Raw genomic sequence first — 144,179 nt, 5'->3', positions numbered from 1 at the left:
CTCAAACGAAGACCTGTAGGAAAGGGAAAGGGGTCCCTAAAAGATCTAAGGACTGGGAGCAGAAGCAGGAGACCTCCTAACAGAAAAGTTAGTTGCAGAAACGAAAATTAAAGGAAACAAAACTGGTGGAACAAGAAGTCCCAGGATAACAATAGTCAAAAGCAAGAAGAACTAAACCAGGCTACTTAGCCAGAGCATGAGCGAAACAACACTGATATCCAGCAGGGAATGGGGGCCAGGTGCTGGGTAATAAAGAGTGCAGAGATCACGTGACCAAGAAACCCAGCACCAGAGGAAAAGACTAGAAGCCAGCAAACCACAACAAGATGGCCGATAGTAAAGCAACATAGATTTTAACAGCAGCAGCACCAGCAGGAGGCACAACAGCAGATACAGCTTCTGGCAGACGCCATCAAGAGCAGGGCGGCTGCCCCACCTCCAGGGTCAACTGATGATTTTCACGTCAGGAAGGCGGTAAGGCGGACCATGCAGAAGATGACCCCTGGGGATGATGTAGACGCATTTCTAACTGTTTTTGACAGGGTGGCTGATTAGGAGACACTTCCACCAGGACAATGGGCAGAGGTTCTGGCGCCATATATCGTGTGAAAGGCATATTTCGACTTGGCGCTGCGAGATGCTAAGGAGAAACCCAAGCTAAAGACAGAGATGTTAGCACGCCTGGGAGTAAATATGGCGGTGAGAGCTCAATGAGTTCATCACTAGGCGTATGCTAGCGACAAACCCCCTCGCTCGCTGATATTTGACCTACTGCACCTCGTTCAGAAGTGGCTACAACCGGAGTCCTCCACTCTGGCACAGATGGTTGAGCGGGTGGTGATTGACAGATTCATGCATTCCCTTCCCAAGCCAGTACAGACCTGGGTTGCCCAGGGTGATCCCCAGAACACAGATGACTTCATTGGCCTGGTAGAGAGGTACCAGGTAGTTGAGAGATCACTCGGGAAACTGGATGCAGTCATTTCTCCATACTGGGATACCCAAAAGGGAGTGGGTTCAGCACTGAAGGGGTCTAGAGCCACTACTGGGGGACGTCCCACTCCCACTGAAGGTGCCGTTAGGACTGTTGGTAAAGATATAGTCTGTTGGCGGTGTCACAACCCTGGACACGTAGCCGCCAGGTGTCAAATATCCCCTGAGCCCATGGACTGCAGCCTAGGCAGAAAGGTCTCCTATTATGCCTATCCAGCCTGTAGCGTGGACTGTCGACGCGGCGAGGGGCCGCAGGCATGTGCAGTATCCATTAATGGAGTAAAAGTGCTTGGGTTGTTGGACTTCGGGAGTTTGGTGACCTTGATCAGAGCTACCCTTCCCCACCCGTTGATCCCTTCCAAAACTGTGGGCGTTCGGTGCATCCACGGTGATGCCAAGGACTATTCTGTGGCCACAGTGACAATGGTGACAGACTGTGGTGCCCAGTCCCATGAAGTCGGGGTAGTGAAAGACCTGATACACCCCGTCATATTGGGCCCTGATTTTTCTTTATTTTGGACTTGATGGGGAAGGGAACTGGACTAAGTTGCGTAGGGAAAAGCCAGGTCCTTGGAGAAGAACCCCCAACGAAGTCTCAGGTGGAGGAATTACCATTGTGCGCCCTTGTTGGTGACTAGGGTGAGACGGTGACCGAGGAGGCCGACCTCCCTGAGTTAGATATGTCCTGAGAGAACTTTGGGACTGCTCAAGTTCGAGACCTGACCTTAAAAGGGGCGTTCGACCTGGTTACTGTATGTGATGGGGCTGGCCAAGAGCCGGGAGCCAACACCTGATTCCCCCACTTTGCAGTGCAGGGGGAGTTGCTATATCGGGTTGCCAAACTAAGGGGCGGTGAGATAGTGGAACAGCTGTTAGTGCGAGGGCCATACAGACGGAGGGTACTAGATATGGCCCATTCACATGTTCTGGGGGGACACCTAGGGGTTGAGAAAACTCAGGAGAGGATACTGAGAAGGTTTTATTGGCCAGGGTGTTACCGAGAAGTTCAAAACTATTGTAGGTCCTGCCCCACCTGCCAAATAACCGCTCCCTCTTCCCACTTCCATAGCCCCTTAGTCCCACTACCTGTGATAGAGGTTCCCTTTGAGAGGATTTCCATGGACCTCGTGGGCCCCTTAGTTAAATCAGCTCGGGGCCACCAATATATCCTGGTCCTGGTCGTCATGGTCTATGCGACCCGGTACCCCGAAGCAGTTCCGCTAAGGAACTTGTCCAGTAAAAGTATAGCCCGAGAGCTGGTCCATATTTTTGCTCTAACAGGTCTGCCAAAAGAGATTCTGACAGACCAAGGAACCCCCTTCATGAGAAAGGTTATGGAGTCCTTCAAATAACTCAGATTCGGACCTCGGTTTTTCATCCATAGACGAGCGACCTAGTGGAACGCTTCAACAAGACCTTAAACGCGATGCTCATAAAGGTCGTTGAAAAGGATGGGCAAGACTGGGACTACCTGCTCCCATTTCTGCTTTTATCAGTCAGAGATGTTCCTCAAGCCTCCACTGGCTTCCCTCCGTTTGAGCTCCTATATGGGCGGCATCCAAGACATCACCAAGGAAACATGGGAGGCCGAAGTCACGCCACACTGGAGTATCATCGAACATGTCGCCCAGTTACAGGAGAGAATGTCAAAGGTGATGCCCATTGTGAAGGAACATCTCCTCCAGGCACAGAAAGCCCAGGCGAGGGTATATAACTGGTCAGCGAGACTAAGACAGTTCCAGCCCGGGGACAGTGTTCCTCGCCAAATGGCAAGGTCCGTACGAGGTGGTGGAGAAAGTCAGCGAGGTTAATTATAAAGTCCACCAGCCTGGTCGAAGAAAGCCGCATCAAATATATCATGTGAATTTGCTCAAGCCGTGGCAGGACCGGGAGCCTGTGGAAACTCCTTGCCTGGGAGCCGCACCAGAAGGCAAGGTGGAGGAGGTCACTATTGCAGAGACTCTATCACCAGCTCAGAAGCAACAGTGTCAAGAATTACTACAGCGGAATCGGGAGCTGTTCTCAAAGTTGCTGGGGCATACTCATGTGGTAGAGCATGACGTGCTAACAGAGCCGCATGTACAAGTGAATCTGAAGCCGTACAGGATTCCGGATGCACGCCGGGAGGTGATCTCGGCTGAGGTGAAGAGGATGTTAGACCTCGGGTTAATAGAGGAGTCAAAGAGTGGGTGGTCGAGCCCAATCGTCCTCGTGCTGAAACCCAATGGAGAATGGAGGTTTTGTAATGAGGGCTGAATGAAGTATCCAAGTGTGCCGCGTACCCGATGCCCCGCGTCGACGAGCTCATTGAGAGGCTTGGCGAGGTACAGTACAGACCAAAAGTTTGGACACACCTTCTCATTTAAAGATTTTTCTGTATTTTCATGACTATGAAAATTGTACATTCACACTGAAGGCATCAAAACTATGAATTAACACATGTGGAATTATATAGTTAACAAAAATAGTGTGAAACAACTGAAAATATGTCTTATATTCTAGGTTCTTCAAAGTAGCCACCTTTTGCTTTGATGACTGCTTTGCACACTCTTGGCATTCTCTTGATGAGCTTCACCACTCTTGACCTGAGGAAGGGCTACTGGCAGATCCCCATGTCGCAGACGGCCAAGGAGAAGACTGCTTTCTCAACACCTGATGGGTGTTTTCAATACACGCGGATGCCGTTTGGACTACAGGGGGCCCCAGCCACTTTCCAGAGGGCTATGGATCGGATCCTAGCCCCACATAAGAAGTATGCCGCAGCCTACCTTGACAACATTGTGGTCTTTAGCCCAGACTGGGCTAGTCACCTACCTAAACTACAGGCCGTTCTGGAGGCTCTAAGGAAGGCGAGATTTACCATAAATCCAAGAAAGCGTGCCATTGGAAAAGAGGAGGCCCAAGTACTTGGGCTATGTCGTTGGGAGAGGCGAAATAAAGCTGCAAATCAAGAAAGTGGAGGCAATTCAAACCTGGCCGCAACCGCTCTCCAAGTAGCAGGTGAGAGCGTACCTGGGAATGATGGGATATTACTGGCGTTTTATCCTGAATTTCGCCATGATGGACGCTCCACTAACGGATCTTTTAAAAGGCACCAAATCACCCATGGTGAAATGGATGGAAGAAACGGAGTCCGCCTTTCAACAGTTGAAGCTAACACTGTGCAAGCAGCCGGTCCTGGTCGCACCAGACTTTAAAAAATAATTTGTGGTCCAAACGGACGCTTCAGAGGTTGGTCTAGGGGCTGTACTCTCTCAAGCGATAAATGGGGAAGAACATCCCATTCTCTATTTGAGCTGAAAGCTGTCCTCCTGCGAGAAGAACTACGCCATAGTAAAGAAAGAGTGTTTAGCCATAAAATGGGTCGTGGATACACTGAAATATTACCTACTAGGCCGGAAGTTAAATTAGTATCATGCCCCATTGAGATAGTTGAGGGAGAAGAGGAGTAAAAATGCCAGGGTAACTAGATGGTTCCTAGGGCTCCAAGATTTTAACTTTCATGTAGAGCATAGGCCCGGGAAGTTACATGGGAATGCCGATGCACTCTCTAGGATTCCATGCCTGGTGTCAGAAGGTGCCTAAACCCCCGGCTTTGGGCAGAGGGGGGGAATATGTGACAGTGTCACTGGTTTTATATGTGAAGGGAGGTATGTATCACTCAGGATGCTCTCCTGTGTGAACTAAGACCTACTTTATTTCTGCCAGCATGTTATATGCTGGTGGGTTTACTCTGTTAAAGGGTGTGCGGTTTTATGGGAATGGCAAAGAAGGCGGGACCCCATTCCCCCTACCTCCCCTCAGGGTGTGGCTGAGCAATTTCTAAAAGCTCAGTCCCTTTTTTTTTTCTCTGGAGTGTGGTCTGGAGAGTGAAGTTTCCAGACAATGTTGTGGAAGCTACAGACTTTGTCTGTGCAGTTTGTGCTACCGAGAGCGGGCGGAACCCGCTCACCTATGGACTGAGCTATATTTTGTTTTGTTTTCCCGTTTAACCCAGAGGGAACTTGTTTATTTTTCCTGTGGAACCCTGCATGAGTTTATGCCATATAATAAACCCAATTAAGCAAAAAATATATAGATATGCCAAAGCATTGTAAAGATTCCTCAGGACCACTTCCAATATCCACACAAATAGTTTTGTCAGAAAATAGCAAAATTGGGGATTTAAAATGTAACTTTTACTGAGTATTTTTCTTAAAAAGAGAATTTTTTTGGTAGACCAACATATTAAAATTGCAAGAGAGAACTGACTGATGACCCTTGTCCCTATAAGAGTACAATTATTGACAGTGGTCAAAATTATTAGGGTCTCAATACACACGAGTCCATATAGTGAACAGACTCAATACATATAACATTTGAATGTACAAAGGATTAAATAAGAAAGATCTCACCCATATTCAGTTTTGTCCTCTATGTCCTTTGTACCTCCTCAGGATTCCCTGTTAGTGGTGGAGTTCTCATCGTTTATTGTCCCTGCCAGTCCCTATAACTTAGAGATGGCCCTGAGACCCCAAGAACTCCTGCCCTTACAGCCCTGAACTAGCCCTATTGGTGCCTCCTGACGCGTTTCTTCAGGATTCTGAGTCTTCAGGGGATTGGCACATGCATCTCCACATCGGGAATAAAGGAAAAAGACCCACCCTCTAGATTATGGATGGGATAAACAGATAGTTGAGTATTAGAAAGTGCACTCATTATATAGGGCAGTTTTAAGTGGGAACCTCCCCCACTCCATATGTTTCCCTACCAAGATTGGATCAATTTCAAATAATAACAGCCTCAAGGGCCAATCAGAGAAATGTCCTACCCTCAAAAATGGTCCAATTTGAGTATATCGCTTAATCAAAATCAAATTGTTCCACATGACACCTAGGATTCGTAGTCTACATGTTCTGGACATCGTGTGGAACGCAAGAGTGCGTTCCACACACTCTAACTGGTGTCATTTCCGGTGCGCGTACGGGAGGAAAGACGTCATATCTGGTGTGTCATCCACTGGTACTAATGTGGATAAGGAATTTGCCATCATGGATTTCATCAACTGCCAAACACAGGGCGTCATCTACAAGGGCACCTGCGAATGTGGCCTTGAGTATATAGGAAAAACGAGAGGTGAACTAAGACGCAGAGTGGGTGAACATATTGGTGACATTATACATAAAAGAGACACCCCTATAGCTAGGCATGTCGATGAATTCCATGGTGGTAATAAAACTGTGTTTAAATTCATAGGCATTGAGAAAGTGGCTAAACCATTTTGGGGGGGGGGGGAGATTGGGACCGTCTACTTTTACAGAAAGAATCAAACTGGATTTTTTTCGGTTGAAGACCATATCCCCTCAGGGACTTATTGAGCAATTAACATACAGCTGCTTTATTTAATATTTTCTGAATATACGCCTAATTTTAAATATGTCAGGACAGAACCCAACTTAAAAATACCTTTTTTTTTAAAGATATAATTGCCTTTTATGTAATATGATTCAGAATTGGTTCCTTCCTAATTATGAATTGAGAAAGTATTGATATGGTCCATGTTCTAATCATAATAACATTGACATATAAGGTGCCTGAAATGTATTTCAAATTGTGTAATGCAGGCCCCTTTATGTGTATAATGGTAATGTGCGCATGTGGCGATTTGGGGGCGACAATACGTCGTTGGACCGCGGCCCCTGCCACACTGATGGATGTTGGAGCGACATGTGGGATGCGTTCACTGGGGCAGGTGCCCTTTCAACACGCAACTGAGTCCTATCTTTATGGGGACCAATATGATGTGGAGCGCACGATGCATTCCACAAAATAGGATGTGACGTCAATTCACATAGGTGGAGCGCACAGTTCGTGCGATGCGTTCCACCTGGACAGGAGGTGACGTTGGTCGGAATGACGCACCGGATGTGACGGTGACTCGCACAGGTGGAACGCACAGTACGCATATTGCGTTCCACCTGAACAGGATGTGGCGTTGGTCGATGACACACCGGATATGACGTCTTTCCTCCCGTACGCGCACCGGAAATGACACCAGTTAGAGTGTGTAGAACGCACTCTTGCATTCCACACGATGTCCAGAACATGTAGACTACGAATCCTAGGTGTCATGTGGAACAATTTGATTTTGATTAAGCGATATACTCAAATAGGACCATTTTTGAGGGTAGGACATTTCTCTGATTGGCCCTTGAGGCTGTTATTATTTGAAATGGATCCAATCTTGGTATGGAAACATATGGAGTGGGGGAGGTTCCCACTTAAAACTGCCCTATATAATGAGTGCACTTTCTAATACTCAACTATCTGTTTATCCCAACCATAATCTGGAGGGTGGGTCTTTTTCCCTTATTCCGGATGTGGAGATGCATGTGCCAATCCCCTGAAGACTCAGAATCCTGAAGAAACGCGTCAGGAGGCATCAATAGGGCTAGTTCAGGGCTGTACTAGTACAGAGTCAGCTGTGGACTGCCCTTGTAAGGGCGGGAGTTCTTGGGGTCTCAGGGCCATCTCTAAGTTATAGGGACTGGCAGGGACAATAAACGATGAGAACTCCACCACTAACAGGGAATCCTGAGGAGGTACAAAGGACATAGAGGACAAAACTGAATATGGGTGAGATCTTTCTTATTTAATCCTTTGTACATTCAAATGTTATATAATAAGCCAGCAGGAAGGTAACCTGAGAATGTGTGTTCTGAGTCTGCCTCCGGGAGAGCCGAGTGAGTCGTCTTGCCACACCCCCCATATAATGTCCCATGCAGGATGTCACCTCCACCCCCCCATATAATGCCCCATGCAGGATGTCATCTCCCCCCCCATATAATGCCCAATGCAGGATGTCACTTGTTTCCCCCCTGCATATAATGCCCCATGCAGGATGCCACCTCTCCCCCCCATATAATGCCACATGCAGGATGTTACTTGTTCCCCCCCATATTATGCCCCATGCCTCCATCCAACTAAAATACTCACCTCACTTCTCACCTGCTGCCGCTGCTCAACTCCAGACTCCTCAGCATAGCCGACGTCTTCCCGCTCTGTGCTGTGACGGCTCAGGAGAGAACGCGGTGTAAAGACGTCACCGCAGCCTCTGACCTGAGACTTCACAGTGCAGCAGCCACGGAAGAGACCGAACCTGCTGTGGAGGCATGAGGAGAGGTAAGTATTGTGCCGCCGGCCGCCAGGGCCCTGAGCAAGCAGAGGGGGGTGCCAGGCGCTGGCATCGGCACCACTGCTCACGGGTCCCATAGCACGGCGAGGTGCCCGACGGTGAGTGGGTTCCCCCACCTGCTAAGGGCCCTGACACTTGCCCGGGTGCTTACGCCGGGCCTGGTTAGGGCACACAAAAGGTGTGTTCTTGTCTTAAGTGTCTGCTGCCAAATTGTATATAGGATATATACGGCTGGAGAAAACACAAGAGATGACATCTATTCAGTGTCAAATGTGAGTTCTGTTTTATTGGTCAAATACACCGCTTTTTATAGAGAAAATCAGGGAGTTCACACATTACACATGATCTGCTTTATCTCCTACTTAGTGCAGGCATCTGCCGCCCCCTGTCTTTATCCATATTACCTTAATGGTTTAATCAAATAAGTCAAGCTGACCTCCGTCTTGCACGTATGGTTCAAAGTTCAATCAATATGGTCACTCATCTTAATTATTCTGTTATTTCTCCTTAAGCAATAAAGTTCATTTGCAGAGTCCTTATTATCAGATTAATTTGTTAGTAGAAGAATCATTAGTGTTTTTCCATTTGGTAATTGCCACTTAGCCTATAGACTTTGATCAGAATGAGGTAACTGGGACTACGTGGAACAGAATGTAGACACCATCTTGGATTTTGGATGTCTGCAAGTCTTAATGCATATATATAAGTAGGAAGTAAATATTCATACAACTTCTATAAATATACATATATTTATATCCTTAACAACGTAATGGCAGAAGTCTCTTGAATTCTGGCCTGGGCCGAAAAGAGGGTGCCAGCGATCTCAGCAGTTCACATTCCCAGAGTGGAAAACTGGGCCACCGACTTCCTAAGTTGTCAGGTCCTCTCCTCCAGAGAGTGGTCCCTGAACCCATTTAGGTGTTTAGGCATATCTGTCAACGGTGGGGCACGCCTGACATCGACATAATGACATATAGGATGAACAACAAGGTTCCTCAGTTTGTGTCCAGGTCTTGCAACCCCCTCGCGATCGGCTCCATTGCCCTGGTTCTTTCATAGTCGCAGTTTCTCCTTCCATACCTCTTTCCACTGCCACTGATTCCCAAGCTCATCAAGAAGATAAGGGTGGAAGGAGTGGCAGTCATTGTTGTGGCTCCCGACTGGTCCAGAAGAGCGTGGTACACAAAAGTGGTCAATCTCATCACAGACGTGGAAATTTCCGGATCATCTAGACATCCTTTCCCAAAATCCTCTCTTCTACTAGAATTCACAGTCTCTCAATTTAATGGCATAGCTGTTGAAGCCGCAGTCCTGAAAGACGCAGGCTTCCCTGACCAGGTTATCCAAACCATGATCAAAGCAAGAAAGCCCTCATCCTCCCAAGTCTACCATTGCCGTTGGAAAGCCTTTTTCGCTGGTGCGAGGCCAACCAGGAGGCCCCCATGTCTTTCTCAATCCCCTCCCTTCTGGCCTTTCTCCAGTCAGGTCTCGAGTTTGGACTATCACTTAGTTCTCTTAAGGGCCATGTCTCTGCCCTTTCAGTCCTATTTCAGAGTAATCTAGCTTCTCATTCTCAAGTCAGGACTTTCTTTGCTCATTCTATTCCTGCCTATCATCCTCCCTTGAACACCTGGGATTTCAATCTGGTTCTGAACGCTCTTCAGGGCTCAAACGAGGTTTGAACCTCTTCAAGATGTTTCTTTGTTCTGGCCCTCCTGGAAAGTTGTCTTTGTAGTGGTAATCACCTCCATCAGGCACGTCTCAAAGCTGGCGTCCTTTTCCTGGAATTCACCCTTTCTTGTTTTTCACCAAGACAAGGTGGTGCTCTGTCCTGTTCCTTCTTTTTTTTCAAAGGTGGTTTCCCCCATTCACCTCAACGAGGAACATCATTCTCTCACCCTTTTGTCCTTCACCAACTTATGCTTGGGAGCAGTCTCTCCACAAGTTGGATCTCTTCAGAGCTCTACGTCTCTGTCTTTCCAGAACATCTTTCAGAATCATTGACTCTTTGTTTGTGATTTCCGATGGTAGAGGTCTTCCAGCCTCCAAGGAGACAATCACTCTCTGGATTCGTTCTGCCATCCTGGAAGCTTATCAAGCACAGGATAGGCTGCCACCATGCGGGCTCAAGGTTGTCTCCACACATGCAGTGGGGGCTTCCTGGGACTGTTCGTCATCAGGCCTCTGCTTCGCAGCTCTGGAAGGCTGCTACATGCTCTTCTGCACACACCTTCTCGAATTTCTACAAAGTGCATACCTATGTCTAGGCTGATGGGAGCCTAGGTAGGAAGGTTCTGCTAGCAGCAGTCGCCCAGGAATTAGACCTGTTTGGGCATTTTTCCTTTCTCTTTTCCCACCCTTGGGACTGCTTTAGGACATTCCATGGTCTCATGTGTCCCACAGTGAAGCGTTAGAGAAAAGAGGATTTTGGGTACTTAGTGTAAAATCCCTTTCTTGGAGCCTTCATTGCGGGACACAGTTCCAGCTCCTGTTGTATATATGTTGCCATTTTTTTAATATGTACTTTTTTGATGCTTCTCATACTGCTTTCTCACTAACTGATCAGCAGGATACACCCACCAACTCGCAGAAAGGTAATCAGTTAATGAGAAAGCAGTAAAAGCAACAAGAAATACGAACAACTTAAACCCCAATATATATACAACAGGAGCAGTAACTGTGTCCCCCAATGAAGGCTCCGAGAAAGGGATTTTACGCCAAGTACCCCAAATCCTCTTTTTCATGGTCAGAATGTGGGAAATGTTTTAACCAAAAATGGTACCTTCTTGAAAATCAAAAATCCCACGCAAGGAGAAGTCATTATTATACCTAGAATGTGAAAAATGGAATTACTAGAAAACATATTTTGTTAAGCAAAAATAATGCACTATGAACTATATATTTTATTGACAAATTGTACAAAAATCATGTAGCAGGCAGTCATATAATTAAACAAAAGAGGGAAATTACTTTAGAATTTACTGTATTTTTAGTCTATAAGACACTCTTTTAACACGAAAAAGTCTTGCTAATAAGTGAATGCCTCCTATAGTCTGGTGACCCCTTCCTGTCTCTCTCCTCCTGCCCCACACTAATCTATGTGATTGCTGCAGAGATACCGGGACCTGCACAAAAGCTGCTCATCCTGAGTGAGCAGCTGAAGAACCTTCCATCTGACTATCTCCAGGACCTTTCACATGACCTGGAAGGAACTGCGAAATGGGCTAAGGTAATGCACAGTGTATGTCCATGCAAATGTAGGAGAGCACTGTGTATGTAAATAATAATAAGAATATTATTTTTTATTTTAATAGCGCCAACATATTCCGAAGCACTTTACAATTTTAGGGGGACTTGTACAGACAATAAAGACATTATAGAATAAGCATAACTCAGATATTAAAAGGAATGAGGGCCCTGCTCGCAAGCTTACAATCTATGAGCTGTGCATACTGTATGTAGTAGAGCTGTGTGTATGTGACTGAGCATATGTAGTAGAGATTTGTGTATATAAATGGGCATATGTAGTAGAACTACAGCATTGGCAGCACGGTGGCTCAGTGGTTAGCAATGTGGTTTTGCAGTGCCAGGGTTCTGGGTTTAAATCCCACCAAGGACAACATCAATAAGGAGTTTGTATATTCTTCATGTGTTTGTGTGGATTTCATTCCACACACCAAAGATATACTGATAGGGAATTTAGATTGAGAGCCCAATTGGGGACAGTGATGATAATGTCTGCAGAATATAATGAGGCTATATAAGCAATGAATAATAAAAATAAAGCTATGTGTGTATACAGGGCCAGGACAAAGTATTTTTGTGCCCTAGACAGATGAAACCAATGGCTCTCTTCCACCAAAGGCTCTCTTCCACACCCCTGCCCCTTCCCCCTCATTCCCTCACCATGCTGGCCTCCTTAATACTACCAGGCTCATCTCAGGTCATTTCTTAATCTATCACATATTTACGACTTGATCCTTCTATACAGGGGCGGACACTGACTGCTTAGGGCCCATGTGCAAGAAATGTGTCTGGGCCCCCCACCTTTTATGGCGACAAAGCTACAGATGTATATATAGCCACACACATATATACTGTATGTACCTCTTAAATAGCCTCCTTTATTATGTATATTGCCGTCCCTTATTACACAGTGCCGTCTCTTGTTATGTACAGCACCGTCCCTTACATATTTGATTATTCATATCCCCCTGTTCTTTATTACATACTGTCCTCTCTTGTTAGATATATAATGCAATGACGGCTGATGAAGCATAGGAAAACTTCTTTTCTGATGGAGTAGCTGATGGACTGGTCTTCTGGTCACCGGCTGCTCCATCAGCAGTCATTTTATATCTAACAAGAGACGACTATGCAATAAAATAGGGCGCTGTGACTGACAAAAATAACAATAATACACTATGTAAGGGACAGCACTGTACATAACAGCAGAGAAAGCTGTATAATAAGAGACTGCACCATATATAGCTAGAGAGGATGGTACGTAATAAAGGAGGGTGTTATACATAATAAAGGATGAAACTATATAACTAAGGATGGCGCTATACATAATAAGTGAGTACACTATATACTAAGGGACTGTGCTATACATAATAAGGCTACATTCCTGTATCCGTGTGCAGTGTCGGTGTGCTTCCCTGTTTTACAGATTCATTGAGCATGTCCTATTATGATCCTCAAAATCGGACATTCTCAGACCCTCACAGATCTCATTCTCGTGATTTTCATGGATGTGTGAATGGATCTATAAAACTCTACGAATCCGTGGACCATCCGATAAAAAAATCTGGCGGCACATGGACATTTCACACAAATGTGAGAATGCAGCCTATGGGATTTTACAGATAGCATTATCACTCCAAATCACACAGTGAAGATATAGAATAATATCTACATCCAGGCACCTACCGCTGACGTCTCATCTGATCAGAGACGGTTTCTGCTGTTTCTTCTCCATCTGGTCAGACCTTCATGTCGACATCTCCCAGCCACGTCTCGTTTTGTCACGATGATCAGTGCAGCCCTAAAAATAACAAGGTCACATATATTGTATATATACATGTGTCTCCCCCACACTGCGCCTCTAACTACATATATGTACCCCCCCCCATTAATATACTATTAGCCACTTAGTAATCAAAATATAAAGTGATAAGCAGCACTGTGCCCCCCATTAACTATAATCTCTACTGGCCAATAATATAAACTATTCAGTCTCAGTGACTCTCCCCAATTAACTGTTAGGCTATGGGCAAACAGAAAATATACGAGGCTTTACAGTACAAGCAAAGTGAAACCCCCATCATTGCTCTCTCCCAGTACCCCATCATTGCTCTCTCCCAGCACCCTCATCATTGCTCTCTCCCAGCACCCCCATCATTGCTCTCTCCCAGCACCCCCATCATTGCTCTGTCCCAGCACTTCCATCATTGCTCTGTCCCAGCACCTCCATCATTGCTCTGTCCCAGCACCCCCATCATTGCTCTCTCCCAGCACCCATCATTGCTCTCTCCCAGCACCCCCATCATTGCTCACTCCCAGCAACCCCCGTCATTGCTCTCCCCATACCCACCATCCTCATCATTGCTCTCCCCATAATCCCCATCATTGCTCTCCCCAGCCCCATCATTGCTGTCCCCAACTCCATCATTGCTCTCCGCATCCCCATCATTGCTCTCCGCATCCCCATCATTGCTCTCCCCATCCCCATCATTGCTCTCCCCATCACCACCATCCCCACCATTGCTCTACCCATCCCCATCATTTCTCTCCCCATCGCCACCATCCCCATCATTGCTCTCCCCCACCTCCCCTCATTCTCCTGTTCCTCTCCCCAGCGTTTCAGTAAAAAAACAACAACAACATACCTCTCTGCTCGTTCTCCTGCAGCATCCTCGTTGCCGGCAACTTTCTCCCTGAACCAGGCTCGCGCTGCATGATGACGTCATCAAGCTGCACGCGTCTGTGTCAGGGAGGAAGCGCCAGGCAGGAAGCTGAGGTCGGGTCCCTCCAGCTCCGCTGCCATTTTCTCCTGTCAGCAGCGGAGGTGGAGGGATCGCTCCCTGCCCACACGAGAGGGAAATCTGGCCATGGGCCCCCCAGAGCTTCGGGCTCCGAGAAGCAGGCCAGATTGCCCTCAATAGTAGCCGCCCGGCAAGGGCCCCTCTGACCCTCCTGGGCCCCGGTGCAGTTGCACTGGCGGTATGTCCGTCCCTGCTTCTATAGGTATGTTGTCTGACTGCTATTGCAATGCGGAGGCTGTTCTAGATGCCACTTATATTGTCTGAGTGGCACCTATCCTCTTAATAACTATTTTGTGTGCCTTGCTATTCCCTGGGGACGCCTAGGGTCTTAGCTTGCGCTTATTGTCGCACATACCTCAATTGATATATTTGATTCCTTGAGTTTTGAAGGAAATTGCTTCAGAGGTCTCTTCTATCATTATATTCCATGTTGGCACTTAGCATTGTATTAGCATTACAATTTTTTCTTGGCATGGTTAATTGAGCATATTGAGGGTAGACAGTTTTGGCCAGTTTCTATCTATCTTTACGGCCCAACTATAACCAGTGTAATGGTAATTATCATACTTGTATTATAACAATTGGTAACATATAATGTGGACAGGGGTATGGTTTTTGTATTATTTCATGGTTTTAAGTGATTTTACTATTTTCATGTGTGTCATTTTTGTACTGATAAAATTTGTATGTGTAGCACCCTGAGGATTCGGCTGCTACAGGGGTATTGCACCTCAACCCAGAGGTGTGATATTCCACTCCCGGGTAAGGATGGAGTGTGGAACTGAGCTCAGTTAGCTGCATGCACTACACACATCCCATTTCCGAGGAACAGACCGATGGTACTCCCACTAGAGAAATGTGCAGGTACGACAGTGTCTGTTCCTGGCTGGAGTGGGAGGGGGGTGGAACATCCCAGTAGTGTAGGGGCAGATAGGGGGAGCAGTCTGGGTAGTGCTAGGAGCTCATTGGGTGCTGGTCACCTGAGCTCACACATAGAGGGAGTATATAAGGTGGGCACCATCTTAGGACAGGGTCTTTTGCAGAGTGAGGTCAGTCTGTCAGAGTTGAGTCAGAGAAGCAGAGCAGAGGAGAAAAGCAGCTCCAAGGCCAAGAGAGAGAGAGAGGAGAAAGAAAGACCCAGAGGGGGAGAAAGAAGGAACTCCAAGAGCCCAAATTAGACCAGAGGGTGAAGAGTTGGCAACAGGGTACCGGATCCCAAGCTGGCAGAGGCTACAGCACACCTTAGCCAGGAACCGGAGGTCGTGGGCAGGATCGATCTGCCACGATCACCCACTAAATCCACCCGGAAGGCAGACCAGGAATAGGGTCAGGGAACCCAGAAACAAGGGTTTACCACCAAGAGGCCCGAGGGAGCCGGACATAGGTGGATCCCTGGTGGGGAAGGCCAGAGAAGAGGACAGGACAGAAAGGGAGCTCAGGACCACGCTCCAGAATCACCTGGGGGTTGGCCGAGTCCAGGACCTGGTGGACGCAGCACGGCTCGGGTGGTCACTTAAGGCCGGAGTGACCAGAACAACTGCAGTAAGTAAACAAACCCTGAACTGCACAGCCCGACTCTGAGTCTCATTTCCATCCCCGCTGCACCACCACAACCCCCATCCTCTGCAACTGACCCCCTGAGGCTATACCCCTCCCGTTGGGGGTTATACTACCTGAGCTGCACATACATCACCAGCCTCAGCGGACCCTGCTGCAGCGGCGGCCTTTTGACCGCAAATCAACGGGTGGCGTAGTCGACACAAAAGAACATCTAGTAACATCATAAGGACTGCCACACACTGAGCTTGACACCCTGGGCACGGACCGGGTCACAGCCACTCGGAGACTACAACCCCCATCTGATCCGGCTCCGGGTATCCCTAACAGCACTGGCCCAGGGGGCGCGTCATATGCTTATTCTGATATCAGATGTGCACTTCCTTCCTTGCATTGATTCTTTCCTCTTCCTATTATACACTAATAGTGGCAGACCACACTGCTGCTATGGGGTCTGTGAGGCTGGGGTGTCTGGTGACAATCAATTATACTGTTTGAAGGGCTATGTGGACACCAATTATACTGCTTGGAGGGCTATGTGGGGGCCAAGGATATTGTTTGGAAGGCTTTATGGAGGCCAATCATACTGTTTTGAGGGATATGTTTGGGCCATTATACTGTTTGGAGGGATGTGACAGACATTATACTGTATGGAGGGCCACCATACTGTGTGGAAGGCTGTGTGGGGGCCATCCTTTTATGTGGATGGATGTGAGGGGCCTCATACTGTGTGGGAGGACTGTGTTGGAGCCATCCTACTGTGAGTGGGGGCCATTATACTGTGTTGGGGTCACTGCGCGGTGTGGTAAGACGCCTCACTCGGCCGCTTCCGGATGTAGACTCAGGAACCGTGTTTTCTCTGCAGGCTTTATTATGTGGCATAAAGCCCTGCAGCTCCAGGAAAGATAAACACTGCTCAGCCACACCCTGAGGTGGAGGTATGGGGAATGAATTCCCTCCCATCTCTATGTCATTCCCATAAAACCACACCCTTTAAAAGAGTTAACCCCCCAACATATAACATGCTGGCAGAAAGTTTATTGGCTTCAGTTCACACCGGCTAGCAACCTCCGTAACACATACCTCCCCTCATATATCATACCAGTGACTCTGTCACATATCCCCCCCCCCATGCCTAAAGCCGGGGGTTTGGGCACCTTCCGATACCAAACAGTGAATTCTGGACAGGACATGAGCATTCCCGTGTAACGTCCCGGGCCTATGCTCTACGTGAAAGTCCTGAAGAGCTAGGAACCATCTAGTGACCCTGGCATTTTTACCCATCTTTTCCCTCAACCATCTCAACGGGGCATGGTCTGACACCAACTTAAACTTCTGGCCTAGCAGGTAGTATCTTAGTGTATCTACGGCCCACTTTATGGCTAAACACTCCTTTTCTACTATTGCATAGTTTTTCTCGCAGGAGGACAGTTTCCGGCTCAGATAGAGAATGGGATGTTCTTCCACATTTATCTCTTGAGAGAGTACAGCTCCTAGACCAACCTCTGAAGCGTCTGTCTGGACCACAAACTCTTTCTGAACACAGTGCTGCCAATAGCCCTTCGTCAGGTCAAGAGTGGTGATGTATCTCACCGGTCCAAGCCTCTCGGTGAGTTCGTCGTCGCGGGGCATCAGGTGCACATCACACTTGGACACCTCATTCAGCCGGCGGTAGTTATTACAAAACCTCCACTCTCCGTTGGGTTTTGGCACGAGGACGATTGAGCTTGACCACCCACTCTTTGACTCCTCTATCACAACATCCTCTTCACCTCAGCCAAGATCACCTCCCGGCGTGCTTCCGGAATCCAATACAGCTTCAGATTCACTCTTACATGTGGTTCTGTTAGCACGTTATGTTCTACCACCTGAGTATGCCCCGGCAACTCTGAGAACAGCTCCCGATTCCGCTGTAGTAGTTCTTCACACTGTTGCTTCTGGGCTGGTGATAGAGTCTCTGCTTTTGGGAGTTTCCACAGTTTCCACAGGTTCCACGGCTTGAGCAAGTTCACATGGTAAACTTGGTGCGTCTTTCTTCGGCCGGGCTGGTGGACTCAGTATTTCACTTCATTGAGTTTCTCCACCACCTCATACGGGCCTTGCCACTTGGCCAGGAACTTACTTTCGACAGTGGGAATGAGAACCAGAACGCTATCCCCAGGCTGGAACTGTCTCAGTCTTGCCGACAGGTTATACACCCTCGCCTGGGCTTTCTGCACCTAGAGGAGATGTTCCTTCACGATGGGTATCACTTTCGCCATTCTCTCCTGTAACTGGGCGACGTGTTTAATGATGCTCCGGTGGGGCGTGACCTCGGCCTCCCAGGTTTCCTTGGCGATGTCTAGAAGACCCCTTGGATGCCGGCCATATAGAAGCTTGAATGGAGAGAAGCCAGTGGAGGCTTGGGGAACTTCTCTGAAGGAGAAAAGTAGAAACGGAAGCAGGTAGTCCTAGTCTCGACCATCCTTCCCAACGACCTTTTTGAGCATCGCTTTCATTGTCTTATTAAAGCGCTCCACCAGACCATCGGTCTGCGGATGGTAAACGGAGGTTTGCAGATGGGTAATCTGAAGCACTTTACACAGCTCCTTCATCACCTTGCTCATGAATGGGATTTCTTGGTGTATTAGGATTTCCTTCGGCAGGCCGGTCCTGGCAAAGATGTGGACAAGTTCCCGGGCCATACTCCTACTGGACGAGTTCCTTAAGGGTACTTCTTCGGGCTACCTGGTCGCATAGTCCATGACGACCAAGATGTATTGGTGGCCCCGGGCGATTTAACTAAGGGACCCATGAAGTCCATGGCAATCCTCTCAAAGGGAACTTCTATCACAGGTAGTGGAACTAAGGGACTACGGAAGTGGGAAGTGGGCGCGGTTATCTGGCAGGTGGGGCAGGACCTACAATAGTTTAAGGTCTCCCGTTAACATCCTGGCCAATAAAACTTCACTATTCTCTCCTGAGTTTTTTCAACCCCTAGGTGTCCTCCCAGAATATGTGAGTGGGCCATGTCTAATACCCTCCGACGGTATGACCCTGGAACTAACAACTATTCCACTACCTCTTCATCTTTCAGTTTGGTTACCCGGTATAATAGCTCTACCTGAACTGCAAAGTGTGGGTACCTGTTGTCCGCCCCCGGCTCTTGGGCAACACCATTACAAACCGTAACATGGTCCCACGTCCCTTTCAAGGTCAAGTCCCGAACTTGTGCTGCCCCAAAGTTCTCTCTGGGCACCTCTAATTCAGGGAGGTCGGCCTCCTCGGTCAGTCTCGTCCTCATCGCCGAGAAGGACACACAGTAGAAACTCATCCACTTCCGATGTCGACCGAGGTATTTATCTAGGGTCCTGGCTTTTGTCCCTGTGACTGAGTCTGGATGCCTTCCCCCACAAGTCCCAGAACAAGGGAAAATTGTGCCCCAATATGATGGGATGTATCAGGTCCTTGACCACCAAGACCTCGTGGGATTGGGCGCCACAGTCTGCTCCGACTGTAACTCTGGCCACCGGGTAGTTCTTGGCATCCCCATGTATGCAGTGGACGCCCACAGATCTGGCGGGTATCAGCTGGTGGGGAAGGATGGCACTGATCAAGGTCACCAGACTCCCGGAGTCCAACAGCCCCAGGACCATCACTCCATTAACGGACACGGCACACACCTGCGACCCCTCGCCGGGTTGACAGTCCACACTGCAGGCTGGGTAAGCATAGTATGAATATCGTCTCCCTAGGCTGCAGTCCATTGGCTCAGCAGATGTATGACACTGAGCGGTTACGTGTCACGGATTGCGACATTGCCAACAGATCACATCCTTAACAACAGTCCTTGCAGCCCCTTCAGTGGAAGTGGGATGCCCCCCAGTTGTAGCTCTGAACCCCTTCAGTGGTGAACCCACCCCCTTTTGGGCACTCCAGTAAGGGGAGGTGGCTATGTCGGGTTTCGCCAGGGATTTTTCGACCACTTGGTATCTCTCTACCAGACCTACGAAGTCGTCTGTGTTCCGAGGGTCGCCCTGGGCAATCCAGGTCTGCACCGGCCTGGGAAGGGAATGGATGAACCTGTCCATCACCACACACTCAACCATCTGGGCAGGAGAGGAAGACTCTGGCTGCAGCCATTTCTGGACAAGATGTAACAAGTCAAACATTTGTGAGCATGGAGGTCTGTCGCCAGCATAAGCCCAGTGGTGGACCCTTTGACAGACATAGTCACTCCTGAGCGTGCCAATATTTCGGTTTTTAATTTGGTGTATTCCTTTGCGTTCTGTAAAGTCAGATCGTAATAAGCCTTCAGCGGCTCCCCAGTAAAATATGGCGCCAGAACCTCCGCCCATTGCTCCAGCGGCAATCTCTCCCGTTCCACCACTCTCTCAAAAACAGTCAGGAATGCCTCAACATCATCCCCCCGGGGTCATCTTCTGTAACACTCTCCTTACCATCTTCCTGACGTATGCGTCATCACCTGGACTTGTCCGAGCTTTCGCCTTGCCACAGATCGCCTCTACAAGTAACTCGATCTGCTGTTGGCGATGCTGATCCTGTTGTTGCTGTTTCTGGAGCTGAACCTGTTGTATCAGCAACTTAGTGGTCTCTTGTTTCTGCTGTAGCTGCTCACGGTGATGCTGCTGCATGCTCTGCTGCATTTTATGCAAGTGCTGCTGCTGCATGGTCTGCTGGCTCTGCACCAGGTGCTTAATTAGCTCTTCTATGCTGCCGGACGTCTTCTGCTGGCTGGCAGCCTTCACCCAAGACATCCACCGGTCTCTGTAGCAGGCACACGTGTTCCTGGAATCTTGCACGCACTCTCGTACCAACTGTGGTAAGACGCCTCACTCGGCCGCTTCTGGAAGCAGACTCAGGAACCGTGTTTTCTCTGCAGGCTTTATTATGTGGCATAAAGCCCTGCAGCTCCAGCAAGAATAATCACAGCGTTATTGGCAAAACAACAAAACAAAAGATAAACGATAGCACAGTCCATAGCTGTGTGGGGTTTGCCCACACAGGTTGTAGTCCCAGCTTTCAACTCCTCTCTGAGCTGTGGCATTCCAGTCTGGAGTCTTTGCCACTCCAAACTCACAACAGAGAAAAGAAAACCAGGACTGAACATTTAAACGTTGCTCAGCCACACCCTGAGGTGGAGATATGGGGAATGACTTCCCTCCCATCTCTATGTCATTCCCATAAAACCACACCCTTTAAAAGAGTTAACCCTCCAACATATAACATGCTGGCAGAAAGTTTATTGGCTTCAGTTCACACCGGCTAGCAACCTGCGTGACACATACCTCCCCTCATATAGCATACCAGTGACTCTGTCACAGCGGGTAAAATACTTTTTTGGGGGGTACTGTAGGGTCATCATACTATGCATGTGAAGGAAATCACTGTGTGGGTATAATACTGTGTTTGGCATACCTAGTTTACAAATCAGACCTGTGAAATACACATCTATATGTTGAATATGATTAAAAGGAATGTATCAGCCAATAAAAATGTAAAGTAATTAAAAAAATGTGAAGTATGTTTTTATTATTTATTAGGTCAAGAAATTTAAAGCAGAAGTAAAAGACAAGCTCATTCTTACCTAGTTTTGATATTTGAACTTTCATACTAGGGGCTGCTGACATTTGCCATGAAAACCTAATGTACTACTCACTCGTATTACGACTGCTGTAAATGCGGGCAGGATCTGCTTACATATGTCTGATGTCACTTCTCCCCTACCTTTCTGGTCGTTTGCAAAAGGAGTGGGAGGTTAAAGTTTAGGATCACAATACAGCTCCATTTTGTTGATGACAGGAAGGTAATAATGACCAGTGGACAGTGTCACGAGGACTGGTAAAAATTCAGTTTTCTCTGATAACATATATTACAAAGTTTCTTATCTTTGCTTGTATTATTCGTTTATGAAGAAGAAAATAAACTGTGGTTACTCTTATATCTGCTTAGATAACATAGTTTCTACTGATTGCAAAGTACTTAAAGGGGTTTTCAACTTTTTTATTATTTAGCAGCCAGCACCCGACATGTATGGACATCAGCTTGTGTGTCAGATGTAACTGAGTGGTTAATACATTTTTTGTGCATCAGTTCTAGCTATTTCTTTTGTTGCTTTAGGCTGTGGACCTGAACATGAGGGGGGGGATGGGTGAATGGAAGCACATGATTAATCATACATGGGGTCTATGGAAGTGAGGAAAGGAAATGTTCTAATATGAGGCCTACTTGAATAGTGGAGCCTCGGGGATGCCATGGATGGAGTGCAGAGCTACAGTGCAGTGTCTGTGAGCAACAGCTGCCGAGTCAGTCAGAAAACAGCAGGTCAGAGTAACAAATCAGGAGATGGAAAACATGGTCAAATAGGCAGAGAGTTAGGGCAGAGAGAAGAGTGAAGAAAGTGGTCAGGGACAAGCCAAGTCTATACCATCAATCACAATAAAGAACAGCTGTGCACACAATGGAAATCACAAATACCTATTACTGAGCCCATGGGACCTTATATAGCAGACCAGAAGACTTTACCATCCCCACTGTTAATCTGCACTCCCCATCTGCTACTCATCTTATCTCTAACCTTCTCTCTCGTACTTTGTTACGCCTGCAGGTGGCACACGTGGTTAACTAAACCCTATTTTGCCACGGGGTCGGGCTTGCCTAGGAGGGGCTTAGCTAAGCGGCTACCAGGTGGAGCTCCTGATGGTGAAGTCAGACTTGGTTGCAGGTAGCCACCAGGTACCACTTCTAAGCAGTCCTCGGTACTGCAGCTGCTGACCCCAGGGGTCAGGTACGCTGACACGGATATGAACATGTACTCCATTCAGACAAATAGGTTCAGGATCCTCAGGCAGAACGGTTACTGATATGGAGACACTGGACTGATTCAGGTACCGCCGGAGCAGCAGCAGGATACCGATGCCGCAGATGCAGCTTCAGTGTTCAGAGACTGGTTGTAGCAGTCCGGATATACGGGTTACTCGGACAGACACACGTACAGACACATGGGTCTCGGATACTGTTTCAGGGACTGGCCGCACATGAACCAGAGACAAGGTTTAGGCCCTGGCTGCACTAGAACCAGGGACTTCGGGTTCAGGACTGGCCGCACAAGGACTTGGGACTTCGGGTTCTGGATTGGCTGCACTGGGACCAGGGATTCAGGTTCAGAACACTGGCCACACTGGGAACAGGGGACCTCACAACTTCATGGATAGAACACCACACTACCTTATGACTCAGTGTGTTGCTTGGCACCTCCCTATTGGGGAAGGTGCCTTTTATACAAGATGTATCACAGCAGTTGGTTGGGGGCCATCTTGCAGGTGAACTCTGATACTAAATGCCTCCCCACTATTGGTGGAGGGAATTTTAGCATAGCTCCCAACCGTCCCGCATATTGCGTGACCTTCACGATTTTGAGCCTCTGTCCCGCAGTCCCGGCCGGCACCCTGCTTCTCCTGCACAGCAGTGAGAAGCCGACACGCCCCCTCCTTGTATCAGGCCACGCGCCCTCTGTCTCCTCGTTCACTGAGAGCGACTGGACTGTGAGGCTGTGTGCCCACGTAGCGTTTTTCAAGCGTTTATGCTGCGGAATTTCCGCAGCGGAAACGCTTGTGAAACGCTAGGTAATCCGCACCCCATGGTCCCCAAGGGGATTCCGCATGTTCTATGCCCATGCTGCGGATTTTTCCGCAGCGTTTATGCTGCGTACAAAAATCCGCAGCATGTCATTTAATTTTGCGGAAGCGCAGCGGAACTCCCGCCATTGACTTGCATTGAAACGCATAGAAATCGCGACTGTACATTTTTACAAGCGGCTTCTATGCGTCTCTATGTGCGGATGGTACCCAGTTCTGGAGGAGAGGAGACTCTCATCCAGACCTGGGTACCATTGTACCTGTAAAAAAAGAATAAAATAACAAATAAAGTTTATACTCACCTTTCCGAAGGCTTTTCTCTGAATGCCGGCATCGCTTGAGGACCTGCGGTGACGTCACAGTCATGTGACCGCAGGCCCTTCACCGCTCTGTCTCGCGATATGCCGGCAGCCAGGAACCAGAGAGGAAGCAGCGCTGCAGCCACGCCGGGGCCTCGGGGGTGAGTATAGCTTTATTTGTTTTAATTTTTACGGTTCACACTGTATAAATCCATGCTGTTTGCATGGATTTATACAGTGTGACCTAGTTGTCAAGCACTTTCCAAGTGATGCTATCGCCTGGAAAGCGCTTGTCAATCTGCATGCGGAAACGCATGTGAACCCACATGTGGATCCGCATGTATTCTGCAGGAAAAACGCATGCACAATCTGCATGCGTTTTTTCTGCCAGGGAGATGCAGAAATGCTGCAGAAATTTTCTGCTTCATTTCTGCATCGTGGGCACATAGCCTGAGGTAATTTCAGAAGCAAAAAAAAACAATGCCTTCCAGCAGAGTGTGTGTGTGTTGTCTCCTCTTTTGCAGGCACCATTAGTACATCAGAACTAGTTTTTACTTGAGCTGTGGTGTAGAAAGGATCACAGAGGCAGGGGCGTACATAGGAATCATGGGGCCCCATAGCAGAAGTTCTAATTGGGCCCCCCCCCCCCAAACAAAAAAATGTAAAGAATTGTTGGGGTCACAGAATACCATATCTCATAACTTTCCAGCCTTTACAAAGTTATTTTCCTCCTGCTGAAGTCCCAGATCCCTCTTTCATTGTCCCATAAAGTATGATACCAACAAAAGTGCCTGCCAAACACAGTATGATACCCCCATGGTGAATTCCTCCTCCACATGCACAGTATAATGACACTACTGTACCTCACCTCAACTCCCAGGGCAAAGTATGGTGACCCCAACTGTGACCCCCACACAGCCTTTCATGCAGTATAATGGGCCTACATACAATATAATGGCCCACACTAGCCCTCCAAACAGTATAATGGCCCCCACACAAACCTTCACACTCCACAGAGTATAATGGACTCCCCATGGTCCTCCACGCAGTATAGTGCACTGTGATGTGGGGCATCCTGATCTGTGTATCTGCAGTGTGAAATCAGGGGCCCAAAGTCACCTTTCAATAATGCCCATTCTTGTGCCAGAGAGAGAGAGAGAAAGGTAAAAAGAGAGGGAGAGAATATATATATATATATATATATATATATATATATATATATATATATATATATATATATGTATATGTGGCACCCCAGGGGTCTGGTTTTCCACAGTAATGTAATGTTATGTCTGAGAGCAGGTGGGAGGTCCTTTGGTCAGGGATCCTGTGCATGCCACACCTCCTGCCCAGTCTTGGGAGGGGAAGAACTTCCCCTGTATAAACCCGGGGCTGAGGCAGGGTGAGTCAGACAAGGAGAGTGGAGACAAGAAGCAGCATAGGAAACAGCAGACTTACAAGGAGTCAGGGGCTGGCAGCTGCAGAGCTTGCCCTGACTAAGAAGATTCTTTACCGGACCCGGAGTCCGAGGCTGTGGGGACTAACTCCTACCCAGCAGCAGAATCCGTCAGGCAGGGGATTTCAGGTCCCCTGGCCCAGAAGCCCGAAGGCACGGTCACACGCGTGGGACCAGCACCGCCATCGTGGAGCGGAAGCCATTAGAAGGCCCCGAGTCACCGGCCATACGGGTGAGCACCACACGGTACACTCAGGGACGTGGGCTACTTATATCAGCTTCTAGCAAGGTAGCCAGAAGAGTACAGTCAGTTTGGGAGGCCTACAACTACGCCTGGCCAGGGGAGATCCCATCTGCTCAAAGACTGACCAGGCCCCGTTTGCTAGCAAGTACTCCGGGAGGGTCTGTCGTTGTTACCAGTAAAGACCCTGAACTACACCGTACCGTCTCTGAGTGGTTCCTGCTACCCCCATCATCCACGTCGGCTGCCCTGAGGCCATACCCCTCCCGTTGGGGGTTATACTATCACGCTGCACAATCCTACCACCGGCCTCAGCGGTCTGCCCTGCAGCAGCAGCTTCCTGGCTGCACTCAACGGGTGGCGTAGTCATCAACTATTTACTACTAATAGACTGCCGTCTAGTTTGACTCCCTGGGCACGGACCGGGTCACCGCCACGAGACTACAACCCTCCACTGATCCGGCTCCGGGTAGGCTCCCGCGTGCGCAACGCAGCGCGACACCGGCCCAGGGGCGCGTCAACTTTGGCGTAGTCGGCAGGATTTCGTGCCCGCAACCACCGGGTACTGCGTGCCTGAAAAGCAAAGACTGTTCAAACTTACCAGTGGTGAAGGTTTCCCGCCATCCGACGCCATCTTCGACCTTCTTCCCGCCATCCGTGGAGTTTTCCCGCCGTTGGACGCCATCTTGGGGACGCCGCGCGGGAAGAAGAGGGGCGTGGACTCCGAAAGCGCGCGAGAACTGAAGCCCCGCCTCACGTCCGGACGTTGCGTAAGGTCCTGGAAGGAGCCCAGCAGACGCCGACGTCACAGGAGCGCGACGGAAGGTCCTCAACCCTGACGATCCACTGCGGAGCCGCGGCCTACGGAAGAGGATCATCGCAAGGTAGGCCACGGTCCACTAGGGGGGAGGAAGATGTCGGATACGGAGGAGAGCTTCACTGCCCCAACCCCCGCCAGCGCTACCGCTGCTGCAGTTATGCCCTTCACCATGCCCTATATCCCGGGAGCAGCTTGGCTACCCCAGTACTCAGGGGAGTCACATACCCTGCATGACTTTAGAGAAAAGCTGGATAGCCTCTTCCAGGTGTACCCCCTCACAGAAGAGCAAAAAGTGAGCATCCTGGTGGCCCAACTAACCGGGGCAGCCAAAAGGGAAGTAAAATCCTGGCCACCTGGGAGGAAGACTGTCGCAGGGATACTAACCCGGTTGAAGGACACCTTTGATACCCGCACCTCAGCCGAGATTAAGCTTAGATTCTACGGGTGCAAGCAGCGAGCGCATGAGAGTATAAGGGACTATGCACTAAACCTACAAGAGGCCCTGAGGGCCATAAAGCAGACCGACCCTGATGGGGTGGGAAACGAGGACAGGCTGTTGACTGAACAATTTATAGAGGGTTTATATTGCAATGCCCACCGAACCCAGTTGCGGGCAATGGCCTTACAGGATCCCCATCTGGACTTTGCACAGTTCAAGGACAGAGCCATCCGGGTGCTCCGAGAACCGGCACCAGGTGGCGTTGTGACCCACAGACGCCCCACTACCACTTACTACCAGGAGGCGGCGCCCTTGTCAGCCGGGCCTGTGGGAGCTGATGCGCAGGCTTTGGACAATGACCCGGCTCCAGACCTACGCCATCAGGTCCAAGAGCTAGCTAAGAGCGTTGCTGCGCTAACCCGAACTGTGCAGTCTTTACAGGTTTCCACCCCAGGGAAGATCCAGCTGGCATCCGGACCGGAGGACATCCCGTGGCGTCGACCAAGGAGGACCCCACCGGCCAGAGGAAGACCCAGTGACCGATACAGCGAGGACGGACGACCCATCTGCCGCCGCTGCAATCAACCCGGACATATGGAAAGGTACTGTTCTTTAAACGGGCACAACCTGGGGTAGAGGGCCAACCCCCAGGAAAAAGATCACCAGGCCCATCGAACTGGCGCGACAGATATGTGGGAGGACGTCCAGTCTTGCCTGTGGTACTGGATGGCATTCCCATGAGTGCCCTACTGGATACCGGGTCACAGGTCACCACCATCCCGTACGTGCTCTTCAAGCAGTACTGGAATGACTCGGATATTACCCACTACCCTGACGACGACTTGAGTATCATCGCCAGCAATGGCCAGCCCGTGCCACAGATCGGATTTAAGGAGGTGGCCCTCAAAATCGGTAGAGTCGAACTGGCCGCACAGGGACTGATCATTGTAGATATTGATAAACATGAGAGTCACCCAAAAATAACTCTAGGAACTAACGTAATTGAAAATTGTCTTGCAGAGGTGATTTTCCTTTTACAGCAGGTTGCCAAGAACGCCAGCTCCGGCGAGCAGCGGGTGCTCCAGAAAGAGATCCGGGCACTGATGCAACGGCAACAAGTGGAACTCTCCGGCGGTGAGATTGGTAGCGTAAGAATGTGTGACCCTTTTCCTATTGCCATGCCCCCAAAAAGTGAAATGATGATTTGGTGCCGGGCAGCTATTGGTCTGAGAGGAAGAGATTACCAGGCAATGGTAGAACCAGTTTACTCAGACAGTAGGCCCACCATTTTGACAGCACGGGGGGTGGTCAATGTACGCCATGGGAGGGTGCCCATTCGCATAATAAATATCGGGGAGAGGGAAGTGTACCTGCCCCGGTATGCCACGCTAGCCAAATTATATACCACTAATCAAAATTCTATACAATCTGTGGAACCCTTGCCTCCATCTCACCCGGAGGAAGGTAACGGCTCTAAGAAAGACATGGAGGACTGGTGTCAGCAACTACATTTGGGTACTGATTCCACTCCCTCACATCAGAAACAAGGAGTCTATCGGGTGGTTCAAGAGTATGAGAGAGTGTTTAGTAAACACCCGTTAGACTTCGGGCGAGTCAAGGGGGTAGAACACCGCATCCCCACGGGAGATCATCCTCCCATAAAAGAGAGGTATCGACCCGTACCCCCTGCACATTACCAACACGCCAAGGGGATGCTTAGAGACATGAAGGAGGCTGGGGTAATCCGGGATAGCTGTAGCCCCTGGGCAGCCCCACTAGTTTTAGTCAAAAAGAAAGACAACACCATGAGGATGTGTGTAGATTACCGGAAAATCAACCGTATCACACACAAGGATGCGTACCCCTTACCAAGGATAGAGGAGTCATTGGCTGCTTTAAGATCTGCTAACTTCATCTCTACCGTGGATCACACTAGCGGGTACTGGCAGGTTCCTGTAGCAGAGGCGGACCGGGAGTAGACCGCATTCACCACCCCGATGGGACTTAGCGAGTTCACCTGCATGCCGTTCGGACTCTGCAACGCCCCAGGAACCTTCCAACGATTAATGGAGTGCTGTCTGGGCCACAGAAACTTCGAGACGGTCCTGTTGTACCTGGACGATGTCATCGTATACTCCAAAACTTATGAGGACCACCTGAAACACCTGGCGGAGGTGTTCGAAGCTCTGGCGAGTTACGGCCTAAAGGTGAAACCCTCCAAGTGTCACCTCCTGAAACCAAAGGTGCAATACCTGGGACACGTGGTGAGCGCTGACGGAGTGGCTCCCGACCCCGATAAGATCACCGCAATTAAGGGATGGCCAAGCCCCTCCAGCGTAAAAGAAGTGCGGCAGTTCCTAGGGTTGGTAGGCTACTACCGAAGGTTTATTCCCGGTTTCACCAAAAAGGCAGCGCCTATGCAGGACCTCCTGATAGGCCAGTCCCGGAAGGCCAAGAACCAGAAGCCGCCCTTCAAATGGGAAGAGCTAGAAGAAGAGTCCTTCCGCCAGCTGAAGATGGCCCTCACGGGGGATGAAATCTTGGCGTACCCAGACTATAGCCAGCCCTTCATCCTCTACACCGACGCCAGTAACATCGGGCTAGGAGCCGTACTGTCCCAGATTCAGCAGGGGAGAGAACGAGTGATCTCCTATGCCAGCCGAAAACTGCGACCCACCGAAAGGAACCCCGAGAATTACAGCTCATTTAAGCTAGAGTTCCTGGCCGTGGTATGGGCAGTCACCGAGCGCTTTAGGCATTACCTCGCTTCTTCCCGGTTCACCGTATACACGGATAACAACCCGTTGATACACCTGGACACGGCAAGACTCGGTGCCCTGGAGCAGAGGTGGATGGCCCGTCTGTCCAACTACGAGTTCACAATCAAATACCGGGCAGGACGCTCCAATACTAACGCGGATGCCCTGTCCAGGATGCCCAACCTGCCGGACGAAGGAGAAGATCCGGAGGGACTGGAAGAAGTTGAACTCCCTGCGTTCCACCGTCATGGGACTATCCAGTATTCCCACCGGGTAAGGGGTAAACAGGCTGCTACGTTGAACCCCTTACCCCACTACAACTGGGCGGAAACGCAAGACAGCGACCCTGCCGTCCGACTGGTGAAGGAGATGCTGACTCGGCCGGAGGCTCGACTTGAACCAGACGCTCCGGAGGAAGCCAAACAACTATGGGCGGAGAAGAGTCGACTATTCCTTTATAAGGGGAAGTTGTGCCGCAGAATGGTCAACTCCCGGACGCATGAACTACTCTGGCAAGTAGTGGTGCCACGAAGAGACGCAGCCATGGTGATGGAGGCATACCACGACGGAGCTGGACACTTCGGGTGGAAAAAGCTGGAGTTCCTGCTGCGCGAGCGGTTCCACTGGGTAGGCATGAGGGGAACCATCGAGAAGTGGTGCAGAGACTGTGGCCCGTGCAATCTGAGAAGGAAGGACCGGGCCAGCCAGAAGACTCCCCTGCAGTCCATCGTCACCCGGCAACCGTTGGAACTGGTAGCCTTGGATCATGTAAAACTGACCCCAAGCAGAAGTGGCTACGTCTACGCGTTAACCATCGTGGATCATTACTCCCGGTTCTTGGTTGTCGTCCCCGTCAAGGACTTAACGGCTCAAACAGCAGCTAGAGCCTTCCAGCAGCACTTCTGCCGTCCACACGGGTACCCGGACCAAGTGCTGACGGACCAGGGACCTGCCTTTGAAGCGGAGGTCTTCCAGGAATTCTGCAATCTGTATGGCTGCCGGAAGATAAGGACGACACCCTACCATCCGCAAACTAATGGACTTTGTGAAAAAATGAACCAGGTGGTAATGGATCTTCTAAAAACATTGCCCCTGGAAGAACGCAGTCTGTGGCCTGAGAAGTTGCCCGATCTGGTGGACCTATACAACCACATCCCGGTAGGTTCCACCAACTGTACCCCGGCTTACCTAATGAGGGCGAGACCTGGTAAGTTACCTGTTGACCTGGAAATGGGAGTCCTGACACCTGAGGACACTTCACCAGAAACAGACTGGGACACAGAGAGGCAGCAGCAGTACCGGAGAGTACAAGAGAGCGTGGAGCGAAGTCTCTGTCAGGCTAGGGAAAGACAAGAGAAGACTTACAACCAGTATGCTCCCGCTGTTCCCCTGGTACCCGGAGAGCAGGTCTTGAAGAGGAAAAGACGGCTCCACAAGTTGGATGACCAGTGGGAGGAGGACCCGTACACCGTACTGCCCTCAAGCCACGAGAACCCGAAGGTCTGTACCATCAGTAAAGACGGAGGGGAAACCACAGCCATTGTATCCCGGGACCACCTGAAGAAGTGTCCCGAACAACTGAGGAACCCTGAAGAGGAACAAGAAGACCATCGACCCGTGGGAGAAAGGGAAGATATGGTTAGTACCGTGCTCGGGGACTTCCCTCGGTCTTGGACTCAAGTCAATGGTGCAGTTGTGGTACCCGTACTCACCTTCCTCCAACCATCATTCCAAGAACCTACGGAGCAACGGGTAGAGCTGGAAGAACAGCCGGTCCAGGAGGCAGAAGACTCCACACGAGTAGAACAGGAGAATCAACCCTCTGCTTATAGTGAGCCTGCCGTACCCCTAGTGAGACAAAGAGCCGGTAGACAGCTGCCCAGTTTACCCTTGACAGCTCCTACACCCTGTAGTTCAGGGCCAGACAGTCAGCTCCGTAGGTCCACTAGGGCCACTAGAGGCCAGTTACCCGCACGCTGGAGAATTTGAAGTGTAAAAATAGTTTTATTTATGTTTATCTGTGTATTGTTGCTTGTGTATAATTTTGTGTTTCCAGTTGTTTTTAGGAAACCTTGGTGGATTTACCGGGAATCCTTGTATATAGTTGGAGCGTAACCCAGGATGGACTAGAGACTGTTAAGGACTCGGGGTAGGACAGACCCCTACCTGGTTACGTCTCCCTGTGTTGGTGAAATGGACACCTTGCTCTCTTCAGAGACTGCACCCGGTTGCGGACACGCCGTAACCATCTTTATATGTTTTCTTATTGTATTATTAATGTTTTTGCCTTGTTATGTTTTTCTAAATGTGTTTAGTCCCGGAGTACTAAATTTCACTAGGGGGGAATGTGGCACCCCAGGGGTCTGGTTTTCCACAGTAATGTAATGTTATGTCTGAGAGCAGGTGGGAGGTCCTTTGGTCAGGGATCCTGTGCATGCCACACCTCCTGCCCAGTCTTGGGAGGGGAAGAACTTCCCCTGTATAAACCCGGGGCTGAGGCAGGGTGAGTCAGACAAGGAGAGTGGAGACAAGAAGCAGCATAGGAAACAGCAGACTTACAAGGAGTCAGGGGCTGGCAGCTGCAGAGCTTGCCCTGACTAAGAAGATTCTTTACCGGACCCGGAGTCCGAGGCTGTGGGGACTAACTCCTACCCAGCAGCAGAATCCGTCAGGCAGGGGATTTCAGGTCCCCTGGCCCAGAAGCCCGAAGGCACGGTCACACGCGTGGGACCAGCACCGCCATCGTGGAGCGGAAGCCATTAGAAGGCCCTGAGTCACCGGCCATACGGGTGAGCACCACACGGTACACTCAGGGACGTGGGCTACTTATATCAGCTTCTAGCAAGGTAGCCAGAAGAGTACAGTCAGTTTGGGAGGCCTACAACTACGCCTGGCCAGGGGAGATCCCATCTGCTCAAAGACTGACCAGGCCCCGTTTGCTAGCAAGTACTCCGGGAGGGTCTGTCGTTGTTACCAGTAAAGACCCTGAACTACACCGTACCGTCTCTGAGTGGTTCCTGCTACCCCCATCATCCACGTCGGCTGCCCTGAGGCCATACCCCTCCCGTTGGGGGTTATACTATCACGCTGCACAATCCTACCACCGGCCTCAGCGGTCTGCCCTGCAGCAGCAGCTTCCTGGCTGCACTCAACGGGTGGCGTAGTCATCAACTATTTACTACTAATAGACTGCCGTCTAGTTTGACTCCCTGGGCACGGACCGGGTCACCGCCACGAGACTACAACCCTCCACTGATCCGGCTCCGGGTAGGCTCCCGCGTGCGCAACGCAGCGCGACACCGGCCCAGGGGCGCGTCATATACACACAGGTCCACTATATATTTTTTTAGAGGGGGATATTCCTGGGATCGCCCCCTGTGAGTGCTGTCAGCAGGTGTGCGATCCCCCCCCACCCCGTGCCCTGTGTGACCCCAGTATAGAAGCAGTGCAGTGTAAGTGTGGGGGGGGGGGCTGTAGAAGCTGCCGTGAGTCTGCAGGCAGCAGCGGATGATGCAGTCAGGCAGATGCAGCAGAGTGGAGGCGGCTACAGTGCTAGGACAAGTTCGGCTCTGCTGCCCCCAGTGTCATCCTCCTGATTCTGGGACATTCCAGTCGCTCCTGGTGCTAGATGCTCAGAGCCTTGCTGGGTCCTGTAGTCTGCTGCACCTGCTGCAGCTCCTTCTCTATCTCCCTGGCTTTCATCACGATGGGTCCCAGCACCGCATACACCAGTGCCCGGACCTGCGGTGACCTGCGTCAGATGCAGAGGAGGAATGATGGGAGAGGGAGTGTCACATGACGCTCCCTCCTCCAGTCATTGCTTTCAACTGTATCGACATCTGCCCGCCGATACAGTTGAATGCGGAGTGCGGGGTGCGACGCTGACTGGCCAGAGAAGGGGAAGGGCAGATGCAGGAGGGGCGGCGGGGGCCCGATGTAGGAGTGGCAGCGGGGTCCCCCCGGCTCACGGGCCCCATAGCAGTCACGTGGCCTGCCGCCATTGGCGGTACGCCACTGCACAGAGGAGCAGCTATCAGACCATGGATGTCCGGCTGACCTGTAGCTTACAGGAGGTCTGCACAATGCAGGAAGAGCAGGTTCTACTGCAGTCTCCAGCCCCGAATAGAAAGTGAAACTTCCCTGAAAGAAATGATCTGTGGTGTTATTTATAGTATGTACACCCCGTAGTATCAGGGCACCACAGATCCCAGCAGACGCTGGTCGCTATAAATCACCGCTGGACAGAGATCATTGTTGTAAAAACTAAGTTCCTGTTATCGTTACCACACAACAATGATCTCTGTCCAGTGGAGATCTATAGCGACCAGCATCTGCTGGTATCTGTGGTGCCCTGATACTACGGGGTGTACATACCATGGGGCCCTTCCTGAATGGACGCACAGATGACGTCACACTGCCCAGTGTGATCAAAAGCCGCCAGATGGTTAGAGATTCACGGCCTCCTGTGCAGCCGCCAGGTACCACTGACCTGGACGCTGGACCAGAGACCCTGGAATCCATCCGCTCATCTCTAGTCCCAACTTTCCCTGATACAGCAGACAGTCCTGGATTTCGGTCTGCACCCTGCAATCTCGGGCATCTGCTGAATGACCCTCATTACCAGCACCCCTCTGAGAACTCCTGTACTTCCCCATGCTATAAAAGCCTGGAGGGGACGAATCCCATTCACCGACAAATATCTTGCTTGTAAGTCTCATCATATATGTTTATAGGAGAAGTGGCATTATATTTTGCAGGCCTGTGATGCTTAACCTTGTGTGTTTTCTTACATAGTCTCTTAATAGCAAATATACTAATCCTGGCAACTATATACACTAGTAATATCAAAATTCCTATTTGTAGAATACCTTGTAGGATACCCATTAGCCATCCACCTATACCCTTGAGCCAATTGACAGGATTAAGAAATGAGAAAGTGTCGCTCCACCAGGAATCTTTGTTGACATGATGTTCTTGGAGCCACGCATCCCTCATTTCTCTAACTATCTCTATCTTGGTCTTTACCTGGAAATTTCCGGCAGGGTCTATGTAGTGGCAACAGATAGGGCCTATTATCTGACACATCCCGCCCTCTCTAGCAGTCAAGTAATCTAGCACTATGGTGTGTTGGTTAGTAACTGCAATTACCGTATATTCCGGCGTATAAGACGACCTGGTGTATAAGACGACCCCCCTACTTTCCTGTTAAAATATAGAGTTTAGGATATATTCACCGTATAAGACTACCCCTTTTCCAACGCATACCAAACACCGGTAAAAATTAAAAAAAAACAGATTTGAATTTAACATGGTCCTTTTTTAATTTAAATTCTTATGACATGCAGGTATATAGCAGGAAAACTGTCACTCATAAACATATTAAAATAGGGGGGACCCCACGTCATTTTTTGGGGGGGTCCCCCATTCTAATAGCTAGTAAAGGCTAGGTATTCAGCTGGGGGCTGATATTAGTAGCCTGGGAAGCTCCGTGGGTATTACCCCCTTCCCAGACTTCAAACATCTGCCCCAGCCGTCTGCTTAACCTCCGCTAGAGACTATAATGATGGTGGATCCCACGCCAATTTTCTTTTTAAAAAATCCTTTATTTTAACACTAAATGACAATTGAGGGGTTAATAAAGATGCAGTCCCTAAATTATTATTAATTTTGTAATTAATTTTTCCCAAAAATGTTGACGTGGGCTTCGCCATATTTTTGTGTCCAGCCAGGTACAGCAGGCAGGAACGGGCTGCCCCCAACCACCAGCTGCCTATTTGTACCTGGCCGGACACAACAATATAGGGAAGCCCTTTTTTTTTTAATTATTTCATGAAATAATTAAAAAAAAAAGACGTGGGGCTTCGCCCTATTTTTGTGTCCAGCCAGGTACAACTAGGCAGCTGGGGGCTGGAATCTGCAGCGCAGGGAGACCCAAGCTTTCTGGGCCCCCCCCGCTGCAAATTGCAGTCCGCAGCCACCCCGGAAAATGGCGCGTTCATAGAAGCGCCATCTTCTGGCGCTGTACCCAACTCATCCAGGGCCCTGGTGCGGTGGCTCACTGGGTAATAAAGGGGTTAGGGCCAGCTTGGCATTATCAGCTGGCCCTAAGCCCGAAATTCATGGGGTCACGCCAATATTAGACATGACCGCCATGAATTTCTAGTAAAGTAATTAAAAAAAACACAACACCCAGAATAAAGTCCTTTAATTGAAATAAAGACACAATTTTTTAATGTTCTAAATTAAACCATACTTACCATCACGCCCATTCCAGCTGAAGCCAACGATCTCCTGCAATAAAAGTAAAATAATAAAGCAACCTCATCCTTACCTCTCCATGGTTCCCAGGACCGGTCCAGCTCTGCTACATTCACATGACAGGCTGCACCGCAGCAGAACGCTGCCGTTCAGCTTGCCATGCGGCAGACACTGAGAAGCGCAGGCATGCTTGTGCTCCTCAGTGTCTGACTGTGACGGCATCCAGATGAGCCGAGATCATGTCCAATGAACTCGGCTCACCTCATGCACGTCACTGACAGCGTGGGAAAATTCTCCTGCTCCCCGCATGCGCAGTAGAAGTTTCCCACGCTGTCAGTGACGGACGTCCAGGAGGTGAGCTGAGTTCATTGTCGGCTCATCTGGATGCCGTCACAGCCAGACACTGCAGAGCGCAAGCAAGCCTGCGCTTCTCAGTGTCTGCGGGATGAGAGGCTGGATGGCAGCGTTCTGCTGCGGTCCAGCCTGTCATCTCGATGTAGCAGAGCTGGACCGGTCCTGGGAGCCATGGAAAGGTAAGGATGAGGTTGGTTTATTATTTTTCTTTTATTGCAGGAGATCGTTGGCTTCAGCTGGAATGGGCGTGACGGTAAGTATGGTTTAATTTAGAACAATAAAGAATTGTGTCTTTATTTCAATTAAAGGACTTTATTCTGGGTGTTTGTGTTTTTTTTAACTTTGACTATGGGGTTAGTAATGGGGGTGTCTTATAGACGCCTGTCACGGGTGTGTTGCCACGAAGATCGTCACGAGTACACAGCCTGACTTCTCGCAGCTGACTTGTTGGTGCTTTGTGTTTTCTCGGCAGTGAAGGAGTTAATTCTCTCTCTCTCTGGGCTAGCTGAGGTCCAGCCTCGCCCAGCTGCAATCAATGCTTCGTTAGTGAGACTCCTTTATATTCCTGCAGGTCTGTTTGTGAGGTGTCGGTGAAAGCTTTTCATTCAGACTTACAGAGCGGATCGTGGTGTTTGGAGTTGCTGAGATAAGTGTATTTGGAAGTTTTATTTCCCTTTCCTCGCTTTATCATTTATCTCCTTTCCCGTTGGTGTTCCCTCTGTTGTAGTTGTGTTGAAGTTGTATGCAAGGTGGTTTTGGTTTTTCCCTTGTACTGTCTCGTTCGTCTAAATACTGTGTGTGGGCATATTATTGCTGGTTCCCAATTGTTGTGATCGGGGTCCTTCTCAGGACTAGATTACTGTGGTGCAGGGATCCTCAGGAGGTAGGGGTTACGCTGGCGGCCTGGACCTCTGTACCTTTAACAGTACCTCCAGGATGATGGATTAGTCAGGGCCCCAGCTTAGGGTCAGCTTAGGCCCCCTACCTCCAGTATTCTGTGACAGTGTGACATTTTCACCGACCCACTTAGTTTTTCTCCAGCTACCATGGATCCAGTAGCCGGTCTAGCTCGGCAGTTGCAGAGTTTGTCCATGGGGCTGGCGGACGTTAGGTCCAAGGTTTTGCATCCTCTGGAGCAAGCCGGACCAGAACCTAAAGTAGCTCTCCCTGACAGGTTCACTGGGGGGCGGGACAAGTTTTTTGTTTTCCGGGAGGCATGCAAATTGTACTTTCGGCTGCGGCCTCGGTCATCGGGCAGTGAAGAACAAAGGGTGGGAATTGTCATCTCGCTCCTACAAGGGGACCCACAATCTTGGGCGTTCTCTCTTCCCCCAAGCTCCCCGGTTCTCCAGTCAGTGGATAGGTTTTTCGCTGCTTTGGGACTCGTATATGATGACCCAGATCGGATCTCCCTTGCTGAGTCTAAGTTACGTAGGATTCAGCAGGGAGATCGTCCGGCGGAGGAATTCTGTTCGGAGTTCCGTAGGTGGGCCACGGACACCCAGTGGAATGACCCGGCTCTTAGGAGCCAGTTTTGTCATGGTTTATCCGACAAATTACAGGATGTGTTGGCACAGTATGACTCTCCCGCGTCACTGGAAGCCGCTATGGCCCTTGCTATTCGCGTTGACAGACGGCTTCGGGAGAGGTGCGGGATAACTCTACCCCCTGTAATGTCTCCACCTCTTACAAGGTCCCCTCATATGGTGGTTCCCCTGGTCAGTCCGGAGGAGCCTATGCAATTAGGAGGGACATCATTTCGGGGAAGGGGACCGGTGGTGCGCCATAAGACAGGAAGGTGTTTCCTCTGCGGGAAAAAGGGACATTTTATTGGGGGGTGTCCATCCCGCCCGTTGCAGAGTAAAGAGTCGTCGAAAAAACTGGTGATCCCAGGTTGTGTGGTGGACGGCAATCTGGGAGTAGGTATTTCGTCCCTAGGTTCGTCTCAGTTTCTCGTACCGGCGGAGGTGGTGGTGGGTACGAGAACTGAGAGGATATCTGTTCTTCTGGATAGTGGGGCCGGGGCTAATCTGGTTGATGCTCGGTTTGCCCGGGTTCAAGGTATGCGATTGAGTGAGTTGGCTAAACCCATCCCCATATTCTCGATCGATGCCAGGCCTCTCGGTCAGGGAAGTTTTTTGCAAGCTGTGCATGGCGTAAAACTTCAAGTGGGGGCAATACATAAAGAACTGTTGTCTTGCTACGTGTTGGAGGGTCTTCCCACTCCTATAGTGTTGGGCCTTCCTTGGTTAGCTAAGCATAACCCTGTTATTAATTGGCAAACCAGAGAGATAAGCCAATGGAGTAAATTCTGTAATAAAAACTGCATGAACACGGTCATCGGTGCGGTTACTCCTTGGGTCTTACCTCCATTTCTGGCAGACTTTGAGGATGTATTCTCGGAGAATGGGTGTCAGGAACTACCTCCTCATCGCGAGTATGACTGTTCTGTAAAACTGCTCCCTGAGGCCAAGTTACCTAAAGCTAGGTTGTATAACCTTTCTGGTCCTGAGAGGCAGGCCATGAAGGATTATATTTCTGAAAGTCTGGCTAAGGGGCATATTAGACCTTCATCTTCACCGGTGGCCGCGGGGTTCTTCTTTGTTAAGAAGAAAGATGGAGGCCTACGCCCTTGCCTGGATTTCCGTGAACTTAATCGGATTACGGTCCGAGATCCGTATCCGCTCCCACTTATTCCCGATCTCTTTAATCAGATCGTGGGCGCCAAATGGTTCTCTAAGTTGGATCTCAGGGGGGCGTACAATCTGATTAGGATGAAGGAGGGGGATGAGTGGAAGACGGCTTTTAACACTCCGGAGGGGCATTATGAGAACCTTGTCATGCCATTCGGTCTGACTAATGCCCCGGCGGTGTTTCAACACTTTGTTAATGATATTTTTCGCCACCTGGTGGGACAGTTTGTTGTCATATATCTGGATGATATCTTAATTTACTCGCCGGATCTGGTGTCTCATCAGGAGCACGTTAGACAGGTGTTACAGATCTTGCGGGATAATAAACTGTATGCCAAGTGGGAAAAGTGTGTGTTCGCCGTACAGGAACTCCAGTTTTTAGGCTTCCTGGTTTCTGCGTCCGGTTTTCGTATGGACCCTGGGAAAGTGCGGGCAGTTCTTGAGTGGGATCGGCCGGAGAATCTTAAGGCACTACAACGTTTCCTGGGGTTTGCTAACTATTACCGGAAGTTCGTTCGTAATTTCTCGTCCATGGTTAAGCCTCTCACAGACATGACTAAAAAGGGGACGGATTTTTCTAGGTGGTCTGACAAGGCTTGTCAAGCATTCTCCTCCTTGAAAAAATGTTTTGCCTCGGCACCCATACTCATTCAACCTGATGCGTCTCAGCCATTCTTTGTAGAGGTAGACGCTTCCGAGGTAGGGGTGGGAGCAGTATTGTCACAGGGTTCGTCCCCTGGTAAGTGGCATCCGTGCGCCTTTTTCTCTAAAAAATTGTCGTCCGCTGAGAGGAATTACGATGTCGGCAATAGGGAACTCCTGGCCATTAAGTTAGCTTTTGAGGAGTGGCGCCATTTTTTGGAGGGGGCAGTTCATCCGGTCACCGTCATCACCGATCACAAGAACCTGCTATATCTGGAGTCCGCTAAACGTCTGAATCCCAGACAAGCTAGGTGGTCATTGTTTTTTACCAGGTTTAATTTCGTCGTTACATATCGTCCTGGGTCTAAAAATGTAAAGGCGGATGCCTTATCTCGTAGTTTCCCTGGGGCCGGGAATACAGACGACCCGATTCCTATTCTTCAGGAGGGGGTGGTGGTTTCGGCAGTATGCTCTGAGCTGGAGGAGGAGATATTGGAGGCTCAGGGGGACGCCCCTGTTGGACCTCCGGGGAGACTGTTCGTTCCAGATCAGTTGCGACAAAAGGTGATCGAGGCACACCATAACTCAGTTTTTGCAGGACACCCGGGGAGTAAAGCAACTGTGGATCTCCTCTCGCGTCGGTTTTGGTGGCCTAACTTACATAAAGAGGTGGTAACTTTTGTCGCGTCCTGTGGGGTTTGTGCGCGCTCTAAGACCTCACATACCCGTCCGTCTGGGGCCCTCTTACCTTTGAAGATCCCGGAGCGTCCTTGGACTCATCTGTCTATGGACTTTATTACGGACCTCCCTCCGTCTTCGGGTAAAACGGTCATACTCGTTGTAGTGGACAGGTTCAGCAAGATGGCACATTTTATCGCTCTTCCGGCTCTCCCTAATGCTAAAACTCTTGCGCAGGTGTTCATTGGGGAGATTGTGAGGCTTCACGGGGTACCCTCCGAGGTGGTGTCTGATCGGGGGTCTCAGTTTGTGTCCAAGTTCTGGAAGGCGTTTTGTGCACGGCGGGGAATGCATTTGTCATTCTCGTCGGCTTTTCATCCTCAGACCAATGGTCAGACGGAACGTATGAACCAGAGCTTGGAGACATATCTTCGGTGTTTTGTGTCAGAGAACCAGGAGGACTGGGCTTCTTTCCTACCTCTGGCAGAGTTTGCTCTCAATAATAGGCGAAGCGAGTCCACTGGTAAGTCCCCGTTTTTTGGGGCATATGGTTTTCACCCCCAGTTTTGTACTTTCAGTAGGGGGGGCTCTTCGGGGGTTCCGGAGGAGGAACGATTTTCCTCATCTCTCGCTTCAGTATGGAGAGGGGTGCTGAAGAATCTGAATACTATGGGGAACCGATACAAACGTATGGCTGATAGGAGGAGAGTGTCTGGTCCGGACCTAAGTGTGAACGATCAGGTATGGTTGTCTACCAGGAATATTAAACTTAAGGTTCCCTCCTGGAAACTGGGTCCCAGGTTCATCGGGCCGTACAGAATCAGTTCTGTTATTAATCCGGTGGCATTCCGTCTTGACCTCCCCCCTACGTTTAAAATTCACAACGTGTTTCACAGATCATTGCTTAAGAGGTATGTGGCGCCGGTGGTACCGTCACCTTTACCTCCCCCTCCTGTGGTTGTCAATGGTAACTTGGAGTTCCAGGTATCGAGGGTCATTGATTCACGCTTTAATCGCCGGTCCCTTCAGTACTTGGTTCATTGGAAGGGGTATGGTCCTGAGGAGAGGATGTGGGTTCCTGCGTCGGATATTAACGCAGACCGATTAGTTCGGGCCTTCCACACGACTCACCCGGATAAACCTGGCCCTGAGGGTCCGGAGGCCCCTCGTAGAAGGGGGGGTACTGTCACGGGTGTGTTGCCACGAAGATCGTCACGAGTACACAGCCTGACTTCTCGCAGCTGACTTGTTGGTGCTTTGTGTTTTCTCGGCAGTGAAGGAGTTAATTCTCTCTCTCTCTGGGCTAGCTGAGGTCCAGCCTCGCCCAGCTGCAATCAATGCTTCGTTAGTGAGACTCCTTTATATTCCTGCAGGTCTGTTTGTGAGGTGTCGGTGAAAGCTTTTCATTCAGACTTACAGAGCGGATCGTGGTGTTTGGAGTTGCTGAGATAAGTGTATTTGGAAGTTTTATTTCCCTTTCCTCGCTTTATCATTTATCTCCTTTCCCGTTGGTGTTCCCTCTGTTGTAGTTGTGTTGAAGTTGTATGCAAGGTGGTTTTGGTTTTTCCCTTGTACTGTCTCGTTCGTCTAAATACTGTGTGTGGGCATATTATTGCTGGTTCCCAATTGTTGTGATCGGGGTCCTTCTCAGGACTAGATTACTGTGGTGCAGGGATCCTCAGGAGGTAGGGGTTACGCTGGCGGCCTGGACCTCTGTACCTTTAACAGTACCTCCAGGATGAGGGATTAGTCAGGGCCCCAGCTTAGGGTCAGCTTAGGCCCCCTACCTCCAGTATTCTGTGACAGTGTGACATTGCCTCTCCATTACTAACCTGGGCTTGATGTCAGCTGGCATTATAAGCTGACATCAACCCCAACCCTATTACCCCCTGCCACCGCTACAGGGCAGCGTGGAAGAGCGAGGCTAAGTGCCAGAATTGGCGCATCCTATGGATGCGCCATTTCTGGGGCGGCTGACGGCTGGTGTTTCTAGCCTGGGAGGGGGCCAATATTCATGGCTCCCTTCCTGGGCTATTAATATCAGCCCCCAGCTGTCTGCCTAGCCTTTGCTAGCTATTAAATTAGGGGGGACCCCACGTCATTTTTTTGGGGGGGTCCCCCATTTTAATAGCTAGTAAAGACTAGGTATTCAGCTGGGGGCTGATATTAGTAGCCTGGGAAGCTCCGTGGGTATTACCCCCTTCCCAGGCTTCAAACATCTGCCCCAGCCGTCTGCTTAACCTCCGCTAGAGCCTAAAATTAAGGGGAACCCCACGCCAATTTTTTTAATAATAAATCCTTTATTTTAATACTAAATGACAAGTACAGTAACCAACACTATCACTGTACTTCATATATATGTGACTGACATGTTTCTATCTATCTAATCTATGTGTGAAGCTCTATTCTGTCTGTTATAAATTGTCGGGTACCGATGCTGAATTGCCGGCCGGCTTTTTTAAAGAGACGGTGCATGAAAACACTATTATTTGTTTTAATAAATCCTTTACACTAAATGACAAGTACAGTAAGCAATACTGTCACTGTACTTCATATATATGTGACTGACATGTTTCTATCTATCTAATCTATGTGTGAAGCTCTATTCTTTCTATTCTAAATTGTCGGGTGCCGGCTTATGCCGCTGCTGAATTGCCGGCTTTTCATATATTGTCACAGAAGCGATGCGAACTTCCCTGCTCCGGACACAGCGCAGCGCTTCTGTGACAAGTGAAAGCTGTCGGCACAGAAGCCCTGCGCTGTGTCCGGAGCTGGGAATACGCAGCGATGTGTCCGTTTCAGCACAGAAGCGCTGACTGTCTGGACCTACCGCCGCCGTATTTTAACTCCCTCCACCTTATATTAACTCCGACATGGCAGGGATACGGCCACGGCAGCTTATTAACACCCCCAGAGTATCCCCGCATGTCAATTTCTGAAAGTTTAAAAGCATTACCGGCGTATAAGACGACCCCAGACTAGACAGAAGATTTTTCAGTCTTCAAAAGTCGTCTTATACGCCGGAATATACGGTAGTTGTTTCTGTACAATATTAGATGTATTGAGAATGTCAGGAATCTGGAAGATCTGGTCATCTAGATAATCAGTCGCTTCTACCAACTTATCCCACATTTGCATTATGAATGGGTAAATGAATAAGACACTAAAAAATTTGTTAGCCACCCCCATTTCTACAAGATGTGGTTTACCATTTGGTCTGGGCTTGTCGTCTGCTGATCGTCTGTACAGTGTGTGTAGCGGGATTGCTTTAATATCTACTCTTGTGTGTGGTACTATAAAAGTAGAAGGTGTCCGAAAGGCCAGTGTGCAAACTCCTGTGAAATTGTTGGGTAACCACTTGTAAGCCTGATGTCCACATACAATATATAAACTCTCTGGTGCTCCAACAACAGTGTTGTTGAACAGACTAGCAATCCATTTAGATAACAAGGTAGTGCTTAATTTTTCCAGAATTTTTTCCCTGATACTGAGTGTCATTTGAGGTAAAACCTGATATTAGATTTTGCAAGGTGACATTTACACAATGAAGCTTAGGATTGAGAGTGGCATCAACTGCTATACACTGCGTAGTAGTGGTAGCAGATCCATTACACTCTGAATAGTCAGCTGTAGAGAAAGGAAACCCTCTGGATTTTATCTGAATACAGCTGCAAGAGGTAAAATTCGGATAACAGGAGAGGTCGACACAACTGGTCGCCCAAGGCATTCCAGTCTGACTTAGAGGTGGACCACTCCTGTTAGACAACAGCCATGGCTCAGTCACCCAAGCAGCTACAGTTAGACCTACAGCCTTCTTTTTCTTTGTTGTTCTTAATCTAATAGGAAAAGTGTAGTTACTTAAGTAAAACATTTATTTCAAAGTCACTGGAATAGCTAAATAAGGCATAGTATTGGAGGATATTGGACTATGGGTGCATATCCAACAGTTCTTAGGACGGTCATTAGAGTTCATGTCTTGGAGTAAGACTTGGTGATGCTTTATCAGTTTGTTATCCCAGTTCTCTTTAAGTACTTCATGGAGAGTTAGGGCAAAAGGTACGGTTGCTATCACCATAGTTCAAACAAACAGGGTCATCATCTTTGCTGCTGCTGGGGTTCAAAATCTTTTTACAATGGCTGGTGTGGATCCAAGTGTCCTTGCCTTGAAGCTTGACCGAAGTGGCAGTGGTTAACAGCACTTGGAATGGTTCACTGTATCTGGGCTCCAGTAGTCTCCTCATATGTCTCTTTACCACGACCCAGTCTCCTGGTACCAAAGTGTGAGTGCCGCTGAGGCAATTGGGGTCTGGGATAGAGGAAAGAACACGATTATGAGTAACAGTCAAATGTTTATGCAACTCCAGAATATATTCAGTGAGAGAACCATAGGAGGCCTGCGGCTGCTGTGGGAAATACAACCCTGTCTTAGGGACACTACCAAACAGTATTTCATATGGGGACAGCTTCTCCCTCCCCCTTGGGGCGGTCCTCACTGAATACAATGCTATAGGCAAACAATCTACCCAGGACAAGTGTGTTTCTTCCATGCACTTTTGAATTTTTAGTTTCAAGGTACCATTGAGACGTTCCACCTTCCCACTACTTTGTGGATGATAGGGAACATGGAAAGCCTGTTCTATCCCAAGAGTGACCATGATTTGTTTCATTAGTTCCCCAGTAAAGTGGGTTCCTCTGTCACTTTCTAGAGTTTCGGGCACCCCATATCTACAAACCACTTCACTGATCAATTTTTTAGCAGTAGTTTTTGTGTTTGCTTTAGTCACCGCCCAAGCTTCTGGCCGCCCAGAGAAAAGGTCAATGCATAACAGGGCGTATTCATAATTACCCACCTTAGGTAGCTGTATGTAGTCCACTTGCAGTCTCTGAAATGGGTAATCTGGTTTTGGTGTGCATTTTCGTGGGACTCGAATAGGCCTACCAGGGTTATGTTTTGCACAAACTAGACATTCTTGAACATACTTTGCAGCCGTATTCGGGAACCCTGGGGCACACCAGTTTTGTAGCACCACAGCACCCATAACACCCTTTGAGTTATGCACCGGAGAATGTGCAAGGGCAGCCATCATGGGGAACAGGCAGCGTGGAAGGCAAATACGTTTGTTTACCTGCCATACCCCTGACACTGACTGTACGGCGCCTGCTTTGACCCATGCATTCTGCTCGTGGGGGGGAGCCTGGGTCTGGAAGACCTGCAGTAGTTCGAGGTCCACGGCCACTGGGACCGGTGCAGGGGATGTCTCCTTATTTGAAAGGGGGCTTCCTGCACTCCCTGACTCTGAGTCTCCTGGGGTTCCCGCACTTGCAATAGCCAGTATCTCTGTCAGAGGTAATCGTGCTGCTTCCTTAGCCGCCTGGTCGGCCAAAGCATTCCCTGCTGCAAGGGGAGTTTGTTCCCGAGTGTGTGCTGACACTTTGACTATGGCTGCCCTTTGGGGAAGGGTGAGTGCTGTGAGTAGCTGCTCTACCGCTTGCGCATTCCTTATAGGTTTGCCAGCAGAGGTCAAGAAATTACGGCTTCGCCAAATTGCGCCAAAGTCATGTGCAACACCATAAGCATATTGCGAGTCAGAAAATACATTAATTTCTTTACCTTTTCCCAGATTACACGCTGCTGCGAGTGCTTTAAGCTCTGCCTCTTGCGTAGAGCAGCTGGAGGAGAGTGATTCTTGTATCACTGCCTTACCATTGTGGACTACTGCATACCCGGTGATGAATCGTCCTTGTTCACTGTCCCAAGCTCTGGAACTATCTACAAAATACTCAGCAGAGGGGTTAGTGAGTGGTACATCAGTAATATTTGCCAAGCCCTTTATTTCAGCTTCCATCAATGCCTGACAATCATGTTCATGTGCCATATCAAACTGAGCTTCCTCATCTTCTAATTTGAAAAACAGGGGCAAACCTTGGCTCATGGTCTCTCCCTCTTCCCCATCCTGATACTTTCCTCCCTTTTCTAAATCCACTGGTAGTAGTGTAGCTGGATTTAGAACATTACAGCGTTTGATAGTTATATGGGGAGGTGCAAGGAGTGAGACTTCATATTTTGTCAACCTTGATGCTGAGAGGTGACGGGTCTGAGTCTGTTGAAGTATTTCAGATACAGAATGAGGAACTTGAAGTGTGAGGGGGCTTCCTAACACTATGTCCTCTGTCTTTTTAACAAGTTCTGAAGCAGCTGCCACAGATCTAACACAAGTAGAAGAACCCATAATGACTGGATCAAGGGTTACAGAGTAATACCCTAGAGGGTGCTGCCTACCACCATGTTCTTGTAAGGACACCAGACACATGTCCAGCCTGTTCGTGGCAGTACAAAGTAAAAAACGTGTCATAATTCGGTATACCTAGAGCTGGTGAGGTAGAAAGAGTGAGCTTGAGGGTGTGAAATGCATCAATAGCCTCAGAATTAATAGTGAAAGGCTCAGTTTTGAGGCATTGAAACAATGGGGCCATAAAACTAGAGGCATTTTGTATCCAGAGACGGCAGTACTGGACTAGGCCCAAGAATGCCCGAAGGGACTTAGTAGATCTTGGAAGGGGTATTTTTAGTAAAGCCTCAATCCTCCCTGGGCTGAGATGCTTAATGCCTGGAGACAGGCAATGCCCAAGGAAAGTGACTGTGGACTTGCACAATTAGAGTTTATCTTTTGAAGCTTTGCACCCATTTTCTGCTAAGAATATCACCAGAGATTGAGATTCATTGTGGCATATCTGGTCAGTGGTGCAGCAAAGGAGAAGGTCATCCACATATTGTAAGAGTATGGTGGATGAATCAAAGGGGCACCAGTTATCAAGTACAGTCTTTAGGGATGTGGAAAATAAGGAAGGGGAGTTAGCAGCTCCCTGAAGAAGGACTGCCCATGCATACTGGGCACTTCTGTGGGTGAAGGCACACTCCGTGGGCAAGAAGACAGAGAAAAAAGCATTGGCCAGATCAATCACTGTGAAACAGGTGGCTGTGGAGGGGACCTGATTCAGGAGAGTATGGGGGTTGGGTACAAGTGGAGTATCCACTATAGTTACTGCATTAACTGCCCTAAGATCATGTACCATACGATAGGCTACTGGCTGTCCAGGTGGGGTTTTCTTTTTGACTGGGTACAGGGGAGTGTTAAATGGGGAAGTTATAGGAATAACTAGACCTCTTAACAAAAGCTCCTGGACATTCTCATGTATTGCTGCACTTAAAGGATACTGCTTTATACAGGGGGGTTGGGCACCTGGTTTAAGTTTTACAGTCACCAGAGGGATGGGTAGTTTTCCCACATCAAGTTTGCTACATGCCCACAATTGACTGGGTATATCCTCAAGCCAAACAGGATGGGAATGAGGTTTAGAGTCTGTATTGTCTAGAACTGTGGGAATTGTTAGGGATAGAAGACTACACAATGTGTCATCATCCAGGGGGGTGGTCATCTTGGGGCCATTTGGAGTGAATTCTATGCAGGCCCCAATTTTCTGCAACACATCTGTTCCCAACAAATTAAAAGGTACATCAGGGGATACTAAAACCTGGGTTACAATTGAAATTGAGTCATGCAAATTTAACCGGAGAGGATAAGACATTTGTAATTTAGTAAGTTGTCCCTCTACCCCTTCACAAGACACATAGTCGGGGGACAAAATGTCCTCTGGAACATGTTCTTGCATTAATACTGTACAGGCTGCTCCAGTGTCTACCATGAATGAAATAGTTTGTCCTTCCCCCAGGGACATGGGGACAGTGCAGTGAGTGTGGGTCCCTGGGGGTGACAACGGGCAAAGGGAGACATCTGGATTGCCAGTTTCCTATGGAGGGGGCTGGGCAGTGGCTGTTGACTTTGCGGGACATTTGATGGATAGATGTCCTTTTTGCCGCCAAGACCAACATTCTACATTGCTGTAATCTCGATTTCCTCCTTGGTGGTTACTTCCTCTTCTCCCTCCCCATCTTCCCTTCCTGGGCTGCACAGGAGCCAAGTTAACCCTTTTCTTTGACATGCTTTCTAGTTCAGCACCTCGGGCTATTTCCTTTAAATCAACCCATTGCATATTGCGCCACTCCGGGCGACTAGTGCGTTCTGCAGTCTGAACCGTAGGTTTAAGACCATTCATAAAACACTGCAACAATAATCTGCGATCCTTATCATCATTATGCTCATATCCAAAATCCAACCATGTTTGTTCTAATACAGAGGCATATTCTGAGACTGACTGAGCCTTATCCTGTACTACAGTTTGTAACAGGTCTTGTTTTTTATCCTGCTCTGCCCGTGCCCAGTTTTGCATACTTTGTATAAACACCCGACCCGACTCTGTATTTTTAATGGCTGGTTCCTGGCCTGGCAGCATCTGAGTTACATAGTTACATAGTTTATAAGGCCGAAAAAAGACAAGCGTCCATCCAGTTCAGCCTATTTCTTGTGCACTGCAGCTATTCCGCAGCGTTGATCCAGGGGAAGTAAAAAAAACAAAAACAAAACATGCGGTATAGGCCAATTTACATCATTGAGGAAAAATTCACTTCCCGACACCAATCTGGCAGTCAGATTAAATCCCTGGATTAATTAACTATCACTAAGCATAAGATGTAATTTTATTGTTCTCAAGAAAGGCGTCCAGACCTCTCTTGAACTCATTTGCAACCACATTTGCTTGGCGCCAGTCTAGTGGTACAGTCCCTGTCCATAAAGAGTGCTTGAATATAAGATACAGCGGTCTGTCTATCACATTACTTAATTCTTTTAGTACCCGGGGGTGTATGCCATCTGGGCCTGGTGACTTGTCTATTTTGATATTATTTAGGCGTTTCTGAACTTCCTCCTGGGTTAGGTGGGTGATATTTAGCGGAGGGTTTACTTTATCACTCTGCATTTCCTCCGATAAATTGTTTTCTTTTGTGAAAACAGTGGAGAAGAAGCTATTGAGTAGGTTTGCTTTACCCTCATAGCCCTCTATGATTTTACCCAGGTTATTTTTCAATGGGCCAACTCCATCAGTTTTAATCCTTTTACTGTTTATATAGTTAAAGAACAGTTTGGGATTCGTTTTACTTTCCTTGGCAATTAGTCTCTCTGTCTCCTCTTTTGCTATTCTTATTTGTTTCTTACAGATTTTGCTTTTTTCCCTATAAGATATTAGCGCTTCCTCGCTGCCTTCTTGTTTAAGTTTACCGAAAGCCCTTTTTTTGTTTTTCATTGCCCTCTTGACTTCCTTATTTAGCCACATTGGCTTCCTCCTATTCCTAGCCCTTTTATTCCCATAAGGTATGTACCATCTACAGTGACTATGTAGGACTGTTTTTAAAATTTCCCGTTTTCTATCCGTGCTCCTATTACTAAAGATACTATCCCAGTCTAAAAGGTGAAGGGCATCTCTTAGCTGATCAAACTTTGCCTTCCTGAAGTTCAGTGTTTTTGTGACTCCCTTGCTGGGCACCCTACTGAAGCACATGTGGAATTGTATAATGTTGTGGTCACTATTTCCCAGGTGCCCCCCGACCTGCACCTCAGTTATTCTGTCTGGCCTGTTAGTTAATATTAAGTCTAAAAGGGCCGTACCTCTAGTTGGTTCCTGCACAAGTTGTGACAAATAATTGTCTTTGATAATTGACAGAAACCTGTTTCCTTTCTGAGATCTACAGCTTTCGGTTTCCCAGTCTATATCGGGGTAGTTGAAGTCCCCCATAATAATCACCTCGTTATTTTTTGCTACTTCGTCTATTTGTCTCATTAATAGACTTTCCGTGGCTTCTGCTATATTTGGCGGTTTATAACAGACTCCTATGATAATTTTATTATTGTTTTTTGCCCCATGTATCTCCACCCATAAGGACTCGACCTCCTCATTTCCCTCCCATACATCCTCCCGTATTGTAGGCTTTAGACACGTCTTTACATATAGACAGACTCCACCCCCTTTCCGATTTCTTCGATCCCTTCTAAACAGACTGTAACCCTGTAAGTTAACTGCCCAGTCATAGCTTTCATCTAACCATGTCTCGGTTATTCCCACTATGTCATAGTTACCTGTAGATATTTCTGCTTCCAGTTAATCCATCTTGTTTGTCAGGCTCCTGGCATTTGCTAGCACGCAGTTTACACGATTTTGTTTCGTTTCAATCTTCTCCCTGTGGATTGTATTAGAAATTTTCTTACCTCCCTTCCAAGTATCTTGTCTTGGACCTTCTTTGTCGCACTTCATATCTTTCATTAGTATGTTCTCTGGTTTCATGTTCGTGTCCGGCGTTTTTCTTCCCATCCCCTCTTCTTCTAGTTTAACGCCCTCCTGATGAGTGTTGCGAGTCTCCTGGCGAATGTGTGTTTCCCGGGTTTGTTGAGGTGTAGTCCGTCTCTGGCAAGGAGTCCGTCATAGAGGTAATTCACACCGTGGTCCAGGAATCCAAATCCTTGTTGTCTGCACCATCGTCTCAGCCAGTTGTTCACATCAAGGATCCTGTTCCATCTCCTGAGGCCATGCCCGTCTACTGGAAGGATAGAAGAAAAAACTACCTGCGCATCCAGTTCTTTTACTTTCTTCCCCAATGCTTCAAAGTCCTTGCAGATTGTCGGTAGGTCCTTCTTTGCCGTGTCATTGGTGCCAACATGTATCAGAAGAAATGGGTGGACATCCTTGGAACTGATGAGCTTCGGTATCCTATCGGTAACATCCTTGATCCTTGATGGGAGGCAGCATACTTCTCTTGCGGTTATGTCCGGTCTGCAGATAGCTGCTTCTGTTCCTCTCAGTAGTGAGTCTCCCACCACCACCACTCTTCTTCCCTTCTTGGCTGTCCTTTTTCTTGTCGCTTCTGGGTGTTTCTGGGTACTCTTTTCTTTTTTGCTTGCTGGTAGTTCCTCATCCTTAGGTGTGCCATCTTCGTCCTCCACAATTCCTTGGAATGTTTCTCAGTTGTGTGGTTGGTGGTGTCTCCATGGTCTTCTTGCTTCTTTTGGTGACTTGCCTCCACTTGTCTGCCTCTGGAGGTTCTCTGACGCTTCCATCACTTTCCGTGACCAGTAATGACGCTTCTGTTCTGTCCAGGAAGTCTTCATTTTCCTTGATGAGTTTTAATGTCGCAATTCTTTCTTCCAGACCCCGCACCTTTTCTTCTAAAAGAGCCAGTAGTCTACACTTCTGGCAGGTGAAGTTGGTTTCAGCTTCTGGTCGATCTGTGAACATGTAGCACATGTTGCAGCTCACCATGAAGGTTGTCACATCTGCCATGCTGCTCCTTGTCCCTGCTGACTTGATGTCTGTCTTCTTTCTTGTGATACCCTAGGATAAACAAATTAAACAAATTCAATCCCTGGTTTGGCGATGCTTTCCAAGCAGCTGGTCCCGGCTGTACCCAACGATCTTCTAGCTGAAGGAGACTCTTCGCTTTTCCCAGAAGGCACCTGGAATATGCAAATTGTCCTCTTCAAGCTTCAATCCCTGGTTTGGCGATGCTTTCCAAGCAGCTGGTCCCGGCTGTACCCAACGATCTTCTTGCTGAAGGAGACTCTTTGCTTTTCCCAGAAGGCACCTGGAATATGCAAATTGTCCTCTTCAAGCTTCAATCCCTGGTTTGAGTAATTTCCATAAGTAAGGGGTCACTGCCTTTCTGCAGAATGACAGAAATTAGATCATCCCATGTGGCCCGATATGTTTCCTGAACACCCTGGAGGCGCATTCTAAATGTTAAGTTTTTTTTTCGGGGATCTGGGAGCTGTGTAGCGAGGGCAATAAGTTCACTGGGGGACCAAGGCCGATATGTTTCTATTGGCCATACTTAGGGGGGGGGGGGGATCGTGTACCTGAACATTATCAACCATCCTAGGAGGTTGAAACTGTACATGACTAGTGGTCCTCATAGGGAACAGAGGCACCCTGGGTGTGAAGACCTACAGGACCTGCAACAATTAACCCCAGGGGGATTCTGATGACCACAATGTCTGCAAGCCCATGCCATTGACCCAACATAAGGCGGGGGTGCTGAAGGGGGTGCAGAATTTACATCAGGTACAGAGACTACAGGGGTTTGAGAGTTTTTCAAACTATCATAGATTACATAGACCGTTCCATGCCTGGTTTCCTCTGATTTATGTTCACTCATTGAGAGACGTTTTGCTACTTCTAACCACATCCTAGCCTGCTCTAGTTTGTTTTTATCTTTCAACCATCCTTCCCAATTGCAGATATATTTCTCTCATTCCTTCTCCTCCAAATTTCCCCACTTTCCCATACCAAATTTCCTCAATATTATTTCACATCCCTCTACTGCTTCTTTCCCTTTCAGTCTCTCCACTATCTCACATGCTGGAACTGGGGCCACGCCCTTTAGGTTAGTCAATTCCTTACTGTTGCCAGTCCCCATGACTGCAACCACTGTGCCAGAGTTACTGCAGAACTCTCTTCAGCGCACCTAGAGCCTCTCAGACTCTAAATTTGATCCCGTCCCAGTCTCCTCTGATCCTCGAAAGATGGATCTGATCCTGTCCCAGTCTCCTCTGAGCCTCGGAAGACAGATCTTTAAGGAAGTACTAACACAGATTTTCCAGCCCTGTGAGCTAGGGAGATTCTTACACACAACCAAACAAATAACAATACCAAGCCTACTGCTCCACCTACTATTGCAATTATTTCTGCATGATCATATAACATTTCCTAGTTCAAAGGTTTTCCTTCTACACCTTGTAAAGGCACTGCGTGACAATTATATCTGCAATAAGTGTTACTTTTTATACTATATGTTTCCCAGTCTGGGTATACAGGCTAAGCAAGAACTTCAGCAACTATGATTTTCCCTCTCTTGAGCTTACACAAAACAGAACACAGACAATGAGGACAACGATTCTGATTCATCAAAAACGACTTAACAATATGTCAATCATTCAATGCACACTGCACAATCACTGATATTAATCCCCCTGCTGTATTCGGGCTAAAAACTGCATTCAGTTACCCCTTTCTTGAGGGTGCCCTTATCAATTTACAGGGGAATTCAATACCCTCAGAGTACTACCTTACCGTGAAGGATTCCTCTGTTATAGGTAATCACACTTCCCTGATCCTCTTACGGACCGATTTTCCTCTCCACCACATGTGAAGGAACACACCTAATGGGATCCCTCATCAAGCAGAGACCATAGTCCCTTATTGGTCAATTAAAAATCATTCAGTCCCATATTCAAGGATCCTCATAGTTTACAATATCATACCAGACATTTATAACGTAGACAAAACAAACAACATAAAACAATCCTCCGACTCCTGAAATATACAGAACTGCGGAGGTGCCTAATCCCGACACGCTGGGCAAGGTTGGTTACTCGTCACTTCATTCAATTATCATTCAACCATCATTCAATCGTCAATAATACATCTAAAAACCACATTGAAACATATAAGACAACAAATTCAATCACTGGCAAGGGTTCAAAAATGATTGTCTTGTTAGGACCACCAATTACCCATCCTGGAGCCCCCTAGGTAGTACTGAATTTGTAGTAATACAAGGGATTACTTACTGCGGATTTTATTGAGTAATTTTCTTAGAGATCCTTGTTGACGGGTCCAGAGGAGGTCCGGTTATGACAATCCCAGGTTTCAGGCACCATGTACTGTTATGGAGACCCTCTTTGTTTTAAGGAGAACTTTGGAATAGACAGCAAAGGGTCTTCACATTGCCAGTGAGATTCAAATTAAAATACTTCATCGATGAAGGAAGAGAGACAGAATACATGTGACATGCATTGTCAGCAGGTAGAGTCTTCTGGTGTGGCAACAAAGACTCACCATATTTATTAGCTAGACAGAACAGAACTTCATTGTTACATACAACTGAACAGAAAACCGAAATAGACTTATAAGTAACAAACACATTTCCCTTGGCCCAGCGTAAACCTTCTTGTCAAGGACTTCACAGGAAACAAGTATCTTAGTCAGACATTCCACAATGTAAAATCAGAAAACACTCAAGCAGACTTCAGACATAGCAAAAATATATATATTTTTTCTAAATTAATAATGATATCTAGATATTAAAAAATTAACCATAACAATATTCATTATAATTGCATATGTACCTTGGCCACAGGGCAGTGTTTTTTGAAGACTCGAATGGCGGAGCGTCCGCCCCAATGCGCGTTTCAGTAAAACACCTTCGTCAGGGGGTGTGTGAGGAAGAGGAAGTGCGGTCTTTAAAAAGGGGGATTGTCCGCATGTCATCACGGTCCGGAGATGACGCATGCGCTACCACAGCAACCGCGACGCCGCCACCCACGTCATGTGACAGGGGACGCCACACCCACGGGTCACGTGGCGCGGCGTCACCGGACAGATATAGATACAGGCTGCCGGCAGGGATCGCGGGGCACGTAGCATGCATGCATGCAGGACCGTAATGAGGAAAGCTATGTCACAATGAATAAACGGGGAGAGAAGAACACTGAGCTATGAGTACAAGTCAGTCACTATTCAAGACCCGGAAACAACAGTATTAGTCTAATATACTACATATCACCAATATCTATATAGAGTTACAACAGATATATAATGTATATTGAATATCAATAGACACATAGCCGGGGGTATGACAGTATAGTAAAGCAACATAACAGGCAATTTATCTAGCTCAGACTCCGAGGGCAATGTATATGATTCTATAGGGTTTTTTTTTTTAATTTTTATTTTTTTTTATCAATTTGGAATCACTTCCATAATATTAGTAGATTCAAAACTAAAATCACGGCCATCACCCCCCTGTCTAAGGACAAACTGACAACATATAAATAAATAACAAAAACATACATAAAAAACACATCCTGGTACAATATTAATCTAATCTTCAAAAACTGTCCACAGCCAAGTAGTCTTCAAGGGTGATAGACTACAGGTGGAGAATCCGATAGCAATGCTCCAGATCAACCCCCACATGGTGCCATAAGATCAATAGAAGGTAAGTAAGAGCGACTGCTTAATAATATACGACAGCGGGTAGCCCTAAAATAGAATACATCAAGAAAAATACTAATAAAAAAAATAGTAAAAACAAACACGGACACAGGCATATCCACAAAGAGATCCACAGCCACAGGATGATCACAGAAAGGGTACGAACGAGATATTTTCATTTAATACCTTAGGTTGAAGGGTATCTAGTGTCCAAATCCAGCGCAATTCTAGTTGGGCCTATCATTGGCTAGTTTTGCCCCCCCTAATATTGGTGGTTATACTGTTTATTCCCCTAACTCTCAAAAGAGACCCATCACAATTGTGATGAGTCATAAAGTGTTGTGGTAATGTTTTCAATGTAGATGTGTCCGTGTGGTCCGATGCTGCAAAAATACCCAGCACGTGCTTTCTTACCCTTATTTTAAGTTGCCTAGTGGTTAAGCCCACATAGATAAGGCCACATGGGCACACAGCAAAATAGATAACATTCTTGGTGGTACAAGTGATATATCTATCAATTTTATAGGTTTTCGTGCCAACAGAGTTGAAAAAAGTCTCACTACGATCAATATTAGTACATGCTACACATCGACCACACGGAATACATCCATGCCTCTCCTTAGATCCATCTAAAAATGTAGTCCCCGGTGTGCCGACATAGTGACTCCTCACTAGATGATCACGTAAATTTTTCCTCCTTCGAATGGTAATGGCGGGCTCATTAGGTATAAATCTGGCGATAACAGGGTCTGCTTTTAAAATATGCCATGACTTTGCTAATGCCCCCTGTAAACGTGAAAATTGTGAGTTATAGTTGGTTATAAATCTGACCTGGTCAACAGGACCCGTCTGCTCTCGATCCATATAGTAGGCTATGTCGGGTAGAGTATCTTGCCCGATTGTATGCATGCTTGACCATACGACGGCTATATCCCCTATCGTAGAATCTTTGTTTTAGGTCTTTTGCCTGACTCTCGAACTCTTCAGGGGTCAAACAGATTTGTTTAAGTCGTAAAAATTGACCGACCAGTATAGATCTAATCATATGTTTCGGATGGGCGGAGGAAGCATGCAAAAACATATTTGTTGATGTAGATTTGCAAAATATCCCCGTTTGGATACAGTTTGTCACATCTTTTCGCAAAGTCACATCTAAGAATTCCACCTTGTTTTGATCGAATTGGTATGTTAGGTGTATATTACGATCGTTGGTATTCAAAGCTTGCATAAAATTATGTAATGATGGTATCGATCCCTGCCAGATCAGGAAAATGTCAAAGATGTACCGTGTCCAAAAAGGGACACAGTCCATCGACGACTCCCGATCCAGCAGGGAGAGGTCTCTTTCGCACAGCCCCAGGAATAGGTTGGCGTAGGCGGGTGTGTAGGCTGCCCCCATGGCTGTTCCCTGAAGCTGTAGAAAAAAGGACCCCTTAAAAACAAAAAAATTATGATCAAGAGAGAATTAAAGGAGTGGGGGTTGATCTGGAGCATTGCTATCGGATTCTCCATCTGTAGTCTATCATCCTTGAAGACAACTTGGCTGTGGACGGTTTTTGAAGATTAGATTAATATTGTACCAGGATGTGTTTTTTTATGTATGTTTTTGTCATTTATTTATATGTAGGCCGTTTGTCCTTAGACAGGGGGGTGATGGCCGTGATTTTAGTTTTGAATCTACTAATACACACGCGGCTCCGCTCCGCATACCTTGTACACGCACGGCTCCGCTCCGCACACCTCGTACACACGCGGCTCCGCTCTGCACACCTCGTACACACGCGGCTCCGTTCCACACACCTTGTACACGCACGGCTCCACTCCGTACACCTCGTACACACGCGGCTCCGCTCTGTACACACGCGGCTCTACTCCGTACACCTCGTACACGCGCGGCTCTGCTCCGTACTCCTCGTACACGCGCGGCTCTGCTCCGTACAACTCGTACACGCGCGGCTCTGCTCCGTACACCTCGTACACGCGCGGCTCCGCTCTGTACACACGCGGCTCTGCTCCGTACACCTCGTACACGCGCGGCTCTGCTCCGTACTCCTCGTACACGCGCGGCTCAGCTCCGTACAACTCGTACACGCGCGGCTCCGCTCCGTACACCTCATACACGCGCGGCTCCGCTCCGTACACCTCGTACACGCGCGGCTCCGCTCCGTACGCCTCGTACACGCGCGGCTCCGCTCCGTACACTTCGTACACACCCGGCTCTGCTCCGTACACCTCGTACACGCGCAACTCTGCTACATCCACACTGTAAACCCCTCCTGACCCCACACATAACCTTCACCTCATCCAGCACCATGACAACCAGCACAGCAGAGTCCTGCATCCACTGAGGCCCCTGATCATGTGACCCCTGACTCCTCCCCTCCTGTGACCTCATCACAGGTCCTGTGCGCACAGAACAGCCATATATGTGGTGGCGGCTCTGCAGGTGGAGGTATGTGGAGAGACCCCATTACTGGGCGCAGGGGGCATTAACCCCCTCAGTGCTGAGAGTATTTCGGAGTTTTCATGTTGCTACTTTCTATGACTCCTGACGTGCTGCTCCTCTTCCTCTGATAGATACGACCCAGCTATGGAGGACGGGACACATGGAAGCCCGTCTTCCTCCCATAGTACATTAACCCTTTCTTGCCCCCACACAATATAATGTTCCCGCCTCAGTCGGACACAGCAGGCTCCGCACTGTATCTTTTGGCCACGCCCCTGACCACACCCTTTTGCCCCCCATTTCCCATCTCTTTCTCCCTGGCAGGAAGAGTTGTCAGGGGGGCGGATGCAGTGAGGGGCATTCAGCAGACGCCGGGGACAGCAGGGTGCAGGGAGAGATCAGGGCCGTCCCTCTGGATCCAGGACGGGTTATTTCTGATCATTCATAGTTGTCCGCACTGTATCTTTTGGCCACGCCCCTGACCACACCCTTTTGCCCCCCATTTCCCATCTCTTTCTCCCCGGCAGGAGGAGTTGTCAGAGGGGCGGATGCAGTGAGGGACATTCAGCAGATGCCGGGGTCAGCAGGGTGCAGGGAGAGGTCAGGGCCGTCCCTCTGGATCCAGGACGGGTTATTTCTGATCATTCATAGTTGTCCGCACTGTATCTTTTGGCCACGCCCCTGACCACACCCTTTTGCCCCCCATTTCCCATCTCTTTCTCCCCGGCAGGAGGAGTTGTCAGAGGGGCGGATGCAGTGAGGGGCATTCAGCAGAGGCCGGGGACAGCAGGGTGCAGGGAGAGGTCAGGGCCGTCCCTCTGGATCCAGGACGGGTTATTTCTGATCATTCATAGTTGTCCGCACTGTATCTTTTGGCCACGCCCCTGACCACACCCCTTTCCCCCCATTTCCCATCTCTTTCTCCCCGGCAGGAGGAGTTGTCAGGGGGGCGGATGCAGTGAGGGGCATTCAGCAGACGCCGGGGACAGCAGGGTACAGGGAGAGATCAGGGCCGTCCCTCTGGATCCAGGACGGGTTATTTCTGATCATTCATAGTTTTCCGCACTGTATCTTTTGGCCACGCCCCTGACCACACCCTTTTGCCCCCCATTTCCCATCTCTTTCTCCCCGGCAGGAGGAGTTGTCAGAGGGGCGGATGCAGTGAGGGGCATTCAGCAGATGCCGGGGTCAGCAGCGTGCAGGGAGAGATCAGGGCCGTCCCTCTGGATCCAGGACGGGTTATTTCTGCTCATTCATAGTTGTCCCCACTGTATATTTTGGCCACGCCCCTGACCACACCCCTTTGCCCCCCATTTCCCATCTCTTTCTCCCTGGCAGGAGGAGTTGTCAGAGGGGCGGATGCAGTGAGGGGCATTCAGCAGACGCCGGGGACAGCAGGGTGCAGGGAGAGATCAGGGCCGTCCCTCTGGATCCAGGACGGGTTATTTCTGATCATTCATAGTTGTCCGCACTGTATCTTTTGGCCACGCCCCTGACCACACCCTTTTGCCCCCCATTTCCCATCTCTTTCTCCCCGGCAGGAGGAGTTGTCAGAGGGGCGGATGCAGTGAGGGGCATTCAGCAGAGGCCGGGGACAGCAGGGTGCAGGGAGAGATCAGGGCCGTCCCTCTGGATCCAGGACGGGTTATTTCTGATCATTCATAGTTGTCCGCACTGTATCTTTTGGCCACGCCCCTGACCACACCCCTTTTCCCCCATTTCCCATCTCTTTCTCCCCGGCAGGAGGAGTTGTCAGGGGGGCGGATGCAGTGAGGGGCATTCAGCAGACGCCGGGGACAGCAGGGTACAGGGAGAGATCAGGGCCGTCCCTCTGGATCCAGGACGGGTTATTTCTGATCATTCATAGTTTTCCGCACTGTATCTTTTGGCCACGCCCCTGACCACACCCTTTTGCCCCCCATTTCCCATCTCTTTCTCCCCGGCAGGAGGAGTTGTCAGAGGGGTGGATGCAGTGAGGGGCATTCAGCAGATGCCGGGGTCAGCAGGGTGCAGGGAGAGATCAGGGCCGTCCCTCTGGATCCAGGACGGGTTATTTCTGATCATTCATAGTTGTCCGCACTGTATATTTTGGCCACGCCCCTGACCACACCCTTTTGCCCCCCATTTCCCATCTCTTTCTCCCCGGCAGGAGGAGTTGTCAGAGGGGCGGATGCAGTGAGGGGCGTTCTGCAGACACCGGGGACAGCATGGTGCAGGGAGAGATCAGGGCTGTCCTCTGGATCCAGGACGGGTTATTTCTGATCATTCATAGTTGTCCGCACTGTATCTTTTGGCCATGCCCCTGACCACACCCCTTTGCCCCCATTTCCCATCTCTTTCTCCCTGGCAGGAGGAGTTGTCAGAGGGGCGGATGCAGTGAGGGGCATTCAGCAGACGCCGGGGACAGCAGGGTGCAGGGAGAGATCAGGGCCGTCCCTCTGGATCCAGGACGGGTTATTTCTGATCATTCATAGTTGGAGCCGCCAGAACCTTCTCCTTTATATGGAGCTTCACTGTACAGCTCCGGCTTCTCTGCAAGACCATTTGCCAATCACATCTGTAAGGCCGTGTTCACATGTGGGGGAATTGCTGCAGGTTTTCTGCAGGTGATAACCACCAAACTACACAATAACAATCTTCTCGGGTTATTGCATTTTTACTGCATTTATTTATGTGTTTTTTCCACTATTTGATGAGTTTTTGTTGCAGGTTTGAAGCCGCGTTTTTAATACATTTTTTGCAACACAGAAAAGCTTTGATTCTGCAACTAAAAAAGTCCCAGTGTTTTCTACATTCTTCTTTTACAGATTTATTTACAGGCTCCTCATAGAAGTCTATAGTGAAAAAAGCACCAAAACTGAATTCAGCATTGTCTTTAGTCGCTGAGGGTATGTGCACACGGTTAGGAGCCGCTGCGGGATTGACGCTGTGTGTTATGCAGCGTCAAACCCGCAGCGGCCAGACGTTACAGCATAGTGGATGGGATTTGTAGAATGCCGCATGTCAATATCTCTTGCAGAGTCGCTAGTTTCCACAAGAGAAATCTGATCAGTACACTGTATTGAATGCAGTGAATACAGATGGTTCAATGAACACATGCAGATTCACCTGCGTTCATATAACGCTGCTCTTTGGACTCAGCATAAAGTATGCTGTGTCCAAAGCGCTGCCTGTCCAGATTGTGTGCACATACCCTAAATGGTCAGTAGTTTTCATGAAATCACATCTACTTAATTTTGACAGTTAAATGCAGAAGATTTTCTGTACAAAACTGTCACAGACGGGTTTTGTGGAACCACTGTGCCACGGACCGCGGAGAGCCTGGAGGGGCGTGACTAAGCGAGCATCGGACTGTTCGCTAGAGCCTCTGATGGTGAGGTTAGACTTGGCTCCCGATGAATGCCAGGTGCCACTCCAGGACAGACCAACGGATGCGTAGCAGCTGGACCAAGTAGGACAGACTAGATGGTGCAGCAGGCTGGGTTTGCAGCGGAGCTGAGCAGGCTGGGTTTGCAGCGGAGCTGAGCAGGCTGGGTTTGCAGCGGAGCTGAGCAGGCTGGGTTTGCAGCGAGGACTGATATGCAACCTTAGCAACATAGACTGCAGAACAGGAAGGTTGCTCAGGCACCTCCCCAGTGGGGAGGAAGCAATATATATGTAATGTCCCACAGCCATTGGCTGGGGACATAATAGCATGCAGCTTGCCCTAAGGACACGTCTGGAAGTGCTGCTGGAAACAAGCAAAGCACGGGGGAGGGAAACACCGGCCGCAGTGCGGGTGAGTGAATTGACATGCTGAAGACCCTGCTTGTTAGAGCGGGAATCCGGCATGGCGCTAACAGTACTCCAGTCGTCCCCCCCCCTTTACGACGCCTCATCTTCAGGCCATCGAGGAAGTTCCGTAGGATAATTGGAGCGTGAATGTTCTCCATAGGCTCCTAGGACATCTCTTTGGGACCAAATCCCTTCCAGAAGAAAGTCTTGCCTCTCACCTTCTTCATGGCCAAGATGTTCTCCTCCTCAAAAACATCATCCGAGGCGTTTGGCGCGGGCCAAGGATCCTTGAAGAAGAGCTCAGGACGACCAGCTTGGCTTCAGCAGAGATACGTGGAAAGCATTCAGAATCCGTCATGAAGGAGGCAACTTCAGTTTATAGGAGACCTCGTTGATCTGCTTCAGCACTTCGAAGGGACCGATAAAACGAGGACCCAACTTGTAAGAGGGAACCTTCAGCCGGATGTACCCAGCTGAGAGCCATACCTTGTCGCCAGGTTTGAAGCACGGAAGATCCAGGCGCCTTTTGTCCGCATGTCTCTTCATACGGGCGGAGGACGCTTCTAGAGTGGCTTTGGTGTCCTCCCACAATTTTACAAAATCCTTGGAGGGGACATCTGCTGCAGGAACATCAGAAGGAACCGTCACCAGAAAGGGAACCTCGGATTGCCGAACGAAAACAATGTAGAAAGGAGACTCTCCTGAGGCTTCACCAACGTGATTGTTGTACGAGAACTCAGCCCAGGGTAGCAATTTCACCCAATCATTGTGGTGGGCATTGACGAAGTGTCGCAGGTAGTTGCCCAGGACCTGGTTGACACGCTCCACTTGCCCATTGGACTGAGGGTGATAGGCCGAGGAGAAGTCTTAGACGATATCCAGATGCTTACAGAGAGATCACCAGAATCTGGAAGTTAACTGCGAACCTCGATCGGACACAATGTGACGAGGAAATCCGTGCAGACAGAAAATATGTTTGATGAAGCTGTCAGTCAGTTTGGGAGCAGACAATGGGATAAAATTTGCCTTTTTGGCGAAGCGATCTAACACTACCCAGATGACAGTGCAGCCCTCGGATATTGGCAAATCCGTAAGGAAATCAATTGCTATGTGCTGCCATGGACCAGACTGCATGGGTAACGGCAGGAGAGAACTGGTAGGAAGTTGTCTGGGGACTTTATTGCGAGCACAAATCGGACAGGCAGCCACGTAGGCAAAGATCTCCCTCCTTATGGATGGCCACCAGAAGTGGCGAAAAATCAATTGTAGCGTCTTCCTTTGTCCCACGTGACCAGCCACCTTGGATGAGTAGCCCCATGACAAAACTCGCTCCCTCTCGGATTCGGCCACAAGGGTTTTTCATGGGGGAATTCGCGACAGGCTGACTGGGGCGACAGTAACCATCTTAGACGGTTTGATGAAAAATTGAAGATCCTCCTCTTGGTCCCCGGACAAAAATGAACGAGACAGGGCATCAGCTCTGATATTCTTGTCACCGACCTGAAATGTAACAAAAAGTTAAGCGGGCAAAAAACAAAGACCACCTGGCATGGATTAAGTCTCTGGGCGGACTGCAGCTACTCCAGGTTCTTACGGTCCGTGTAGATAACCACCGGAGAGATCGCACCCTCCAGCAGGTATCGCCACTCTTCCAAAGCCATCTTAATGGCAAGTAACTCCCGGTCACTGATGGAGTAGTTACGCTCTGGAGCGGAGAAGGCCTTAGAGAAGAAACCGCAGGATACTCGGCGACCAGAAGAAGACTTTTGAGTGAGTAAAGCTTCAGCCCCTAACGAGAATGCGTCCACCTCTGGGAAGAACTGTTTGTTCAAATCCGAACGATGCAGAACGGGAGCAGTGGAGAAGAACCGTTTCAGAGAGCAGAAGGCCTCCTCAGCCTCAGAAGACCAGTTCTTTGGATCGGCTCCTTTTTGGGTCATGGCAGAGATGGGAGCGGTAAGAGTGGAGAAGTGAGGAATGAATTGTCGATAATAGTTAGCAAAGCCAAGGAATCTCTGAATTGTTTTGACTCCAACGGGCAGCGGCCATTTAAGGATGGAAGAGACTTTTTCAGGATCCATCCTGAGTCCTATATCCGAGATAACATAACCCAAGAAGGGAAGGTCGGACTGTTCAAAAACGCATTTCTCATACTTGGCGTAGAGTCAATTCTCCCTAAGACGCTGAAGAACTTGCCAAACTGCTCTTCTGTGGGAGGCCAGATCTGGGGCAATTACCAGATACACAACAACGCAGGAATAAAGCAGGTCTAGGAAGATGTCATTGACGAACTCTTAACTGCCGGTGCGTTACTGAGACCGAAGGGCATCACTCGGTATTCATAATGCCCGTCACTGGTGTTGAAGGGTGTCTTCCACTCGTCTCCCCGGCGAATGCGGATTAGATTGTAGGTGCCTCTTAAATCTAAATTGGTGAAGATCCTGGCACCCCTTAATCGATCAAACAACTCAGGGATTAGTGGGATAGGGTATTTAGTCTTCACCATGATCTTGATGAGACTCCGATAGTCTATACAGGGTCGGAGCGATCCGTCTTTCTTCTTGATGAAGAAAACCCCGGCCCTGGCGGCAGAGGAGGACTTCTGAATGAACCTCCTTGCCAAATTCTCCAGAATGTATTCCGACATAGCTTGACTCTCAGCTAGGGACAGAGGATAAATTCAGCCTCTAGGGGTCGTAGATCTGGGAATGAAGTCGATAGGGCAGTCATACGGCCTGTGAGGCTGCAAAGTCTCTGCTTCCTTTTTGTCAAATACATCAGTAAAGGACCAATAGGCGGACGGCAAACTGGGCAGCGACGATGAAGAAGACGGGACCTTACCGGGACGTACGGGGGACAGACAATTCTCATGACAGGAATGTCCCCAGTGGAGCAATTCTCCAGTCCTCCAATTCAACACAGGCTCATGTTGTTGTAGCCATGGTAGGCCTGAGAGAAAGGCATGAGACATGTGGGTAGGACATAGAAGGTAGTCTTCTCAGTATGAAGCATCCCGATATGAAATAGTGGCTCAGTGATCAGACGAAGCATCTCCTGAAGATTTTTCTCATCGATAGATGTTATTGCCAGAGGGTTTTGGAGCGGACGAACTGGGATTTGGTAGCGATCCACTATAGCCTGGAGGATAAAACTTCCTTCTGTCCCGGAATCCAAATAGGCAGTCTCAATAAACTGGGATTCACGGTTGTCACGGCCACAGTAGGGGTCAGGGGAAGAGAGGTGTCTTTTCCCTCTAGGGAGGCCTCTCCTACCAACCCTAGATGCTGGAGTTTTCCGGCCTCACTGGACAGGCGCGAATGAAGTAACCCATGTCTCCACCATACAGGCACTGGCCTTTAGCACCTCGATCCCTCTGTTGCTGACTGGCGAGGGCAAAGCAGTCGACCTGCATGTGTTCAGGTGAGGCTTCGACAGCGAATGGCAGAGGAACAAGCGGCCTTTGGAAGGATGGACCCAGGCGCCACAATCCTCTCTCACGTGCCACCTCTCTGGAATGCTCTCAGAAACGAAGGTCTATACAAATGGCGAGGGAGATCAGGTCCTTGATGGTAGTTGGTAGGTCTCAACCGGCTAGCTCATCCTTAATGTTTTCGGAAAGCCCCTCTCAGAACGTTGCCACCAAAGCTTCGTTATTCTATCCGAGTTCGGATGCTAGGGTACGGAAACGTACTGCATATTGTTCCACAGAAGAATTGCACTGACATAGACGGAGAAGAGCAGAAGCCGAAGAGGTGGTTCGCCCAGGTTCATCGAATACTTCGCGAAAAGCCTCCAAGAATGTCAGTAAATTGGAAATGATTGGGTCCTCTCTCTCCCATAATGGGTTCAACCATGCCAGGGCCTCACCTCCAAGGTGCAATATCAGGAATGCTACCTTTGTTCGGTCTGACTGGAAGAAATAAGGAAGAAGTTCAAAATGTAGCCGGCACTGATTGATAAACCCGCGGCAGAGCTTAGGATTTCCGTCAAAGAGTGGTGGAGCGGCGAGTCGAGGGCCTTAACCTTGAACGAAGCAAACAGACTGAGAAGGTCCCGAAGAAGACACAGCTGCTTGAGCATGAGGGGACTCTGGAAAAATGTTTAAGGCTTCCAACTTGGTAGTCAGGGACTGTAACTGCATCGACAACTTCTCTTGAACGTTTTTCTGCCGGCAGAGCTCTTGATACATGGTCTGATCAGACTGGATCCGGGGTCCAGCGGAGTCCATGGCCTGAACAGACTGTCACGGATGTGTTTTGTGGAACCACTGTGCCACGGACCGCCGAGAGCCTGGAGGGGCGTGACTAAGCGAGCACCAGACTGTTCACTAGAGCCTCTGAAGGTGAGGTTAGACTTGGCTCCCAATGAACTCCAGGTGCTATTCCAGACAGACCAACGGATGCGCAGCAGCTGGACCCAGTAGGACAGACTGGATGGTGCAGCATGCTGGGTTTGCACCGGAGCGTAGCAGGCTGGGTTTGCAGCGAGGACTGGTACGCAACCTTAACAACATAGACTGCAGAACAGGAAGGTTGCTCAGGCACCTCCCCAATGGGGAGGAAGCTATATATATGTAATGTCCCACAGCCATTGGCTGGGGACATAATAGCAAGTGGCCCTTCAAGAGGGCGGGAGCGTGCCCTAAGGACACGGCTGGAAGAAAGCAAAGCACAGGGGAGAGAAGCGCTGGCAGCAGCCTGGGTGAGTGAAATGACATGCTGGAGACCCTGCTTGTTAGAGCAGGGATCCAGCGTGGTGCTAACAAAAACAACGTATGATGTTCCCACACTACCACCATCCGTCCACACACAGTATAATGTGCCCACAGTACCGCTATCCCCCACACACAGTGTAATGTTCCCACAGTACCATCAGACTCCCACACAGTATAATGTTCCCACAAAACCGCCACCCCCCACACATAGTATAATGTTCCCACAGTACTGCCATCCCCCACACCCAGTATAATGTTCCCGCAGTACCGCCATCCCCCCACACAGTATAATGTTCCCACAGTACCGCCATCCTCAGACACACAGTATAATGTTCCCACAGTACCGCCATCCCCAGACATACAGTATAATGTTCCCACAGTACTGCCATCCCCAGACATACAGTATAATGTTCCCACAGTACCGCCATCCCCAGACATACAGTATAATGTTCCCACTTCACAGTACTGTCACCCCCCCCCACACACACAGTATAATGTTCCCACAGGTTCTCCATCCCCCCACACAGTTTAATGTTCCCATAGTACCATAATTCACCCACACACAGTATAACAGCAAAAAACAAGAACAAACAGATCAGCTTCTGAAATTGAAATGCCAGATCCTTATCTCACCTGACATTATCTGCAATTCCAGCCGACTTTTGTGTAATGTGTATGGGAGACTTAAGAGTATACTTAAACAGAGTGTTGTAAAATAATAAAAATACCACCGCTGCTTGGTTCCCCGTCAGTCTCTAATTCCTGTTCAGTCCCAAAGAACTTGTGATTCCTACATCCAATCAGTTACCGAAGTCGTGGCCAACATAGCCAGTGATTGGGAGCATGGAGGAAATGTCTTAGTCAGCAAGTCAACATATTTTCCAGTCAACGTGGGACAAGAGAGAATAGATCTACATGTTCTATCTCCGGATATGTTTCCCCTTATTTTCTCCAGTAATTGTATTATTACTCAGGATCTGTCATGATGTTACATCTGCCTCATCTTCACTCCATTCAGGTCCCTACAATATCGGATTCTCTCAGTGGAGATCTTCTATATTCGAGAATTTTCCTGATTGACCCATCAAGGATGCATAAAGACAAGGACAAGATGGCGGAGAGGATATTACACCTCACCCTAGAGATCCTCTTCCAGCTTACTGGAGAGGTGAGAGATTCAGATGACATCATATTACATCATTCTTATTTATAGAAATAACCGATGTACAGAACTGGATAGGTGAGGACTCTGGAAATGTCTGTAGTGAGATTTATTAATGTGTCTCTCCATAACCAGGATTACACAGTAGTGAAGAAGACCTTTAGTGAGCGCTGTCAGGACCCTGTGTCTGAGGGATGGGGAAGACCCCTGAGCCCAATCACAAGGCCTCCACCTCACCCTCAGATACATGAGAACATCATCAATGACCAGAAGATCCTAGAACTAGCCTACAAGATGATTGATCTGATGACTGGAGAGGTGACACTACTGGGAATGCTGGGACATTATACAGTAATGCTAAGAAGGGATCGCGGTGATGACGGTATCATTGTATGTGTCAGGTCCCTATAAGATGTCAGGATGTCGCCATCTATTTCTCCATGGAGGAGTGGGAGTATTTAGAAGGACACAAAGATCTGTACAAGGACTTCATGATGGAGGTTCACCAGCCCCTCACATCACCAGGTAATAGGAATAAATACACATGGACTATAATTATCTGTATGAATGAATTCAGCCCCTGTATGTGTTTCCTCCAGTTCTATCCAGTAAGAGGACGACACCAGAGAGATGTCCCCGTCATCTTCTTCCTCAGGACTGTGAACAAGAAAATCCAAATGTTCCTCAGGATCAACAGGTAATATAATTATAATTTTTATTTCTATAGTGCCAACATATTCTGCAGCACTTTACATTTCAGGAGACATGTACAGACAAAAGACATAACAGAGTAAATAATTCAACAAATACCCAGAGGAATGAGGGCCCTGCTCGCAAGCATGCAATCTATTAGTAGATGGAGAGAAGGTTTCATGAGATCTCCCCTATAACGTGTAGACGGCTGTGAAGTTCTTGTGTTCGGTCTTGTTTTATCCACCAGTATTATATGTTTTATGCTTGTGGAATGAGAATTGTGAAGATGGCAGGATTAGAGCTGATCATAGATGTGATTTCTCCTTTTGTCTATGACTTTTGCAATCTTTGTTTCAGGGTGAAGATCTGACCCATATTAATACAGAGACATATGAGAAGGGTGATGAGCGGTGTAAAGAGGAGATTCCTACATATGACTACCCAGGTGAGTAGTAACCTCTACATGCAGAGAAGTCACAGATTCTTCTCAGTCACTGGCAGACACTGCTTTCTCGGTGGTCTTGTCCAGTCATATCACAATTAAAGGTCACCATTCTGCTGCTAAACTATTGCATGGTCCTCAACCCTAAAACTGTCCCGATTAGTTTGAGCATTAATATAAGAACTTGCACTGCAGTCATCCTTTGTTGAATCTACGAGGCCAGAAAATAAAAACTCCCCCTTATTAGTAGCGTAGATTAAATTGAATAATTTTTAATCTTGGCCAAATCTGAACTTCTCTCTAAATGTCTAATATTTCTTAAAGAAACTTATCTGACAGAAGACATTGGCCTCTAAGACAAGTTTGGATTGCTGAGAGCTACCATGTCACATACTACGGTCTAATTACCCGGATATGTCACAGTTTTTGTCTACAGTAGTTATTGCTCAAGATCCTGTCATTTAATCACTTTCTGCCACAGCCAGTTTTGTTCTTAACCATGCAGTTGGTTAAACTATTGGTTAAACTATTTGACCAAGTCAGATCTTAGGAAAACCCGACATGGGCTTTTACCTTTGGAGAGATTTGAAGGTTTGGTAATGGGGTGAATCTCTCCTTCCACTCTGGGTTTTGGGAGTAGCCCATGTCCACAAATCACATTTAAACCTTCAGTGGAGCTTTGGGTGTGTCATTGTTTTGTTTGCAAGCTGCAGAGCAGGAGGCTCTATGTAATACAGGCCTGTGTGAGGTAAACACAGCGCTAAGGAAAGCAAGGCTTCTGACGCACCCCAGAGTGAAACGGCGGTGCAGACACCCACGGCAATGGGTTTTGGCACAGACTGTTTTGATGACTCGGCTGCGATCCGGAGGATACCGTTGGCCTTTACTTTCGTAAGTTTTGAAAATAAAGACATTTCAGTTGAACTTTTCTTAGGTCACTGCCTACTGCCGCACTATGTGAATCCTGCAGCACTACATATGGTGGAGAATGCGGGCAGTGTGAGCTGAGGCATATCCCGAAAGCTGCATGTCGGTGATTAAGCCGGCAATGCTACAGCCAAGGCCTGCTGACAAAATGGAGGAGATACTGAAGCAGTTGGCCCTCTCTCAGGTACAGCAGCCGAAATTGCAGGAGTTTCAGCAGCAGAAGCTACATCAGCAGCAGCTACATCAGCAGCAGCAGACACACAACCTGATACTGCAGCAGATTGCTCACCTGCGAGGGATGTCCCCACCACCGACCCCGGTTCGTTATGAGGCCCGGGACAAAGTCAGGTCAGCGCTGAGGAAATTGAGTCTAGAGGACGACATGTGTTCGAATGCACAGCGGAACGGGAGAGCCTGCCAACTTCCCATTTGGCTGAAGTAGCGGCCTCGTACCTGATGGGAAACACTCAGTAGGCCTACTTTGAACTCAGTCGGGAACATGTCCAGGACTATGGGAAGCTGAAAGGGGAGATCCTTGCCCGACTGGGGGTTAACACATATGTACGTGCACAACGTTGTTTCAATGGTCCTTTGTGGAGGCCAGGCCTGCTAGATCTCAGGCGTATGATTAGTTGCAGCTAGTCAAAAGATGGCTCCAGCCTGAGACCTTGACTCCAACCCAGATGGTAGAGAGGGTGGTGATTGACTGACTTGTGAAAACTTTACAAGCAGCGGTACAGCGTTCGGTGGGGCAAGGGGACCCGGACAGCCTCGACCAGGTGGTTAGCCTGATCGAGCGTTATACAGCCCCCCAGGACTTTATACAGGACTCTGCCCCACTGAAGCTATCTCGCCGGCCCCTGCCAGCCTAAATGGCTGGGAAAGGATCACGACCCTTTGCTGGGGTCAGTCAGAACCGAGACTATATTAAGGAGGTACCCCGGAGTGAGGGTCTTTCAGCATGACCATGATCTCAAGCACACCACCAGGGCAGCGAAGGAGTGGCTTTGTAAAAAGCATTTCAAGGTCCTGGAGTGGCCTAGCCACTCTCCAGATCTAAACCCTATAGAAAACCTTTGGAGGGATTTGAAAGTCTGTGTTGCCCAACGACAGCCCCAAAACATCGCTGCTCTAGAGGAGATCTGCATGGAGGAATGGAACAACATACCAGCAACAGTGTTTGCCAACCTTGTGAAGAATTACCGAAAATGTTTGACCTCTGTCATTGCCAACAAAGGATATATAACAAGTATTGAGATGAACTTTTGTAATTCACCAAATACTTATTTTCCACCAAAATTTGAAAAAAATTTCTTTGCAAATCAGACAATATGATTTTCAGGATTTGTTTTCTCATTTTGTCTCTCATAGTTGAGGTCTACCTATGATGTCAATTATAGGCCTCTCTCCTCTTTTTAAGTGGGAGAACTTGCACAGTTGGTGAGTGACTAAATACTTTTTTTCCCCACTGTACATAGCACAAACAATTACAATAAATTTGAACAATACAAGTCGACGATGGGTACAGGAGGAGCGAGGACCCTGCCCACGAGGACTCACAATCTACAGGGGATGGGGGAGGATACAGTAGGTGAGGGTAGAGCTGGTCGTGCAGCAAATGGTGGAGCAAGGGTTACTGCAGGTTGTGGGCTTGTTGGAAGAGGTGGGTCTTCAGGTTCCTATTGAAGGTTTCCACGGTAGACGAGAGTCTGATGTGTTGGGGTAGGAAGCTCCAGAGTACAGGGGATGCACGAGAGAAATATTGTATACGATTGTGGGAAGAGGAGATAAGAGGGGAGTAGAGAAGGAGATCTTGTGAGGATCGGAGGTTGCGTGTAGGTAAGTACCGGGAGACTAGGTCACAGATATATGGGGAGGACAGGTTGTAGATGGCTTTGTATGCTGTGGTTAGGGTTTTAAACTGGAGTCTCTGGGCAATGGGGAGCCAGTGAAGGGATTGACCGAGAGGAGAGGCCGGGGGACAGGTGGATTAGTCGGGCAGCAGAGTTTAGGATAGATTGGAGGGGTGCGAGGGTGGTAGAAGGGAGGCCACAGAGCAAGAGGTTGCAGTGGTCGAGGCGGGAGATGATGAGGGCGTGCACTAGTGTTTTTGCAGATTCTTGATTGAGGAATGTGCGGATACGGGAGATATTTTTGAATTGGAGTCGTCAGGAAGTAAAAAGGGCTTGGATATGTGGTTTGAAGGAGAGATCAGAGTCCAGGGTTGCCCCAAGGCAGAGAGACAGCCATTGATGTTGGTTGATAGGTCAGGTGGGGGGGATGAATAAGATGGTGGAAAGACGATGAATTATGTTTTATCCATGTTAAGTTTTAGAAATCTGTCAGAGAAGAAGGATGAGATAGCGGACAAACATTATGGGATTTTGGTTAGTAGGGAGGAGATATTGGGTCCAGAAAGATAGATCTGTGTGTTGTCAGCATAGAGGTGGTACTAAAAGCCATGAGACTCTATGAGCTGTCCCAGGCCAAAGGTGTAGATGGAGAAGAGCAGGGGTCCTAGGACTGAACCCTGGGGGACACCGACAGATAGGGGGCGAGATGAAGAGGTGGTGTGTGAGTGGGAGACACTGAATGTCCTGTCCGTTAGGTATGAAGAGATCCAAGATAGGGCCAAGTCCGTGATGCCAAGAGATGAGAGAGTCTGTAGTAAGAGGGAATGGTCGACTGTGTCAAGGGCAGTTGATAGTTCCAGGAGGAGATGGACAGAGTAGTGTCGCTTGGATTTGGCAGTAAGTCGGTTGTTGGTGACTTTGGTCAGGGCAGTTTCAGTGGAGTGGTGCGGTCGGAAGCCAGATTGGAGGCAGTCAAAGAGTGAGCAGGAGGAGAGGTGGGAGGACAGTTCAGAATGGACATGTTGTTCCAGTAGTTTTGTAGGCATAGGAGAGAAGTGATATGGGGCAATAGCTAGACAGAGAGGATGGATCAAGGGATGGCATTTTGAGGATGGGTGTGATCGAGGCATATTTGAAGCATGAGGGGAAGACACTAGTTGTTAGTGACAGGTTGAAAAGGTGGGTTAGGGTTGGGATGAGGATAGTGTTAAGGTTAGGGATGAGGTGGGACGGGATTGGGTCAAGTTCGCAGGTGGGTATCAATGTATTCCCAGGCCGTCTATACCACGGATGCCGTCGCCCCAGCGGATGAGCATCTGTGTCAGGTGCGTGTCAACGGACACCGGGCAGAGGCTCTCTTGGACTTAGGGAACCTAGTAACACTTGTCCATGGGTCATTGATCTCTGGGTTAGAACCCACTGGGAGAACAGTCGTTGTCATATGTATTCATGGTGAACTCCGCAAGTATCCGACGGCAGAGGTTACATTTTCCACTCTGTGGAGAAGTTAAACATGTGGTGGGGGTATAAAAGCCTTTCCTTACGGGACTGTGTTGAGAACAGCGTTACCCCTGTTTTGGTCCTTGTGAGAGAGTAAAATTAACCCTCCCAGTATAAAGGTCTGTCCGGGTGCAGAACCCGAAGATCCCGAGTCAGGGATGCCTACCGTGGATCTGGTAAAATCCGCCCATTGTCACCGACACATTGGTGGTATATATCAAAAAGGTCAACAATTATTCCTCCAATATAGATATATTACACACATAAACCACAGTTATATAAACTTGGTTTTAAAGGAAGATATACTACAAATCTAATAAAATCATTATTTTTATTTCATCAATTTAAGAACATGATAAAAGACAAGTAAAAGCAGGTACCTTGAAAACTAATCAAAGAAGACCTTTCCAGAGCAGCTTAAACACATGTAGCATTAATTATTCTTGGAAAAATATCTACCAAGATGCCAACATTGCACCAATCCCAAGTAGTAAATGGCTATGACAGCTAATATTGCATTACTCCCATAAAGTGCTAAGAAAAACTTTTTTTCCCCTTTTAAGTAGTGCTATGCACAGTACAATCAGATATAGGGCAAAAATTATTTGGACAAGTATCACTTCCTATATATGGATAAAATCATACAATAATCGTATATGAGTGTGAAGTGCTCCAATAAATAAATAATGTTAAATATAATATATTATGAATATAAAGTGCCAAAGAAAATATTTGGACAAGTGTCTCTCCCTATATCTGGGCAAAAATATTCGGTATGCACTTATAATTCATACTCTCGCATAATAAAAGGATTACACTTTTCAGAAATTCAAATAAACATTAGATATTGCTTGTGAACAAATGATGGGTGCACATAATGACATCAGAGCTTAAACAACCATTATAATATATTACTTACACGTGAATTGTTTGTACTGGTATATGCCTGGAGGTCTCCTTGGAAAGGAACTGCCCCGACAACGCCGTTTTGCTTTATGCTTCTTCAATAGGGGCATATAGCGAAATGGCGTCATTTTATTTTTTTAATATTTTTACAACATTTTTTTTTACTTTTTCCATGCTTCATAGAATGAATCATAGAATCATAGAATGGTAGAGTTGGAAGGGACCTCCTGGGTCATCTGGTCCAACCCCCTGCTCAAAGCAGGATTCACTAAATCATCTCAGACAGATGTCTGTCCAGCCTTTATTTGAAGGCGTCAATTGAAGGAGAACTCACCACCTCTCGTTGCAGCCTGTTCCACTCATTGATCACCCTAACTGTCAAAAAGTTTTTTCTAATATCTAATCTGTGTCTCCTCCCATTCAGTTTCATCCCATTGCTTCTAGTTGTAACATCCCTGGCGGCGTGCTTGCATGGCTTACCACCTCCCACCATGCAAGACCGCAATCTTACCTATCAGGCCAGGCTGCACACTTTGCTCCAGTACCTGCTGTTTGTATGTCTCTTGTCTGCTGGCTTAGGGCGGCGGCGCTGTTACTTCTTGATTCTTAAAGCTACAGTGTGCGCAGTCCTAATGCGTCCCTAGCCTATTGCTGTGAGTCACTGGATACTTAAACCCCTTCCACCCAGTAGGAGGGGCCTGAGCAACACTTTCCATCTGTGTGTTTCTTGCATCTGAGTTGCCAGGTCCTGTCCTGTATCTAATCTGTTTCTGCCACCCTGGGGGCTGTATACCCAGGCCTGTTACCTGTACCTGTGACTTCTAGTCAGTTTCTGCCACCCTGGGGGCTGAGTTCCCAGGCTCGTTCCTGTATCTTGTTCCTGGTTCAGATCTTGTCTGAATAGTGTCCTAGTCCGTTACCTGTTTGTCTCTATGTCTGTACCTTTCCCTTTTCCTGCAGTATCTGAACCTGCACCTAACTCCAACTCGTTGTGTCTGTACTTCTGTTTGTGAGTTTTGTGTCCACTCGCTACTTCATTGCAAGTACCTTGTGTGTATCTGGTTCTGCTTTTTCTGTTTCCCTGCCTCCGTATCTAACTCCTGTGTTACAGCTATCTTCTTGTGTTTTCCAGTCTGTTCCATGTGAACAGAGCCCTGTCCGGTTTACCGCACCTGCGGGTTTTGCTCTGCTCTGCTTGTCTACCGCTTCTGCGGGTTTTGCTCTGCTCTGCTTGTCTACCGCTTCTGCGGGTTTTGCTCTGCTCTGCTTGTCTACCACATCTGTGGGTTTTGCTCTTCTCTGCTTGTCTATCGCATCTGCGGGTTTTGCTCTGCTTGTCTACCGCATCTGCGGGTTTTGCTCTGCTCTGCTTGTCTAAGGCATCTGCGGGTTTTGCTCTGCTCTGCTTGTTTACCGAACCTGCGGGCTTTGCTCTGCTCTGCTTGTCTACCGCACCTGCGGGTTTTGCTCTGCTCTGTTTGTCTACCGCACCTGCAGGTTTTGCTCTGCTCTGCTTGTCTACCGCATCTGCGGGTTTTGCTCTGCTCTGCTTGTCTACCACATTGCTCTGCTCTGCTTGTCTACCGCATCTGCGGGTTTTGCTCTGCTCTGCTTGTCTACCGCATCTGCGGGTTTTGCTCTTCTCTGCTTGTCTATCGCATCTGCGGGTTTTGCTCTGCTTGTCTACCGCATCTGCGGGTTTTGCTCTGCTCTGCTTGTCTAAGGCATCTGCGGGTTTTGCTCTGCTCTGCTTGTTTACCGAACCTGCGGGCTTTGCTCTGCTCTGCTTGTCTACCGCACCTGCGGGTTTTGCTCTGCTCTGTTTGTCTACCGCACCTGCAGGTTTTGCTCTGCTTGTCTACCGCATCTGCGGGTTTTGCTCTGCTCTGCTTGTCTACCGCATCTGCGGGTTTTGCTCTGCTCTGCTTGTCTACCGCATCTGCGGGTTTTGCTCTGCTCTGCTTGTCTACCGCACCTGCGGGTTTTGCTCTGCTCTGCTTGTCTACCGCACCTGCGGGCTTTGCTCTGCTCTGCTTGTCTACCGCACCTGCGGGCATTGTCTACCGCACCTGCGGGTTTTGCTCTGCTCTGCTTGTCTACCGCATCTGCGGGTTTTGTTCTGCTCTGCTTGTCTACCGCACCTGCGGCTCCGTTCCTGTGTCCCAGTCTGTACTGGTCCCTATCCTGCCTGCGTTCCTACCTGCCAGTACCCGCCTGTCTGCATGCCAGTCGTGCCTGCCAGTGCCCACCTGTCTGCATACCAGCTGTGCCTGCCAGTATCCACCTGTCTGTATGCCAGCCTAACCTGCTTGTTCCTGCATTCCCCGGTGTGGGTCAACAGCTGTGACCGGGGTCTGACCTGGAGTAGCACCTGGTCCCTCTGCTCGGTTCCTCCCTGGTTCACGGAGTCGACTGAGCCGCCGTATGACCTTGGTCAGACCGAGTTGATACTTAGTTACGCCCCTCCAGGCACTCCTCGGTTCATGGTACAGCGGGATCACTAATCATGCTCACACCAGTCAGTCCGGGCTTGTGCGTAACACTAGTCTTTTCTTGTGCAAATGAGAATAAAGATGATCCTTCTACAATGTGGCAGCCCTTGAGATATTTGTAGACAGCTATTAAATCTCCTCTCAGTCTTCTTTTTTGCAAGCTAAACATTCCCAAATCCTGTAACCGTTCCTCATAGGACATGGTTTGCAGACCGGTCACCATTCTGGTCGCTCTTCTCTGAACTTGCTCCAGTTTGTCAATGTCTTTTTTAAAATGTGGTGCCCAAAACTGGACACAGTATTACAGATGAGGTCTGACCAAAGTAAAGTGCGATAATGACTTCACGTGATCTAGACTGTATGCTTCTGTTAATACATCCCAGAATTGTATTTGCATTTTTTGCTGCTGCATCACGCTGTTGACTCATGTTCAGTCTATGATCTATTAGTATACCTAAGTCTTTTTCACATGTACTGTTGCTTAGCTCTATTCCTCCCATTCTGTATATGTTTTTTTCATTTTTATTGCCCAGATGTAGTACTTTGCATTTTTCCCTGTTAAAAAACATTCTGTTAGTTGCTGCCCACTGCTCCAGTTTATATAGGTCTTTTTGAAGCCTCTATCTCTCTTCTCTACTGTTAGCTATCCCTCCTGACTTTGTGTTATCAGCAAATTTAATCAGTTTACCCTCAATTCCTTCATCTAAATCATTGATTAAAATGTTGAACAATACAGGTCCCAGGACAGAGCCCTGTGGTACCCCACTTGAGACATTCATCCAACTGGGTGTGAAGCCATTTACGACCACTCTTTGAGTCCGATCACTAAGCCAGTTATGAATCCACCTAAAAATTGCCTTGTCCATTCCATACTTGGTCATTTTTTCAATGAGGATGGTGTGAGATACTTTGTCAAATGCTTTGCTGAAGTCAAGATATACTACAGTCATGGCCAAAAGTTTTGAGAATGACACCAAAATTATATTTTCACATGATCTGCTGGCCTCTGGTATTTATTAGTGTTTGTCTGATGTTTATATCACATACAGAAATATAATTGCAATCATATTATGAGTACCAATAGGTTATATTGACAGAATGAGTTAATGCAGCAAGTCAATATTTGCAGTGTTGCCCCTTCTTCTTCAAGACCTCTGTAATTCTCCCTGGCATGCTCTCAATCAACTTTTGGACCAAATCCTGACTGATAGCAGTCCATTCTTGCATAATCAATGCTTGCATTTTGCCAGAATTTGTTGGTTTTTGTTTGTCCACCCGTCTCTTGATGATTGACCACAAGTTCTCAATGGGATTAAGATCTGAGAAGTTTCCAGGCCATGGACCCAAAATCTCTATGTTTTGTTCCATGAGCCATTTAGTTATCACCTTTGCTTTATGGCAAGGTGCTCCATCATGCTGGAAAAGGCATTGTTGGGCGCCAAACTGCTCTTGGACAGTTGGGAGAAGTTGATCTTGGAGGACATTCTGGTACCATTCTTTATTCATGGCTGTGTTTTTAGGAAAGCCACAGTGAGCCGATTCCCTTGGCTGAGAAGCAACTCCACACATGAATGGTTTCAGGATGCTTTACAGTTGGCATGAGACAAGACTGGTGGTAGCATTCACCTCTTCTTCTCCGAATAAGCTGTTTTCCAGATGTCCCAAACAATCGAAAAGGGGATTCATCAGAGAAAATGACTTTGCCCCAGTCCTCAGCAGTCCACTCCCTGTACCTTTTGCACAATATCAGTCGGTCCCTGATGTTTTTTCTGGAGAGAAGTGGCTTCTTTGCTGCCCTCCTTGAAACCAGCCCTTGCTCAAAGAGTCTCCGCCTCACAGTGCGTGCAGAAGCACTCACACCAGCCTGCTGCCATTCCTGAGCAAGCTCGGCACTGCTGGTAGTCCGATCCCGCAGCTGAAACAGTTTTAAGATACGGTCCTGGCGCTTGCTGGTCTTTCTTGGGCGCCCTGGAGCCTTTTTGACAACAATGGAAGCTCTCTCCTTGAAGTTCTTGATGATGCGATAGATTGTTGACTGAGGTGCAATCTTTGTAGCTGCGATACTCTTCCCTGTTAGGCCATTTTTGTGCAGTGCAATGATGGCTGCACGTGTTTCTTTAGAGATAACCATGGTTAACTGAAGAGAAACAATGATACCAAGAACCAGCCTCCTTTTAAAGTGTCCAGTGATGTCATTCTTATTTAATCATGACTGATTGATCGCCAGCCCTGTCCTCATCAACACCCACACCTGTGTTAATGGATCAATCACTAAAACGATGTTAGCTGCTCCTTTTAAGGCAGGACTGCAATGATGTTGAAATGTGTTTTGGGGGTTAAAGTTCATTTTCTGGGCAAATATTGACTTTGCAAGTACAGTAATTGCTGTTAAGCTGATCACTCTTTGAAATTCAGGAGTATATGCAAATTGCCATTACAAAAAATGAAGCAGTAAACTTTGGAAAAATTACTATTTGTCTCATTCTCAATACTTTTGGCCATGACTGTATATCTACAGCATTTCCCTGATCCACCCAGTCAGTGATTCTGTAATAGAAGGAAATTAAGTTAGTCTGACATGACTTGTTAGTTACAAACCCATGCTGACTCTGGTTAATCACTTCATTCTTATCCAGGTACTTACATACATGTTGTTTAATAATTTGTTCAAAGATCTTTACTGGTATAGAAGTCAGACTCACCGGCCTATAGTTCCCTAGGTCCACCTTCTTCCCCCTTTTGAAGATAGGAACAACATTTGCTCTTCTCCAGTCTTCTGGGACTTCTGTTCTCCAAGAATTTTCAAAGATTATGAAGAGTGGTTCTAAAATTTCTTCTACGATCTCTTTCAGTACTCTCCATGAGATGCTTGAAGCTGCAATTGTCTGATTGTGTGTACTACACACAGGCAATCATCATTGCTGGGCGGCGCTCATAGCAATGACAACAGCAGGGGTCTCATGAAGACCCTGGGTTGTCATGCCAACCCATCGGCGACCCGCGATCATCTGACAGGGTCGCCGATGGGCGGGGCTAGTGGCGCCCTTCCAGGAAGCGTAAGTTAAATGCTGCTGTCAGAGATTAACAGCGGCATTTAACTAGTTAACAGCCGCGGGTGGACATTTCACAGGAGGTGAACAGAGAAGAACATCCAGTCACCTACTTGAGTAGGAAACTAACCCTGGGGGAGAAAAATTATAGCTTAGTGGAGAAGGCGTGCTTGGCCATTAAGTGGGCCTTGGAGTCGCTAGGTTATTATTTTCTTGGGCAACAGTTTCACTTGGTAACGGACCATTCACTCTTGGTCTGGATGAGAAATGCGAAGGAGAGTCACCAGATGGTTCTTGTCACTGCAAAATTTTAGCTTCATGATGGAACACTGAGTGGGGAAGACGCAAGGAAATGCGGATGCCCTGTCACGGGCACCCTGTATAGTGACAGGTGTTCAACCCCACAAGTTTAAACAGAGGAGGGGGGATATGTGAGGCCGTAAGGGAAATCATATATTCGGGCTAGTATTTGTCCCCTAGGATGCGCATAGTGGAATATTAAAATCCGCTGGAGTACATTGTGATTACAGCAACACCTGTGGTTATAATGCAGAATAAAAGAGAGTGTGGATTTGGTTAAACTATTTTACCAAGTCAGATCTTAGGAAAACCCGACATGGGCTTTTATTTTTGGAGTGATTTGCAGGTTTGATAGTGGGGTGAATCTCTCACTCCACATTGGGTTTTGGGAGTGGCCCATGTCCACAAACCACATTTAAACTTTCGGTGGAGCTTTGGGTGTGTCAGTATTTTGTTTGCAAGCTGCAGAGCTGGAGGCTCTATGTAATACAGGCCTGTGTGAGATGAACACCGCTCTAAGCAAAGCTTCTGATGCACCTCAGAGTGTTACGGCGGTGCAGTCGCCCACGGCAACAGGTTTTGGCACGGACTGTTTTGATGACCCAGCTGCGATCCAGACAATACTGTTGGCCGTTACTTTTGTACGTTTTGAAAATAAAGACATTCTAGTTGAACTTTTCTTGGGTCACTGCCTCATTGTTGCACTATGTGAAAACCGCTGCAATACAGTAGCAATAACTTTAAAATGCTTAACCTGATCCAAGTGACTCTGAGATTTGTTTTTTTTCCGTGACATTTTGTACTATTCGTTTTTGCTAATTTTAGGTTACTTTGTTTTTTGTTTATTTATGAAAAAATCTGAAATTTACCAAATGTTTTGAAGAACATTGATTTTGTATTCCATTAAGATAAATAGTAATACCACACAAAATATTTAATAATTAGCACTTGTTGTATTTCTACTTTATGACAACAGTATTTTTCAAACATCATTTTATAAGTTTAAGACTTTAACAGGCTTAAACAACCAATTATCATATGTTCAAGGAAATTTACAAAACCTATTTTTTGGAGACCATTTCACTTTTGGAGTTACTTGGAGGGCTTATATTTTAGAAAAATTCACTTCTCATTGTATCAAACACCAATTTCAGGAAATTTAACCCTTTAGGTGTATCACAATAAATGTTGATGTAGCCCCAATTTTTTCAATTTTACAAAGGGAAAAAGAAAAAAATGGACTCCAATATATTTTGCACCTTCTCCTAAATAGGACAATATCATATTGTTTGGGCACATGGCAGGGCTCAGAAGGAAAGGAGTGCTTTTTCGCTTTGGGAATACAGATTTTGCTGGAATAATTGCGGTCACTATTTGCAGACCATCTAAGGCGAGAGGAAGAAAAATGGTTAAAAACCGCATGCAATTGACTCCATTTCCCTCAGTGAATTCATCTTTAGGAGTAGTGACTATTTTTACTTCACAGGTATTCTCTGGAAACTAGCATGCAGTGGATGTTGGAGAATGAAAATTGCAAATATGCCATTTACCCAATAAGTGGTGCCAGCTTCTGCCCCTGGAAACACGCACTCTGTAAATGTTTAAGTGGGTTCTTCCCGTTACAGCAGTGTTAAACATGTGGACGCTAACAGTTTTTGGGCACACTGTAAGGCTCAGGAGTGAGGGGAACATTTGGCTTTGGGAACGCAGATTTTTCTGGATTGGTTTATAGAAGCCATGTGTCTTTTCAATATCTACTGTTAAGATTTTTACCTGTTTTTGTCTTAGTAAATAATTGAATTTTGCTACATAACTTTGCAATTTCTTTGGGTATTTTAGAAATGTTATAAAATATAATTAATAATTATTTAAAAATAATCTTTATTTTTGGCAGATGATATTACCAGGAGATCAGTGGGACAATTGGCATCTTCAATTTTTAAATCAAATGACCTTAATAGCAATCAAGATATAACTGACGTCTATGCCACTATTCCAGATGTACCGTCATCCTTTCACAGCAAAGATCTATCATTTGATCCTTTCAAACAGGTCCTGTCTTCATCACAGACAATTAAGAAGAATAAAAGTCACAAAAGAGGTGTTAAATATCAAAGTGTTCAGACCGCAAACAAGCAATTTTCAAGTTTAGAATATGAAAAACATTTTTCCCACAAAACGTCTTTTGTTACACATCAAAAAAATCACGCAGAAGAGAACAGAAAATTTTCTTCACAGTGTGGAAAATATTTTAACCGGAAATTAGAGCATGTTAGACAAAAAAAAGTTCATGCAAAGAAGAAGCAATATACATGTTCAGAATGTGGGAAATGTTTTGCAGGTAAATCACATTTTGTTACACATCAGAGAACTCACACAGGGGAGAAGCCATATTCATGTTCACAATGTGAGAAATGTTTTGCAGATAAATCACATCTCGTTTCACATCAGAGAACTCACACAGGGGAGAAACCATTTTCATGTTCAGAATGTGGGAAATGTTTTGCTAAGAAATCAAATCTTGTTAAACATCAGAGAATTCACACAGGGGAGAAGCCATTTGCATGTTCAGAATGTGGAAAATGTTTTGCATATAAATCATATCTTCTTACACATCAGAGAACTCACACAGGGGAGAAACCATTTTCATGTTCAGAATGTGGGAAATGTTTTGCCGATAAATCACATCTCGTTTCACATCAGAGAACTCACACAGTGGAGAAACCATTTTCATGTTCAGAATGTGGGAAATATTTTGCAGATAAATCATATCTTGTTACACATCAGAGAACTCACACAGGGGAGAAACCATTTTCATGTTCAGATTGTGGGAAATGTTTTACATATAAATCATATCTTGTTTCACATCAGAGAAGTCACATAGACAATAACCCATGTTCATGTTCAGAATGTGGTAAATGGTTTGTATATAAATCACATCTCATTTCACATCAGAGAACTCACACAGGGGAGAAGCCATTTGCATGTTCAGAATGTAGTAAATGTTTTGCAGATAAATCAAATTTTGTTAGACATCAGAGAACTCACACCGGGGAGAAACCATTTGCATGCTCAGAATGTGGGAAATATTTTGCAGATAAATCATATCTTGTTACACATCAGAGAAGTCACATAGAGGAAAAGCTATATTCATGCTCAGAATGTGGAAAATGTTTTACCAACAAAAGTAATCATACTAAACATCAAATATCTCACACAGGGAGATGTGTTTCTCATACCTAGAAGTTGGGAAATATTTTACTCAAAAATCATATTTTGTGGACCACAAAGAAAAACTCACACAGGGAGTAACCATATATTTTGACAAACTGTAGAAGAAAACACGTAACAAAGAGTCAATGTAATGACAAATAAGTAAATGAGAAAGCAAGTTAGAACTTACATTTGAATTAAAACATATGCAGTTATTAATATACATCTGTTATCTAAAAACAAATTAAATGCAATATTCCATCTGCACTGAATATTTCTCAGTTATATATTTACATATTCAGTATATGGACAAGAGTATTGCTACACCTCCTCTTAAACTTACCAAAAATACCCAACATCTCCTCATCTCTCTTCTTCCTAACTTCCAATTTCAGCAATCTGCCATTCATCAATCTCTTTCAATCCACAATCACCGTGTGTGAATAAACGTCTTTAACTTTTCTCTACTGATGTTCATATTGCAAATTACGATTTACATATATGATCCATTCTTTCTTTGTTGGAACTTCTGGTGTGATCCATTTGAATTAAAATAAAGTCTCCCCCCCTCCCCACATCCCTAATCTTAATTCATAATGCTGGGGTAACATTACCTATTCAGTGACTTCTGTACATAAATATTAGGGCTACAGCAAAATCACATATTTTCTGCAGAAGAATACCACTATCTCTATAGTTCTTTATACAAGGACATATAAATCAGACAAGGTCCTCATATTTAGTCTATGCCCCCACTATCAGTATTTGGTCAGTATTTTTCCTCAGTATTTGTAAGTCAAAACCTGGAGTGGGTCAAAAATGCAGAATTGGTGCACTTGTTTCTATTTTACATTTTCTCTGGTTGTTCTTCACCACAAATACTGAGGAAATATACTGACCAAATACTGACAGTGGGGCCGTAGACTTAGGCAGCTTCTATTATTCTCAAATGCTTGTTCTAAGAACAAAATCAGTGAGGCTCATTATACCGTGTAGAAAAGCTCCAGGGACAAAGACCCCATCTCGTTCTTACACATTGGATGCCAGGCCCGAAGTATCCAGCCACGAGGACCAGATTCTTTCATTTTTGGCTCTAGAGTTTCTTTTAGAATAAATTGCTTTCTCATACAGTCTTGTAGTGATGACTTTGTTAATCATGTTTTTTAGGAAGGTTCGTCTGAATACATCTAAATGTTCTCAATTTATGTACAAGAAACCATAAATGTCCTACCGTAGTTTTACAATATGTGTCCAGAGTCAGTACTTTTATATAAACAAATAAAAAAAAAAACATGGAGTCTCCGACTAAACCTCCTGATTATGATTATACAATTGTAATATTTTTACTCCATAAAATTTTGTTTTGTGCAACAAAGCTGTGTCGGACCTGAATATATTAACAAAAACATTTATGAGGGAGGTTAAATTATTCCTAAACGGGAAAGGGAGAGCAACCAGAGCCCAGACGAATGATTGTAGCTGGTCAGAGGCTGTCCACACCCCCTGATCTCAGACTAAATCAGGAATGTCAAACTCAAATACACGGAGGGCCAAAATTCAAAGCTTGGACAAAATCGCGGGCCAACCTTGATATTTATTAAAAAAAAATGTCTATAATTGAGGAAGATTTTCCTTATTTTGTTTTCAATGTTTTGTTTATTGAAAAATAAGGAATGGCATAAAATAAAACCCCATTATAAGAATTAAGTCAAGAAAGAATGAAAAAAGTTTCAGGGCTAATCATTTGAGTAAATGGAATACAGATGGATTCAGCGTAATGCAATTCAAACCCGAAAGATGCATTCAGACAAGCGAATCATATAAGCAGGTGAAGATAGATATGACAATTCCAGATCTTCCAAGTATTTTAGGATAAAACATTAGATAGTAAACATATTTTATAAAACAATTAAGGTAATAAACTTAAGAAGGTAGGGAATAACGGATTTGGAGGTTTAGGAGGGGGGAGGTAAAGTAAAAGAGTGGGGGGGTGCTCCAGAAATAATTGCCCAGGGTCATTATAGCGTTAATGTTAGAGGCTACTTGACAAGAGATAAAAATTTAGCGGAGTCTCTATAACTCTGCCAGGGTGTCCACGCACATTGGAAAGAAGTTAAATTATGTAGGGAAAGAACTGCTAATTCTTCAGTATAATATAATTGGTCAATTTTAAGGAGCAATTGTTTTTTATTAGGAATATTAGTTGTACGCCATAGCGGTGGTATTAGAAGTTTACTAGCTGCTAAAACAAAAGAGGCTAGTTTGGAAAGAATTTTATTATTGGATTTGATTGTAAATTTAAAAAAAAATTGTTCAGGAGTCAGATTCATACGCATGTGGAGCAGCTCTATCAAAGTCTGAGAAACTATCTTCCAAAATCCCTGAATAATCGGGCAAGACAACCATATGTGGAGATACGAGCCTTTTCACATCTCCAACAAAGGTCAGGAGTGGAGGGGAACCATTTGTGGGTCTGAAGAGGTGTTGTGTACCATTGGGTAATTATTTTGTAGGAGTTTTCTTGGACTCTTACACAATGTGAGGGACCATGTGAAAAATTGTATATGTGTTTGGTTTGAGATTCAGAAAAAGAGATTCCCAGGGTTTTTTCCCACTTTAGCAAAAATGCTATTTTCGGTGAAATATCTCTTGTAAGCAATATATTTTAGAGAGATGAGAGTATTTTTGGGGGGGTCTTGTTTGTGAATAGAGGGATTCAAATGCAGTAAGTGGTCTAGAAGGGTCTCCATGAATCAGTCTGAAGCACTGTCTTTTTTAAAGACTCATAGTGGAGGAAAGTAATATTAGACAATGTGGGTAAGGCCTTCATTTCCTGATAGGAGATAAAAGTACCATCTTTTAATGAGTGGTCTATTAAAGGAGAGGCATCTGGATTCCTACCTAAGTTATGTACCAGGATTTTTTCTAAGCTTGAGGCCATTAAGTCCGACACATGAGATAAAGGTGAAAAAGGAGGGGAAAGAGAGTCTGCAACTGATCTCCAGCAAGTAACCGTTGTACAGGTCAAAAGGTTGTGGAATGTGGGAGGAGAGAATTATTGAACGTGACGGAATGAGAGAGAGGTGTTCCTCTATGGTGAGCCAGGGTTTCCCTTGTGGGTTCCTAATCCAATCAATAGTCCTGGAAAGTATGGCTGTTTGGTAGAAAAAATGGATATTAGGGGTTCCCATACCATCCGATCTCTTTGAGAGCGAAAGAGTATGTGAGCTAAGTCTTGATCTATGTTTGTTCCAGATATATTAAAAAAAAGAATTGATTTTGGATAGATATGTTTTTGATAATGTAATGGGTAGCATTTGGAATAGGTAAATTAATTTGTTTTTTTCCTGCCAATCCAGGAAAGATAAGGTGTTCTCCATCTCTTAGTGTGTTCTATGGCTGAGCTAAGAAGGGTTTTATAGTTCGGATTAAATAAATCTCTATGGGATGTTCTATCTTAATGCCGAAGTACGAGATGTAATTAGCAGGCCAACGGAATGGAAATTGAGACTTATAGCGTTCTATAGTTTGTACAGGTATGTTTATGCCCAATGCCTCAGATTTAGATCGGTTTATTTTAAAATTGGACGGGGAGCCATACCTCTCTAGAATCTGCAAAAGAGCTAGTATGCCTTTATTTGGTTGTGTCATTGTGACTAACAGATCATCAGCAAAGGCCATGGTTTTGTGGTGCACCCTGTGAAGATATTCAAGGCAATCCCATGTCAATCACTGTGCACTGTTTGGCAGGGTTACAGAGATCTCCATGTACAGTGCAATCAGACACGTTTGAATACTTCTGCTGCAAGCAGAAGGGAGGGGACAGAGGAGCAGGGGGGTGACAAATCCCACAGCGGCTGCAACTGCATAGGATTTGTCCCTTCCCCCACGCCATGTGCTCCTGTGTGTGAACTGCTATAATTCAACAGCGAGTTATGGGAAGACTATACATCCCAGTGATAAACTAAACGGATTTTTGGGAACTTGAGGGTATGGGGAACGTCACCCTAGCTTTAAACACAGTCCAGCGTGGCCGGATGGGGAGATACCCAGCACAGCCTTGCAGGGGCCCCTAGGAACCCGGTGTTTGGTATCCACGCGTAGCAGGGGCCCGGCTGGATCCAATGACACCAAAACCAGCTCCCTAGGATTGTCCAGTAAGGAGGTGTAGCCCATCTTAGTTTTTGGGAATCTGTAGCAGGGAGAGAACCGGGGTGGAGACTTGGGCTCGAGCACGGGGTGGTAGTGAGAGTGACCCAGAGAGTTTATCAGTCCCTGCTGGCCGAGCCCAGTGTCTTTTTTACTGGGGGGGGGCCCGTGACTTCACGTCGTGTGGAAGTAGTCCATTCAACAAGAGAGGGCCCACAAGCCTCCCATGTGGCAGCCCTCCCCCCACAAGCCAGGCCTTTACATCTAACTGGTAATTGACTCGTAATAACTGCTTTATATCTTTTGTACCCATGCTATTGTGCTTGCAACTCTGACCATTGTGTATGTATAACCCTTATGTATATAGTGTTTGTCTAGTGCGCCCTTACGGCGATTAAATATATAATTTAACCTTGGGCTGTTCTTTTATCTCAATCCACGAACCTCACGTCCATTGTTCGGTCCAACGAACATGCTACTGGGCAGGTTTCTAGCCCAACATAAGTCTGTTATATCAAATAGAAACTGGTGGCAGCTCTCCCAGGCCGACCAGGCTCTGCTTCACTGGAGCTAGTGAAAGAGCCTCTCAGCCTGTCAGGGGTATGAGCGAGTGTGGTGCCACATCAGAGACTGAGTGGGCCTCCTCTTCTCACTCCCTGGTGCCTTCCTGTATTCGTGTGGACAATGGGTGTCTGTGCAGAACTGTACCAATCTGACTTTACGTGTCCTCGAGGGGGTGCGGAACGTCACATAGGAACTGAGGGCAGGTCGGTACCACGTGCTCCGTCTGACGTAATTGCAACATCAGGCGGGAGGTGGGATGTGGATCCATCAAAAGTGATGGCAACAGTGAGATTCTGCGGGGTCTCCCTGTTGCCATTTCATTACATTGGTGGCAGCAGTGGGATTCTGCGGAGTCTTCCTGCTGCCATTTCTTCACATTGGTGGCAAGTGGTGTGGGATCGAGATAACAGTGTGTGTGAGTGTGGAACGCATACTCACAGACACTAAGGACAGCCAGTAGTAGCTTTTGCTGCTGGGGTCTTAAGATCAGCTCAGCACTAGACAGTCCGACTGCACATACTGTAAGGTGTGTGGGTGTCTCAGGTTGCAGTTCGGTGTCAGTGACCGTAGAGTGCAAGGATGGCCAGTGGCACCAGGGCCAGGACCAAGGAGGTGGCCGATGCTACAGAGGGTGTTGAGGTGGAAGACAATGTCGCTCTAAGAGAAGGGGGGTCCAACCCAGGCTTCCCAGAGGGAGAGTTGGTAGCGGTCAGTCCCAAAGTGGACCACCCACCACCTGCCTATCCCCCCAGGCAGGCTCATGCAAGTCGCCCTGGCGTATCAGCAGGCGGGGGACAGTGACACCTACGAGACCCTCCTAGCAGCACATCTCGAGGCAGCAGAACATCAGCGGGAGCGCGAGCACCAGGAAAAAGTGCTTCAGCTCCGGCTGCAGGCCCCAGCCAGTCGCGAGTCCCCTATGATCCAAGTCCCGAAGCTTCGGACAGAGGACTTCCCCCTGCTGGACAAAGGAGAGGACTTGGACACTTTCTTTCTGGCATTTGAAAGAATCTGCCAGCAATAGCATCGGCCTGAGGACCAGTGGGTCTGGTTCTTAACCCCTCGCCTTAGGGGTAAGGCCCTGGAAATCTTTGAGTACCTACCAAGTGAGACCACCCTGAGCTATGAGGATATCAAGCAGGCTCTGGTCCGGCAGTACAACTTGACCCCTGAGTTGTACCAGAAGAAACTCCGGAGTATGCAGTGGAGTCCTGCAGACAGCTGGGTTGATCACATGCAGGCCCTACTGAGAGCAGTTGATCAATGGACCATGGGACTGGAGCTCAGAACCATCCAGCAGCTGAAGGAGCTCATCTCGACTGAGCTGTTTCTGTGGAACTCCCTGGCGGACCTCCAACAGTACCTCCGTGACCGGAAGCCAAAGGGGGCCTGTGCAACAGCGACCCTTGCCAACGAGTACTCCAACAACCGGACACCAGAGGCCAAGAAACTTGCCGCCTGGAGAGGGAGTAAGACGAACTTGGTGCCTGCTGTCCATGCCCCCAAGCCCAAGGGGGCACCTACCCATGCTTCCCTCTCTACATCGGTAGGGGATCCCCAACTGTGTCACCTTTGCCGACAGCCTGGCCACTTCAAAGGCATGTGTCCCCAGCGCCAGAAGGGCCCGTCCACTGTTTTGTGTGTGAGTGGGGGAGGTAGGAGGTCCCTTGACAACCTTCAGACTGTCACCATAGGCCAGGCCAGGGCCATGGGACTGCGAGACACCGGTGCTGACATGACTCTTGTGCAGCCTGAACTGGTGTCACTCCCGGGATTTGATACCTGGGAAGATTCTTGCCGTCTCCGGGATTGGAGGCGTCGAGTCAGCACTACCCGTCGCCAAGGTGTATTTGGATTGGGGCGCCAGGAGGGGTGTGCGGGAGGTGGGGGTAACTCTGAACATTCCCGCCAGTGTTTTACTTGGGAGAGACTTGGGGCAGCAAGTATCCCACTCTGTGGCCACTGAACCCCCAAGGCCTAACTCTCCAGACAATGTCATGTCCACCCCTATTGCTGCTAATGTTATGAACATGCCTACTGATGGGGATGTGGGGGTGGGTGATGTACTGTGTCCCTCTCCACTCGGTGGGGAGGAGATTGATCAAGTCGGCTCTGATAAGGCCATAGAGTGTAGCCAGCCGGTAGGCTGGAACAGTTCGTCCTGTGAGGTTGTCACAGAGGTGATAGACAGGGGACAAACAGCAGCGCAGGAGGAGCATGCCATGGAGGGCAGGGCAGTGCCAGGACAGGTAGGGCTCCCAGGCAAGGCCACATGGCAGGGTTCCCCCACAACCGAGATATCAGAGGGCCAGAGTAGTCCGTTTAAACGGAAGGTTTGGTCACAAGAGGAGGAGAAGCGGGCGCTACCCGCCGTCACAGCGGCCGTGGCCGCTGTCACACGCAGTGGTGGCACCCGGGCCCGAGGGGCCTCTCGGAAGTCCAACGGTTTTTCCTCTTCCGACCAAGTGGCTGCCGGGTCAGATTGAGGCCAGGAGACAGGTCCCGGGGAACTGACAGAAGATGTGGCAGTTTCATCTATTCTGGCCATGTCCAGACAGGGGGTTTCAGGCGGCGTTAGAGACTGACGACAGCCTGAAAGCTCTTAAGGAGCAGGCGGCACAGCGTCCCTCAGACTCAGACCTTGAGCGGGTGGTCTGTGACCAGGGACGGCTGTACCGGGTAACGGTCCAGCAAGGTTCACTGGAGGTGTGGCCCAGGGACCGACCGACAGTTAGTGGTACCCTATCCGTTCAGGGCAGAGCTGTTGCGGATGGCGCACGAGATTCCGATGACTGGACATATAGGTATCCATAAGACCAAGGCCAGGCTAGCCCAGAATTTCTACAGGCCACAGATGGGGGCCGAGGTGACTGCCTACTGCCAGTCGTGTGACACCTGTCAGAGGGTGGGGAAGGCGGGGCGGCGCCCCAAAGCCCCACTTGTGACTCTGCCCATCATTGAGAGCCTTTCAGGAGGGTGGCTGTGGATTTGGTTGTCCCGATGGCCACTCCCAGCAGCTCCAGGAAACGCTTTATACTGACGGTAGTAGACTATGCCACCCGAAAGCGGTAGCCTTGTGGTCCATTCGGGCCGAGAAGGTGGCCACTGCCTTACTGGAGATTTTCTCCTGTGTGGGTTTTCCCCAAGAAATGCTCAATGACTGGGGGACCGAGTTCATGTCACAGCTCATGGAGTCCCTCTGTTAGTAAATGCAGTTGCAACAGCAGGTGACCAGCCTGTACCACCCACAGACCAACTGCCTCTGCAAACTGTTCAATGGCACCCTGAAGCAGATGCTTAAGGGCGTGACTGGGAGCGGTACCTCCCACACCTGCTATTTGCCTACCGGGAGGTTCCACAGGCCTCAACAGGGTTCTCCCCCTTTGAGCTCCTGTACGGCTGGCGTGCACGGGGCCATCTGGCTCTGGTGAAGGACGTCTGGGAAGGGGACTTAGCCACCCCTGGAGTGTCAGTCATCGAATATGTTGTGCGCTTCCGTGACAAAATGCAGGCCTTGGCGCAGCTGGTGCATGACAATATGACGCGAGCCCAGGCCGACCAGAAGCGATGGTATGACCAGAATGCTTGTGAGCGGACCTACCAGGTGGGTCCAAAGGTGTGGGTACTGGTCCCCGTACCCCAGGACAAGCTTCAGGTGGCCTGGGAAAGCCCGTACCTCGTGCACAAACAGCTCAATGCCGTGACGTACCTGGTCACCCTGGACCATGCCCAGGGAAGGCAGAAGGCCTTCCACGTAAACATGATGAAAGCACATCATGAGCGGGGGGCCTGCGCCCTCCCCGTGTACAACCTGCCAGAGGAGGGAGAGGCGGAGACCCTCCCGGACATGCTCGCCCGGGCTAGGGTGGGTGGGACCATCGAGGAAGTGGAGGTTTGCCACCAGCTATTGTCGGACCAATGGTCTCAGCTGTGGGCAACCCTGCACCCCTTCAGGGATTTGTTCAGCAACAAGCCCGGAAGGACAGAGCCGTCCATCAAGTGAACACCGGGGATCACCGCCCAATCCGGCATTCAGCATATTGGTTCTCCCTGGAAGTACAGCAGCAGATGCGCCAGGAGATTGATGAGATGCTGAAGCTGGAGGTCATCTAACCCTCCAGCAGTGTTTGGGCCTCGCCTGTGATCTTCGTCCCAAAGATGGTTCTGCATGGACTACAGGGGGTTCAATGCTGTCACGGTCACCGATGCGTACCCAATGCCGCGCATCAATGACCTGCTCGATCAGTTGGCCGGGGCCAAGTACCTGACCATCATGGATCTGAGCCGGGGATATTGTCAGATTCCTCTGACCCCCGAGGCACAGGAACGCTCTGCCTTTATCACCCCATTCGGACTGTACGAGTCCATGGTAATGCCATTCGGCATGAAGAATGCCCCTGACACTTTTCAGCGGATGGTCAACACACTGCTCAAGGAACTCGAAGGGTACGCAGCTGCGTACCTGGATGACATTGTCATCTTCGGTCCCATAAAAAAGTTATAGCTCTCAGAATAAAGCGATACAAAAAAATTATTTTTTCCATAAAATTGTTTTTATTGTGTAAAAGCGCCAAAACATAAAAAATATAAATGTGGTACCGCTGTAGACTCACTGACCTGAAGAATAAAGCTGCCTCATCAATTTGACCACACGCGGAACGGCATAAAAAAAAACAAAAAAAAAACAATTCCTGAATTGTTTCTTTTTATTCTGCCTCCCAAAAATCGGAATAGAAAGTGATCAAAAAATGTCACATTACCGAAAATAGTGCCAATAAAAATGTCAACTTGTCCCGCAAAAAACAAGCCGTCACATGACTCTGTCGGCTGAAATATGGAAAAATTATAGTTCTCAAAATATGGCGATGCAAAAACTAGTCTTTGCAAAAAAAAAGGGTTTTTTAGTGTGTGACAGCTGTCATTCATAAAAACGCGATATGAATATGGTATCGCTGTAATCACACCGACCCAAAGAATAAAGATGTCTAATCACTTATACTGCACGAGGAAAGGTGTAAAAAATAAACTCTAGGGTTAGGTTTAGGGTTGTGCTAGGGTTAGGGTTGTGTGAGGTGGTTGGGATTTTTTCAAAGTAAAGAAAAAAAATGATGACGATATGTCGACTAGTGCTTGCTACTTGAGTTTGTATCGGGTGCTCGGGTATGCATCGAGTATCGCGGATGCTCGAGTGACATGCTCGAGTCTCCACGCCATATGTTTCGCGGCTGTTTTACAGTCAAAAAAACCTAGCTGGGATTTCCTGCCATGCACTAGCATGTTTGTTTTTTGTGTCTAATAACCATGAAACATGCGGGGCGGGGACTCGAGCATCCGCAATACATTGTGCATACCCCAGTACCCAATGCAAACTCGAAGTAGCAAGCACTTGCGCTCTAGACTAATGACAACTTATTCAATATGATGACCTAATGTTATCAAATTCTGTGTCGTACCTCTGGGTTCAAAATGTTCACTATACACCTTAATAAAATCCTTGAGGGGTCTAGCCAACTTTGCGTTCAAAAAATCACACAGTGCTCCTTCCCTTCTGAACCCTGCCGAGTGCCCAAACAGTGCATTTTTCCCACATATGGGGTATCGGTGTACTCAGGAGAAATTGCACAACAGTTTTTGGGGTCCATTTTCTTCTCTTACCCTTGTGAAAATAAAAAATTTGTGTGTGGAAAAAGTTAGATTTTTTTATTTTCACGGCTCTATAAACTTCTGTGAAGCACTTGGGGGTTCAGAGTGCTCACCACACATCTAGAGAAGTTCCTTGAGGCGTCTAGTTTCCAAAATGGTGTCACTTGTGGGGGGTTTCCACTGTTTAGGCACATCAGGGGCTCTCCAAATGCGACATGGCATCCGCTAATCATTCAAACTAATTTTACATTCAAAAAGTCAAATGGCGCTCCTTCCCTTCCGAGCCCTGCAGTGTACCCAAAAATACAATAAAAAAAAATGTGGGTCTTAATTAACATTTTTGTGAAAAAAGTTAAATGTTCAGTTTTTTCTTCCACATTCCAAAAATTCCTGTGAAGCACCTGAAGGGTTAATAAACTTCTTGAATGTGATTTTCAGTACCTTGAGGGGTGCAGTTTTTAGAATGGTGTCAATTTTGGGTATTTTCTGTCATAAAGGCCCCTCAAAGTCACTTCAAATGCTAAATTTTGTTGGAAAAATGAAAAATTGCTGATCAACTTTTAACCCTTATTACTTCCTAACAAAAAAAAAATTTTGGTTCCAAAATTGTGCTGATGTAAAGTAGACATGTGGGAAATGTTATTTATTAATTATTTTGTGTGACATATCTCTCTGATTTAAGGACATGAAAATTCAAATTTTGAAAATTGCTAAATTTTCACCAAATTTCCGATTTTTTCACAAATAAACGCAAGTGATATCGAAGAAATTTTACCACAATCATGAAGTACAATATGTCACGAAAAAACATTCTCAGAATCAGTGGGATCCATTGAAGCGTTCCAGAGTAATTACCTCATAAAGTGACAGTGGTCAGAATTGTAAAAATTGGCCTAGTCATTAACGTGCAAACCACCCTGGGGGGGTAAAGGGGTTAAAGGTAAAAAAAAAAATTGAGATAATTTTTGCACAGCCCTGCTTTATACACATTTCGCGGACATGCACAGTTCCACACCATACACATTGTACACACGAATGCTTCAGCCTCATACACACCTAGATCCACCCCATACGTGTTGTACACGCGCGGCTCCGCTCCGTACGCCTCATACACGCGCGGCTCCGCTCCGTACGCCTCGTACACGCGCGGCTCCGCTCCGTACGCCTCGTACACGCGCGGCTCCGCTCCGTACACCTCATACACGCGCGGCTCCGCTCCGTACACCTCGTACACACGCGGCTCCGCTCCGTACACCTCGTACACACACTGCTCCGCTCCGTACACACACTGCTCCGCTCCGTACACCTCGTACACGCGCGGCTCCGCTCCGTACGCCTCGTACACGCGCGGCTCCGCTCCGTACGCCTCGTACACGCGCGGCTCCGCTCCGTACACACACTGCTCCGCTCCGTACACCTCGTACACGCGCGGCTCCGCTCCGTACGCCTCGTGCACGCGCGGCTCCGCTCCGTACGCCTCGTACACGCGCGGCTCCGCTCCGTACGCCTCGTACACGCGCGGCTCCGCTCCGTACGCCTCGTACACGCGCGGCTCCGCTCCGTACGCCTCGTACACGCACAGCTCCGCTCCGTACGCCTCGTACACGCGTGGCTCCGCTCCGTACACCCCGTACACGCGTGGCTCCGCTCCGTACGCCTCGTACACACGCGGCTCTGCTCCGTACGCCTCGTACACACGCGGCTCCGCTCCGTACACCTCGTACACGCGCGGCTCTGCTACATCCACACTGTAAACCCCTCCTGACCCCACACATAACCTTCCCCTCATCCAGCACCATGACAACCAGCACAGCAGAGTCCTGCATCCACTGAGGCCCCTGATCATGTGACCCCTGACTCCTCCCCTCCTGTGACCTCATCACAGGTCCTGTGCGCACAGAACAGCCATATATGTGGTGGCGGCTCTGCAGGTGGAGGTATGTGGAGATCCCCCATTACTGGGCGCAGGGGGCATTAACCCCTTCAGTGCTGAGTGTATTTTGGTGTTTTTCTGTTGTATTTCCACTTTATAAGGATATTGCTGTTTTTTGTTCCTCTTCCTCTGATAGATACATACCACCCAACTATGAAAGGCAGGAAGTCAGGAAACAAGTATTCCTCACATAGTACATTGCCCTTTCTTTCTCCTCACACACAGTATAATGTTCCCCCAGTACTGCCAACCCCCCCACACACATTATGACACTACAAGTTGCCCCCCATAATATGACACCACCCACCTCCTAATAGATAAACCCCCCCTTCCTGGTGCAGATACAGATGACCCCGGGACACAGCACCGACCTCTGGGATCAGTTCCCCAGTCTGGAGATGTGGATCCGGGCCGGGGGCCGGTGCTATAGATGTATGAGGGGCTGTTATCTGCGGTAGGAGCTGTACATTGAAATGGAGACATTCTGGGGACAGATTATTCCAGAAGTAGAACGTCTTACCTCTTTACACAATGTCGCTGGATTTTAGTTTATTTTTATCACTTTATATTCTTAATGTCACTGTTCTAGGACTCCATTGTTTGGCCCCGGCTGTCATGGCGATATATTGGGATTTGTCTATGGGAACAGAGCCCTCATCTCTTTCTGCCTCAGATATAATAACAAATAATCATAATTGAGTCTTCAGTAGTTGATGCCTTTAAAGGGAATCTGTCACCCCCTGGGAGTTATCAGACCTCTAATATGGGCATACAGGTTATAGAAATGTGAATCTATACCTACCTGTATGCTTTTTATTAATTTAGTTTTGACATGCTTCCCGACCAGGGGACACTGAGAAATCCCCGCCGATCTACTTCATTTCCATATTTTCCCCTCCCCTGCACGTACAGGGCCATGTGACGTGCACTCTTCTCATTCACATGCTGCGCATGCGCAAAATGCCTATAATGCGAGGCGTGCTTTTTTTTGCTCCTGGCCCTATTCTTCCCTGCAGTGGTATAGTGCAGAGGCACCAGGGAGTCACTGTGACTTCCGCTCCAGTGACCTCCGGCGTGCGCAACACTAACGTTTGCTCCCCACTTCCTCCTGGCATCCTGATAGTTAGAAACCATATTGTATATATGCATACACGTGTATATGTGTGTGTGTATATATATATATATATATATATATATATATATATATACATACATATACAGGTGCATCTCATTAAATTAGAATATCATCAAAAAATTTATTTCAGTTCAATATTTATTTCACTTCAATACAAAAAGTGAAACTGATATATTATATAGAGTCATTACAAACAGAGTGATCTATTTCAAGTGTTTATTTTTGTTAATGTTGATGATTATGGCTTACAGCCAATGAAAACACAAAAGTCATTATCTCAGTAAATTAGAATACTTTATAACAACAGCTTGAAAAATGTTTTTAAAATCCAAAATGTTGGCCTACTGTTTTAAATATTGCCTGGGTAATTTCTGTTCAAAAGTGAAAATTTATATTCCCCAATATGGCCACTGGTGCATGCGCAATGGCATCTTTTGGTTGCCGAGGTGCTACTGTGCTACATTTTACTACAGGAAAAATAAATTTGCCTGTAGCAATAGGACCCCTGCCGTCCGCACTTGCGCAGTAGCATTGCTCGATTGCCGAGAGATGCTACTGTGCATGCGCGGCGCCATATTGCTGCACCCAAATTCTTTTTCCTTTAAGCAAAATGGCACCCGCGCGTGCGCAGTAGCGTCTCGGCAACCAAAAGATGCTACTGCGCATGCGCGGGCGCCTGCACCCATATTGGGGATGTAAATTTTTACTTTTGAACAGAAATTACACAGGCAATATTTAAAACCGTAGGCATTTCACTGAGAACACAGTGGCCTGTCAGAGGCCAGAGATAGGAATACATGATGAGAGCACCACCTACAGCCCCTCCCTAAAGTCCCGCCCCAGTGCACGAGCATATCATTATGTCAGAAAATAAAGATTATAAAAGAATTGCTGGACAGATTTCATCAAGCAAGGTATCATATTAATCAGTATAACGGCACCCACCTGACAGTGTATGTAGTTTACTAAGCACAATCCTGCTGACAGGTGCACTTTAACTGAGAGATAATGGATCAGGCGGGAGTAGTTTAAGCATTCCAGGAGTTTAAAGATTAAGGGGAGAATAGAGACCTGTCTGTATTTAGTAGCGCAGTTCTGGCCCAGGGATGTTTTATTCATTAATGGGTGTATGCTGGTGTGTTTGAAGAAGGAGGGAAAGATACTGGATGAGAGAGGTTAAGTATTTTAATTTGGTCAGTGGTGACAGCTGGGGAGAGGGATTGAAAGAGGTGAGCGGGGATAGTATCAGTGGTGCAGGTAGTAGGGCGAGAAGATGCGAGTAGCATGGTTAACTTCTTCAGAGACTGGTTCAAAGACAGAAAGTGAGCTAGATGAAGGGTGGGAGGGAAGATGAAATCATGGAGGAAAAGTCTTAAGGTACCGTCACACTTAGCGACGCTACAGCAATCCCGACAACGATACGACCTGACAGGGATCGTTGCTGCGTCGCTATGTGGTCGCTGGTGAGATGTCAAACAGTCAGATATTTCCAACGACGCAGTTACGATATGGCGACCCGTAGCGACCTGTATAACGATTTGGGAAAAGGCAACGCAAATGCACGCCTATGTGTCTCAGTTCTGAGTCGCCAACGAGGTCTTTGGTTAGGTGTCAAACACACCGATGCATGCTACCCAGCAGGACCTCAATGATCAAAAAATGGTCCAGGCCATTTCGACACGACCAGCGATCTCACAGCAGGGGCCTGGTCGCTGCTACGTGTCAAACGTAGCGAGATTGCTGCTGAGGTCGCTGTTGCGTCGCAAAACTTGTGACTCAGCAGCAATCTCGCTCGCAATCTCGCTTAGTGTGACTGGGGCTTAAGTCAGCAATTCAACTTATGTTCCATGTTATGGATTGTGTTCAGGAGCAGATAAATCAAAATTTTAAATCACTGAAGCCTCTTCTGTGTAGCTAAATGAATTAGCGAGTAGCTGACTTTTTCCGGAAGAGCAAACTTTTACTCAGTACTTCCTCATTAGCAAGTGGGTTCATGCACCAGAATTTTCAGCCTTGGGAAACCACAGAAATATAATATTAAGTCTTTGCACCATCTTTCTGTGCATTCCTCATCTCACCCTTTACCCCTTTACAATATTGCTTCCAGAAAAACTCATTGTCAGATCCAAGAGAGACAATGTGAATTGTAGATCTGTCCTAATTTCTACTGTGATCTCCTCCGCTAGAAAGTTAAATCCATAAGACATTTCTGTATTTAACTCGTTTATTTTTGTACTGTTTTTGTCTTGTGTGTAAATCTTTTTATCATTACATATTTTTGGCATTTTTTAAGCATTTAACTTTATTTTTTGTATATCAAATGTAAAGTTTAATAAGTGTGCTCCTTGCTGCACTAAATGTACCCACAACCTCAAAGAGGAAAAGTATAGATTGTTCTTTTTACCCAGTTTATGCCAAAGTGCAAGAAGAGTACCCATCAGTTAGCTGTGCATGAGTATTAGTCTGTCACCCAGAGCAAGTGTCTCGGTGGCTATTGTCGTCGCCACATAATGTGATACATTACATAATTGGTCACTTATATATAGACATTTCTTGGACATTAGTTGTAGCAATATAATTGGCTCAGCTTATCTGTACATATGTGCTGGCATTAGCATACATACATCTCATTGGCTAAAGGTAAGTCTGTCTACACCCAGCTTTTGGAATTTAGGAATCTCTCACTTAGTAGTTTTGATTTCTCTATGTTTTCTCCAGGTCTTTAGACAAAGACATTCCAAAGACTCCTTATCTCACACACACATACTGGCTCAAACTCCATTTTGTTAAGCAGAAGATACACATACAAAAATCAAAATGGAGTCAGGTTAGATAAAGTATAAATCCTGCTCTCACAATTACCTCCTCTTGTGGCAGTGGGTGACTGTTCCAGACGAAGTGCCTGTCTACAGACTCCCCTAGATACATTCTCCTCCCCTAATATAAGAAGCTGGTCTTCCTACACTGCTTCACCGGATTCTCCGGATCGGTCTGTCTGTCACACCATCGGACGGACACACACACACACACACACACACACACACACACACACACACACACACACACACACACACACACACACACACACACACACACACTACAACAAGCAAGGAAACTATACAGGTGCCACATTCATGTGCTGGTCAGAGTTGGCATCCAACAGTTTGTCACTGTAGATATCATTTATCCAGTCCATATTTTTATTCGCTGTAATGATGGGGAATAACTATTCAAGTCCTGCTGCTACTTGATCTCTGCCCTTTGAACTCATCCGGTACTCCTCTTGGAACCTCAATAGAGTCAATGTACATGTGAGGGTCAAAAGAAGTAGGAATACTGATGTGACGCTTGTGTCTTTGATTTTCTGTTGCATATTCGTTGAGCTTGTCTGTATTTAGAGTCACAATCTGGAGTGGTATCAGGAATTTAACAATAGCACAAGAACTCTCCAATCCCACTGGCAGTATTGGATAAAAGACAGCATTTTCCCAAGCCAGTCCTAGCTACCGTTTGATTTTAAAGGGCCTCGTACCAAGTCAGTGGTGGTGGTGGAACTGCAGTAGGAGGAACCTAAATGCTTTAGGTCAATGGTACATGTTAAATTCTAGAAACAAGTGTAATTCCCTGGCCCATTGGCCTTTACGACTTTAGAGTTTACGAGGAGATACAACTGCTGGAGCAGATTACACTCTAAAATATTTTCTCCTTCTGTAGCAGAATTAGGCAGGAGAAAACAATGAAGTTAGTCTAGTTGCTTATAGGGAAGGGCACCAGGAGTAAGTCTTTGGAAGTCTTAAGTTGCAGAGTCTCAGTCTTATTTAGAATAGGTCGGTCCCTGATATCTTTAAGGTAAAAGTGTCCTAATCGGTCAGTGCCCCCCAAGATATTTATGGTCATCACATATAAAGTCCTGTGTCCGTAACAGAGGGGTTATCTATCGTCAAATATAGGGGGAGACAGTTGTCAGAATTACAAGTAAGGCAGGACCCTATGGTACAACGTTTGGATACGCATTCTGGTTGTAGCAGAGTCATTCTAGTAAGGAGACTTCTACCCTTGCTGTCTGTCGTCTCTTGGGCTACGGAAAGGTTGTAGGCCCAGTCTTTCCCAGTGTTCCACCCCACAATACTCCAGGACTTACAATCAGACCCATTGCCAGTATTGGCAGTGGTGACACATATATACTCTTGGTTGAGTCTATAGGTGTCCCCACGCTGCCACTCCTCCCTAGGGCAGGAGACAATGTTTCACAGGTCAAATTTATAACAGACTACAGGGTCTCAGGTATCAAACCAGAAAGTGGTAACTAGCTTTCCATTCTTTCTCTCTTGGGACATAGTCCTCGATGAGCACCCATTTTTTTTTCGATAAGGCACAGGGTGTTCGTCTACATCACTCGGTGGGTTTCTTGTGCTCAGCTGTCCTCCTGCAGTGTAAGGCATGCAGTTGGGCTTTCTCTTGAACTTTACAGCCGTATCAGTTGTCATCAGAACTTGGAAGGGTTCATCAAATCAAAGCTTAAGGGCTCTCCTGACGTGTCTTTTGACCACCACCCGGTCTCCGGGCTGCAGGGGGTGGCACCCTTCCACAGAATCTGGATCTAGAAAACTCGAGAATATATGTTAGACAAGCGTTTTGTAAGTTCAACAATATAAGAAGACAGCCTATCATGTTGCATCTGGAGCCACTGTGGAAAATACAACCCTAGCCTAGGGGCTGACCCAAATAACACCTCATATGGGCTGTGGCCTGTATTTTTGTTGGGAGAATACCTGACTGAGAAGAGTGCAAGAGGCAAGCATTCTGTCCATGGTCTGCCAGTTTCGGCCATGGCTTCCTGGATTTTCAGTTTCAGGGTCCCATTCAATCTCTCTACCACTACTTTGTGGATGGTACATAGTATGAAGGCCTTTTTCACGCCCAGGGCGGACATTATTTCCTGCATTGCTTCTTCGGTAAAGTAGATGTCACTCTTCATGGCCTCAGGCACCCCGTATCTGCAGACGACTTCTGAGATTAGACTTTTTATTGTGGCTTTACACACAGGGTACGCTTCTGTACATCTTGAGAAGAGGACAACACACACAAGTACATACTCATAAGTTTGCATCTTGGGAAGTTGAATGTAGTCCTTCTGAAGATGCTGGAACAGGTACAGGGGCCTCGATGTGTGTCTCATAGGCGTCTTGGTGGTGCGTCTCACGTTTTTGAGCACTCAGATCAGACAGGCTTGAACGTGTCTGGCTGCAGTGACACTGAATCCTGGGGCATACCAATGGAGGTGGACAAGGACTGTCATGGCAGTCTTTGACTGTTGGGTATTGCCGCGGGTAGCTTGAGCCATCATGGGATACAGAACTCGGGAAAGGCAAACTTTGTTCCCCACGTGCTACAGTCCTTCTGGTGACTGCACGGCTCCCTTCTCTTGTCCTCTGGCGAATTCTTTAAGACCAGCCTGATGTAGCTTCCGGAGAAGGTCGTAGGTCACCGGTGGCTTTGCAGCGGAGGCCACCTGTGCAGCTGCCACCCTGGCAGGGTTGTCTCTTGGTTGGTAAGCTGCAGAGTTTGCAGTCTGGTCGGGCAGGTGGTTGCCTTTAGCTGTAGTTGAGTCGTCCTTTGTATGGCCTTTGACTTTCACCTTGGCAACTTTCTCGGGTAAAGGTAGGTCCTTCCTCAGTCCCCTTGGACGGATTTATCATTCTTGATAAGCTTACTTGCGGCTGCGAGGAAAGATCAAGCTCTCCATATAGGTCCATAGTCATGAAAGCATAGCAGCTGTCTGTATAAATGATGGCAGTCTGGTCTTTAGCATGTCTGCAGGCTTCTTCAAGGGCACGGAGTTCAGCTTCTTGGGTGGACACGTGTGGAGGCAGCTGCTCTGCTTCTATGGTCTCATGAAGGGAAACAGCAGGATATCCAGTGTAGAACTGGCCATCCACGCCATACCGCGATCCATCCACAAAGAGCTCATGGTCTGAGTTATCTAGTGGGACATCGGTAACATGACTGAAACCATGTCCCTCTTGTAGCTTAACTAGCAGATCACCCACATTACCACTACCACCCCTCTCCCCCCTCCAGAGGCAACAAGGTGGCTGGATTCAGAGTAGTGCAACGGTGAATGGTGATGTTATCAGGCATGAGGAGGACACATTAAAGTCTGAAATGTCAAGCAGTACTGAGAAAGAATGGCCGTAACAGCATGAGAGACGTAAACAGTGAGAGAAAGTTAAAGAAATATTAGCAGACTTATACAGCAGAAATAGGTGAGCAGCATTTCTGACCTAGTGAGACACTGAATCTCCCCACCTCCCAGCTGGAGAAGGGAGAAGGAGGGGGGTTATCATTAGTCTAGCAGGGTTCACTTTCTGTGTTTAGGCTTCTCACAATTATAATATGTGAAATTTCTATTGTCCTTGCCTGGACTGGTCATACAGAAGAGGGGCTCCGGACTGGGTTTTTGCCTTATTATTCAGGGCATTTGTTGATTCCACACCCTTGGCTACTTTGTATAACAGCCGGGTACTAGGTGGGACACTATTAGTGGCTGTCTAATCACAGGCTTTTAAAGCTTCAACAGAGGCACAAGACAGTAAACAGGTGTGAACTTTAGACGTGTTCTCATATAGTAACTCCTGCCATCTTTGCCAGAGCAGGGTATAATATTTTTCTACTAACAGGAGAAAAAACCTTTCTAATTTTATCTAACAAAATTAGATGAACAAATGGCATGGGAAACATTTCAGAGTCTGGCATTCTACTCATCATGGCCAGCATTTCACTACATGCCACACACCCTCCTGGGGCTCTACAGTGTGTGGTGGTAGCAGTCTGAGGGAGAGCTGTGGGCGAGCAGCAGGGGGGTTAAGGTGAGCTGCCCCACCCTGACTGAGTAATTGTCCTAGTGAGTCTTTCATGGCAGCAAAAGGCTGACGTGTAACTGCTGCATCCATTTGGGTTGTGTCAGGGGAGGTACTGGAAGGCAAGGCAGGGCATGAAGGGGCGTTGGTCCCATCCAGTGCAGGCATAATATTCAGTGGGGGCCTGGCCGAGACTTATGGGGGCATAGCACTTGGGGCACTGGCTGAGGGGTGGCTCACTTTGCAAATGGATTGTGGGGCGTTAACAAAAAGGGTACAATCGTGTTTTAGGAGTAGGAGGTTTAATGGTTCCTATATGCCAACAGGGGGCACTACATACACAACAGGTCTCCACCCAGTCTGGATTCTGATTCCTATATACACAACATGTCCATCCTTTAGGGACAATGTACCGGGGTGGAGTCCAATTCGGAGCGGCAGGTGAATGAATGCCATCTTTGTTACATACTTTAACATAAAAAAAATTATCACCATGTTTTTCTTCCTCCAACTCGCCTCTAGTTACAGATTTAGAATTTTTCCACCATATCTCAGCCTGGTCTAGTAAACCAACATAATTTAAACAACCTTTCTGTTTCTCCAATACACTTCCAGAAATCTTCATCAAATCTGCCACCCGTTGGACAACCAGGCACTGAACAAAACCTATGCTTTTTCTGCACAAATTTCTTTTTTCTTTCTTTTACAAATTCATTTGCAGTCCTACCATGCTCAATCTGTTCCTTACTGAACAGATTAAATTACCCACCATTTGGTTCTTTAAAAACCGAAATACAGGACTAGAGAGAAAATCCAGCGGGGACTGGTACCACACACATTGGCTTTCTGCTCTGTCACTCCTTGCCTGACTTATATATAATCTCAGACAAAATAACATCGGCCCCTACATCTAGGAGCTGAAACCATATGGGTTTCTTTAGCAATACAAGAAACTGCTGCCGACAATCAACGATGTCTGCTCCACCGGGTGCAATCAACTAATCACTACAATCCAACCCCACTTACAGATGACCAGTGAAATACCAAATCCATACTCCACATACAACACAGAAGTTCAACACCGTACACAAGGTCTTATCATTGTTCTTTGTCTAACAATAATGGACCCACTTACTATGAACATATCAAATGATCTGCGAATACTCACCCAACACACACTGGAACTACAAAAACAGAGGAATAAATTCAAGTAGTGTAAAAATAAAGCTTCTTACCATTTGCTGCAGCTGTCCCGAGTTATCCGACTGTCTGGGGTCCTGCAAATTGTTTGGGTCAGCTGTCTTTTGCATTAGCGGGTCCCTGTTCGTTGCGCCAGGTTTTGTCGTCGCCACATAATGTGAGACGTTCTAAGACGTTGTGCCTGTTCCAAATTAAATAGTAAAATTCAAATACGTGCACGGAAGAACCACGTCTGATACTATTGAGCATCAGGGCAGATCTGACTTTATGACATCATTGGTCACTTATATATAGACATTTCTTGGACATTAGTTGTAGCAATATAATTGGCTCAGCTTATCTGTACATATGTGCTGGCATTAGCATACATAAATCTCATTGACTAAAGGTAATTCTGTCTACACCCACCTTTTGGATTTTAGGAACCTCTCACTTTCTAGTTTAGTTTCTCTGTTTTCTCCAGGTCTTTAGACAAAGACATTCTAAAGACTTCTTATCTCACACACACATACTGGCTTAAACTCCATTCTGTTAAGCAGAAGATACACATACAAAAATCAAAATGGAGTCAGGATAGATAAAGTATAAATCCTGCTCTCCACTATCAAAATGGCGAGTGGTGGCTGCGAGAAGTGTAGTGTGTATGTGTGATCTGGCTGTGGGGTGAGCATAGCTCATTGTCAGCCTATTGTGGTAGTTGAATGGATGAGTGAATGTGAACAGCAGAGTCTTACTTTACAGTCGCATCAAAGTAACGAGTGAAGCAAGTGGGTGATGTTTATGATATTCCAATTTATAGTATCTGAGAATACAACATTTGCACATTGTATATAATTACATGTTCTGTGGAATCACTGATGAAAAACATATACCTTTGCGCTAAGGATATCCCATAAATACAACATACAATCCACATGAACTGTTTGAGCAAAGCATGCAAATGCGGGCAACTTCCAGAAAAAAGAGGGGAGTAGTAAAAAGCATAAAAACACTGTTCCAAATACCAGTAAAAACATACAGGGTACATAATTAGAGAAGAGCAATTGGTAAAACAATTTTTTATTATTTTTTAATTGTTTCATTTTTTCATTGATTTAATAAAGCATGTGTTTTTAATACCTCAGTATTATATACATGTATGCATTAGCTATGGAGAGTTTCTATTTCCTATATATTATAATTTTTTGGTCAATTAAGGTATTAAGCACTAAGGGGTAACAGCAGGTATTCACAGCCACATAGAACAGCGTCACCGCAGACTCCTCTGACGAAGGAAACCCTGTTTTCCAAAATGCATAAAGAAGTGTGGACCTAATTGGCTCCCGTACTCTTCTGACTGTGTGATGTCACACGCTGTTCGAGGCTTCAGTGTCCTGCTTTAGTTTCCAAGAATGACCTCGGCTCCCTGATTGCTGCATCGCACCTGCACACACCAGCTGCCTTAATTGGCGTGCTCCAGAGTTTTTCCTTGTGTGAGATATTGTCTGGACTTTACTAAAGATAGGTATCCAGCAGTGGCGTACCGCCAATGATGGCCGGGCATGCAACTGCTATATGGCCCGTGAGCAGTCGCCCCACTTCTGCACCCACCGCTCCACTGTTTGATTGCCGCCGCCCGCCGGCACTGTTTTCAGGCATGGCCGCGCGCTGTGCGGCTGTGTCTTGCAGCAATGGGGTGACACTGCACCTTTAATTGTGCTTGTGTCGTCTGCGTCATTACTGCAAGACACAGTCGCACAGTGCTCAGCCATGCCTGAACATGGGGGCCCCTATGGAGGGGTGGGTCCTGTTGAAGGGGGGCCCCGCTGGAGGGGGGGGCCCTGTTGAAGGGAGGCCCCGCTGGAGGTGGGGGGGGCCCTGTTGAAGGGAGGCCCCGCTGGAGGGTGGGGGGGCCCTGTTGAAGGGAGGCCCCGCTGGAGGGTTGGGGGGGCCCTGTTGAAGGGAGGCCCCGCTGGAGGGTTGGGGGGGCCCTGTTGAAGGGAGGCCCCGCTGGAGGGTTGGGGGGGCCCTGTTGAAGGGAGGCCCCGCTGGAGGGTTGTCGGGGCCCTGTTGAAGGGAGGCCCCGTTGGAGGGTTGTCGGGGCCCTGTTGAAGGGAGGCCCCGCTGGTTGGGAGGGGGGCCCTGTTGAAGGGAGGCCCCGCTGGAGTGGGGGCCCTGTTGAAGGGAGGACCCGCTGGAGGGGGAGAGGGCCCTGTTGAAGGGAGGCCCCAAAAGAGAGGAGGGGCCCTGTTGAAGGGAGGCCCCGTGGGGGGCCCTGATGAAGTGCCGGCAATTAAGCAGTGCCGGCGGAGCAGGGGGTGCAGGAGGGGGGTCCCGATGAAGTCCCGGCAATCAAACACCGCCGTAGGTCCTCCCTGCGGAGATGCTGAGGGAGCGGTCTGGGCCGCGACGGCGAGTGGGACCCTCTGATGATCTAGAGCCTGTGATGGCCATCAGACACACCGGTGGCCCTGCACAGCTGGACCGGACACAGGACAAGGGGCAGGTAAGTGAGGCTTGTCGCCAGATTCCCCAATTCCCATATTAAATATATTTCTAATGTGTCTTGTGTGTATGTCAGTGTGTATGACAGTGTATATATACAGCTCTGGCAAAAATTAAGAGACCACTGAACAGTTTTCTGTTGGAAAGCATGGAAAGACTGATGGAAAGCATGCCAAGACAAATGAAAGCTGTGATTAAAAATCATGGTTAGTCCACCAAATATTGATTTCTGAACTGTTCCTGAGTTAAAACATGAGTAATTTGAGGTCTGAAAGCACTGTTTCTTTTTTAGTATTTTGACACTTCATCATTTGCTGCAAATAAATACAAAATTTTTAGCTTTGAATTTCGGAGACATGTTGTCAGTAGTTTATAGACTAAAACAATAATGTACATTTTACTCAAAAATATACCTATAAAGAGAAAAATCAGAGAAACTGAAAATTTTGCAATGGTCTCTTAATTTTTGCCAGAGCTGTATATATTTGTCTGTTTTATGTGTTTTTAAGAATGTGTTCAAATATGTACGTATGTCTGTATGTGTACGTATCTGTATGTCTGTTTGTGTGTGTGCGTGTCTGCGTACCGTGTGTATATATGTCTGCGTACCGTGTGTGTGCGTGTCTGCGTACCGTGTGTGCGTGTATGTGTATTGTGTGTGCGCGTCTGTGTACTGTGTGTGTGCGTGTCTGTGTATTGTGTGTGCGCGTGCGTGTCTGCATACTGTGTGTGTGTTTATGTGTGTGTGTTTGCATATGTGAAGGATGAGGGGGCAGGCTGGGCCCTGTGTTGTATACCTATATTTCTCTGCCGTATCTGTGCATCATGAATGGTGTATGTATTAAAGGGGCCACTGAGACTCTTTCGCCCGGGGCCCACGAAAACCTGGTTGAAAGCAATGATTGTCATGTGACACTCCCTCTCCCATTGTTCCTCCTCTGTGTCTGACGAAGCGGCGTGATGATGTGCAACGCTGTGTCAGACAGTGGAGCTGGCAGCTGCTGATGTGATGAGAGAGATGCGCTGCAGAGACTGACCAGAAGGGAACGAGGAACGGTAAGTATTTATTTATTTATTTTTGTAAATCATTGAGAACTGATAATACTGGTGGACTGGGGCTCCATTTTACCCTATGGTGAGGGCTGCATTTTACCCTATGGGGGGCTGCATTATATTGCGTACAAGAGCATGGGGTGCATTATACTGCGTGGATGTCCATGGGGAGTGCATTATACTGTGTGCAGGACCATGGGGAGTGCATTATACTGTGTGCAGGACCATGGGGAGTGCATTATACTGTGTGCAGGACCATGGGGAGTGCATTATGCTGTGTGCAGGACCATGGGGAGTGCATTATGCTGTGTGGAGGGCCATGGGGAGTGCATTATGCTGTGTGGAGGGCCATGGGGAGTGCATTATGCTGTGTGCAGGGCCATGGGGAGTGCATTATGCTGTGTGCAGGGCCATGGGGAGTGCATTATGCTGTGTGCAGGGCCATGGGGAGTGCATTATGCTGTGTGGAGGACCATGGGGAGTGCATTATGCTGTGTGGAGGACCATGGGGAGTGCATTATGCTGTGTGGAGGACCATGGGGAGTGCATTATGCTGTGTGGAGGGCCATGGGGAGTGCATTATGCTGTGTGCAGGGCCATGGGGAGTGCATTATGCTGTGTGCAGGGCCATGGGGAGTGCATTATGCTGTGTGCAGGGCCATGGGGAGTGCATTATGCTGTGTGGAGGACCATGGGGAGTGCATTGTGCTGTGTGGAGGACCATGGGGAGTGCATTATGCTGTGTGGAGGACCATGGGGAGTGCATTATGCTGTGTGGAGGACCATGGGGAGTGCATTGTGCTATGTGGAGGACCATGGGGAGTGCATTGTGCTGTGTGGAGGACCATGGGGAGTGCATTGTGCTGTGTGGAGGACCATGGGGAGTGCATTGTGCTGTGTGGAGGACCATGGGGAGTGCATTGTGCTGTGTGGAGGACCATGGGGAGTGCATTGTGCTGTGTGGAGGACCATGGGGAGTGCATTATGCTGTGTGGAGGACCATGGGGAGTGCATTATGCTGTGTGGAGGACCATGGGGAGTGCATTATGCTGTGTGGAGGACCATGGGGAGTGCATTATGCTGTGTGGAGGACCATGGGGAGTGCATTATGCTGTGTGGAGGACCATGGGGAGTGCATTATGCTGTGTGGAGGACCATGGGGAGTGCATTATGCTGTGTGGAGGACCATGGGGAGTGCATTATGCTGTGTGGAGGACCATGGGGAGTGCATTATGCTGTGTGGAGGACCATGGGGAGTGCATTATGCTGTGTGGAGGACCATGGGGAGTGCATTATGCTGTGTGGAGGACCATGGGGAGTGCATTATGCTGTGTGGAGGACCATGGGGAGTGCATTATGCTGTGTGGAGGACCATGGGGAGTGCATTATGCTGTGTGGAGGACCATGGGGAGTGCATTATGCTGTGTGGAGGACCATGGGGAGTGCATTATGCTGTGTGGAGGACCATGGGGAGTGCATTATGCTGTGTGGAGGACCATGGGGAGTGCATTATGCTGTGTGGAGGACCATGGGGAGTGCATTATGCTGTGTGGAGGGCCATGGGGAGTGCATCATGCTGTGTGGAGGGCCATGGGGAGTGCATCATGCTGTGTGGAGGACCATGGGGAGTGTATTATGCTGTGTGGAGGACCATGGGGAGTGCATTATGCTGTGTGGAGGACCATGGGGAGTGTATTATGCTGTGTGGAGGACCATGGGGAGTGCATTATGCTGTGTGGAGGACCATGGGGAGTGCATTATGCTGTGTGGAGGACCATGGGGAGTGCATTATACTCTGTGGAGTGTGGGGACATTATACTGTATGTAGTCCCACTATACTGCATGGAGGGCTGTGTGGGGGTCACAGTTGGAGGATCATATTGTGTTGGGGTCACCATACTTTGCCCTGGGAGTTGAGGTGGGGTACAGTAGGCAGGGCTGTGGAGTCAGTAAGCCAAACCTCCGACTCCTCAATTTCCATGACACCGACTCCACGACTCTGACTCCCTCATACATGGCTCATGTTTAAGTGATAAATTTACTGTAGCACAGATTCATCTCAGCTAAAAGTCTAGACCCTTAGATCAGAAATAGGACAGACATTTACAGGACATTTCATAACTTTCCCAAATTCTTATGAAAAAATATTCCCCACAAACTGCATTGATCTACTGTACCCAATTTATTATATATTTTAGGAGTTGGAGTCGCTCCATTTTATACCGACTCCCACTCCGACTCCACCAAAATGGACACCGACTCCAGAGCCCTGTCAGTAGGGTCATTATACTGTGCATGTAGAGGCTAATGAGGAGGAATGCACCATGGGGGTATCATACTGTGTTTGGGGGGCACTTTTGTTGGCATCACATTTTATGGGGCAATGAAAGAGGAATATAGGACTTCAGCAGGAAGAAAATTGCTATGTAAAGGCGGGAACTTCTCTTCTGTGACCCTGACAATTATTTATATTTTTTTCGGGGGGGGGGGGCCAACTGGAACTTTTGCTTAGGGGCCACATGATTCCTATGTACACCCCTGGTTTCCAGGTATTGGACTTCCTGACCAGGTCTCCATAGCGGTGAGTGGGTATTCATCCAGCTCTGGCTATATTACATTGTACCATTTTTGTACAACCTGTTTATCGTGTTTCATTTGTGATATCTGATGGTTGATTCTAATCAGACTGCTACTACCACAACCTCCTTCACATTTTTGCATGTACATTTTCCAGTGTACAAAACAAAATTCTATATGATTTTTCATTGGCTCATCTACTTCCCATTCAGGTACCTACAATATCGGATCCTCTCAGTGGAGATCTATGTAAAAGAATTTTCCTGATTGAACCATCAAAGATGGATATTGATAGGGACAGGATGACCAATAAGATATTACACCTCACCCTAGAGATCCTTTTCCGGCTTACTGGAGAGGTGAGAGATTCTGATGACGTCACATTACATCGTTCTTATCTATGGGAATAACAGATGGACAGAACTTGAGAGCTGAGGACTCTGGAAATGTCTGTAGTGAGATTTATTAATGTGTCTCTCCATAACCAGGATTACACAGTAGTGAAGAAGACCTCTAGTGAGCGCTGTAAGGCCCCTGTGTCTGAGGGATGGAGAAGAATCCTGAGGCCAATCACGGGGCCTCCACCTCACCCCCTGATACACGAGGACATCAATGACCAGGAGATCCTAGAACTCACCTACAAGATGATTGAGCTGCTGACTGGAGAGGTGACACTGCTGGGAAATTATACAGTAACACTGTGAAGGGATCAGGGGGATGACAGTATCATTGTATGTGACAGGTTCCTATAAGGTGTCAGGATGTCACCGTCTACTTCTCCATGGAGGAGTGGGAGTATTTAGAAGGACACAAAGATCTGTACAAGGACGTCATGATGGAGATTCCCCCGCCCCTCACATCACCAGGTAATAGACAAAACTAAACACACACTGCCTATAATTATCTGTATGTAAACAATGAATTCAGTCACTGCATGTGTTTCCTCCAGTTCTATCCAGTAAGAGGACAACACCAGAGAGATGTCCCTGTCCTCTTCTTCCACAGGACTGTAATCAAGAAAATCCCGATGTTCCTCAGGATCATCAGGTAGATGGAGAGAAGGTGTCATGAGATCTCCCCTATGATTCGTAGACTGCTGTGAAGGTCTTATTCTCAGTCTTGTTTTATCCACCAGTATTATTTGTTTTATACTTGTGTAATGAGAACAGTGGAGATGGCAGGAGTAGAGCTGATCATAGATGTGACTTCTCCATCTGTCTGTGACTTTTACAATATTTATTTCAGGGTAAAGATCTAAACCATATTATTACTACAGAGACATATGTGAGGGGTGATGAGTGCTGTAAGGAGGAGATGCCTACATATGATTACCCAGGTGAGTAACCACAAAATGTAGAGATGTCACAGATTCTTCTCAGTCACTGGCTGACACTGCTTTATCAGTGCTCATGTCCATTGATATCACAATTAAAGGTCTCTATTCTGCCACTAAACAACTGCATGATCCTCCACTCAAAGCTGTCCCCATTAGTTTGAGCATTTATATAACAACTGGCAGTGGAGTCATTTCATTGTTGAATCTACGAGGCCAGAAAAAAAAATTCCCCCTTATCAGTAGAGTAAATTTAAATTTAATAATTTTTTAATCTTGGCCAAATGTGAATTTATGTACAACAACATAAGAATTTCCCTTTATCCTGACTTTTAAGTTTCTGTTAGAAAAGAACCGTCTAACTTAAAAGAAGTTCACGATAAACTACATGGTAAAATGTTACACCTATGCCATGTGTATCTCTGTGTGTGGTTTATGGCTCTAATGACTCCTTGTCATGAATTCCATGTGGGTTAGAACTTACGAAATGAAAATTACTGCACAATCTCTCCTGATACAGGGAGCCCAAATACTTTTTCTGCCTTTCTAGTCAGGACTTCTAGGACCTCTAATGGTCCATCATAAAGGAGTGTAACTCTGGTATAGTGCACCATGTTGAAATTTTCTCTCTAAATGTCTAATATTTCTTAAGCTCAACTGACAGAAAATATTGTCCCCTACGACAGTTTGGATTGCTGAGAGCTACCAGGTCGCATACTATAATTACCCAGAGATGTCACAGTTTTTGCCTACTGTAGTTATGGTACAAGATCCTCTCATTAAGACACTTTCTGCCGCAGACAGTTTTTTGGCCCCATATTTCACATATGACATGTGTCACGTTACATAGTAATGACTATGAAATACATAACATGATACAAGCGATTCTGTGATTGTTGTTTTTTCCGTGACGTATTGTACTTTTCATTAATGGTAATTTTAGGTTAATTTGTTTTGAGTTTATTTATGAACTTTACCAAATATTTAAAAGAAGTAGAAAGATCAAACATTGATTTTGTATGCCATTAAACCAAATAGTGATACCATGCAAAATATTTAATAAATAGCACTTGTTGTATTTTTACATTACTTCAACAGCATTTTTCAAATATTCTTAGGACTTAAAAAGGCTTAAATAACCAATTTTCATATGTTCAAGGAAATGTCCAAAACCTATTTTTGGGGACCAAATCATTTTTGTAGCTATTTAGAGGGCCTGTATTTTAGAAAATTCACTGCTCATAGTATCAAATACCACATTAAGGTATGTGGTAAGTAAATGACTGCGTGGCCCCAATTTTTTCAATTTTAAAAGAGGAAATAGAAAAAAATGGACCACACAATACATTTTGCAGCTACTAAAGAGGACAGAGTCATACTATTTGGGCACATGGCAGGGCTCTGAAGGAAAGGCATGCCACTTAGCTTTGGGAATGCGAATTCTGCTGGAATACTTGGGGACACGATTTGCAGATTACATAAGGTGCGAGAACGGCAGAAAAGCAGTCGAAAACAGCATACAATTTACTCAATTTCCCGCAGTGAATTTATCTTTAGGAGTAATGAATATTTGACTCCACAGAAATTCTCTGGAAACTAGTACGCAGTGGATGTTGGAGAATGAAAATTATAAATATGCCATTTTAGTACCCAATAAGTGGTGCCAGCTTCTGCTCCTGGAGATACGCACACTGTAAATGTTTAAGTGGGTTCTTCCCGTTATGGCAATGCTAAACATGTGGACACTAACAGTCTTTGGGCACACTGTAAGGCTCAGGAGCGAGGGGGACTGTTGGCTTTGGGAAAGCTGAATTGGTTTATGGAAGCCATGTTGCTTTTCAAGGTCTACTGTTAGAATTTTAACAGTTTTTGTCTTAATAAATGAATTTTTCTACATAACTTGCAAGTTCTTTGGGAATTTTAGAAATGTTATAAAATAGAATTAATCATTAATTATTTAAAAATAATCTTTTATTATTGGCAGATGACTGTACCAGGAGATCAGATGGACAATTGGCATCTTCAGTTTTTAAATCAGATGACCATAATATCAATCAAGATATAACTGACGTCTTTGCCACTCTTCCAGATATACAGTCATCCTTTCACAGCAAAGATCTATCATTTGATCCTTTTAAACAGGTCATATTTTCTGATTCATCACAGACTATTAAGAAAAATAAAATTCACAAAAAAGGTGTTAAACATCTAAGTGCTCTGACAGCAAAGAAGCCATTTTCAAGCTTACAATATGAAAAAAGTTTTTCCCACAAAACTTCTTTTGTTACACATCCAAAAATTCACATAGAGGAGAAAAGATTTTCTTCTTCAGAGTGTGGAAAATATTTTAACCAGAAATTAGAGAATGTTAGACAAAAAAGAGTTCACGCAGGAGAGAAGCCATATTCATGTTCAGAATGTGGGAAATGTTTTACATATAAATCAATTCTTATTACACATCAGAGCACTCACACAGGGGAGAAACCTTTTTCATGTTTAGAATGTGAGAAATCTTTTGCTAAGAAATCACATCTTGTTACACATCAGAGAACTCATACAGGGGAGAAGCCATATTCATGTTCAGAATGTGATAAATGTTTTTCAGATGTATCAAATTTTTATAAACATCAGAGAACTCACACAGGGGAAAAAACATTTTCATGTTCAGAATGTGGGAAATCTTTTGCAGATAAATCATATCTTTTTTCACATCAGAGAAGTCACATAGAGAATAAGCCATATTCATGCTCAGAATGTGGTAAATGTTTCTCATCTAAATCACGTCTTGTTACACATCAGAGAACTCACACAGGAGAGAAACCATTTTCATGTTCAGAATGTGGGAAATGTTTTGTAAATAAATCACATTTTATTACACATCAGAGATGTCACACAGGGGTGAAGCCATTTTCATGTTTAGAATGTGAGAAATGTTTTGCTAAGAAATCAAATCTTGTTAAACATCAGAGAACTCACACAGGGGAGAAGCCATATTCATGTTCAGGATGTGGGAAATGTTTTTCAGATGAATCAAATTTTCTTAGACATCAGAGAACTCACACAGGGGAGAAACCATTTTCATGTTCAGAATGTGGGAAATGTTTTGCAGATAAATCATATCTTGTTACACATCAGAGAAGTCACATAGAGAAAAAGCTATATTCATGCTCAGAATGTGGTAAATGTTTTGCATATAAATCACGTCTTGTTACACATCAGCGAACTCACACAGGGGAGAAACCATTTTCATGTAAAGAATGTGGGAAATGTTTTGCACATAAATCATATCTTGTTACACATCAGAGAAGTCACATAGTGAATAAGCTATATTCATGCTCAGAATGTGGTAAATGTTTTGCATATAAATCAATTCTTGTTATACATCAGAGAAGTCACACAGGGGAGAAGCCATTTTCATGTTCAGAATGTGGGAAATGTTTTGCTAAGAAACCACATCTTGTTAGACATCAGAGAACTCACACAGGGGAGAAACCATTTTCATGTTCAGAATGTGGGAAATATTTTACCAACAAAAGGAGTCTTACTAAACATCAAACATCTCACAAAGGGAAAAGTCATTCTCATACCTAGAAGGTGGGAAATATTTTACTCCCAAAAATTATATTCTGATGTCCACAAAGGAAAACACACAGGGAGAAACCATATATTTTTGACAAACTGTACAAGAAAACACATAACAGAGAGGCAAAGTAATGACAAATAAGTAAAGAGAAAGCAAGTTAGAACTTACACTTGAATTAAAACATATGCAGTTATTAATATACATCTGTATCTAAAAAGCTAATTAAATGCAATATTCCATCTGCATTGAATATTTCTCAGTTATATATTCATCATGTGGACAAGAGTATTGCTACACCTCACCTTAAACCTCCCCAAAATACCCAACATTTCTTCCTCCCTCTTCTTCCTTATGTTCAATCAAAATAATCTGCAATTCGTCAATGTTTTTCAATCCACAATGTACATGTGTGAACAAACGTCTTTAACTTTTCTATACCACTATAATAAACATGTTCGTATTGCAAATTACTATTTGCATATATGAGGCATTCCTTCTTTGTTGGAACATCTTGTGTGATCCATTCCAATTAAAATAAAGTGTCTCCCTCTCTCCAACTCCCTTATCTCAATTTGTAATGATGGGGTAAGATATCTATTCAGAGACCCCTGTACAAAAATATTAGGGCTAGCAGTGTGCTTAAGGCTGTGTGCCCGCTATGCGTTTTTCAAGCGTTTCTGCCGCGGAATTTCCGCAGCGAAAACGCTTAAAAAATGCTTGGTAATACGTGCTCCATGGTCTCCAATGATAATCCGCATGTGCTGTGCACATGCTGCGGAAATTTCCGCTGCGGATTATCATTGCGGAACAATCCGCAGCATGTCCTTTAATTTTGCGGACACGCAGCGTAATTGCCGCCGTTGACTTGCATTGGACTGCATGACATCCGCATCACTGCATCTGCACATGCAGATATCACACGGTTCAATATGCGGATTGTATCCAGGTCTGGAGAAGAGGAGACTCTCCTCCGGGCCCCGGTACCATAGCACCTGTAAAAAAAAGAATTTAAAATAAAAGATTATACTTACCTTCCGATGTCCCCTGGCATCCTCAGCGATGCGTGCAATGTATTGGGCGGCTCACGGTGGTGTGAGGACCTGACATGACGTCATTGAGTCATGTGACAGGTCACGCGACCGCTGACGTCGGCGGTTGCGTGACCTGTCACATGACTCAATGACGTCAGCGCAGGTCCTTCACACCACCGCGAGACACCGGGGAGACTGAACGGAGCAGAGAAGGAGACCGGGGGCCATCGGAAGGTAAGTATAATCTTTATTTTTTTACCATTCTTATTCTTTTTTTTTAAAACTATTACTTGGTCACACTATATAAATCCATAAATCCATGCCGGTTGCACGGATTTATATAGTGTGACCAAGTTGTCAAGTACTTTTCCAAGTGATGCTAAAATCGCTTGGAAAAGCGCTTGATAACCAGCATGCAGAAATGCATGCAAAAACGCTTGACAAACGCTTCTACCTGGCGGGAAAAACGCATGTAAAATTCGCATGCGTTTTTCCTGCCAGGGAGAAGCGTAAAAAATATGCAGCATTTCTGCATCGTGGGCACATAGCCTAAAACAACTGAGAAAAAGGTTCCTCCTCATAATTGTATCTATTTCCATATACACAAAAACACTGTGAGCTGCACATTCAATTCCAAATGAAAACATGAAGAAAATACATTTTTAAGCTGAAAATAAGAAAAAAGGCATAACAGTCAGCTCAAAAAATAGCACCAATAATCAAATAATCTGTCTAAAAAAATAGCAGTGTCTGCATTTTCATTTACAAACTGGAATATTTACCGTACAAACTGAAATTTGTTTCTTGACTTTGCTTTTCTGTTAATCACTGAACTAATATTTAGTTTTGTAACCTTTTATTTCTGATTTACATCTGTGTGGCATAGATTTAACCAACATCTGACACCTGCGAACAGATATTCCAGCCCAAGCTGACTGGGCTACATTCCACAGTTCTATAAATGGATATGAATAGCGGTACCAGAGCGCCAATAACAGGGCAAAAATATTAAAAGGACTGATTTATTAATATACACACAACGCGTTTCGGTGGACACAGCCACCTTCATCAGGTGTGACAAGCAGCAAACAATTGATCCTTATATACATTTGACTAGGTATACAATTACTTAAAAGGGGCGGGGCCAGATACAGAGTAATACCTCTATATTAACCCCTTGAGTTCATATATGCTCAATAGAGTAAAAAGGATTGTTATAAAATAATGCCTAATGAAGCATATAGGGTTCTTATAAAAGGGATTCGCTGTAAAAAAACAACAACTTGTGAATCCTATAATCTTAATACTTCATAGGATATATTGTCATCTACCACCCTATATTTTAGATTATATAAAAAAATAATAATTTTTACATACAACATAAAACAATGCATAAATATAAAGTATAAAATTACAATCAGTTTCTATCATTATAATTAGGAAAAGTAGACGAAGAAAGGAAAGAGAAAAAAAAGAGAAAAAAAAAAAAAAATAAAAAAAAAAATAAAAAAAAAAAAATAAAAAAAATTCCCAAAAAAAAAATAAAAAAAAAAAATATCCCCCCCAAAAAAAAAAAAAAAAAATAATAATAAAAAAAAAATAAAAAATTTTTCTTTAAATTTTTTCTCCCTTCTCTCTCTCTCCTCCCTCCTCCCCTCCCTCTCTCCTTTCCCCTCTTCCCTCCTTCTCTCTCTCCTCCCCCCTCCTCCTCCATATAAAAGATATATATAATAAATTTGCTAAAATATGAAAACAATTATTTAAAAAGTTGTCTTCTCTATATTAAGGTTCAAACCTTCAGGAGACAAGGTTCCCATTTTGAAAATCCAATAATTTTCACGTGTAATGAGACGATTTAGTCTATCAGGGTGTGTATCAACTATATGATCAATGATAGTTAGTTTTAGGTTATTAGGATTTTTTTGATGTTCTTTTAAGAAATGATTAGAAACACTATGTAGGGGAAAGCCGTTTCTAATATTTTGGCGATGTTTATTTAATCTGGAGTGCATTTCCTGGATAGTGCGGCCAATGTATTGCAGGCCGCAGGTGCACTGGAGCAGATAGATCACATATGAGGACTGACATGTAAGTCTAAAGCGAATGGGATATATCTCTCCAGTGACCGCAGAGACGAATGTTTTGGCTCCGTTATCAATGGATTGACAGCATAAGCATTTAGGGACATTACATTTATAACATCCATTATTGCTAATAGGAACTGAATGGTTCGGTCTTCTACCAATTGTTGTATTGCTAGGGGCTATATAGTTTCCTAGATTTTTACTCCTCCGATATATGACATGAGGAAATTCCGGTAAATGACCAGTTAATATTGGATCATTACTTAAAATGAACCAGTATTTTTTTAATAAACTGGATAACACTTGCGTAGGTTTACCATAGGTAGTAATCAGATTTAAACTGAAATCGCTGTATGGCTCTTGGCTGGTATTCTTGGATTTGTTGATACACAGGTTCTGTGATAGGGATCTAGTTTTGGAGAAAGCATCCTCTAATAATTTCCGGGGGTATCCCTTAGCTCTAAAACGTTTTTGTAAAACCTTAGATTCCAGAAAAAAATCCGAATCATGTGTACAATTTTTTCTGACACGCCAATATTGACCGTATGGAATATTTCTAATCCAGCTGGGTAGATGGCCACTGTCAAATTCAAGATAGCTATTTACATCCACTTCCTTAAAGTGGGTAGATGTGGATATTTTACCCGAATTGTCTATATTTATCTGAAGGTCAAGATATTGAATATTACTCTCAGATATGGTAGAGGTAAAGGAAAGACCCCAGTCGTTAGAGTTTAATTCATCAATAAATTTGGCAGCCTCCACAGTATTTCCCCTCCATATAATAAACAGATCGTCTATAAAGCGGCGGTACATAACGATGGATTTATCGGCGCCGAGGGATTGCGCGATGTGGATAGACTCGAATGCCCCCATATATAGATTTGCATAACTGGGGGCAAACCTCGTCCCCATCGCGCAGCCCCTCAGCTGCCGATACATCACCCCCTCAAAAGAAAATACATTGTTCTCAAGAATGAAAGTTATACCCCTCAATAAAAAGTTTTTTTGAGGATCTTGTAAGTTAGGGTCCTCATCTAGGAATTTTTTAATTGCCTGTAAACCCAATACATGTGTGATATTGGAATAAAGAGAGCTTATATCGAGTGTAATAAGAAGACAGCCTGGAAGAGGGGGTAATTCTCTCAATAGTCTAATTAAATGTGTGGAATCCTTTAAATGAGAATCTAGGGATAAAACGTACTTCTGTAAAAAAAGATCAATATAGTGGGATAAGTTGGATGTGATAGAATTAATACCAGAAATAATAGGACGTCCAGGGGGATTAAATTTATCTTTATGAATTTTGGGTAAAAAATAAAAATAAGGGACTTTGAATTTTTTAATGTCTAAAAGGGATTTTTCTTTTTTATTGAGGAAGCCAGCTGTAGAGGCCCCTGCTACAAGTCCTTTGTACTCCAAAAAAAATGGTTACAGATGGGTCTGCTTCTAATTTCACGTAGTAGTTTGAGTCGTCTAAGATTCTGAGGCCCTCCTTGATGTACCAGCCTCTGTTCATTATCACAGTCCCCCCTCCCTTATCTGCTCTCTTTATAATTATTTCTTTATTATCCTGAAGGGTTTTTAATGCACATTTCTCCTGGTAGCTCAAGTTATTCACTTTTTTAGAAATTGGGGGGAATGTCCTAAGGTCCCTCAAAATTAATTGTTGGAAAGTTTCAAGGTGTGAACCTTTGTGATGTAATGGATAAAAATTATTTTTCCCCTTCACATTTACATGAGTGAAAGGGTCCAGTAATGGGGGGCCTGGTATATTAGATTCTTGAATGGAGGGGGATACTGTTGAGCATGAACTAATAAGATGTGATTTTCTCTTATCTTCCAATAGAAAATGTCTTTTTAGTGTCAATTTCCTTATAAATTCATTTAAATCACAGAACAAAGTGAAATTATTAAATGGGACAGCTGGACAGAAAGATAATCCTCGACCTAACAAGGATCGTTCAGCTTCAGATAGCACATAGCTAGAAATATTAAAAATGCCCCCACAACCGATAGGGGTTTCTATCTGCAGGGAATTTGTATTCTGGTTCATTGGCAAGATTTCATTTTCTTTATATTTGGATTGTGTCTCAATTTCGGCATTTGGACTATTTTTGTTATTGAGGCCTCGGGTTTTTCCACTCCCTCTACATCCCCTAAATTTCTTTTTCGTTTTGGACAACGTCCGGGGACCACGTGAAAAAAATGTGTAATTTTCGTTTTATTAGTTTGAGATGCAACTGCATTCTGTGTTTGAGGATTTATCAAGATACTATTTTCATTCAAAATCGGAGATAATTCCAAGGATGTCATTCTGTTTATAGGGGGTTTTATGTGGTTTATACCATTTGTTTTATCAGAAGGTCTCCCTTGATTAAAAATATTCAGTGTATCCGCTATCGGGATCTGACCAGATGACTCCCCAGCAATAGGAATCTGTATTGCACTAGAAAGCTCTGAGATATTAGATCCACTATGGGATATCTCCTGTGTGTTAATATGTAATGTGAAGTTCAGTTCATCAATATCTGCTACTTGTGTGGAAATAGTAGACGGATTAGCAATAAATTCTACATCTGCTGCTTGTGTGGATAAAATAGGTGGATCAGTAATCAGTATGGAGGGAGGAGTAATTTCCATACACATTCCCTCTATTATAAGGTCATTATTTTTTTCCAAATTAGAATTAAATGCAGTATTTTTCTTGTAATTATTGTTAATGGATAACTTCTTTTTATGAGTCTCATATATTGCTTGTTGTTTTTTATTCATAAAAAACTGTTTTTGAAAACTATTCACTTGTTTTGTATGGTTATCAGGATCATTGCTTAGAATAGGGGATGATGGATTATCCCTAGTTGTTCTCTGCATAGAGATGATGGGAACAGGTGAAATTTGAAGTGGTGATTGGATTTTTTCTTTTTTAGAGTCTTTTATATCTCTTTCATATTTTTTGGCTTTTTTATTTATTAAATCATTTTCAAACTTAGCCAGTCTTAGTTTTACCTCATTATCTGTGGCAAAATATTCCGCAGATGAAGAAAAGAACTCCAAATCCCCTTTAATTTTAGCTATTGTTTCTAAAGCATGCATAGCCAGAGTATTCCTTTTATCAATCAACAATCTGATCAGTGTTGTTGAGCAATCAGAAATACACCTGTCCCATCTTTCAGTAAAAACAATATCCTGAGGAAAGGATGAGTTGAGATTCATTCTCAATCCCTTGGGTATTATGTTATCCTTAATGTAATGTTCTAAAAACATCGTGTCTACGTGATTAGTTATTTCTATTTTGCTATTATTTTCTAAGTTCAAAAACAGTCCACGTAACCTTTTTTGATCTGTATCATTCAGCATAGTTGGATTAGTATATATGCATCTGTCGCCATCTTTAGAGTCTTTACTAAGGGCTGTAATGATCAGAGATAATCTAAATTTCTCTCTATTGGTCACATAAAAGTCCATAATGATCCAGCAATTTAGATTTTAAAGTCTTAAACACAGTTCTTATCTGTTGACGATTCTGCAAGATTTTTCCGTCTCTCGATGTGTTGAATAATCTGAGTCGCCCAATTTGCAGCTCCTGGTCTTGAGGCTAAGCCCCCAGCAATAGCAGACTCAATATGTAAAGAGAGGAGAGAACAAGGCGCAATGGGTGACTCAGTATTGCAATTGTTAGAGGGGTGTGAGGATGGCTACTAACCTTATGAAGTTGTGCACCTCTGCACAACCCCAGTGTAAAGCTCCACAAGCTCCGCTCTGTTGGTGGCTGTCATCTATTTCCAGCGGCGTTCACAGATCCTGATCTCTCGGTGGTGGATCACGTGGTCAGGTTAGTTGCATGTAACGCCGAGATGGACGCCCAGCTTCACCAACACCCCCGGCAGCGTTCCGGAGGGGTTAGGGCAGCGCAGCTTGGAAAACCAGGGTAGTGATTCTAATTAAATTCCTCCCACAGGTGAAAGAACAATAAGTTAAAGGCAGCTCTACCGCACCCCAACAGGGGGAAAGGGACAATAAATGGATATGAATAGCGGTACCAGAGCGCCAATAACAGGGCAAAAATATTAAAAGGACTGATTTATTAATATACACACAACGCGTTTCGGTGGACACAGCCACCTTCATCAGGTGTGACAAGCAGCAAACAATTGATCCTTATATACATTTGACTAGGTATACAATTACTTAAAAGGGGCGGGGCCAGATACAGAGTAATACCTCTATATTAACCCCTTGAGTTCATATATGCTCAATAGAGTAAAAAGGATTGTTATAAAATAATGCCTAATGAAGCATATAGGGTTCTTATAAAAGGGATTCGCTGTAAAAAAACAACAACTTGTGAATCCTATAATCTTAATACTTCATAGGATATATTGTCATCTACCACCCTATATTTTAGATTATATAAAAAAATAATAATTTTTACATACAACATAAAACAATGCATAAATATAAAGTATAAAATTACAATCAGTTTCTATCATTATAATTAGGAAAAGTAGACGAAGAAAGGAAAGAGAAAAAAAAGAGAAAAAAAAAAAAAAAAAAAATATCCCCCCCAAAAAAAAAAAAAAAAAAAAAATAAAAAAAAAAAATAAAAAATTTTTCTTTAAATTTTTTCTCCCTTCTCTCTCTCTCCTCCCTCCTCCCCTCCCTCTCTCCTTTCCCCTCTTCCCTCCTTCTCTCTCTCCTCCCCCCTCCTCCTCCATATAAAAGATATATATAATAAATTTGCTAAAATATGAAAACAATTATTTAAAAAGTTGTCTTCTCTATATTAAGGTTCAAACCTTCAGGAGACAAGGTTCCCATTTTGAAAATCCAATAATTTTCACGTGTAATGAGACGATTTAGTCTATCAGGGTGTGTATCAACTATATGATCAATGATAGTTAGTTTTAGGTTATTAGGATTTTTTTGATGTTCTTTTAAGAAATGATTAGAAACACTATGTTTCTTGCATTCTTAGGTTTTGTATCAATTTTTTGATGTCACTCCACAAATTTTCGATCAGATTGAGATCTGGGGAATGGGCTGGCCACTTCATAACATCAATCTTGTTGGTCTGGAACCATGATGTTGCCCACTTGCTGGTGTGTTTGCGGTTGTTGTCTTGCTGAAACACCCATTTCAAGGGTATTTCTTCTTCAGCATAAGGCAATATGACCTCTTCCTGTCATGTACTATCTACTATCTACACTGCCCCCATTGCTTTTTTAGTGATGCAGTGTGCATCACTAACAAGCTTTTTTTATTAAAATTGGTGGTAGTATAATGATTTTATAACCTTTTATGTACTTATATCCTACCTGCTCGTTTTCAGTCATAAGGGTGTGATTCTGCTATTCAGCCAGGGGTGGGCGCCACATTCAATCACTGCTGGCGCCGCCCATGTATTTGAATATTGCTCCCGGTGAGTGCGGATATTACTGGGGCATTTCTACATGTCCGGCCGTTGGTCCCGCACCTGCGCAGTGAGGCTGTGTAGTTCGAAGCTTCACTGCGCATGCGCTATGATACTCTGTTCCCCTTGCATGCGCAATAAGGCTGTGTAGTTCGCAACTTCACTGCGCATGCATGGGGACACAGCGCATGTGCAGTGCAGTTGATATAAAATCATTATACTACCACCAATTTTAATGAAAAAAGCTTGCTAGTGATGCACATTGTATCACTAACAAAGCAATGGGGGCAGTGTACATAGCAACTAGGACGTGACAGGTTCCCTTTAAAGGCTGGCTTTGTGCTGCAAGGTAATAGAGCCACAGGTTTGGAAGTGCCAGTCCTGCATCGTCCTTAGCACTTTATAACACTTTTTAGTCAGACTTCCGCTGCACTCAGTGAGTGATAGGACTCCGCTCGCTGAGCGCAGCTCCGGGGCCTGCTTGCAGCAGGAGTCATTCTTCCCAGCTCCTCGGCGTGAGCGGTCGCATGTATTACAGCGGGGGACACTTAGGACAGGTGAGTATATAGATTTTTTTATTTTATTTTTACAAGTGGAGACACCGGGAGCAGACTACTACTTTTATCATTATCCCCTGCTGGTGGTGATCGCAGCGCCGGCAGGGAACTTTAATGAGGGCAGCATTCAGCACACGGCGCTTGGGAACAGCGCTAACTCTACCACTGATTCCCAAGCACCCAGTACGTGTCACATGGATGGCATCCGTGTGCGGTACGTGTTTACACGGACCCATTGACTTGAATGGGTCCATGTGATCCATGCTGTCGGCCAAAAACGGACATGTCTACGTGTAGATCACACGGACACACTGTTCGTGGAAACACAATGACATGTGCGCAGACCCATTCATTTGAATGGGTCTACGTGTGTCAGTGTCTCCGCTACGTGTAGAAACTGTCACCACACCTACCGAACACTAACAGGCCTTATATGGCGAAGACGATTAAGTGGGAGCCAAATAGATGCATTATGTCCTATTTGCAGTAACTGTGGCATTAGCAGCATTTTTATCAGCTTCAGCCTTCCCACTACGCATAAACATAATTTCTTCCATGCAATGATTCATTGTTTTAACTTTTGTAACAACCGTTGTAGGTTCAAGTCCTCAAAGTCTAATGAGAATCTACTGACTTCATTCCCTGGATATTTATATTGTTGTACGCACTGGATGTGAACACTAAACATCAGTGAAAAATCAACTGGCATAGAACCGACTTATGCCTGTGCATTGTCAGCTCGGAAAGCTTTCCAAACCAATCTGATGCCCTGTGGAGCAGAAATTCGCATTTTATTATAATAATAAAAATTTTGTTTCTATAGCACCAACATATTCCGCAGCATTTTACATTTTAGAGAGGACTTGTACAGACAATAAAAGACATTACAGAATAACAATCACATAAATGAACAGATACCAAGAGGAGTGAGGGTCCTGCTCTCAAGCTTGCAGTCCTCGGTAATTCTTACCTTCTCACTACAAGCAGTGCCCTCCACTTCTTTTTTGATAGTGAAGAGCAGAGGTGACATCTTACAGCTTTTTCAGGTGAACTTGCAGCAGCCTGTCTAAGGCTCCTTCATCTAAATCTTCTCTCCATAGTCGTATATGAGCAGTGTTATCTCCTCCCTCAGTAATGAGAAAACGTCTGCACTGAAGTTAGATTTTCCGTGATTTAGGTACAAATGATCAGTGTCATCGGAGGAAAAAAAGCTGATTTATGTGATAAGATATAAAACAAAGTTTATTATCTTTGCTGGTACTATTCATTTATGAGAAGAAAACTGCTTAGATGCTATGGTTTCTACTGATCGCTGCATCCAAGTGGTTTTCCATCTTTTTTTATTTATCATATGCCATAGTGAGCTCCGAAAATACACTGTGTTCCAAATTATTATGCAAATAATATTTTCTCAGATTTTCCCAAATTACCTATATGAATTGCAGTCATTGTAATTTTCCAGTCAAATAACTATTAGAGTACAATTGAAAGGTTTTTGTACAAACTGCCTATGATAACAGTATATTTTTAAAAAAATAAAAAACTCAAACTGCACTCAAAATGCATGTTCCAAATTATTATGCACAGCAGAGTTTTCAACCTTTTCATTTTAATAAAGAACAAAAAAATGGTCATTTTTGAAATTATAAGCATTAGCAGGTTATTACAAACTGAAATCAAACAGTTTTCAACTCAAAACTTTATTCTAGGTGATGTTACATTTGCACATAGGACCGCTTGTTCGAAAGGAGCTTCTGAACTCTCTCGTCCATTGAATGTCAGGTTTTGGATGGTTTCTGCTTTAATTGTTTTGCATGAGGACAGAATACCCTCCCAGAGCTGTTGCTTAGATGTGAACTGCCTCCCGCCATCATAGACACTCCTTTTGATGATGCTCCAGAGGTTCTCAATGGGGTTGAGGTCAGGGGAGCATGGGTGCCACACCATAAGTTTGTCCCCTTTTATGCCCATAGCAGCCAGAGATGCAGATGTGTTATGTGCAGCATGAGACTTGGCATTATCATGCATGAAATGATCTCGATGGTCCAGATGGATGGAGTGGAGGATGGCTGGTTGATGGACACCCCATGCAAACACGGCTACGGCGCTAACAAGGAGGAGATGGAGTAATGTTTTGGGCTGGAATCATGGGGAGAGAGATTGTCGGCCCTTTTAGAATCCCTGAAGGGGTAAAGATGAACTCCATAATGTATGTTGAGTTTCTCAAACAGCACTTCCTTCCATGGTTCAAGAAGAAGAACCGTGCATTCCGCAGAAAGATTTTCATGCATGATAATGCCCCGTCTCATGCTGCACATAACACATCTGCATCTCTGGCTGCTATGGAACACAGTGTAATGAGCAGCACATATTCATCTATCCCAGTTCTATTTCTCCTTAATGTTGACATTTTTTATAAGATGGTCTGTTTTATGGTCTGAATTTAAGGTATCTTACCTGGGGGGGGCAATGCTGCGGGCCCGGACTCAGCGGTGAGCGGAGTGCATTGCTTTCTGCCCAGCCGTGGGCTTCAGGAAAATGGCCGCCGGAGGCAGCGCATGTGATCTCTGCTGGGCCGAGATCCCAACTTGCACATGTGCCACCGGAGGTGGCCTACGGCTTCAGGAAAGTGGCCACTGGAAAAGCAATGCTCGCCACTCTGTTCACTGCCGACACCGGGCCCACAGCATCGCCACACTTCTTCCGCTACTGGCTTCCAGAGGAAGGGACCCCCGCCATGACCCACCCCTGTAAGCTACATTCGGACTATCGGACGCACCGCCCATTTTCCTCCCAAATTTGGGGGGGAAAAGGTGCGGTTTATAGTTCGAAAAATATTGTATCTAAGCGTTAGGGGATAAACTGACAGAAAAATCTAAATTCGTATTTAGGAAAGCCAATAATATTGGCATTTTGTTTGGTCCAACAGTAAGAAATTATAAACTAAATGTAGTTGTATTTTTTTTTGACAGTCAGCAATAACAATGGTTTATTCTCCATATCGTAGATGCAAGTTGTGCCGATTACTGAAGATTAGGGATATTATTAAGGAATTTTATAATAGTGAAGGAAAGAAGCTGTTTAAATTAACATGTCGATGTAAAGGGATAATATACAGCAGGGGTCTCAAACACCTACTCATGGCCGCATACGGCCCCATAGGCAGCTTCATGCAGCCTGCAGGCACTGTAGATCCTTTGACAATTGCGGCCTGGTGCAGGGAGTGTCAACGTTAGCACTTTACTTCAGTTGAATGTGCATCCATGGAAGGGTGCCGTTCCAATGCTACAGACCGACAAAAAATGCATATAGTGAAAAAAGGAGAGGAGGAATGGCACATACACGTTGAAGAAAAAAATCCTCAAACTTTATTACATATTCATCAATTAAAATCCACATGATGATTTTCGAAAAAACACTGTCACGTTTGTGACGAGTTCCTAGCTGCGCCCTTAGGCCATGGCCCCACTATCAGTATTTGGTCTTTTTTTTTTCTCAGGAGTGGGAGCCAAAACCAGGTGAGCAACAATCAGGGAAAAGGTATAATAGAAACAAGTCACCAATTCTGCATTTATCACCCACTCCTGGGTTTGGCTCCCACTCCTGAGAAAAAATACTGACCGAATACTGATAGTGGGGTCGTGGCTCAAGTCATACAGTATACACAAATGTGTGTGGAAACAAACTTTTTAAAGAAAACCATTGCCTTAACATGTGAAAAACATTTCTTAATTATGCAAATTTGTAAACAAGACAAGGATAGGTAAATGTGCACAATTAGAATAAAAGCTACCCATTTTATTAAAAAAAAAAAAAACCCGGTGCATTCCAGTGAAAAAGGGAATCTGACGCTGAAAAATTGTCCTATTTTTGAGCAATTTTAAGTTACTCATATTACTAACACACTGAAAATGTGCAGTTGGCAACCCCGAATCACATGACCAGACAGCCATGATCTGCCAGGTATGGAGCGTGCTCACCCCGAGAACCCGCTGCATACACCCGCTTTTGACTTGCATCGTACATGTACGGCAGATGTTGTGAAGATGTTATTGGTTTTATTGTTATAGACTCTTTAATCTCTCTTTATTAAAAGTTATAGTGGTCTATCCATTCAATCTTATGAAAAACCTGCAGGACTGATGTACTGCATTTTTAAAAAAACTAGTATGAAAAGTTGTAGATGTTGATCAACCCAAGTACTCAAACCTTCACTTAAATAGCCTGTTCCAGATATCATAGGGTGGAGAGGGGGTGAGAATACCTGTTTGTGTGTTTTGGGCAGACCATGAAAGATGGCAGTAATGGGAACAGCTTTTTAAAAAAAAATATTTTATTTTGTTATCAAAAATACCTCTTATCTCTCCCTCTTGGATAAGATCTGAGAGTTTATCTTTGCAAATGATAGTTGGATCAGATGGAACTTTTTTGTCTGTTTCATAATCATTTAACATTATATTTACCTGTTCCTCACAGGGCTGTGGAGTCGGTAAGCCACAGTTCCGACTCCGGCTCCGACTCCTTCATAAATGGCCAATTCGTAACAATAAATTTACTGTTGTAAGATATTAACATCGTGCTTATTCAGTTTCTCACCATCATATAAGTAATCAGACCACTTAGAGCAAAAACTATATTTATTAGAATACAATTAGAATATAGCAAATAACTTTTATAAACTTTTCTAAACTCTTGTAAGTAAATATGCAATAAACACTGTTATGCAGTTAATAAGAAGAAATCTATAAATTTGTCCTCAGAAAAAGTATTGCCTCAGTCAGATCCTCCTTCATGGATGCCCTCAAATCTGATCTAATTATTTTGAGAGCAGAGCACAACCTCTCTACACTAACTTGCGTTGGTGGCAAAGCAGTAACCACTCGGGCAACATCTCTGACAATGTCAGGATACAGAGGAATCGCTTGTTGCACTGTTATTTTTGATGAACGGTCAAATTTCTCAATTTCTTGCACATGAAAAATTCTGCTGAAATGTACAGTGGCTGTGTTCTTTGATGGGGATGACTCTTCTATGCGGGAACGCTTTGCACGGTCCTTGTGATCCAAATATTTTTCGAAATTAAGTTCTTCATCAGTTGATGATGAGGGTGAAGATGTGGCAGGACGACCAAATTCTTCTTGTTCCTCCTGACTGTTCTGCAACCCTTTCATCCTTACTACTATTTCAAACAGAGCTTCTTTTCCTTTAGTTAGCTGTTGATCATCTAGAAGAATCCGATGCATTGGGTCTACATAAACAGTTGCCAAAAGAATGTTATTCTGTAATAGTAGCTCCTCTCTCCGTTTCATTGATGTAGCAATGCCACTTGCAATTAACCCTCCTCTTTGGGACAGGCAAAACATCAGGTTCTTCCACTCCTTTAAGAAAATACCTGGAGTTAAGTCCTCTGCTTGTAATTTTTTAGTCACTGTAAATGGGTGCTCTAGCAATTTTTCCAGCTCAGTCACCTGATTCCACTGACTTTCATTTAGCGTCAGTTGAGGGTTAGCCACGTCTACAAGAAAGGTTTTCAGTTCAACCAAGCGCTGAATCATTAAGTAAGTACTGCCCCATCGTGTGGCTTGATCAATAATTGCCCCTTTTCCAGCACGTCTCTTCAAAATTGAGTCAACTTTAGGGGTTTTGGCAACAGTAGCCAATTTTCTCACCTTGCCAATCAGTGCAGCAGCATGTCCTTCTTGCAGACTGTCTCTTATAGCCAGCTGTAGCACAGCGCATGTGATGAATGAAAGAACGTATTGACACAGTTTCAACAAGATCATCTAAACTATCATGTTGTTGTTCATCTGAAGCAACTTCAGTTTGCTCCTCAGTTACAATACTGTGTTCCTCTATTTCAAACATTTCTGTGTCTGTGGACCCAGAATGTTCTTCTAGCTGCTAGTCACCATCATTACTCTCATTCATTAGCTTAATAGTACTTATCATATTTGAAGCATTGTCAGTTACGACAGAAAGAACATGCTCTTTTTTTTTAAGTTCATAGTCTTGCAGAACCTTTTCCACCAAGACCTGGAGAAACTCACTGGTGTGATGAGCTTTGGTGTCTTTTACTGCCAATGTCTTGGTAACTATTTCATTTTTGTCACAAACAAATCGGACATTGATGGCAAAATAGTTCACTCTGTGACGTGTGCAGGCATCCATTTTAAGAAACAGAAAGCGTCCTTTGAGAGTTTTTTTAAGTTCTTCCTTTTGTTTAAAAGCTTCTTCGATTACTAATTTTCTAATACTCTCTCTCTCCAGAGAAACACCAAGCTTGCGGGCCATTTCCCCATTCAGACACATAAAAGCTGGTCGTGAAAATAATGAAATAGGCACACTATCCTTTACAACAAGCTCTATGATCTGTTTTTTAAATGTATCTACTGTCATTGTCACAGTAACTTTGTCACTGACAAAATATCTTGCAACTGATGGCTGCAAAGTTCTCTGCTCCTTTGTTTGGCTGGAAGAGCTGGGCACTGGTTCATTGGTTTGGATGCAGTCTTTCTCATCCACTGCTTTCAGTACTTCTGGATGAAAGCGCTGTAAATGTCTCTTTAGATTAGAAGCTCTGGTAGGAGCATTTTTATCTTTGCCTGAATATGCACTAATCTTGGCTTCACAGCATTTGGCATTTGTTTTCGTCTGGATCATTTGTCATACACTGACAGACATAATGTTTTCTATCTTGAGTGATGGTGAAATGTTCAAATACAGCTGATTTAATGTGATGCTTCTTTGACATTCTCAGGTTTTTAATTCTGCATTCACAATCCAAATGACAATTGTTTTTCCTAAAAACAATTGTACAAAATTATTGCCAGGTCGTACAACTGATATAGTGGTCAGTAATACTGTTATTCCTCATGTACTCACAGTTAACTGATGCAAAGTTTGTTGAAAGGATAATATTTCTTACACTCTTCCTCTTCTGAGTAGCAGCTGTGAGATGCTTGGAAGACGCACACCTAGTAAACATCTAGTCTAGAGGAGGAGCTTTACTACTAAGAATTTGCAACACATTTTCACTTTCAGTTTCATACATTGTAAGTAGGGGGGTTGGGGCAGCATGAGGTTAACCAAGTATAAGATTAGATAAGGGCAGTGGAGAACAGTGACACACAAGAAGTAAGAAATGTCTCTATCTCCAGCAGAACTGCTTATCACTGTTGTTCATAGTTTGATAGAACATATATATTTGAGTAACATTTATAAAATTCATATGAAAGTTCAATTATGAAATATTAATACATTTTTTTTAAAGCTGGAGTCTCCAACCAAAACTAACTCCGACTCCACGACTCCGACTCCACAGCCCTGGTTCCTCATATATTGCCGTATCCTTGATAACAATAAAACCAGCTTTATCTGATTTTTTGATCATTAGATTAGAATTTTTAGTTACATTTTTAATTCCATTTTTTTCAGATTTTGTAAGATTTCTTTCACATGGTTGGCTGTGGCAATATCTGAGAGCAGTGACTTCAAATCCTTCTCAATCAATGATTGAATCAGATCCAAAGCTGAAACACGATATGAAGTGTTTATGTTCACATGTGTTGTGTCAATGAAATTATTATTAGTGTTTTCCCTGGACAGTTCATCAAGTCTAAATAAGCATTTTCTTCTGAAATTAAAAGGTTTAACATATTCATTATCCCTTGGAGAAAGTCTGTCATTAGTATTCACAATACACTCATTTCCCCAGCCACCTGAGGAAGCCAAGAATGGTGAAACTTATTGGGGTGGCTATATGTTTGTTTTAGTTAGCACTAGGGAAATCTGTGTGTATCATAGTCAACATCTATCTGATAAATCAACCTATGAACTGCAGCATAGGGGAGATAGTATAGTAAAATAACCAGATTGATTAATGAACCATATGGGTCCTAGTGATTGAAATTTCAGGTGTATAACTAGATTGATTAATGAACCATATTTCAGAAATAACACAGTCAATCCAGTGTGATTTTAAATTTAAATTACCACTTTTTAAAAAATGTAAAAATAAAAGTCATGTTTTAATACATCCCTTAATTAGGGCTCATTTAACTTTCTGGTAATTTGGTAATACATTAGTACTCACATTCACACCAGATGAATTTGTTGCATAAAAATGTTTTTTCTTACTGTAAAGGCTGTGGCAAATTTTTTAACATCCAGCAATGTCTGGAACAGGTCAAAATTTTTAGACAAGACAACAATTTGTTGGGCAGGTAGGATGGTAGGAGTAAGTACAATGACTATTTCAGAGACAGATGGCGAAAATATGAAGGCTTAGTCTTTCCCTGTTTGGGATTTTTTTCTGAACTTAAATTCCTCCATCTTTGTCTCCTTTCTCATCCTTTTCCTGTCTGAAGAATTCCGTCCGAGAGATTAGCCCATAGTATATAAGGTATCATTATATGAATCAGAAGTGTCCACTTCAGAGGAGAAAAAATTTACAGGTCTCTGGCGATGAGGTCTGTTTTCTTCTAATCGAATATGTATAAGAATAGATTTGGGGGCATTGCTGTGTCTATTGCGTTTCCAATGGTATACTTGACTAGGTTTGTAATCCATAGTGTCTTTCTGTAATTTTCTTTTTTATTGACAATTATGATGTCTTCCATTTTGATGATACTCACCTGTAGTTTAGAACGCATATCTTTATAGTTTGAAGAGAAAGATAAATCCTTTAGGCATGATAAAATATTATCCATTTCATTACGTAAAGTTTTAAGTTTCTTTTCCTCTTCTCTTACAATAAAATAAATCCAGACAGCATTTGGATAGTATTCCATTCCATTCTCCAAGAATAGTTCTGAAAAAACATATGTAAGCATTTTTTTTAATCCTTAGCACACGGGGGATCATTTGTCTCTCATTATACAAGTGCTTCTCACTAAATTAGAATATCGTCAAAAAGGTAATTTATTTCAGTTCTTCAATACAAAAAGTGAAACTCATATTATATAGAGCAGGGGTGGGCAATTCATTTTCCAGAGGGGCCACATGAGAGGGCTGAACCAATAGGCTGAAATTAACTCTGCTCAATATTAAAATGACCATATTAATTACAATTAATATTAATATAAAATAATTATATCACTTAATATTGAGCAGAATTAAGTCTGCAGACATCCCTCTATATACCGTTTGAGCACACACACAGCCCTCTATATACCGTAAGGGCCTCCACACAGCCTTCCTATGATCAGCATGAGACCCCCATAGCCTCCCCATGTCCAGCAACAGACCCCCATGTCCCCAACAGACCCCCATAGGATCACCTGTCCAGCAACAGACCCCCCATGTCCAGCAACAGACCCCCCATAGGCTCCCCATGTCCAGCAACAGACCCCCATGTCCAGCAACAGACCCCCATGGGCTCCCCATGTCCAGCAACAGACCCCCATGGGCTCCCCATGTCCAGCAACAGACCCCCATGGGCTCACCATGTCCAGCAACAGACCCCCATGGGCTCCCAATGCCTAGCAACAGACCCCCATAGCCTTTAAAAAAACAACAAAAAAACACATACTCACCTGGCTCCCGTTCCTGCCTCTGCTCCCATCTCCGGTGCGCAGTGCTCAGCTGAGCTGACGCGATGATATGACGTCATCGCGTCAGCTGTCTCACTCACTGATTGGTGGAAGAAGGGGCCGGCGTCACGATCTTCCACCATTGCAGTCACTGCTGTCTGCATCCTGACGATGCAGATAGCGGTGACTGGGCGACGGACAGGTGGGGGAGCACAAGGTGAGGCCAGCGGGCCACTGTTTTCTGCCCACAGCTGTCTTAGTCCGCAGGCCGGACGGGGACAGCCACAGGGCCGGATGTGGCCCGCGGGCTGCACTTTGCCCAGGCCTGATATAGAGTCATTACAAACAGAGTGATCTATTTCAAGTGTTTATTTCTGTTAATGTTGACGATTATGGCTTACAGCCAATGAAACCACAAAAGTCATTATCTCAGTAAATTAGGGTAATTAACAAAAAACTTTCCTATGCGTTTAAAAAGGTCCCATAGTCTTTTTTGACTTGACAGTTGTCCAGAGGGCAGTCATTGACACACTCCACACGGAGGGTAAGCCTGAAAAGGTCATTGCTAAAGAAGCTGGCTGTTCGCAGAGTGCTGTATCCAAGCATAAGTAAAATGAATCCAGAAATAAACACTTGAAATTGATCACTCTGTTTGTAATGACTCTATATAATATGAGTTTCACTTTTTGTATTGAAGAACTGAAATAAATTAACTTTTTGATGATATTCTAATTTAGTGAGAAGCACTTATATGTGGACAGTGTGTTACGGTCCCACCAGGTACGCAGCTCCTGGTCAGAGATTTTACCCAAGCGATTGAATACAGGGATTGAAGCCATAAGAACTATATTACAAGCTCAGAATAAGGATCCATCCTTTATTGAATTTATTACGGGAGCTTTGAAACTCGTATTGTCACATAATTCTTTTTTGTTTGAACAAACATGGTTCCATCAACATGTTGGTACAGCTATGGGTACTCCAGTAGCATGTACATTTGCAAATTTATTTTTGGCATTTTTTGATCACAAATATATTATGAACATGTCAAACCCTTACATCAAACATGTACGAGCATACCTGCGGGACGACGTGTTTGTCGTATGGGGAGACACTGAAATGGAATTTAATCTATTTGTACAGTACTTAAATGAGGTTAACATTGAGAACATGAAATTTATATCTTGCTGGGGAGGTGACTCTCAGTTTTTTGGATGTTAACGTCTGAGAATGGAGTAATTAATACCAGTGTCCACAAAAAACCTGTGGCAACGGACAGTGTTTTGCACTACAATAGTGCCCACCCTATACATACTAAAAGGAGTCTACCATTTAGTCAACTGATGCGGACTAGGAGAATTAACAACAATGATGTGAGGCCGAATTAATTAAAAAATGCTCTGATAGAGGATATCCTGACCCTCTCTTAAAAGATGCCTATAAACGTGTCAATCTACAATCCCAAAAAGAATGTTTATCCAAACAAACACAGGATGTAGATAGTGTAGAAAGGTTTGCTTTGATTTTTCAACATACAAAAATGGATAGTTTAGTTCATGCAGCAGTTAGGCGGCACTGGCACCTTTTAGAAAGGTACACTGATTTAAACATAAAAGCAGTTGCCAAACCCCTTTTTTCATATAAGAGAGGGAAAAATCTAGGTGACCTTTCGGTCAAAAAATATATAATTCCGATAAAACAGAATTGGTTGCAGACTAATGTCCCTATAGGCAACCACAAATGTGGAAACTGCTTTTTGTCACCATTTGATTAAAAAATCGTTCCAATTAGGTTCTTTTCTTTTAATGTTTTTTTTATTGAGTAAGCAAAAAGATGGGAAACAATCACAGCAAATTTGAACAATAAAACAGTCAATACCAATATTTGCTATAAACAATAAGCAAATATAAGATATAATAAAGCAAAAATTTTGATTCGCCTTATAATACAGATCCGTAAATTTGGGTCGTACGGTTAGATTGATTCCATAAAGAAACCAGGGGTATAAAGTAGTGAATAGCAAACAGAAATGATAAGGGAAAAGAAAGCAGAAAGAAGGAGAGGGATAGGATAGAGGAAAAGAGTAGATTGGTTCCATGGGAGGGTCAGTTCGATATCTACAAATACCTTTGTTTAGTATTCCAAATCTCACTCTGCAGTAAGAATCCCAGAGAACTCAGGAGTTAATCTGTAAAGTATCCAAGGCCTCCATGTTTTCTCGAAGAGAGAATAAGAACAGTATGATAAAGCTGCTAGTTCAGCAGTATGATATAGAGAATCTACCTCTTTGATGATTTGGGCTTTAGTAGGGAGAGAGCTAGTGTTCCACCGAGTGGGTACCAGGAGTCTGCCTGCAGCCACTATATTATGTGCTAGTTGGGAGGGTGAAGCTTCCCTAGGCCACACCGGGAAATTGAGGAGGGCAGTTTGCGGTGATAAAGTAGCTTCTCGGTTCAATACTTCCGAAATTATTCCAGAGACCAATTTCCAGTACGATTGTATTGCAGGGCATAGCCACCAAATATGTAAGTATGTCCCGGTCTCTGCATTGCATCTCCAGCACTGTCCCGCCGTGGAGGGACACCATTCGTGTAATAATTTTGGTGTGCGGTACCATCGAGTCACCACCTTATAGGAATTTTTATGGATCCTGACACATGACGAAGGACTGTGTGACCGACTATAAATCTGGTCATCTGTAAATTGAATGTTTAAGTCGCGTTCCCACATTCCCAGAAAGGCTCTTTTAATATGAGCATTCTCGTTCACCAGGAGTTTGTAGAGTGTCGATAGTATTTTTTGAGGGGTTCGCAATTGCACACAGAGTTGTTTGAATGGGGTAAGAGGTCTAAGTAAATTGGAATGCTTCCTCCATTTGTGTATATAGGCTTTCAGTCCGTTATATTGCAGAAAGGATATCATACGCAAATGGTCAGATTGCTGTATTTCTGCAAACGAAAGCACCATCTAGGAACAGCTGGTCAATTGAGATGGGAGGGGCTCAGGTGGGCTTCGTGTCAGAATTGCCATCCAGTTGTGACTTTAATAATAGAGGTCCGTTAAAGTCCTAGAGAGTGAGGATAGGAGACAGTGGGGGGTACAAGTTTGTGGTGTTCTTTTTTCCAGATATTGAGAACTGCACGTGTCAGATTATTTAAGGGTATGCAAGATTTATCCCGGAAGTCTATCAATAGTGCTTGGGATCTCAATGGTATTGGCGATAAGTGCTTTTCGGTTGATAACCAAAGTTTGGTTGGGGAACCTCTAACCCATAGCAGGGCCGCTCTGTAATATTTGTATATATCCGGGGCACCCATACCTCCCTGGGAGCGCGGTAACGTCAGAGTCGAAAAATTGATCCTGGGTCTTCTGTTGTTCCATATGAAGTGCGAAAAAAAAGAATGTATCTAAGAGAGGATCCGGTCAGGGACATGAATTGGAAGCATTTGAAATAAATAGAGAAATTTCAGTAGAATTATGCTTTTGAGCAAATTTTTCCTCCCAATCCAAGATATGAAAGGGACTCTCCAGGACTTCACTGTTTCCATAGCCTTCTTTAGTGCCGGAAGAATATTAAGGTTAAGGAGGTCTTTAGTCAGGCGCCCAATTTTAACACCAAGGTACGTAATATAGCCGGATGGCCACTTAAATGGATAATCTCTTTTAAATCTATCGATAGATGTTTTAGGGATGTTAATAGTAAGTGCTTCCAATTTCGACAGGTTGATTTTATAGTTTGACATGTAACTGTAGTGATCCAGAGTGTGCACGAGAGCAGGGATACCCCTATCTGGTTCGGAGAGAATCACCAACAAGTCATCCGCAAATGCGGCTGCCTTATGATGCACTGACTGTATCTGGACTCCTTTAATCTCTCCATTTAGCTGGATGCTTCGTAGAAGAGGTTCCATGACCAATACAAAGAGAAGTGGTGATAAAGGGCACCCCTGTCTCGTGCCATTTTGAATAAGAAAGGGGTCCGATAGCATATTGTTATTTCGAAGTCTCGCCGAAGGGGAAGAGTACATTTTAAATATCACCTCTATTATGGATGGTGGGAAATGGAAAGCCGGCAGAGTTCTGTGGAGGAATGTCCAGTCCACCCTATCAAAAGCCTTCTCAGTATCTGTACCCAGAAGGACCAGACGTTGATGATATATTTTTGCCCGTTGCATTAAATGTAAAATCCTGCTCATGTTGTCTCTCCCCTGCACAAATCCAGTCTGCTCCAAAGAGACAAGTTGAGGCAATAACCCTGCCATACGTCTAGCCAATAAACTTGCATATATTTTTAAGTCTACGTTTAGCAGGGAAATAGGCCTATAACTCCCGCATAGCGTGAGGTCCTTGCCTTCTTTATGTAAAAGGGATATATGTGCTTCCAGAGACTGAGGAGGGAGAGAGCTTTGGTTTAGCACTGCATTGCACATCTTTAACAGATGTGGGCTCAAATCAGATAGAAATGTCTTATAGTGACAGTTCGGAAACTCGTCTGGTCCGGGTGTCTTCCCTTTAGGGCTCGCCGACAGGATGGACTGGAGTTCGGATTGGTCAAAAGGTCTAATAAGCCACTGCTGTTGGTCTGTTGTTAAATGCGGTAAAGACAAGGAGGAAAGGAAGGAGTTTATATCTTTCGTCCTCTGAGATTTTATCGCCTCTGGTTCATGTAGCCCAAGCTGATACAAGTCTTTGTAGAAGGTCAAAAAGTTTTCAGTAATTTGGTCATAATTCTGTGTTATATGACCAGAAGCTGTTTTAATCTTGTGTATGAACGTGCGGGATTGCCGCCTTTTAATCAAGGATATCATAAGTTTAGAAGCCTTGTCTCCATGAACCAGAAGACGGTTCCTCCATGAGGTAAAATATTTCGCAGCTTGTTTGTTTAGTAAGTCTTTCAAGCGTTGTCTGCTCTCAGTCAATTGTATCAATGTGTCGGGAAGAAGTGATCGTTGGTGTTGCATCTCCAGCCTAGCTATTTCATTATAAAGAGACTCCAATTCGGCCCTCCGCTGTTTATTAATATGAGACGCAGTAGATATAATTACCCCCCTAATTGTTGCTTTGTGGGCTTCCCAAACCAAGGTCGGGTCTGTATCGGGCATAGCATTGATGGAGAAATATTCTTTGATGGCCGCCTGGATTTTATTTTTAACATTTTCTAGTAAGAGTAGAGATTCATTGAGTTCCCAGGTTCTGAAGGTGGAAAGGTGTTTACCAAGCTCCAATTCAATTGATACCATAGCGTGGTCTGAGTAAAGGGCAGGAAGAATATCTACATCTGACGTAGTAGTGAGGGCATTCCTGGAAATCAGTAAGTAGTCAATATGATGATATGTATTGTGGGGATAGGAATAGTATGTAAAAGTTCTGTCCCGAGGGTGGAAGTATCTCCAGGCGTCAACTAGTTCCATGGAGTGTAATAAAGACTTGATTCGGGCCAAATCACGTAGAGCGACTGTGCTCTTCCCAGAGGACGTATCCAGCATGGGTTCTAGCGCCACATTCAAATCTCCCCCCAACAAGACAGAACCTTCTCTAAAGAGATCAAGTTTGTGAAGGGCTCCCCGGATCCATTTTAAATGTTGTTTATTGGGAGCGTAGAGATTCCCCAGCGTCACTATATTACCTCCGAGAAGGCCCTTCACAAATAGGTACCGACCCTCGGGATCAACCAGGCTGTCCTGTAAGAGAAAAGGGATTTCCCTCGTGAAAGCAATCGCTACTCCTCTTGCACCTTTTTGGGGTGATAAGGCATGGTGCCAATTATTATAAAAGCATTTCTCGAAGGTAGGGGTTTTACCAGCTATAAAATGAGTTTCTTGTAAAAATAGAATATCATATCTGTTCTTTTTAAAGTGGTGTAGAGTCTGTGACCTGGGAATCGGAGAATTGATGCCATGTACGTTATGAGAAACAATTTTGTATAACTTACGTGTTGTCATGACGTGAGTTATTGAAATGAAGGTTTCAACGACGGCAGACCCTCCACAGGTTCCAGGGGTGCTGATAGATGAGAAAAGTGAGAATAGGGGGAGATAAAGAAGCAAGAGGAAGATTCTAAAGAAAATAAACAAAATTCAGTGAATACATGTATAAACATTACATAGTATACACCCATTACGCTCCGGAGGGTGCGCTTTAGTGTCTTGATCATCATTAGTCTAGTCACGAACATAGTAGTTTAGAGATTAACGGGTAGGTCGTTATATTAAAACTCGCATAACATAAACAAGAAAATTATCTTGATATAAGTACGTTATGGACTTCTTATAAAATCTAGATTAAACCTTTGACAAGAATCTGAACAAATGTGGGGGTGGGTATAGGGAAGAGTAAGGGGAAGGAAGGAGAGGGACTGAGGATGAGGGGGGTCAAGGATTAGGGCAGGTCTGGCGTTTCTCAAGTCAGTAAGTCCAGGAGGGTTGTGTCCAGACCCTATAAAATGCAAATTAGATAACTTCAATATAGGTTACGTACCAAGTCCTTTTAAGGGTGTCAGCAAAACTAGGGATCGGGAAGAGTGGGGTGGGGGGTAAGCCAGCGGACATGGGGTAGGAGGAAGGGGGATTGAAAATGGTGATCAACAAGCGATAGTTTACGCATTAACACAAGATAGAGCAGCTATCTACTAGAAGAAGCATAAGTATAATCAATTCAATTCAAAATAGGCAGGATGTAAAATAGTGACTCCCTGCCAGTCATTGAGGGTTATCCTCTTGACCTTATCAACATGTAAGCAGAACGTCAATCTCTACATCTAGGGGAAAGGTGAAGAACAATAAAGTTCCCGGCTAATCCGTCAGCCAGTTGGGTCATCTCCATCTTGGATCCCGGCCGATTTGGCGGATCGACGTTTGAGCCTTTGGGACTTGGGAGTCAGGTTTATCTGCCAGTGCGGAGGTTGTGGAAGAGGTTTCAGCAGATAAGCTGAGTTGACTGCCTCCAGATTTGGATATTGTTCCAGCACAATATCAAGATCTTTGCAAACCTTTTTAATGTCAGCAGAGGTTCGTGCCTGAAACCTTTTGTCATTAGCAGAAATGGATATGCCAAATGGATACAGCCATCTATAGGGGAAGTGTCTCTGGTGTAGTTTTGTAGTGAAAGGCTTCAGGAGCCTCCGTTTGTTAAGGGTAATTGCTGACAAATCTTGAAAAATTTGAATCGCCGAACAGTTGCAGGAGATATCGGTCGCCTCTCTAGCTCTACGTAGGAGTAGATCTTTGGTTCTGTAATCAAGGAAGCGACAGATGACATTTCTAGGGGTTTCTTCTGGGGGTGGTTTTGGGTGCAAAGCTCTATGGACCCTCGCCATTTCAATAGTTTGTGGGTCATCTGGTGATAATATGTTACGGAATACATCCGTGACGGTAGGGACAAGAGCATATTGGCTAATGGGTTCTGGTATCCCCTTCAATCGTAAATTGTTATGCCTTTCCCTGTTTTCATGGTCTTCTAGAGTCAAAAATATCTGATTAAGGTGATCTTCATGGTGTTGAAGGCTTATCACAGTGGAGTTAGAGTGTTGGACCATGTCTGAATGGGAAGGCTCTAACGATTCGACACGGTGGCCCAATTGTGAGAGGTCCTGTTTGATATCAGAAAGATCTTTGAGAACCGCTTCAAGAGATTTATTTAAAATCCTTTTAAGGAAAGATCTAGTGATTAGAAGGATTTTGGATGTTTCTTCAGTCTCTACATCACTCTCAGGCTCAGACTCGGTGGGGTCATCGGTGAGAAGCTGTCTAGATGTTTTAGATATAGAAGACATACTGGTTTGCTTCTTTAGAAACTTATCCAAGTCTGCCTGAGCAGCGGAGCTGCTGGGTTTGGTATTTGATGTTGCAGGTTTGCTTGTGGATTTCACCATTTTAAGGAATTGCGGGAGTTAAATCTTATGTGATTCTTGCAACCCGTCAGCCTCTACGGTGTATTCAAGAGACTTTACATGATATGGATATATCAACAGTCAAAAACCTCAGGTCTCCTTACTGTAAGAAAAGGAGCACAGGTGGAGATCCAGAAGATGGGGTACGTTCAAAGCTCACATGTGGGGATCAATTTACTTAAAGGGGTTCACAATATGAGCTTGTACACATATCTGTAGCGCTTTGATAAGTCTTGTTGATGTTGATGCGGACTAAAAGTCACATTAAGGCTATGTGCCCACGTAGAAGATTTGATGCAGAGCGTTTTTGCCTCTCTCTGGCAGAAAAAAACGCATGCAGATTTATGTTTTTTTCAAGCAGTTTTCCAAGCGATTTTGTGCATCACTTGGAAAAGTGCTTGACAAGTTGGTCACACAATATAAATCCATGCAACCGGCATGGATTTATATAGTGTGACCAAGTAATAGTTAAAAAAAAGAATAAGAATGGTAAAAAATAAAAAAAATAAAAAGATTATACTCACCTTCCGATGTCCTCCCGGTGTTTTGTCCACGCCGTCCGGTCTCTTGCAATGCTCGCGGTGGTGTGAAGGACCTGTGGTGACGTCATTGAGTCATGTGATGGGTCACATGACTCAGTGACGTCATGGCAGGTCCTTCACAACAGTGCAAGCATTGCAAGAGACCGGACGGCGTGGACAAAACACCAGGAGGACATCGGAAGGTGAATATAAACTTTATTTTTTATTTTAAATTCTTTTTTTTTTACAGCTTTTAATGGTACCCATGTCTGGATGAGAGTCTCCTCTCCTCCAGACTAGGGCACCATCCGCACATTAGAACGCGCCAATTACGCAAGTACAGATGTAGTCTTGCGGAATTGGCACGTTCTAATGAAAGTCAATGGCGGCGATTACGCTGCGTGTCCGCAGAATTAATGGACATGCGGCGTATTTTTGAGCGCAGCATAAACGCTGCGGAAAAATACGCAGCATGGGCATTGAAAGTGCGTAATTGCATTGGAGACCATGGGGGAAGGTTTACCAAGCGTTTCCCAAGCGTTTACACTGCGGAAATTCCGCAGCGTAAACGCTTGAAGAACGCATCGTGGGCACACAGCCTCATGGTTAATTTATAGTGCAGTAGCTCCCCTTGCTGTCAATTGAGAGTATCAGGCTGTCACAATGCTAACAATGATTGAGATAGGATCTGAAATGGTTAAGCTGGTAGTGAGGTCCTGCTGGTGTTGAAGGAGTTACAGACCAGTTTCACAGGATTTATAGGGCAGGTCAGACACTCTGAGGCTTAGTGCCCACGATGCAGAAATGAAGCAGAAATTTTCCTGAGCATTTCTGCATCTCCTTGGCAGAAAAACACATGCGTTTTTTACATGCGTTTTTGACGCGTGTTCGCATTCGTATTTGCCATGCTTTTTTCCAATGCATTGTATAGGCAAATACGCATGCAGAAACGCACAAGAATTGGCCATGTCCGTATTTTTTCTGCGAGTAAAATCTGCGCAGAAAAAATACGGACCATGTGCATAGAACTTGCAGAATGTCATAGGAAGTCATGGGATAAGGTATGCAATGCGTTTCTGGAGCGTTTACGCGCTGCAAATACGCACCAAAATACGCACCAAAAAAGCATCGTGGGCACACAGCCTGAGAGTGGAATTGTGGAGTTTAACAGGAGTGATAACCTCTGTTTGCTGTCTCTGCTCTCCCCAAGTGGAGCGATAGCAAAGTTGATATAATTAGTTACAGTCACTTATCTCCACTCAAGGACCTTTGGTCGCAATGTGATTCTGGACCTTATGCTAATAAATCCTTGTTGCACTGCTACGGGGTCCAGATCAGTTAGGTCCTGTGGTTATCAGCAGTTAGGTGACTGATAGTCGGTTGCTACTTTCGGCGCTCCCGCTGTGATTAATGGTGGCGGGGTCAGAAGTATAAACAAGTCCTCTCCCTCTCTCACTCCCCACGCTGGTGGCGGGGTCAGAAGTATAAACAAGTCCTCTCCCTCTCTCACTCCCCACGCAGCACTGACAAGTCAGCCTCCCCGGAGCTCAGATGGAGGTTACCGTAAGTGCTTGCAGCCACCGATGGCAGTATGTGTGGCGCCCGGCTGCTGGGATGAGGAGATGAATGTCTCAGTGGAGCACGAGGTGGTTAGGGGGGAGGCCTTGCAGGGACCAACCTGTAGTTGTTGTTGAGATGTTCAGCTGTTCTCTATATTCGGCTCTACGGGATCCCAGGTGATGTAGGGAGGTGACACAACTTAGATGGAAGTGGTGCTGATGTCCAGTGAGGATGGATGGCTTGGATTGTAAATCTTGGATCTCCGCCATTCCAGTTAGGTTCTATAACTTGGTACGTAAAGTCCTTTATATCCTGTAGAAGCACCTACGTTATCTATGTATTGTTCTGCCCTTGCCGTTTTTATAATATTGGAAAAACGATTAGACCGCTATTTATTAGATTCCTTGAGCATTGCAGATCTATTGTGACTGGGTTGATTAAACATATGCGAGAGGTACATAGTGCAGATAGATCCGAATTTGTTATCTTTTGCAGGTTTGATGAGAGTGGAATATCCTTGCCGTGGAGGTGATTACAATCTATTACTCCTGCAAAAAGAAGGCAGGTTAATCCTAGATAGTAACGCATTGGGGCCCCTCGGGCTCAATGATAAACTAGACATGTC

The 144,179-nt window shown here is 45.8% G+C and overlaps 2 protein-coding genes and 1 long non-coding RNA gene across 3 annotated transcripts in view; 2 read left to right on the top strand and 1 right to left on the bottom strand.

Annotated features, from left to right (window-relative positions):
* The first annotated feature begins 57,347 nt into the window (after positions 1–57,347).
* On the top strand, positions 57,348–86,736 carry LOC141271838 (uncharacterized). Its single transcript, XM_073682022.1, has 7 exons — positions 57,348–57,436; positions 66,937–67,086; positions 67,216–67,398; positions 67,482–67,605; positions 67,680–67,777; positions 68,131–68,218; positions 81,138–86,736. The coding sequence occupies exons 2-7, from the start codon at positions 67,009–67,011 to the stop codon at positions 82,484–82,486; spliced, it is 1,920 nt and encodes a 639-aa protein (XP_073538123.1). The 5' UTR covers positions 57,348–57,436; positions 66,937–67,008; the 3' UTR covers positions 82,487–86,736.
* A 7,942-nt stretch (positions 86,737–94,678) lies between these two features.
* Positions 94,679–115,440, top strand: LOC141271833 (uncharacterized). The gene is made up of 7 exons (XM_073682006.1): positions 94,679–94,749; positions 110,267–110,413; positions 110,543–110,722; positions 110,797–110,920; positions 111,004–111,101; positions 111,300–111,390; positions 113,372–115,440. Exons 2-7 carry the CDS (start codon positions 110,336–110,338, stop codon positions 114,976–114,978), a joined length of 2,178 nt encoding a protein of 725 aa, XP_073538107.1. The 5' UTR covers positions 94,679–94,749; positions 110,267–110,335; the 3' UTR covers positions 114,979–115,440.
* Positions 115,441–128,721: 13,281 nt separating this feature from the next.
* Positions 128,722–144,179, bottom strand: part of LOC141271861 (uncharacterized) — a 23,142-nt gene continuing 7,684 nt past the window's right edge. Inside the window, exons 3-4 of the long non-coding RNA XR_012321939.1 lie at positions 139,518–139,588; positions 128,722–132,864 (exon numbers count right to left, since the gene is read on the bottom strand). This is a non-coding gene — a long non-coding RNA (uncharacterized lncRNA). The remainder of the gene's footprint in view (positions 132,865–139,517; positions 139,589–144,179) is intronic.

This window comes from Phyllobates terribilis, unplaced genomic scaffold (assembly GCF_046119375.1).
Source record: "Phyllobates terribilis strain yellow unplaced genomic scaffold, ASM4611937v1 Scaffold_5__5_contigs__length_657084704, whole genome shotgun sequence".
NCBI classification, from domain to species: domain Eukaryota; kingdom Metazoa; phylum Chordata; class Amphibia; order Anura; family Dendrobatidae; genus Phyllobates; species Phyllobates terribilis.
The sequence above is the reverse complement of the archived record's forward strand: the minus strand, read 5'-3'. Positions and strand labels throughout refer to the sequence as shown.

Excerpts from the sequence above, each read along its gene's own strand:
- LOC141271838 (XM_073682022.1), top strand. The coding sequence starts at position 67,009 with ATGCATAAAGACAAGGACAAGATGGCGGAGAGGATATTACACCTCACC. Across the intron at positions 67,399-67,481 it reads TTGATCTGATGACTGGAGAG|GTCCCTATAAGATGTCAGGA; the intron begins GTGACACTACTG and ends TGTATGTGTCAG. Across the intron at positions 67,778-68,130 it reads ATGTTCCTCAGGATCAACAG|GGTGAAGATCTGACCCATAT; the intron begins GTAATATAATTA and ends TCTTTGTTTCAG.
- LOC141271833 (XM_073682006.1), top strand. The coding sequence starts at position 110,336 with ATGGATATTGATAGGGACAGGATGACCAATAAGATATTACACCTCACC. Across the intron at positions 110,414-110,542 it reads TTTTCCGGCTTACTGGAGAG|GATTACACAGTAGTGAAGAA; the intron begins GTGAGAGATTCT and ends CTCCATAACCAG. Across the intron at positions 110,723-110,796 it reads TTGAGCTGCTGACTGGAGAG|GTTCCTATAAGGTGTCAGGA; the intron begins GTGACACTGCTG and ends TGTATGTGACAG.